We start from the raw sequence: 136040 nt of genomic DNA, 5'->3' as shown, positions 1-136040 counted from the left end.
GGAATGAGTTGATACCCCGGCTATGCAATCACCCTATGTGCTGCTAACTCATTGGCCAAATCCTCTGTCTTGGTCGAACCCTGGCTTTATATTTGTCCAGAGCTCCCCAGTCTCATTTCACTTGCAATTGAAGTACAATCGATCTTCCTGGATCTTACTGTTTCTATCCACATTTCATTCTAACTCAAACAGTATTTGTTAATTTCTCATCAATCACATTTCTCCTTTCTTTTTACATCACCATAAGGTAATTTCTGCCCACGAAATTGTACCCCTTTATCATAAATTGTACAATGAATTATCTTTTCCCCCTAACTATGCTCTTTTCTGTTTCTTTCCAGTTAATGCATTTAAAATGCGTGTATATCTTTCCCATCTAAAATAAAAAAAAACTTTTAATTTTTCTTTAGTACTTTTAATTTTTCTTTGGGTGTGTGTGTGTGTGTGTGTGTGTGTTTTCATTGATATTTCACAGCAAATGGGTGCTGTGTTTCTGGGAAGATTTGACAAACTCACAAATCTGAACATCTATATTACCTTTGTTTTGCAAATCTGTTTGAAATAGAGTGTAACTATAAATTCCTAGGACAACATACAAACATAATAAGCCCAAACTCAAGGCCCATAGTTAGGGTCTTGTCACTTTATTGTTTTTTCTTTGAGGTCTCTCCAACCCTGCCTTCCTCATCCAAGGAAAAAGTTATTCCACCATAGAGTTCTTAGAGTAACACAGGTCAGGTTTAATCTCATCTTACTAATCTTGTGGTACTGTTTGGCTAAATGTCCTAATCAAACCATGAGCTATGTGTAGTCACTGTCTTTCCATCAAATTGTGAAATCCTTGAAGACAGTGACCACCCCATCTTCTATGTCTTATGCCTGGCCTACTAACTGACACATAAGTGGTCTAATGTCTAATGAATAAATACATGCAGAAATGAATGTGTAAATCATGGAGATAAACCGAATGGCCATGCAGGCCATAGTACTTTGGAAGAACTGTGCTTAAAATGTCATATCTATTTCCTTGAATCTCTCTCCTTTGGTAGTTTCAATTTGTTTAATTACATGTAAAGCCAAGCAAGTTAGAATTTAAAAATGCGTAAGATAATAGAGCATATGCTTAACAAAATCAATGTGATGTAAACATATGCTTTTAAACAAATGTCAGTAATGTTTCTTTCTTATAAAGATAGGGCAAAGATAGGTTTACAGTTGTGATTACAAGAGTTTATTCTTGTATTATTATTTATTTTATCTCACACATGAACAACTTGTAAAGCTACTTTTGTCCCATCCTGTAGTTACATAAAAACTAAATGTAAGTGTTTTAAGTGACTATAAACACTAGTCAAATGCAAGTATTAGTAATATTTTGTGTGCCTAATAAGTACATCGGTATATTTTGTGAGTCATTCCCAAACTAACTTGTGAACTCTAAGATTTATTTAACCTTATATCTCTACCAACGTGCACAATGTTTGAACAAAATAGGAACTTAATTAACACATATTTAAATATCTGCATTTCAAAGAAGATCTTTGAGACAGTACCTGGAAAACCCAGGAATCTTTGCTTCATAGTTGGAGTTAGTTTTTTCTGCCGTTATTGTGGCTAATATCTTACTTCCATCCAAAAGAATCAAGTAGTTTGTAGTCATAGTAGTCTGATGTAGCAATCTTCATGTCTAGGTAAAATTCTAACCCAAGTATATTCCAGGTCAGTACTATAGAATCTTAAATTGACAAATTTAAGGTTTCTATGACATGTTAAATTCTGAATTTTTTTTTTTTTGAAAACTACAGAATCTCCATCACACCTGTTGACCTATAAATGTAAATGTTCACCAGAGAACTGCAATACACTGCCAATTTGGTTTGCCTAAATTAGAAGTGTCACCTTAGCCCTATTAAATTGGAGGTGTCACTGTGCCTCAGTCTTATGAGCTGTGAAAAACTCTAGGCTGGCTCATGCTGGCCTGCCAGCTGCTCTGGAATAGCAGGGTAGGGCAGGTGTAATTGTGGAGACAGCAGTGGAAATGAGGCTACACATCCAGGGAGCATCATTCTACCATTTAACATTTCCTCCTCTCCTAAAATCTTAACTTGATTTTGCTTTATATTCATGGTTCATTTCTCTATGGAAGAAACTGTAAATTAGATTCCTGAAAAATTAAACACATTCATCCATTTCACGAAGGTAATTGAGTTCTTAATATATAACTAGAGGGCAACGTGCTGTAGTGAGCCCCTTTCACGTCCCGCATGGTTCAGGGTTCGGGCTCTGGAGGAGGCCGCACGCAAATGAAAGAGACTGGAAAATATTAATTTGGAAATACTGGGGGCCAGGCAGGAGCCCAACTCAAGGGGAAGAACTTCACCCAGCTCGGGCCTTGCTATCCCTTTTATTAAGACTATGGGATACACCCATAGCCTTTAGGCAGGCAATTCCAATAATAGCCAATCAGCAAGGATTTACATAAAACTAGAAGGTGGAAGTTGCTTCAGCTACCATTGTCTCAACTAAACAGTGGGTGCTTGGCTCTGACCTTTCAGAGCTTCAAGGTTGACCAGCCTTCCGGGTTCCTTGTCCACACCTCTCTGCTAGTGAAGACAATGGGCGGCTTCCAACAACGTGCTAAGTCTGGAAATGGAAGGAAATATAAGAGAGACAGACCTGTGAATGGCTGTGCCCTAAGGGAGCAAAAGGTAAAGACAACTAATTCGAAGAGAGAGAAGGGTCCGGGAGTCTTCAGAAACGGTGGCATTGAGCAGTGCTGGCAGATGACTATGCTGATGAGTTCAGCTATTTCTAGAGTGAGGAAACTGCATGCATTGCAGGCCCAGGAGTATCAATCTGCTTTGTGAACCCTGAAAACTAGAGGAAATGTAGTACTTGGGGAAAAAACAGTAAGTGTTTAGAGATGGACAGGAGCAGAGTACCAAGCAGTCAGGATAGCCAGGGGAATAAATGGGTAGATGGTCAGAGGCAGAGGGAGAAGAGTATGCATACCACAATATTACCCTGAGGGTGGCAGATGGCCTCCTTGGGCTTAAAGTACAGGCTCAAAGGGACTCCAGCAGTCAGGTCTGAATCACAGTAATTTGAACAGGGATAGTTTAATATAAAGAATTACTAACTTTATATTTAAAAATAAAGCCAGTGTGGCTCAGTAGCTAGAGCGTTGGCCCGTGGACTGAAGGGTCCCGGGTTCAATCCCGGTCAAGGGCATGTACCTAGGTTGCAGGCTTGATCCCCGGCCCCAGCCAGGGCGTGTGTGGGATGTCTCTCTCTCACATCGATATTTCTCTCTCTGTGTGTCTCCCCGTCCCTTCCACTCTCTCTAAAAATCAATAGAAAAATATCCCCAGGTGAGGATTAACAACAACAAAAGAAATATTAACTTTAACAAGGGGATTGGGGTAACCAAGGAATACCTAGCAAAAAGTACAAAGAACTGTAGTGAATACAGGAATAACAGATAAAGCAAGCAGCCATTACCTTAGAAGGAGAAAAAGTTCAAATATTCTCAAAGAAATAAGAGATATAAAGGAATATTTGAGAGACAAAAGAACATGATAAAACACGTGATAGCAACTTTTAATGTAACTTGATTGTGGAAATAGGGAGAGGAAGCAGAGATGGAAAATTTCAGGAGCTAAACCCTAATCACCATATCAGAAAGTCAATAGGCAATACTTAAAATTGAATAATAAAAATATAGGAGTATATGCATAGTACTGAGAAATATGTACACCCATGAAGAAGAAATCTCTAAAATGGTCAATAGTGATTGCCTTTGGGGAAAGGAATTGGAGGAGTTTGACAGAAAATTACTGTACTTTGTTATACATATTTGACTTATAAACTATGTGTATGTGTTACTTTTTCAAAAATAAAATCAATTTTAAAAGGCATAAAATAATATGTAAGTTATATATTAGTTATACATGTGTGCTTGGCTCACTGCTTTGAACTGGGGAAAAAATTGAAGACAGTGGTCCTATTCTGAGAGAGCTCAGGAGGTTAGAAATTGACAAATTAAAAATAAACAAATTAGAGGACCTTGCCTTTAAGTGCTGGATATAGACTGAACTGTAGCATAGGGAATTCAATTGTCTAAAAGAAATATGAGAAAAAGTTTCTTGAAAAGAAATGTTTGAATAATTTAAGAGGTACTGTATTGGCTTATTAAAACCACAATAGTAATTGTTGCTATTTTTTTCTTTTTACTCTCTCATATGTGTATGACACAGATTCTAAGTCTTTTTCCTACATCCTTTGATTTAATCCTAACTTTAATGAGGCCAAATCTTATTAGCCTCATTTTACAGAGGAGCTGGATCAGAGTAGCTTTAAGAATAGAAAAGTTTCACATCTGTGTGGATGGCTAACACACGGTTCAGCCTCAAAGGGAGGGAATGAACTAGATTATCTTACTGAGCATTTAGTGTATTTTTATCTGTAGGTTGTAGCCAAGAAAGTTGAAAAGTCACCGCTGTAGGTTGCCAGAACCTCACCATTGAAATAGACCTGTGTGCTAGAGCATGTCTTTGTCATGTAAAACATTACTTTAAAAATTCAATATTATAATTATTGGTCACTACATATACATGTATAGTTACCAAAGAATTTCTTTTTATTCTCTTCAAGTAAACTTCTTAGAATTTCCATGAGAATAAATTCAAAACACAATCAAAATATTCTTGTATTCTCTTCTTTTGTGATTCCTAAAATGCTAGTATTGTCAATTGTACTCAATATATTCTGAATGAAGTAATTTAAACTCTAGCTACTTAACTCCATTTTCCTGTCAATTTAGTTATTGTGTACCTGCCATATTTGTCTCTCTTTATAACCTAAAATAAAGGATGAAAATTGAATAAAATAAAATGCTTAATTCTATTTTGTAATCATTTTGCCATCCTATTCTTGAAACACTTTGAATAGTGTCTACATGTGACCTGTATAACTATAACTGTCAGAAAACTGTGTTCTAAATTGAAATGGAATGATAAGTACCATAAATATTTGATTTCCTTTCTCCTCTTATTCTCTATGTATGCTTTCCATCTTGATGTCAGATGACCATTCTGGGAAGAGTAGGATGAGATTTCACATTTGTTAAGAGATGTATTTTTTTTTTTAATGCTTCAGAAATGCTCAAGAAGTCATGAGTTCAGCCATTGGAAGTCTATAAACCACTGCCTAATTATAAAAGCTTTTTAAATCCTTACTATAAGTCTCAATAAATGTTATTTTCATATTTAAAATTCAGTGTGAATTTATTTCTTGATCAGGAAATGAATTGAGAGTTGTCTTTAAGCTTCTATAATTCCCAGGTATGTTTCTAATTTATTAGAGTCATGTCAGAACAGGTCTGTTGGAATTAAATTACCTTTGTCTTCCTTTATAACACATTTCCTAACCTGGGAGAAAAGAGATTCAATAAAATACCAGCAACAAGGTTCCTATTCTCTAAAATATGAATAGTAAATAAAATGTTCTAAAGGTACACACAGATCTATTTTATGGATTTAGTTTTGTTATTCACTGGTCTAAAGCTGACCTTTATGCATAAAAAGTAAATAAAAAAATAACACAAGGCCGTAGTCATAATCCCTTCTTCCCAGCATCTGCACAGCACTTATTCTGAGCCCTCCTGTGACGCTCGCTACATCCTACAACCTACGTTGTATTGTCTAAGTCTCATCTCCCATGCTACAACACAACTCTTTAAGAATGGCATTTTCTCTTATTTCTCTTTTTATTTATTTATATATTTTTATTGATTTCAGAGAGGAAAGGAGAGGGAGAGAGAGATAGAAACATCAATGATGAGAGAGAATCATTAATTGGCTGCCTCCTGCATGCCCCATGCCGGGGATCAAGCCCGCAACTTGGGCATGTGCCCCGACTAGGAATTGAACTGTGACCTCCTGGCTCGGGTCATAGGTTGACACTCAACCACTGAGCCATGCCGGCCAAGCTCTTATTAATCTTTTTATTTCCACTGTACCTAGCTCTGATTTTTCACATATTTAGCACTCAATACATTATTTTATTATAGTTTTTTAAAAAATCTGTCCACTAAAGAATATTTCAAAAACAGTAAAGTTTTTTTTAAAAAATCACATGAACTGTAGAGAGCTGTCTGGGAAGGCACATGGATACTTTTTTAATTCTTATCAGCTGAGCCCAAGGGCACTGGCAGAATCCTGTTATCAGTACTGATTCCATGTACTTGGAATGAGGAACAAAAAGGACCTTGACCCACCCAAAATAAGGAGCTTACTCAGATCCTGATGAATAGGATTTGGGCACAACCGAAACTCCTTTTTATCATAAAATCCCTTTTGGAAACCAATAAATATGCTGTGTTGTCTGAGGTGAGTGTGACTGTCTCTCTATCAGAGGACAGGAAGCCACCCGGCACCCAGCTTGAATCTATTTCTGTCTCTTGTCTCTTTCTTTCTCTAATTTCTTAACCCCCAGCTCCTCCCCTCAGGAACCTGTCTTTCTCCCTTTCCGTGCGGGACGCGGAAAAGGAAGAAAGACCGCACCACAATGAACCACAGTTTCTTCATCTAAATATACTAGAGACAATGTTTTGAAATATTACCACTCCTTTACTGTTTTCCTGTTTGTGGCCATTTTTATATAGTTATAATGTTTGCATAATTTGTATGTGAAGGTAGACATCATAACATGATCAGTCTCCATGTTATTTTAAAATCAGAGTAAACTGACATAGCTACATGACATTTCATTTAGAGGATATTAAACATAAAATTATTCATCATTCTTTTGTGGTGAGGCATAAAGGTTGTTGCAAACCACATTGAGCTGTGAAATCCCCAGTGTTTTTGAAATGCTGTGAGTCATTTTGAGGATAGAAGTGTGCCCAGCAATTTCTTAATAAGAACAGATCTCAAAATGTAGGTTTTAGGATATATTATACCCAACTAAGGAATCTGTGTTATCCACAGCTCTGAAGTGTGAGACACGGGGGATCCTCAGATATTATTGTTCCCCTAATTTTTTACCTTTACCACCCCAAAACTGACCTTCTCCAGAAGAGGAAACAGTTTGCAACTTTCAGCAGCTGAAGACCTACACTGCCTCAGTTCCTTTCTGGTAGACACTACGTCACCCCATAGTTAATTGGGAAGCTTTCATTAAAGAGAAATGAGCGAGCCTTTAAGAGAAGACTTCCTTCCTGTTTCTGGGACTTCCCCACCCACAGATGATACCCCTTGACTATATACATGGCCAACAAGGGTGATTGCTCTAGGCCAGTGGTCGGCAAACTCATTAGTCAACAGAGCCAGATATCAACAGTACAACGATTGAAATTTCTTTTGAGAGCCAAATTTTTTTAAACTTAAACTTCTTCTAATGCCATTTCTTCAAAATAGACTCACCCAGGCTGTGGTATTTTGTGGAAGAACCACAGTCAAGGGGCCAAAGAGCTGCATGTGGCTCGCAAGCCGCAGTTTGCCGACCACTGCTCTAGGCCAAATGCCCACAAAGGTATCCTTATTCAAAATGTTAGGATTGCCGAAGCCGGTTTGGCTCAGTGGATAGAGCGTCGGCCTGCGGACTGAAAGGTCCCGGGTTCGATCCCGGTCAAGGGCATGTACCTTGGTTGCGGGCACATCCTCAGTGGGAGGTGTGCAGGAGGCAGCTGATCAATGTTTCTCTCTCATCGATGTTTCTAGCTCTCTATCCCTCTCCCTTCCTCTCTGTGAAATATCAATAAAATATATTTAAAAAAATAATAATAAAATAAAATAAAATACATTAAAAAAAAAGAAGTACTGGATATAATATCCTTAGCACCGTTTCTTAGCAAGATGGTTAAAACAAAGTTTAAAAAAAAAAATGTTAGGATGTATTTCTTATCATTCTTTTTAATGGAAATATTTTCTAGAACTGATACCAGAGCTGATTACCAATTATACCTGATAATTCAGTAGAAGCATTTCATATATTTTTCAAGTAATGTTTTAATAACATAATTTTCCACTGAATTTTATCTGCAAAGACAACTTTTAAGACAATATAAAGGAAATTACAGTTCAAGACATTAGGGTGTCCAGTTCCCAAGCCCTCGGAAGCCTGTCTGTTGACCCAAAGTGCCAATGGCAGTCAGTACCAGTGTTTTATAGATATTAGTCCAGTTAACCCTCAGATTAAAAACTTGGCTGGTATCATGACCCTTCTTTTTTTTAAAAAAAATATATACTTTATTGATTTTTCACAGAGAGGAAGGGAGAGGGATAGAGAGTCAGAAACATTGATGAGAGAGAAACATCGACCAGCTGCCTCCTGCACACCTCCCAATGGGGATGTGCCCGCAACCAAGGTACATGCCCTTGACGGGAATCGAACCTGGGACCCTTGAGTCTGCAGGCCGACGCTCTATCCACTGAGCCAAACCAGACAGGGCATGACTCTTCTTTTGAAAATGAGGAAACCCAGGATAAGACCACTTAAGAAAGTTTCTCCAAGTGCCACTGCTAATGGGTGCAAGGGCTTAAACCTAGATATGCCTGAATTTCCAAGTCCTAATGCTTACCCTCTTCTCAGATTGCCTCTCCTATGTCCAGACAGTGCAGCTTTCTTGAAAAGAACAATCAGCAGGTACAGCAGGAATAATAGAAGAGTCTAAAAAGAGGAAGAAGGCATCATGTTGCAAGGTTTGTGGATCTTTTAACCGCACAAATTATGGTTGGAATACAGGCTCTGCCATCATTACATACATGAGCATGTAAGATCATGGAGTCAAAATCTGAGAGTCGCCATTGTAATAATCAACTGCATAATCAAATCAAACTTTACTAATAAAAAACTAGTAAAGAACAAAAAGCAAATATTGTTTGAATAGTGATTCTATAAGATAAACTCATAATTGAATTTTTTTTTAGGAAAGAAAGAAAAAGGAAGCACTCAATGATTTACAAAGAATGTTTTAAAAACTAAATTTTAAATAGGGTACTAGTAGTCAAAACTTAGTATCTGGTAAGTGAACTTCCTACCTAGATTATAAAGTCCCTAAAGATAAGGTTAATTAAATTTTCATTTTACAAAGAAAGACCAAACTGACTCGAAGACATAGCTTAATTAAAAATAGATATCTAGCCAAAACCGGTTTGGCTCAGTGGATAGAGCGTCAGCCTGCGGACTGAAGGGTCCCGGGTTCGATTCCGGTCAAGGGCACGCAACTTGGTTGCGGGCACATCCCCAGTGGGAGTGTGCAAGAGGCAGCTGATCGATGTTTCTCTCTCATCGATGTTTCTAACTCTCTATCCCTCTTCCTTCCTCTCTGTAAAAAATCAATAAAATATATTTAAAAAAAATAAATAAATAAAAATAGATATCTAAATCCTCCAAACAAATTATTGAGGAATAAAACACAACCAGCAACACAGATCTGATTGAGCCTTTCAAATTTATAGGGGGAGGGGGGGAAGGAACTTATTGAGGGTATTATATAAATTGTCACTGAAGCTGCGTCTATTTACACAAAAGAAGAGTTGACCATTTCAATGCAATATAGTAATTACGGAAGTTCTGGATGAGGTATTATGTGTGTGTTGAAGGAGAGGGTATTCCTAATCTGAAGAAACTGTGAATGAATGTTCACCAGACTCTTTTGTGGGCATGTGGTACTCTCAATATTTCTCCTCTACCCCAGGACATAATCAATAACCTTACAAATTAAGTCAGGATTTTCAATCTTAAACATTCTGACTCAAGTTGCAAGTGTCTTAACATGTAGTTTCAAGGTAAAATTTGAACATCTACTAATATATAGAATAAAACTCTTATTTGGAATTGAAATACTTATTTAAATATTAATATATGCAGAATCAACAACTGATTTTTAGTCAGCTATTTATTTTCTCTGAATAATAACTGAATAGTCAGCTATTTATTTTCTCAGACAAGATATTGGTTTTATTTATATAAGAGCTACCATATTTATTGGTTGGTACATATAATGCCTACACAAATCTCTCAAGCATAATGCCTGATTTTTATGAAGCCTTCATTCTGACTTTAACTACAGAAGGAAGGTCAAGCTGTGAAAGTCAAAAGAATTTATGACATTGTTCCACTACCAAGGCCTACAGAAGAGGGTATTATTGAAGAACTGAAAAGCTCTTAAAGAATAAAAAAATCAATCCATTTGCAACAACTAACACTGGCCACAAGCATTTTGGGGAAGGAATAAATGCATTTGAAAAATCTTATTTTACTTGTAAATAAATATTAAATTAAAAATCCCCTGGGGGTTTTGAAAATAACAAATAACAGATAAGATGTACCTATAATGATGGAATTATTGGCCATCACACTGTGGGTGAAGTGTTTTGTTATTCACTTACATAATGCTCACAATCAAGCTTTATTCTTTCAGTTGTTTATCTTTCTGCATCTCTTCTCAATGATTGAGAGCATCTCATGCGTTTTGTTGTCAGAACAACCATGCTTTCTGCAAGACTTGCTTCCTTCTCCACATCTCCTTAATCCCAATTTCCTCAATCCAGACTTCTAGAACAGAGGATGATTTGAATGCTGTGAACCTTTAAATTGTCTTGATATTCCTATAAGCTAAGAAGAAAAGTTTTTAAATTCTGCAAGGTTGCAAGGTGTTTCTTAGTTAAAAATTCGTGGCAACTCGTATTTCTGGCTTTCTAAAAGTTCTAATTCATGGCCACTAGTATTGCTGACATTTTAAGTTAAATTCCAAAACGAGCCATAGATTCAGTTTTGTTTCCAAGAAAGTCACTTGTTCTGCCCCAGCACATATGAAGGTGGTCAAATGTTTTTAGGTCCCATTCAGTTGACAACTGAAGTTATGTTGAGATGTTTCATCACAATATACCACATATAACCCTTTTATCACTGAGGAAGAAAAAAATAGAAAATGAAATTTTGCTTTGTGAGCTAGAGTTCAACTTAATATTATTTTGCATTAAAGCTCTTTTATTTTATTGGCATTTAGGGGATGGGGTAGGAGGTAGGAAGGAAACCCTACTGATTTTCTCAATAGATAATATAGATTGCATTTCTCTGCATTTGCTGATATTGCAAGGTTTAGCAACAGCTATTCATTTAGGGCTGTCAACATAACCGTTTTGTTAATAGAAAATAATAAACCAATATGGGACAATTTACACATGATTTCCAGATTTTTTAAAAAATATTTTTTATTTATTTCAGACAGAAAGCAAGAGGGAGAGAGAGAAACATCAATGAGGAGAGAGGGTCATTGATCAGTTGCCTCCAGCATGCCCCCTACTGGGGATGGCTGGGAGTCAAACCATGACCTCCTGGTTCATGGGTCGATGCTCAACCACTGAACCACACCGGCCTAGTGTTAAACATATTTTAGCTAACTGCCCTTGAGATACAAAATGTTCTGTAAATGCCATTAGCATTTCTTCAAGTAATCATTCTCAAGGATTATAAAATAGTCTATTAAACATGAGAAACATTTGAATTCTCTACTCTGTTATTTACATGATGAGTACTTGCTTTTGTTCTCTAAATTTATATATGTGCTGCCTGAAATAAATATTATATTTTTGTAGTCATCTGCTTCACTAGTATAAACATATCTGATTGTCATGGGAATTACTGGTTCAGATTTGGGCAAAAAAAAATCTGTGTAGAAAGAAAATTGTTCACTTGCTATTTTAATGATTAAGAAAATAATTTAAGGGAGTGTTTGTACCTTTAACATTATAGCTTGTTCTTTTTTTTTTTTTTTTTTAAATAAATACCCAAATCTGTCTTCACTGACATAGCTTGTCTTTTTAATCAGGATATGCTCTTCCAATTCTAAGTTTATACTGACCCCTATAGGTTATTGTGTTCTAATTTATTTCTGGTTTATTCTTACAGAACATAAGTTGAACAATATTTAAATATGTTTACATTTAGAATTTAATTATTTTTGGAGTAAAGCCATAAAATATTTTTCATAGGCCCTTTCTCTCCTTATATTGTACAACATTAACTATGCACAAATTTCAGCCATCCTAATGTAAGACAATTTATTTTGGAGACCCAAGATGTTTTAAACCACATCAGTTTCAATGTTGGTCTACTGAGGACAGGGGAAATAAGCAGCATAATTTCTAATTAACATGATTTCTGATTAACCTGATTCTTTCCCTCAAAATCTGTTATATTCTCACAATTTTCATCGCTATAGTCCATTAAAAAATTAAAGTTTATGCAGAGATGTGTATAAAAGCAGAAAAGACTTATGACCAAAGTAAGTCTGATTTTAGCTAAACTTGGTGGAGGGACACTGATTCTAGGTTAAACAGGGAACTTTTAATGTGGTGTGCAAGATTCCAAATCATTTCCTTATGGATTTGGATGAGGAGTTACAGGAGAGGGTGAAAGGCTACAGACTACTCACTTCTGGGCATAGGCATTTCCAGGAACAAGTAGTAGGGAAGGACTGGTCTCGACAATACAGAAAGGAGCATGACCCCAGCAGCCAGCTAAGGTATCAGTGAAAATTTACCTATGCAACAGGACTCGATACATATCATATGCTTCCTAAAATTTCCAACCTTGCATGAGATAGAAAACTGATTTCTTCCTAGCCTACTCCTAGAGTAGCTCAGGAGTAAATGTGTGGTAGTTCCAAAGGCCCAATGCCATGAACTCCAGAATGTTGTTTCCATATTACTCTATAATCATAAACCCTTAATGAAGACTAGAGTGTTATTACAAGGTGTTGGTAACCAACTTTTAGAAAGATACTTCACTATTCACACTTGTTCTGTAGAAAACATCAGCCATGGACTATGCTATGTGAATACAGAGCCCAGCTGTATTTTTCTTAAACTTGTACTTTAATATGAGGATTGGGGATAATAGAAATGATCTCCTTACTGATCAGTCATTAATTTCCAGAGTATTATAAAGCAGAGATGTGTTTTGACCTTTCTTTTGACTTGAAGCCAGGCATAGATTTCCATAGAAAATATAAAGCTAAATATTTTCTTGTACATCGAAGATACAGTTTTATTGCCATAGGGGTAAGTTGTGACACCGAAATTATTATTTGGGTATAGATATTCTCATAATTCTTACAAGAGTGATAGTCAAGTCTATATTTCAAAGTAATTTATTTAGTTTCATAAGGGTAAATTTTGTGCCTAAATCATCCTGGGGATAATATTGGTTTAACTTGACTTCTATGAATGCATTATTCAATTTTTTACTATTATCAGAATAAGCTTGATAATCTTGCTTTACATTTTTCTCCAGCTCTATTTGGGAGCTTTGCTTCTTTGTTTAACCATGTGTGAGAATGAACCCAGACTGTTTTGAGGAAAGCCTTAAGCCTGTCTATAGTATTCCAGAATTCTCTCAGCCCACTCTGTGCATGTCTATTCTGACTTGTATCTTGGTCATACTCATGGATTTTCCTAAGATACTATTAATTTTGTATTTATTTGTTGGACTAGTGTACTGTTTTGTTTGCCATTGAGTCCTTAGTACCTGAGGCCTAAGCACTAAATAATCAGTAGGAGGTAATTTTATATTGCAGTGAAAGATGCTGTTCCTGTAATTTTAGAAATTTAAAAGTATTGAGTGTGCAAACTTCTTTTAATATCTTAATAGGATAAAAAATTAAAATGCATGTCAACACCATACAGACAGAAGTGATACACCCAAATTAATGGAAATATTACAATAAAACTTGTCCCAGGCAGTGGGCTGCAGGAATAAACTTAGAAGGTAAGGGGGAGGAGGCGCAATAGTGGAAAAAACAAAAACAAAAACGAGAACTAAGTGGAGGTAGGGGGGATGAACATCGAGAACGAGGAAACAATCCTCCCAAATGGGTAAGAGGTTTCTCTAATCGAGGAGGGCAGAACAGCAACCGCCACCTCAGTTCTACCCTTTACGAATACTCAAATAAAAAGTAAGTAAAGGTGAGTTTTCCTCCCATTGCCTTCTTAATTTGGCAAGCTACAGTCTGCCCTACATTAGCCAGACGCTATCAAACCGGGGTATTATTATTATTAATAATTTTAAAATCTACTTTTATTGATTTTAGGGAGAAGGAGAGGGAGAGAGAAAAACATCAACGATGTAAGAGAATCTTGGTGAGCTGCCTCCTGCAGGCCCTCTACCGGGGATGGGCGTGGAGCCCGAACCTTTCAGTCTACCGGCGGACGCTCTGCCCACTGGGCGGCCAGCTAGGGATCAGGCCGACAATAGAGCACCCCCCTGGGAAGAGTGGGCCCGGGGGCCAGCGTTGCGCATGCGCAGTCTCAGCACCACGCTCCCCCCGCCCTTTCCCGGGCGGCAGAGGACGTGACGCCGGGAGGGGCGGGGCGTGACGCCAGGAGGGGCGGGGCATGCTCTGCGCCGGAAGTGGCTCGCAGATCGTAAATAAGCCCGAAAAACCGGGCGAGGCACTGTCTCCATTTTGTTGGCATTTGCTGCTCCCGCGACGTCTTGGAGATGGGGAGCGTCTTGGGGCTGTGCTCCATGGCGAGCTGGGTAAGGCGGTGTAGGGCGGCCTTCGGGGTGCTGGCGTGGGAGGCGGAGGAGAAAGGGATTTGGGTGGGCGAGGACCGGCGGGTACGTGACACCCCACCCAACAGGGAGTGCCTTCCTTCCCCATTTTTCTTTCTTTCTCCTGATCACTCCGACTCAGCTTCGGGCTCTGATTCTGGCTAAGAGCTGCCCGGGTGGCCGCGGGGAACAGTGGAGATGGGAAGGTGACTCCGATGGGGGAAGTGAAGAGAGCTGATGGTCTCCCCCCACCCCCCGCCCCCGTCTTTCTTGAAAGCTGCTCCCCATTCTTCCAGGCCTCCTTTTGTTGTTTTTTCCTGTCTAGGCCATCTCTGCACAGATCCTAGGCCCTTTCCTTTCCGAGTGCTCCATCTCTCTGTGCATCCCTTCCCAGCGACCTCACTGCAGCGCTGGCGTCCCCGGAGGCCTGGGGGCCTCTTTGTTCTGTCGCGCAGACTGAAGTGCCCGTTATCGGGGACACCGGACTGGCATACTGATGTAGTGACAGCGTTTGACATAAGTAGTCCTATCATGCGACTGGGTCCTCGACCTTAATGGTGTGAAGAAATTACTATACAGTGCTGCTCAAGTGATTTAGGTATCTGGAAAAGCGGTCAGTTCTGCAGTATTACATATCTTGCGTCTTTTGGCATAAGCATTCTTGTGTAATCTGAAATTTATTATGCGTACTTTGCATTTTGATTAGAAGGCGTTGTTAAGAATGAAACCATTTTTCATTTTAATGGCAAGATTTCTTGATCTAGTTATTACAAATAAACTAGTTTTAAATAACCACACTATCCCAAATAAAAATTAAACAAAACATTGATATTACAGTTAATAAATATATTTGTAATTTGGGGTGAGATATTTGGATTCAAATCATATTTCTTTATGAGTTCTAATTTCCACTTCTAACAATTGCTTGTCTGACTTCTCAAATTACTTCATTATGTACATTAGCCAGCATTTCATTTTGCATTCTTTTTTTCCCCCAAAAGTTCTTAATATGGCCTGAATTATAAATGTTAAATTTTAATAAAATAGTAAGTGGAGGTTGTTACTCCGATACAGGTCGTTCTTGTAATTGGACAGGGAAACTAGGTGTATTTTTTTTTTAAATCTGAGTTAGGGGATTTACTTGTACCTATTGACTTTTATACAAGAGAGGCATATTTAGTGTAATAAATAAAATGTATTACAAAATAATGATTATTATAAGATTGGGTGTGTTTTTTTTTTTTTTTGGGGGGGGGGGGAGATACAGTGTAATTTGATTCATAAAGTTAGATTTTTGTCCAGTTATCAAGTGGTCATTTTTTTTGTATACAGGAAAGCTTTAAAAGGAGGAGTAGATATTTTCCATTTTGTTCTCACCTCCAGATCAGTGATGAGCAAACCTGACCTAAAGGACATTTAACAGGTTAAAGAAAGAAGTTTTAAGGATTCGTTAGGTGTATGTGTTTTAAGTCAGAAAGATAGTAGCTTTAGTGAACACTGGGGAAAATGGTATTCCTATATATGTTTTTAAAATTCAGTTTTCCACCTTTATTGACTACAATACTGTGATAGAATTGATATTGCCTTTCCAAAGTACATTGGAAAGATAGTAACAAAGAGGCAGTTTTCTTATCTTCTAGTGATTAGATCTCTGGCAGATAAAGAAGTAAGGTGGCCAATAGATTATTATTATGGCCAGTCTAGGGATGTATTCTGTAGTGTGCAGTTCCCATCCTCTTCTCCCTTCCCTTCCTGGTGCCTTCGTCTCTTTCTTCCTGAAGAGCTGTAGTGCAGTTCCACAGCAATTAAAGGAGAATTTGCCTTTTAATATACACATCCATTTCTTCCGTAGTCTTAAGAGCCAATATGCTCATTTACCTAGAGGTTTTGACAAATTTAAAATTTATTCAAATTTTTAAAAGTATTCACATTATTAAATTAGATCAGTTAGTTAAGTAAAAATCCGTTTTTCATTCTTCTGGTGTTTCTAAAGGGAACATGAGTAATTCATATGTTCAGCCTGCCATCTTTAACCAGAATCCCTTTGTATTATTTTTTATATGTGGCCATGTGGCCGTTATGTTTTATGACCATAATTGCCACAGTTGCTTAGTCTTTGCACTAAACTGGTCATTGTTAAAGTGTGTTCCTAGACCCAGTAGCATCCCCAGACTGGGAAACTTATTGGAAACATTGACTACGGCTCAGCATCCTGTTTTAATAAGCCCTCCACTTAAGTGGATTCAAAGCTAAAAAAGGATACCTTTTTACCATGGCTTCTCCCCAATTTTTGAAAAATCTTAATGTCATCATCTCCTAATAAACCAAATTTTGTCATGTAAATTTTCAAAAAGGATCATGGATGCTGTAATCCCTGAATTCTTTCATATTTAAAAATGTCTGTTAAATTCTTGAGAGACATTGTGGATTGGTATAATGTACAGTTAACCCTTGAACAAGGGGGGATGGTTAGGGGCACTGACTCCTATTCAGTTGAAACTCCAAGTATGGCTTTGATCCCCCCAAAATTTAACTACCCTTGGTATCTAAAGGGGTTTGGTTCCAGGACCCCTGCAGATACCAAAATTCATGGGTGCTCAAGTCCCCTGTATAAAATGTGAGTAAATACATGTAGTCAGCCCTTCCCATCCTTGGACTCCCAGCTGCAGATTAAAAATGGTATCAGGTATTTATTGAAAAGAATTCACATATATGTGGACCAACACGGGTTAAACCCATTTGTTCAAGGGCCAACTATATACTAATAAGTACTTTTTTCATGTGCTTATTGTCTGTCCATATATTTTCTTTTTTTAAAAAATGTTCAAATGTTTTTGCTTTTTTTTTCTAATTAAGCTTAGTAATTCCTTATATTATGGATACAAATGAGTTATTAGATACCTGATTTGTAAATACTACCTTTAAGTCTGTGGCTTGTCTTTCCATTCTCTTAATGCTGCCTTCTTACATAATAATAGACAAACATGTAAATTGACTGTACCTCCGCTATGCCCACAGCCAATCAGAGTGAGTATGCAAATTAACCCAACAAAGATGGCGGGTTAATTTGCATATGCAGCGTGGAGTGGCGGGAGGGGCAGGACCCTGCTATGAGGGGAGGGGTGGGGGGGGAGGACGGCGGAGGGAGCCACAGGAGCGGTGCTCTGGACAGAAGCGAGGACTTGCTGGCTCCCGGGTGTGCTGGGAGTGAAGCCAGGGGAAGGAAAGCCTATTCTTGCATGAATATCATGCAGAGGGCCTCTAGTTTAAAGATAAGTTCTTAGTATTGATGAGGCCCAATTTATCAATTTTCTTTTTTTGTGGGTCACACTTAATTTTGATAAGCGTTTTGTAAGTCCTTTGGGATCTCCATATAGACTCTATTTTTACTTTCCAGTGTATATATCTTGTCTTTCTTTTTCTTGCCTTGTAATATTGGCTAGGACCTCCACTGTGAAGTTGAACACAAGTGGTGAGAACAGGTATCCTTGCCTTGTTTTGGATCTTAGGGGAAATCATTCAGATTTTCACTATGAGGTTTGGATGGCTATAGATTTTTCGTACATGCCCTTTGTCAAGTTGAGGATATGCTACTCCTTGTTTGAAAAAAGCTGTATTTGTTTATCATGGGAATTGAATTTAGTGTGTTTAGTCTGTTAATGTGGTGAATTGCATTGGTCAGTTTTCAAATGCTTAATCAGCCTTGCTTTTCCCTACTACATCCCATCTGATCAGTGTGTTACCATTTTTATATACTCTTTTTAAAGATTATGTTTTAGAATAGTTTTAGTTTCACAGAAATATTGAGAGGAAGATACAGAGATTTCCCATGTATTCCCTGTCCCCATGCATATATAGCCCTCCTGATTATCAACATTTTTCACCAGGTTGGTGCATTTTTTACAATTAATGAACTTACATTGACATATTACAATCATCCAAAGTCTATAGTCTAGAAAAAAATAGATACAGAGGTAAAGAAGCATTGAACAGACTGTCAAACTACAGCGGGAAGGCAGAGGAGGTTTTGTTGGGTGGGGGGGCTGTAAGAGATCAACTGAAGGACTTGTACACATGCATATAAGCATAACCAATGGATAAAAGACACGGGGGGGGGGCAGGTAAAGGCATGTACTAGGGGGAAGGGGAGGCTGGGGGGAGGTCAGTGGGGAAAAAAAAAGAGACATATGTACTACTATTTGTTATACTTCAAACAATTAAAAAAATAAATAAATTTAAAAAAAACAAAGTCTATAGTCTACATAAGGGTTAACTTTTGCTGTAGGACATTCTGTGGGTTTGGGCAAATATATAATGACATATATCCACCATTATAGGAGCATGCAAAATAGATTTATTGCCCTAAAAATCATCCTTGCCTTGCCTATTCATCCCTTCACCTACTCACAACCCCTGATTTTATTTTTTTTTACTGTCTCCAATTTTTTCCCTTTTCCTGAATATCATACAGTGGCAATCATATAGTATGTAGTCTTTTCAGATTGGTTTCTTTTATTTAGTAATATCCTCTTAAGATTTTTTCATGTCTTTTCATGACTTGATAGCATTTTTTTTTTTTTTTTTAGCCCTGATTAATATTCCGTTGTCTGGATATGCCACGTTTTATTTGTTCATTTACTTACTGAAGTACACCATGGTTACTTTCAAGTTTGGGCAATTATGAATAAAGCTGCTATAAACATAGGTATGGGAGGTTAGTTCAACAATGGAAAATCAATTAATGTAAACCATTACATCAGCAAGTTTTTAAAAATCACATTATCACGTCAGTAGATGCAGAAAACACATTTGACAAAATTCATACCCTTGTTCATGAAAACTCCCAATAAATTAGAAGTAGAGGGAACTTCTTCAACATGATAAAGAGTATCAACAAAATACCTACAGCTAACATCATACTTAATGGTAAGAAACTAAAATCTTTCTCAGAATCAGGTACAAGGCAAGAATGTTTCCTCTCACCACTTCTTTTTAACATTGTCCTAGTGGTTCTAGCTAGTGCAATAAGACAAGAAAAGAAAATAAAAGATAAAAGGTATACAGATTCATAGATGATATTATCATCTATGTAGAAAATCCAAAAGAATAAAGATAAAAAACTGGATCTCCTAAGCAATCATAGCAAGGTTGCAAGTATACAAGATTAATATATAAAAGTATATCACTTTTCTATATACCAGCAGTTAAAATGTGGTATTTGAAATTAAAAACACAATACCATTTACATTAGCATCCAAAAAACAAAACAAAACAACAAAAACTGAAATACTTAGGTATAAATCTTATAAGTTCTTAGATACTTGCAAGATCGATATGAGGAAAACGACAAAACTCTGATGAGCAAAGTTTAAATGGACAGATACTCCATGTTCATAGATTAATAAGACTCATTATTGTTAAGATGTCAGTTTCTCAAATATGATCTATAGGTTTAGTGCAGTCCCAGTCAAAATCCCAGGAAGTTATTGTTTGGATATTGACAAATTGATTCTAAAGTTTATATGGAGCTACAGAAGACTCAGAACAGCCAACTCCATATTGAAAACCAAAGCTGGAGGACTGACACTACCCAACTACGTGACTTAGTGTAAAGCTATAGCAGTAATGAAGACAGTGTGGTATTGGCAAAAGAATAGATAAGTGGAACAGAATAGAGAGCCCAGAAATAGACCCATGCAAATATAGTCAACTGATATTTACTGAATGCAGGTGGTGAGAATAGGTATACTTGCCTTGAGAATCAGTGGGAAGTAGAAAATACTTATGTTAAAAAAATACTCTTGGGCTTTATTCTTGGACATAGGTGAGTTACTTGAAGAGAATTTGATCTTTTTGGTATTTACTTTTAGACTTTGTTAAGTGAGACTGGAGTGGCCTTTAGTTTATGGCTGATTTTTTCCCCCCAGTAACGAGTAAACCCTTATAACTCAATGCCTTAAGGATTACAAGGATTTTTCTTTCTGGCTGGTGGGAATTCCAACTCCTCTTCCTGCCCCCCTTCCCCAGGGTAATTTATTCAATGTATGCACCAATCAGTGATCTCCTGAAGACTCAAGTTGAAGCCTCTGCAGATCTCCAGGGCTTATTTTGTGTAGTTTTCTCTAGGATTCTGCCCAGTGAAGCTGTCTTCATTTCCCTGAACTCTCAACTCAGACTGCTGGTCTCAGCCTGGATCGCATACCCTGCACTGGAAACTCCCGGCAGAAAGATGGGCCCATCATAGAGCTCACATTGTTGCCTCTCTTAGAAATTACTATCCTGCCTCTTATAATTGCCTCTTGTTAATTGTCTGAAAATCATTGTTTCATTTCTTTCTTTCCCTTGATTAAGGCACTGTTTCTCTGTCTTGGCCTGAGTTTATGTGCAGTTACATTAGAGAGAGTTAGTTGGCCTCAGTTCATTTATCTTATTTTGCCTAATTACCACTACAACCAAATCGGAAGGGGGGAAAGATAAGGATACCAATTTTCTTCTTTTCCTCTGGAGTATTTGAGACTTCTCAGAATTTTGTGAATTCACTGGTATGATTTCTGGGGAGCTGGAGATGGGCTTGTAATCATGAGTATTTCATCCCCATCCTGTCCGCGCCCCCCCTCCCCCTTTTTTGTTTTAGCTAAACATTGATTGCTGCTGGTGATTTTTTCCCTTTGTTGTTTTAACTGATTTTATTCATTTTGCTTGACATAGGAGCAAGCACGTTTATGTTTGACTTTGTTCAGTTTTTACCCAGATGATGCTAAGTTTCATAATTTACAGATAATATATGTGAGCCAAATACCTTTTATCCCTTGGTACTTACCTTAACTTCAGTTCTTTTTCTTTTTTAATGGAAAGAATGTAAACTTCCCCTTTATCATTTTAAACTATTCTTATTTTTAACATTCTTTTCTCAGATACCATGTTTGTGTGGCAGTGCCCCGTGTTTGCTGTGCCGATGCTGCCCTAGTGGAAACAACTCCACTGTAACTAGGCTGATCTATGTATTCTTCTTGTTTGTTGGAGTGTGTGTAGCTTGTGTAATGTTAATACCAGGAATGGAAGAACAACTGAATAAGGTTAGTATATTTTTTTAAATTAACTACACCTATAGTGTGTGTATGCATGAAACTGATTTTTTTTTTGTATTGGAAGCAGAATAATGTACAAAGTAAAATAATACATAATCTCAATTTTTATTGCTCATAATCTTAGGAAAAACAGACAATATAGGCATCTTACTAAATTCTGTGATGGTGATATAGAAAATGTGCTGTGCTAATAAGAGAAAATAAGTAATTCTCACCAAATAAATGCCAATTTCAGTGGTTGTCAAGGAAAAGAGGCCATTCTGAGAATGAGTAGAACTTTCGTATTCAGAGATTGAAAAATAGAAACCTGAATGAAGATAAAGAGCTTTTTCAACCTAGTATGTATGCTTTGGGAAGATCGATCTGATAATTAGGATAGAAGTCAAGGAATTACGTGTAGAGGCTGTTGCAGTGGTTTAATAAGTGAGTATATAGAGGTTCTGAAATAGACTTAGATTGTAGAAATGACAAATCTGGATTTAAATATCAGCAGTGATACGATTATAAATAATAGCAAGGTTCTGGTCTTAGACAACTGGGATGAAACTGTTGCTGTTAACCCAGAAAAAAGTAATAAGAAGAAAGGGTGTTATATTTTTAAGACTTTTTTCATGGAGCCAGGTTGTAAAAAGCGATGAGGAAAATACAGTTTATTATAGTTTGTGGCATGTTGACTTGGGAGTACTGAACTACATATGTAGAGAGAGAGAGAGAGAGAGAGAGAGAATCAGTAGGAAGTAGAAAATATGAGCATGTAACTTAAAAAAGAAAGGGTTGGTAGAGAAAAGGGAACCTCTGAAGAAACAGTGAAGAAAAGGGAGAACCAAGAGAATGTACTGTTGTGCAGTCTTCAGAAAGATAGTGTTGGACAACGAGTTCATGACTTGGAAAAGCAGTTTCTTCAGTGTTGGGTCTAGAGGGGAGTGGGAGGGGAATCAGTAGGCCATGAGGAAATGTATCCAGTGGGTATAAAAAGCTGATTTGAGGAGTTTTATAGTGAAGATGGTGGTCTTAGCAGGAAACTGAGTTAAGGATTTTTTTTAGAATGGGGAGATTTAGTAATTTTTATTTTGAGAGTAGTCAGAGATAAGAGATCTCATCTGTGTGTGAGAGAGAAAGAGAGGGAGAGGGAGAAGAAGGTGATCAAGAGAGGAAATACAGAAGTTAGCTACCTTCCAAAGCAAGATGAATGATAATAGAACATTTGATGCTGAAAGAATATTTATGTCAGAGAACCTCCATTTCAAAGCTTATAGTTGTATGCTTGGGGTTGGCTTTGGGTGAGGAAAAATGGTAAAAGTTTGGATAGATTATTATGATTTTGAAAGTGACTAGCATCATAGCTAGATGCTCAGTTAATGTTATTTCAAGTCCTGGGTGTAAGCAAATCATGCCAAGAGATGTTCATATGATTTGTAATGGATCCAGTTGACAATGGTTATAATAGTTTAGTTGGTGGATGTAAATTCTTATCACCAAATATTTCTACTTCTCTGCTTTCTGAAGGTCATCAAAGATTTGTATTTCCTAGAGTACTTGTGATATGTAGGGTCATGTCCCTAATACTGGTCAGTGAGTTGTGAGTGGATATGATACATCTCAGCTTCTACTTGCTGATGTAAGATCTCCTTTTCTATTACAACATGTGCAACATTTGAGATGGTGGCTTCTCCAGCAGCCTGGATTCCTGAGTTGACTGCACGTGAGCAGGAAATACACCTTTGCTGTTTTAAGCTGATACTTTGGGGTTGTAACTGTACCAGCTTAACCTGACTAATATAGATGGCTGAAGTAACTTGATGGAAATTGGCCCGGTGGTGTGCAGCTCTAAGGGAGTGGGATATATATATTTTTTAATATATATTTTTTTAATATATATTTGATTTTTTACAGAGAGGAATGGAGAGGGAGAGGGAGAGAGAGAGTTAGAAACATCAATGAGAGAGAAACATTGATTCAGCTGCCTCCTACACACTACCCACTGGGGATGTGCCCACAATCAAGGTACATGCCCCCGACCGGAATCGAACCTGGGACCCTTCAGTCCACAGGCAGACGCTCTATCCACTGAGCCAAACCGGTCAGGGCAGGAGTGGGATATTTAAGGGTGCTAGTGAGTACATGTTGCAGATTATGGGTCAATACATATTGCCAAAAGTTTAAATTGGGTTGGAAAGGTAGGATTTAAACCAGACCAAGAAAGGGCGTATTGACTGTGTAGAAACTACCAAAAGGAAGTAGTGCCTTCTTAGCTTAAATGTAATTGTAAGTTCTCATGTATACAATAGTGTATATAGCTCTGAGGACTACCCCCATTTATTTCACTTAAACAAATTTTTTTTTTTTTTTTTGTATTCTGATTCCAATGTGACTTTCTGAAATGGTCATCAGTCTTTTTCAAAATTCTAAGCTAAAAAATAAAATCACTGCCAGCGATTACGTTAATCTGAATTCATTCATTATCAGAAATACCAGTTGTTATTTACATAGCATTGTTTTTGAAAAGCCATCATTATTCTCTTTAGGGTTTAAAAACTGACTCAGTTGCTCTGTAATTCTTTAAACTTTTATTGATTATATTTTTCTCTTCCTAAATAGGTAATTCAGTATATCACAGCAGAATGCAAGTTTTGAAAAATTCAGAATAAGTCTGCAAGTCAAAATAAATATTCTCTTCAGGATTTGCATTTGTAGTTTATCATGTGCTCACATAAAGTGAAAAATGAATTAAACTTCTATCTATAAAAATGTTCCAGCCTTACCTTGATTACGTATTTAGTATTAACTGAAAAGCAAACTTTAATTTTCTAAATTTTTACTTACACTACTTGATTACATAGAAATTTTATTTTTACTTGAAAAAATTCTAGATCACAAACTCTTGTTTTGTTGTATTAGATTCCTGGATTTTGTGAGAATGAGAAAGGTGTCGTCCCTTGTAATATTCTGGTTGGCTACAAAGCTGTATACCGTTTGTGCTTTGGCTTGGCTATGTTCTATCTTCTGCTCTCTCTGTTGATGATCAAAGTGAAGAGCAGCAGTGACCCCAGAGCTGCAGTACACAATGGGTAAGTTTTCTGATGTAGCCAAATGCTGCTTAATGATGGGATACATTCCATTCTGAGAAACGTATTGTTAGGCGATTTCATTGTGCGAGCGGCGAACATCATAGGGTGCACTTACCCAAACCTATATAGTATAGCCTGCTACGCAACTAAGCTATATGATGTAGCCTATTACCCCTAGGCTATAAACCTGTATAGCATGTTACTGTACTTATTAATACTGTAGGCAGTTGTACATAATGTTAAGTATTTGTGTATTTAAACAAATCTAAACAGAAACGGTACAGTAAAAATATGGAATAAAAGATAAAAAATGGTACAATTAATCATGAATGCAGTTTGCAGGACTGGAATTGCTCAAGGTGTCAGGGAGTGAGTAGTGAGTGAGTGTGAAGGCCTAGAACAGTACTGTAGGTAAACTTTATGAATACTGTACACTTAGGCTGCACTGAATGTAAAATAACACAAGATTAAATCAAACATGAGATAAAATGATGCAATCGAGACATGGTAAACATGAGAGATATGAGGCTGCTGCTGGCGTAACAACAAACTGTTTTACAGGAAAACTTGTTTTTGTAAATAGAAAAGACTACACTCTAAAATTATAAAGAGTATAGCATTCCCTGAAACTAATATAATATTGTATGTCAACTATAATTAAAAAATATATTTTAAAAAAGTATATTATAGTAAATACTAGAGGCCCAGTGCACGAAATTTGTGCACAGGTAGAGTCCCTAGGCATGGCTGGCTATCAGGAACAATCTGTGGGGCGACTGGTAGGGTGATCGGGGGACCCCTCCTGGCACCGCCTTGGATGGCCTGGGGCCTGTGGGCTGGGGGCAGCTCTTGCATTGAGCGTCTTCCCCCTGGTGGTCAGTGTGTGTCACAGCAACCAGTCATTCCACCTGTTCTGCTGTTCGGTCAGTTTGCATATTAGGCTTTTATTATATAGGATATAAGCCCAGCCATGGGCAAATGACGGCCCACGGGCCGGATCCGGCTGTTCTATCTGGTTCTCTTGCTCTCCCCTCCGCTCCTTTACTTTGAATTTATATTAGTTCACACAAACACTCCATCCATGCTTTTGTTCCGGCCCTCCAGTCCAGTTTAAGAACCCATTGTGGCCCTTGAGTCAAAAAGTTTGCCCACCCCTGTAGGATATAAGCCAGTAACAGTTCTCTATTAGCATTATCTAGTTTACGTGCTGTGCATGATTGTACTAATATGTGCTGTACTTTTATACGACTGACAGCATAATAGTTTTGTTTACACCAGCATTGCCACGAACACTTGAGTAATGCGTTGCACTACAACATTACCTCAGTTATAATGTTATTAGATTAGGCCATATGAATTTTTCTGTTCCATTATGATCTTATGGAACCATTGTCCTATAGGTTGTTGGTCTGTTGGTGACCTAAATGTTGTTACGTGATGCATAACTGTAAACTTCAATATAGAAGTCTGGGTAGCCTGTTGCCAGTAATTTTGAATCTGTCTAAATAAACATTAAAGCCAAATAAACTTAAAAAATTTATAGAATATTTTGTTATTCATGAATGACAAAGTAAGAACATCCTCTTGTCTACTTGAGAATGTCAGACTTTGGAAACATAAATATTAAATGTAAGCCTTGGGTCATTTATTGGTATAATCTCTGATACATCATGTTTTATATTTTTATCTTAAACGGAATCACCACATCTGTGACTAGTAACGAGGAGCTTATTCCTCTTTCTCTTAGCTTTTGGTATGTACTTTACTACATAAAATAGAACTCAGTTCCTTAGACATACAATGCAGCCAAAAGGAAAAACTTTATTCTTAAACACAGTGATTGATTACTTTTCTAAATGTTTGGTTGTACTGAACAACCTAGAAGGAAACTTCAGGGTCCCTTTTATTAGTCTCCTATAATATAGAACACCATTTCTGGTACTCTGTTTGAAAATGTTAAATTTTATTCCCCCCCCACCCCAAGTAAAAAAAATGTTGAGTATTTGCTATTGCTTCTTTACTTACCAGGGAAATTAGTCTATAGTTTTCTTTTCTTGAGGTTAGGGTGGCTTGCAGGCACTGACTGGGCTGGGCCTTGAGCTGGCGGTGAGCTAGCTGGTCGTGGCCTGGGTGATGAGGCTCCCCTGTGCCAGTTGGGGCTCTGTGGAGCAGATGGAGGTAGGAAACCTTATGGACCCACCCACCCTACGCAGAGTGGATGCGGCCACAGTGGTGATGGAAAGAACTTCGTGCTCTCTCTTCTGCCTCTATGCAGAATTTGATGCTGTGGTTGGATATTTCGAGGACATTATTGTGGAGTTCCAGTTATGACAGAGAAACGTTATGGACAACTACTACCAGGAGTTTGAAGAGAATAAGCTGGCCTACATGCCTATTTTTAATGAGTATATTTCTTTGGTAGAAAAGTATATTGATAAAGAGCTGCTGGAGCGGATTCCTGGATATAACATGGTGTCTTTCACAACAACTTTATAGCACCATAAAGATGAAGTGGCTGATGACATATTTGACATGCTACTGACATTGACCGATTTTCTGGCTTTTAAAGAAATATTTTTGGGCTACAGAGCGGAAGAAGAAGCCTGGGGACTGGACTTACGCAATGGTTTAGTGGTAACTTCATTGTGCAAATCATCCTCTTCGCTGGCTTTCCAGAACAATCTGTGGCACTATGTCCCACCTCCAGGCAATGAGATTGTTCTGGAGAGCAGCAGCCAAATATACTGGGAGAGGCGTCGGCTAATGACGGAAGAATACATCGTGGAAAGACTAGCTCTGTTCTGCAATTCTTCATTAATGTTAAGTATTAATGGGTCAAAAAAACTACCTGACTTTTCCTGGGACCTAGTTATCCTGAAAACCCTTGTGTGTCAGTAGACACCTCTCCCGGGGGCTTTGAGTCAGGCTCCTCTGGAGCAAGCCCACATCCAGCATTCCACCGGGGCGCCTTCCACAGCATACATGGTGGCGTGTCAGCAACCACCGTCACCAGCCCTCTTTGTTCCAGAAGGCTTTGCATGAATATTGTTCACTCAGAGCTTTTTATATGCATTAAAGTTTCAGTTCTCAATGGAGTTTTTGACTGTTGGGGAATGTTTATGTGGGTATTACTGAAGCCAGGTGCCTGCCTTGACATTTCTGGAGCTCCTATTATCACAGCTAATCTTGGCTGGCAATCAACTGAGAAGAGATGTTCTTGACCTAAAAGCTACATGAGAAAATCAATTCCTCGTCTTACATTTGCAGTCCTGGTATCATTTTGTCTTCTGCTGGTCCTAATGGAGTCCCACTGTTTCTAGAAATCTCTCTCAAGCATTTTTGAAAAAACATTTTATAGATGAACTAGAGGCTCGACGCATGAAATTCATGCAAGAGTAGGCCTTCCTTCCCCTGGCTGCCGACACTGGCTTTCCTCCGGCACCCAGGACCTGGGTTTCCCTCAGGCCGCCGCCAGGCACCCGGGACCTGGGCTTCTCTCGCAGCCCCAGCTTCGTCTGGAAGGACGTCTGGTCTAATTAGCATGTTACGCTTTTATTATTATAGAATATTGTAGATACTCAGACTATCCTAGTAGATATAATCCCGAAACTTCCATGATTACTCCCTTAAAGATGAAGTATTATGTGCTGTGTGCTTTTTAAAATATATGTATATTTTTATTGATTTCTGAAAGGGAGAGGGAGAGAGAAACATCAATGATAAGAATCATTGATTGGCTGCCTCTTGTGCATCCCACACGAGATCAATTCTACGACCCGGGCATGTGCCCTGACCAGGAATTGAACTGTGACCTCCTGGTTCATAGGTTGACGCTCAACCACTGAGCCATGCAGGCCAGGCTGTGCTGTGTGCTTTTTAAAGCAAAAATGCTTTTTTTTTTTTTTTTTTTTTTTTTTTGTGGCACTCCTGTTTTACTGGGCACCGGTGAATGTGTGCTTATGCTGAAAGTAGAGTAACAGGTATTCTTTCCTTATAGCAAGTTAAGTGTTTGTACAGATTTGCTTAAAACCCTTTCTGTATAAATCAGTTCTTTGTTAGGGTAGAGACTCTGCAATTCTTTCTTCTTACCAAAACCTTTCTACTAAGACAGTGTTCCACTGGTCTAGCTCAGCATGAGTTGAAATAGCAAACAGTTCCCTGCTCATCTGCTTTGATTTAGTACATTGGCTTAAGTAAAAATAAGAATCTGTACTGACTTTTCACTTAGCTGTTCTGGTTTTAAAAGATGAGCTACAGACTGTGTTTTTGTACTGATAACGGTGCTAATTACTTTTGTACTGTAAGTTAGGACAACATCAAAGGCTCTGGCCAGGTAGCTCAGTTGTGTTAGAGCTTGTCCTGATACACCAGGTTGCAGATTTTATCTTGGGTCAGGGCACAAATGAGAAGCAACTAATGAATACAAAAATAAGTGAAACAACAAATGTTTCTCTCCCCCCCCTCTCAAAAGTCAATCAATAAACTTACCTAGTTGTACAATGTACATTATGTTTTCACATATTATCGCACTTATTACATAAACCTGTGAAATGGAACTGAGTCTCATTTTATTGTAACCAATTAAATATAAAAATATTTTCCTTAAAATTGTCCTAAAACAGTGTACATAGTAGTCTTTGCTTCTCATTCTCTGGGTATCATCAGAAAAAAATAGAACAGTAACATGAAGTATAGCTATTCTTCAAGGTGCTTTTAAAATATTTTATATATGACATTATTTCTTGAATGACTTGTTTATTAATAAAAAATCGTATTTCCTATTCTTTTAGATTCTGGTTCTTTAAATTTGCTGCAGCAATAGCAATTATTATTGGGGCTTTTTTCATTCCAGAAGGAACTTTTACAACTGGTAAGAAAAATATATTTTTAAAATTGTGTGATACTGATATTTTTTAAAGAAAGTTAAAGAATTGCCTGGAACTATAACTGTTTATTTGTTTTATTTTCCTTTTCTCCCAGTTGGCAAAATCAAAGCATTTATGTAAAATTGTATTTCCCCTTTTGTGTATTGCGATAGTGACAAATAATAAAACTGAACCAGCCACTCATTTGCATGTTTTTTTTCTTTCAGTGTGGTTTTATGTAGGCATGGCGGGTGCCTTTTGTTTCATCCTCATACAGCTTGTCTTACTTATTGATTTTGCCCATTCATGGAATGAATCATGGGTTGAAAAAATGGAAGAAGGAAACTCAAGATGTTGGTATGCAGGTAAGTTTTTGTCGTACAGAATATCTTCAAGATAGCTTGATTTTGAAGATGGGAGCAGTATGGAGTTACCTCAAAAAAGTAAAAATGGAACTGCCTTATGACCAAGCAATTCCATTGCTGGGAATTTATCTGAAGAAGCCCAAAACACTAATTCAAAAGCATATACGCACCCCTATGTTCATTGCAGTGTTACAATAGCCAAGATTTGGAAGCAGCCCAAGTTTACACAAGGAATATTACTCGGCTGTACAAAGGAAGAAAATTTTACTCTTTGCGACAGCATAGATGGACCTGGAGACCATTATGCTAAGTGAAATAAGCCAGTCAGAGAAAGACAAGTACTATAGTATGATTTCACTCAGATGTGGGATGTAATGAACAAACTGAACTACCAAGCAAAACAGCAAGCAGACAGCTCTGATGGGTGGGTGAAGGGTGTTAGCGGAAGAGGGATTAAGCAAAAAAGTTAAAAAAAAAGAGAAAGAACTCATGGACACAGCCAACAGTGTGGTGATTATAGGGGGTAGAGTGGAAGAGGCTATGGGGGGGGATAAATGGTGATGGGAGAAAATAAAGGTTAAAAAAAACCTCAAGTAATATTCCCCTTCTAGTTGTTTTTTTTCTGCATTTTGAAAATAATTTTTAGCATGTGTGACTTTTATAAGGTCTATTGATACAGTTACCACTTTTTCTTTGGTCTGACCCCACCGTGTACAGACAGTTAAAAAAAAATATATATATATATACACACACACACACACACACACGTATATATATACTTATACATACAAAAAAATATATATTGATTTCAGAGAGGGGGAGAGAGAAACATCATTGATGAGAGAGAATCATTGATCGGCTGCCTCCTGTACAACCCCACACTGGGAATCGAGCCTGCAACCTGGGCATGTGCCCTGACCTGGAATGGAACCGTGACCTCCTGGTTCATAGGTTGATGCTCAACCACTGAACCACACTGGCCGGGCTAGTTATCACTCTTTAAAACCAATCATATTAGTATGTTACTAACTTGAAAACGTAATAGCAGTGAGCTATATGTAAAGAGTATAAAATTATTCTGTAATAAAGTTCAGAATATTTCCTCCTTTTATAGCCTGCATATTGCTCACAATGTTAGTTGCTTAAATATAAGTAAAACAAGATTAGGCAGTTTCTAGTATTTGTGATAAAATCTAATTGTCCAATTATATTTCTTCCACAGCTTTGTTATCAGCTACAGCTCTGAATTATCTGCTGTCTTTAGTTGCTATCATCCTGTTCTTTGTTTACTATACTCATCCAGCCAGTTGTTCAGAAAACAAAGCATTCATCAGTGTCAACATGCTCCTCTGCCTTGGTGCTTCTATAATGTCTATACTGCCAAAAATCCAAGTATGCTCTTTATATAATTAGTTTGTATGAAACTTCTACTTTTCCAAGTTTTTCTAAATCTTAGATGATGTTAGAATATTTATCTCCATTGCTTGTTTCTTGTAGGAATCACAACCAAGATCTGGTTTATTACAGTCTTCAGTGATTACAGTCTACACAATGTATTTGACATGGTCTGCTATGACCAATGAACCAGGTATGTTTTGTTTGCTTGGGTTTATTTTTTAAATTAATCCTGCAACTTTCATTTTTTCCAGAGATGGTCATTTTGTGAAACTATTTAAAGATGAAGACAAATGCACGATTTCACTCATATGTGGAATGTAAAAACAACTAACTCATAGAGACAGACAACAGATTGGTGGTGACCAGAGGGCAAGGGATGCTAGAGGGAGGGCAGATTGGGTAAAGGGGATCAACTATTATGGTGGGTAGAGAAGACAATTATATGCTTTTTAGTTTCACTAACAGAATTATAAGAAATTACATGAACATGACAAAAAAATACCTAATTTGCACAGTTCATATGATAAATAGGAAGAAATAAAATAATGGATTTCGAAATATGGATTTAGTTGAATAAAATATTAATTCAGTTGTAGACAGTACAGTTTTTTTCCACTGAAGATTTTTTTTAATCTATTACTACCTTGCAAGTGAATATAATTGAGCTTTGTAATGAATCTCTTTATAGGTCAGTTACATTGCATTTCATGGGAATAGAAGCCAATATATGTCATGTGAGGTGAAAAAATGGTTGAGGAATTAGTTTTCTGAAAAAACACACAAACTTTTTGGAAACTTTACTGAATACTTTCCCAATCCTACTTTAATTTTATCTTAGAAGAGTTAAAAAAATGAGTAAGCATCAGGTCATTATGGCTTAATGTATTGGCACAAAGCATTTGCTAGCATTCTAATAATTGGTATTATGTGTAAGCTATTTCTTTTATAACAATGTACTTTGACAGATTGATAAAATTCCTAGTCACTATTGATATATCACAATATAGAGTAAAAAGCCAGTGGATTTTGGTGTGGAACACCTGAATTCCTAAGTTAGCTAGAGATTCATTTATACTTTGAGAGCTTTACTAATATTTCTCAGCTCTGCCTGAGGTTGAAAATGAAATTATTTAACTTTTCCAAGCACTGCTATAAAATTAACAATATAAAACTTGGAAGGTTTCATTATTAATATAAATACAATTTGTCTTAAAATATTTTGTTGTTATACTTGTGCCCTTTTTCAGGAAACCTTTTTGAATTTGTAAGGGTATAAAGAATTAAAAAGAACTACAATTATACCTTGAAAAATAATGTTTTAACTATTCTAACATTAATCCAGATTGGTGGTGGGTACTAAATTGAATACTCAATTAGGTTATAATTTTAATTTACATTGCAGAAACAAATTGCAACCCAAGTCTACTAAGCATAATTGGGTACAATACAACAAGAATTGTCCCAAAGGAGGGAGAGTCTGTCCAGTGGTGGCATGCTCAAGGAATTATAGGACTAATCCTCTTTTTATTATGTGTGTTTTATTCAAGGTAAGAAAAATTATGGAATTTTTTTAGACAAGAAGTCTATTCATTTATAAATCATTTTTTAATGCCCTTTTTCTTCTCTCTTCCTAAACTGTCTTTCCATTCAGCATCCGTACTTCGAACAATAGTCAGGTAAATAAACTGACTCTAACAAGTGATGAATCAACATTAATAGAAGATGGTGGACCCAGAAATGATGGATCACTTGAGGATGGAGATGATGTTCACCGAGCTGTAGATAACGAAAGGGATGGGGTCACTTACAGTTACTCCTTCTTTCACTTCATGCTTTTCCTGGCTTCCCTTTACATCATGATGACCCTTACCAACTGGTACAGGTGCTTATCTTTTGTGAAACTTTGTGTATGGAAATTCTGATAGCTTTTTCTTAATTCCATTGCAAAATATGGTATGAAGTACTTTTTATCCTTCAGTGTATTTCAAAACTATAGCGAAATGAATATTGAGATTAGTGTGTGAAATGCAGACTTTCCTTCCGTGCTTTTGTGATAACAAACATTGAAATATTTCTAAATCTTGTAGAGATTAAAATATATCTTCATGAAACTAACACTTCCTATAGAAATACATGTTGGTAGTTTATCCAATAGCTTGTTACTTTTTAATTTTCCTGACAAAATACAGTGAAAGATATGTCTTCTGGTTTGTTCAAACCTTGTCATTAAGGCTTTAAAATTGAAGTGTGAATACATTAATGTAGATGGGTCCATAGAACCTCTTCAAAACGAATTTATGCTTTTTTTATTCAAAACTAATCCATAAATCTTTTTCTGATGAGAGGAAGGTAGCAATTTATATTATTTTTGAAAATTCAAATTTTGTCCAAATGATTACTGAAAGATTTGATCTACGATTCAAGGTGAACTATGTTTTGGGCAGTTCTGTTTTTAATAATTTTTAATACATAATACCTTTAACTTGTAATAAGACTTTAAGTACCAGCAAAAAAATTACTCTGCTTCATTTCTTTGAGAGTAGCCTTTACTGGCACTTACTATTGAAAAATGAACATTTAAAAAATTTTCTACAGTACCAACATATTAAGTTGTAAGAATCCACATAGTTCTCAGTAATTCACAGCTTTGGCTCACAGGTAATAAGAGTAAATGTTAAAGACTTTTGATCAAAAGTATACTTGCTATGTTTCAATAACACAAAAATCAGCTAGGTTTGGGATGTATATCCTTCCCAGTCTTAAATCTGAGAGGGGGATGAGGGAGAGGAGTGAGTTCCCCGTATGTACTTTGAACAGATTATATTCTTTGTCTTCCGTGTTATAACATCTTATCTAGAGGTTACGCTCCATTTCTCTGCTATGTCATAACCACTAAGCTAGAAATACACAGAAAGCCTCTTATGTAAAAAAAACTACTTTAGATGCCTGTCTCTTACTCCTTTAAAGAAAATTACTGCTTTTTAGCTTCACATTATTAAAGTTAATACGAAAAACAAGGCAACAGATTAGTCAGCAACTATAGTATCTGTTATCACAAACTGTATACAAAGAACACTTCTGAAGTAATAAAGTAGCTTGATGGCTAACCATTCAACACCTCTCGTTTTTGTTTTCTTTGAATTTCAGGTATGAGCCTTCTCATGAGATGAAAAGTCAGTGGACAGCTGTCTGGGTGAAAATCTCTTCGAGTTGGATTGGCCTCATACTCTATGTTTGGACACTGGTGGCACCACTTGTTCTTACAAATCGTGATTTTGACTGAACAGGACTTCCGGCATGAAAGTCCCAGTTTGATCATTGCTTATTAGAAATTAATAGTATTTCCAACTTTTGTAAAGTTGTGTATGTGTGTGCTTCCCATAAAATTTCTCCAGTGTTCTGGCATGAGATTTTGCTGCTTGCCATTTTATTCATTCTTGCCAAGTGCATTGATAGGTGTGTTAGAATGAATCACAGAGGTTTTATGAGTATGGTGGAAAGTTAAGAAAAGTGGACATTAGGTTCATCTTGTTCTGTACCTGTGAAAATAATAGTAAAAAGAAAACTTGACAATTTGATTTTTAAGTTGTTAGGACTTAAGCTGTCTTAGAAAGTATAAAAGGAAATGGCTGCCTTTTGAAATACTTGATGCCTTGCCTTACAGGAGATTTAAAAGAACATGGACTATTTAAAAATTATGTAAACACGTCACTTAAATGACAGTTGTCTGAAAAATCTTTTCAGGTTTTTCCATTATATAAATATAGGGAACTTATAAAGGTGGGGAGTGTTTGAGGGACAATAGTGTAGGTTATGATGAAGACTGAGACAGAGACTTCAAAGAAACTCAGGTTGGTGGTGAGTACTAAATTAAATACTCACTTAGGTTATAATCTTCCTTGGGTAGAGACGGCCTTCCACACCAACATAGTGAACTTTGTTTTGGTCATTGTAAACACGTGTGAAAGTAAGGGGTTAATGGAGATGTTGGGAACTCGGAAGGATTTAGACAAAGGTTTTGAAAAGGATAATCATGAATTAGAAGGAAGATGGTGAAAATCACCTTGAAAGTTCATTTTGTGAAAATCAAAGGTGTTAAACTTTTGACAGGACAGCAAGAAACTGAAAATACTAGGCTTCAGTAGATACTTAGACAAAATCTAGTCCAATCCTCCTGTTATAAAAATGAAGCAAGAGGCATAGACTTAGCTAATTAGTGGCAAAGCTGTGAAGTCCTAAGCCAAAAATAGCTGACATTCAAAACTTATTTCTATTAAAAAAAAAAAACCACATAATAGATTTTACACCTGAGTACTGGTGGGTAATTTATGTGATGTGGACTGCTGGTGTCCAGCTTGCCTTCTACTTTTAAACCGAGGTCATGAGAATAATGGGATGCTGTACAATAAACTGCTTATAGTATACCATACAGTTCAAAAAGTGTTTAAAATGCTTTGTATCTGTTGCCACCTAATTAATATATATAGGTTATTATAATCTTAAAAATCAAGCAGTATAACAGCCCATTAGAAACTTAGTTACTTGTGTCATTAGTGAGTATATTAATCTACATTTACTTCTCTTAATATATTTATTTAAACAAAATATAACAATTCAACTTAATTCCTCTTTATTCTGTATTGATATTGTGTTCCATGATTTAAATGACTGTATTCTCTCTAAATAAATGAAGAGGAAGTGTGCAGTGTATTAATTTTTTATCAGCTCAAATTTAGGTGACTTTAATACTCAGACCTGTGTTCCTCCTGTGTACAAAAGAACCTGGCACTAGAGGGTTAACTGACCATTTTCTCTCCTGAAAAATTGTTTTAAAGGTGATATTTACTCTTTTTGTCCTCTGAAAGTAACCCCTAACATTAGATCTCAATGGTAATTAAAGTTGGGTTCTCCTGAAGAACTTTTAGGTGGACCAGCTTAGTTTGGAGAATTTTTTTTTTTAATGTATTTTATTGACTTTTCACAGAGAGGGAGGGAGAGGGACAGAGAGCTAGAAACATCAATCAGCTGCCTCCTGCACACCCCCAACTGGGGATGCGCCCGCAACCAAGGCACATGCCCCTGACCGGAATCGAACCTGGGACCCTCCAGTCTGCAGGCCGATGCTCCATCCACTGAGCCAAACCAGTCAGGGCTGGGAAATATTTTTAATTCACTTGATAATTATATACTTGCTGTATCCTCCAGGCATTTTTTTTTTTCCCAAGTTGCCATTTGATGCTTCTTTCTCTTATTCTTAGGATAGTATTTTTTTTAAATCCCTTACTAAAATAAATAAAATGCTCTATTCCATATGACTTAGAAATTTTATTACATTTTATTCAATAACTCATTTGAAATGGTCTGAGTTTCTCCAGTATTATACACAAAACAATGTCCACAAAACTCTTGGATGTTTATCCAGAAGAACTAATGTTCACACAAAAAATTACATAAATGTTCATAGGAGCTTTATTGGTAATAACCCAACAGGTGAAGGTTTAAACACAGTGGTACATCTGTATCATGGAATACTACTACTTTAACTATAAAAAGAGTCAACTATTGGTACAACTCGAATGGATCTCCAGGGCAATATGCTGGGTTATAAAAACTAATCCCAAATGGTCACATATGGTATTGCACTTAAATAGCATGCTTGCAATAAATTAGAGAAATGGAGAACAGGTTACTGGTTCCCCAGAGTCAGGGATGAAGGGATAGAGGAATCGTCATGGATGGGTTAAGTGTTTAGTTTTATAAGAAATTGCCAAACTATTTTCCAGAGTGACTAGCATTTCTTAGTCAAACCTTTGATATATGAGTTTGGTTTCTTTGAATTTTTGCATTTGATTTCACTTATTTTAGCTGTCCTGAGAGAAATGTGGTATCTCATTGTGGTTTAATTTGCCTTTCCCAAATGGCTAATGGACAATATCTTTTCATGTGCATATATGCCACCTCTCGTGAAATGTCAATTTATGTCTTTTTGGCCTTTTTCTAATGGGATTTTTTTAAATTTGTGTTTGAGTTTTTATGTATTTTAGATACTTGTACTTTATCAGATATGCAGTTTGCAAATATTTTCTCCCAGTCTGTAGCTTTGTCTTTAGAGCCAAAGTGTTTAATTTTGATTGGATTTCATTATCCTTGTCTTGCTGTCCTATGGTCGACTTGTATTTGGCCAGTGTTATTTATACCTTTTAGTACTGCCCAGTGACATCTCCAAAAGTATCCTTATTTACTGGGCAAAAGCTGTTCTACTCCTTCACCCTTGATTTTCTAAGATATATATAGCATAAAGAGAGCTTCTGTTAATTTTTTTAGTTATTTGAACCAACAGGACATATATATGGAAGTGGCTCACTAATTGCAAAGCTGATGAATTCAAAATCTGTAGCTGGCAGACAAAAACACATAAACTGATGTGTGTAAGGCAGTGGCGCCATGGGCCACTCGGGTTGTTTTTGAGACGGCATGGAAGATATTGTTGAACCTTAGGGCTCATAGAAATGTTCCCTTTAACATTCCAATCTAAGTTAAGGTTAACGGTGAAAGGTTAACATTGACAGCATGTACCTTGACATATGTTGAAAATGGCACTTCACCTCTGTAGTCTTTCCCAAAACCTATAACCCCAGTCTAACCATGAAAAAAAAATCAACCCCAAATTGGGGGACACTACAAAATACCAGGCACTGTACCTCAAAACTGTCAAAGTCTAGCTTATTTGTATTGTAGTCTGTTTGATACCAATTTCTTGAAATACGTTGATTTGCTCTATTGACCAATGTGCAACCAGTTCTCAAAAAAAAAAAAAATTCATGTATGTTTGAAACAAAGGTCTAGGTGCTAATTCTTAAATGTAGGATTCTGTGCATGTTCATCAAAACATCATACAGCAAAACCAACTTTATCATAGGCTAATTGATATAAACAATTGTTAAGTTAGTCTGGCATATATCTGGTCACAAAAACATCACCAAACTTCTAAATAAAGACCCAAAATACTTGTAGTATTATGCATAGAAATGTGTTCTATACATGCATTTAAGAAAGATTAATAAAAACAAGGTAATTATTTTCTAGTCTGCTTATTCCAGTTCATGTGCAGGTGGCCAGAGCCTATCACAGCAGCTCAGGGCTCAAGGTGGGAACCAAAGTTGGACAGGAAACTCTTCCATCACAGGGTACACTCACACCCACACCCACAACCACACTCACTCTACTGAGACAATTTATTGACAGTGATTAACCTCACGTGCACATCTTTTGGACGTAGGAGGAAACGAGTACTAGAGAAAATCCACGCAGACATGGAGAGAACATGCAAACTACACAGTGGTCCAAGCTGGGAACTGATTTCCTCATCAACGTTAAAACAACAGTGAGTGAAATATTGGAGGGCCAGCTGTAGAGACACCTTGAAAAAAAAGTTAGCTCTCTGTAAGTTACAGGCTACCTCCTATTTTATCTCTGAGGTAAAAGTAATTTGGAGGGGGATGGAGATGGGAGTTATCCTCTAAATTAACTGTCTTCATGTGGTAATTTGTTTTCCAAGTAGTACACAGAGACTTTCTCTGGTAAACACAAACTAAATTATTTTTAAAGTAATCAGTTTCCAGATCTCCAATTTCCATGCGTACTTTCCTAAACTTGATCTGCCTGAAGATGCCTCAGGACAAGGCTTTATCCCCCTTAACAATTATTCTTTTCACATTAGACAAAACAGGTAACACATTTTATCTATTCTGAATCTTAAAATGTCAACTTAAAATTACTAAGGGATATAAAGTTTTCCAAAATCATTTTAGGTACTTCCACAGCTCCAAAATGTCCCCAAGGAGAAGAAACTTGATCATATCCCAGTGAGGAAGGGAAGAGAAAAAGAAAAGGTCTCTAAGTTTCTCAACTCTTTTCACCTGAAAACATCTAGAAAGCTTATGCAGAAAACTGTTCTGAGGTCTTTAATTAGTTCACTGAGATCCCATTGTCTGAGCCAAATATTTTATAATCTGCTAAGAAAGGGTTTTCTATTCCTCTGTGCTAGGCTTTACTTTGAATTTTTGCATCACAGTAAGAGAAATTCCAAGATATCAAGCGACAGAATATGGCCAACAGGGAAGCCACCTGTGTAATACCTCATTAAGTAGACCCATAAAATATTCAGGCACCACACTGCTTCCAGCCCCCTGCCTGATCTTCAAGATGGCCTTATCTTCCATTAAGTGTCTATAATCCTCTGAGCACCTGTTCCATAGAGACTAAGTGACCTGACTTTCTCTCAGAACAAAAATTATAGGCCCTTAGAGGCATCCAGTGATAATGTTCTTATTAGAAACAGAAAGCAAGCCACTATAATTCTTAAACAAAGAACTATAAAACATTAAGTTTAGAGACTTTATATTCCTCCCTTATTGCAATACAGTCTATCTTCTGAGATGAGGCACAAAGATCATGATGTAACTCATATTAAGGACAACACAGTTTACAGTTTAAGTCTACTTCATATGAAAAGGGAAAAAAATGGTTCATGTGGATGTCACCTCCAAAGAAGACACATAACAAACACTAATATGCAACATTCATTATATTTATTTTACTAAATATTATGGTTCAAAAAAACAAACCAAAAACTTTTACTTAAAACTAGTCCAACTAGGTGGATTGGACTGACACCATCCCATCCCCTTCTAGGTATAACAGAACTGGAACCCTATCAGACAGCAAGCACTCATGTATACTTTGCCTTTCCTGATGAACATGAATGAACTTCTCTGAACCAAGAGAGACAAATGAAGTTTTACAAGATACAGGCACTTTATGTTCCCAGTTTTAAAAATAAGCCAAGTGAAAAATACTTAGTAAAAGTAATTGGAACAGAGAAAGCTTTAGTTCTACCATTAATTTTAGTGACTTACACTCAATGCCAACAGACAGCATCAAACAAGTAAAACAAACAAAAGTTTAACCTGGGTTAATGGGCTTATATATAAAAATAATTCAAATTTACTACCATCAGAAAAAAATGCCCATCTGAATCCAACTTAAAGATATGCAATAATGTGCATTAAATCTTGTGTACCTATAGAGCTGAGTAATATCTGAAAGCTTTGCAAGACTGTGTGGTTAGTGAGAAAAGCAAAAGGTGCTTTTGATTCCACAGTATCCAATTAAAACAAAACAAAGCAATTTACAAAAAAAAAGGGTACCAAATAATACTTTAAAATAAATAGTTCATCATTTTGATGAATATATACATGTAGAGTCCACTTCTTGGGAATTTAACTATCTAAAAGTGGCATATCACTATCCAGAGGCGCTGGAGCCAGTTCACATAAATAGAACAGTGTGGCTTCACTAGCTTCGGCTTCAGTCAACGGCTCCAGGCGAACAAGCTTACTTTGGGTCGGTTCTGGGTCCAGGCTGCTATCCAGAAGCTCATCAACTTCTATGGGCTTATCTATAGAGGACATAACTTCTGATGATGCTGTGCTCCCCTGTTCAACAGCAGAAGCAGGGTTCCCATCAAGGAATGCAAGAAGTGGAAAGGCAGTGTACTGGATAAGCTGTTTATCTATAACAAAGATTAGAAAAAAAGCATTTTTATCACCAGCTTATACAGAGTTCAAGATGTAAGTGGAAAATACAAAAACACAGATCTACTTAGGTGTAATCACTAACCCAACGAAATAAGGTATTTGTCAGTAAATTAAAAAATGTTCAAGTCAGAAAAGTTAGTCTTTTACTCAACAATTAAGAAATGAAGGTTCTTTCTAAAGTTAAATAGAAAACCCACACACACAATTTAAATTTTAAGAACTATTACCTCACCAATTCAATTTTCTCTGTATGCTGGAACCATTATGCAGAAAACTGAGATCAATATATCTGTTCAATTGTTAAGTATGGCAAGAAGTTCATTAGCATGCATTAGCTTCTATGTAGGACTTTTACTTTTGAAATTCTATAGAAATTAGTACTACATTTATACCTACCTGTTTTGGGTTTAGATTTTCTTCCCTCTTCTGAAACTGGCTGAACTACATTGTTCTTGGTAGTTTCTAATCCTTTATTCTCCGACTAAAAGAGAGAAAAATAACAAAAATACTTTTTCATATTTTATATGTTCCTGAAAAGAGCAAAAAATAAAAAAAAAACTGTATGTGAATATTGGTATATTATCTGACATATATGGGAAGGGGGAGCATCAGGAAAGATGTACTAGAGAGAGAGATTTGAGTAGAGGTAACAAGATTGATTTAAAAGCTATTGTTGTCATCAAGTGGATGAAACAAAGATCCTGAACTAGGATGACAATAGTATGAAAAGGAGGGAGCATTTCAACAGCAGAATACACAGAATTTGTCAAGGACAAAAGATGGGAATAAGTCAAAGATGGCTGGTTTCAAACTTCTAATAAAGAGATCACTCTTTAAACAAACCAATTTTAAAGTTTTCACTAAAAATGTATTACACATTTCATTCACAGAGTAAATGAACACATTTAGAATAGTTGAGGATAACATAATGACATCCTAATACTATTTATCCCTGTATTTGGAAGCCTCACAGTTGAGGTGGTTCTTCATTTCCTCTTTCAGTTCTTTTCTGTCATTTAAATTGCTTCTTTCAACCAGTGATGTCTTCTCTCCTTACATATGATTGTAAGGGAATTAAATCACTAATGCTGTTAAATTCTTCAGTGCTCTTTTCAAGGATATTCAAAGTGAGGTGTAGAGGTTCACAACTTCTCCTAAACAGCTGTAAATTCCAGATAGCTGATGCTGGTTAGGTACATATGGTGTAACAAACACACTAATTCCAGTAATTCCCTGATATTCATTGTAAAATAAAGCAGTATGAGTTCCAGGATTCAGAAACAATAACAACACCACGATATAATAACAACTTATACCTTTCCAAAAATTTACATTAAAATATTTCTTAGTTAGCATTCACAATAAATATTAAAGCAATACCACCATTATTTTTATACTTCCTAAAATAGGTATTTTCCAAGGATACCATTAAAACGTATGAGAACTAGGATGACAAGTGGGTTTCAGCTCCCATGCAGACTCTTATTCATTAGTAGGGGCCACTTAGATTCCTGTACTGAGGAGTATCCTGATTTATTAGAAAAGAGTATTATAATCCATGTCACATAATATCTATCATGAGCAAGGGAATAGCAGTTGATGTGTCATTGTTCTTGGTAGTTTCTAATCCTGGGTAATTTAGAGTTGAAAGAATCTGTGAACTTTGAATCAGAAATTATACATCACTTTGGATGATTTATGTTAGGGGTTGGCAGACTTTTTCTATAAAGGCCAGTTAGTAAATATAAATATATATATAAATATGTGTTCTCTGTCTTAACTACTCAACTCTGTAATTTTTGTGCAAAATTAGCCGTAGACAGTACATGAAAGAACAAGTGTGGCTGTGTTCCAATAAAACTTATTTACAAAAGCAGGCAGCATGCCTAAAGTTGTCATGTGGACCATAGTTTGCCTAGATTTATGTTATAAGATTCTATGGACCATTTCAGCACTGTTTCAGTAAATATGATATTATTGTTAGACCTTAAGTTGAATGAACCCATGTCTTGCATTTATTTAGTGATGTGATAAAGTGTTTATTTTTTGTATACAGTATTGTCATTCTTTATTCTTGGATCTCCTCCCTATTCCGAAAACCAATACCTTAAATACAGTTAAATAGCAAAATGCATATTGCTCCAAAATATATAGAAAAATTAAATTTGAGTTCTAGATTAACAGTTTCAAATAGTTTAATCAAGTGATCTCCCAGCACTTTGAGGGCTGATTTTATACTAATAGTTAATGGCACTGATAATTAAGTGCCAGTAAAACTGGGTAATGATTCACCCCATAACCCAAGGCTTATTTTTCATCTGGAATTTTACTATCTTGATCACACATATTAGGTAATATAAAATGCTTTGTAACTGGGAGAGGTATTGCTCTATGCTTACTAAGACTTTTTAAAAATTCTTATGGCTATGGGTCCTGAGCAACATGAATTAAAACTTACTTTTGTATTATTGATGTAATCTGTGGGATTCATCTGCACAGAACTAGTGAAAAGCTGAAAGACCAAACAAGAAAGATGATAAGTTTAAAAAATATTAAAAAGCTAACTGTATTCAAAATTTTTATACAGCCATGTTGGGTGAAGAGATGTAGTTCCTGCACTAGGAAGCTCCCATAGAGTAAAATAAGTTGGGAAGAGAAAAGCAGAAAGAAAAACAGAGCAAGCTAGCCCATGAATTAGACATTGTAAAGAATCCTATCCTATATAATAAAAGGCTAATATGCAAATCGACCGAATGGCGGAACAACTGGTCACTATGACGCGCACTGACCACCAAGGGGCAGGCACTCAATGCAGGAGCTGCCCCCTGGTGGTCAGTGCGCTCCCACAGGGGGAGCGCTGCTTAGCCAGAAGCCAGGCTCTGCGGCAGCACTAAGGATATCCCCCGAGTGCTCCTGGACTGTGAAAGGGCGCAGGCCGGGCTGAGAAACCACCCCCTCCAGTGCACAAATTTCATGCACCAGGCCTCTAGTTTCTCTATAAAACTATAAAGTAAAAACTTGAGACAAATGGTGGTTTTCCACAGCTCCATTCTCCTTCATTTCCTTTATTTTTCTTCTCCCTAAATGCCTCGGGCCTTAAGTGCCAACCAGGACTGAGTTCATTGCCCTGACACTGTCTTCATTGACTATTTGCTAATCATGTGATAAATTTATGGAACCTGTTCTATGATAGTGGCTCCTAGATTACAAATGGCATACCTCCTTGCTGGTTCTTTTCACCTCGCCTAGCAAGGGAAGCTATAAATGCTAAAATCACTGCTTACTGTACTCCTCAGGCCAGCCAGTTCACAGACATAACTTTTGTTTAAACCGTAAGTGTCAAAGTCATTCATTCCATAGGGATTTATTGACCATATAATAACATCATAAAGAATATAAAATGAATACACTATTCCTGCTCTTCAGGAGCTTACAATCTAAAAGACAACAACAACAGCAAATAGAAACATATGATCATATACAATCCATCTACACTTATAAAAGAGAAAGATGCAAACTGACCGTACCTTCGCAACACCCACCAATCAGGAGTGAGTATGCAAATTAACCCAACAAAGATGGAGGGTTAATTTGCATACACAGGCGCCAAGCGGCCAGGGGCGGGACACTTGCGTCATTGTCATGGCCACAACACAGGCATTCCGCACCACCCCAGCAGCTCTGGGCCTCTGGGCAGCGTGGGAAGGTGGAAAGGTGGCTCCAGGCCGGAGCGAAGGCAGAAAGGCAGCTCCAGCCGGAGCTAAGGCGGTGTCAGCAGCCAGGGGAAGGAAGGCCCGTTCTTGCACGAATCTTTGTGCATCAGGCCTCTAGTATTATAATAATGGATGGTGGAGCTCAAAAGTACTAAGGAGTTAAGAGAAGGAAAGAAGAAAAACACACAGACACAAACATACATGTACATACACGGAATAAACAAAAGGTCTGGATAAAGCTATGCAACATGTATCAGTCCCTGAGGAATGATTAATGACTTGGAAAGGAAGGAAGGAGGGAAGAATACATTATAACATTAGCAACAACCAAGAAAATGACCAGTCCAAATAACACACAAGTTCTAAGTTGAATAATAAGTTGTGTACTTAAGGTTCAAAAAGTAAAGCAAGACCAGTCAGGGAACAAGACCACATTCTCTCTGCAGTAAGAAGTGGACGGAGCAGTGAAATTTGGCAATTTCAGCATTTCCAGAGAACACACCAAACGGTTCACAGGATACAATGAAATGCAGAGGCCACAGGCAGGTCCCTCCTCTATCCTGTCTAGATACTGATTCCTCTCAAAGTTTCACATTCATGGTAGACCTAAAGATATCCCAGCTCCTTCTTTTCTTTCATTAACTTTATCACCTACTGATCTTTGAAGAGGAAGAGACTCGGTTCCTTAAGAGTAGATAGCTATAGGAGACTTCCAGTCTCTGCAGTTCAGCTTAGAGGCCTAACCAGATTTTGTCCCTAATGGGAGTGGCATCTAAAGAGGCCCAACAGTGAAAGATCCCCACTCATTCTTTGCCCCACTCCTCCTACACATTGACTCAGGATTGCCTTCATGTATTCCCAGCAGATGCATGGTCTGAACTAAAAAAAAAGTAGATCAGAGGAGGAGCGGACATAGTTGGGTTGAATTCTATGGCCAGGCCTCTTCTGCCAACTCCACATGGGATCACTATTAACTGAACTTTGCAGAGAGAATCCATGAACTCTTCAGCATACTTATTTATGCCCTTATTATCTTTGCCATCTCAGAGAACAAGGCAACCTATACATGGGTTTTTTATTTATAACAATACAGCATAATTCAAGGATGAGATAATTAAGGTCTTGTTAAAAGAGCCAATATTAGAAACAAAAAGTAGGGGTGCTTGTGAATGTTATTTTGGAAAATACTCCGGACTTGGTGAATGATGAGATAAAGATCAGGAAGCCAAGATGCCTGTGTGATTACTAACGTGGGTGAGTGAAGTGAAGTCTGGTACCACTACAGAAAATTAAAAAGCTAAAAAGGGTATCTAGTTCAGAGAATAAAGAAAAATTTGGTGTTAAACAGAATCTAAGGCAAGATCTGATGACTCTTAAAGGCATGGACTTAGAATTCAAGCAAGTTTACTTTAAAAAGTATTAAGAGCCCTAACTGGTTTGGCTCAGTGGATAGAGCGTCGGCCTGCGGACTGAAGGGTCCCAGGTTCGATTCCGGTCAAGGGCATGTACCTTGGTTGCGAGCACATGCCTAGTGGGAGGTGTGCAGGAGGCAGCTGATCAATGTTTCTCTCTCATTGATGTTTTTAACTCTCTATCCCTCTCTTTTCCTCTCTGTGAAAAATCAATAAAATATATTTGGAAAAAGAAGTATTAAGAGCTGGAGATATACATTTGAGAGCAATTCTACAAGCATAAATCCCTTCATAGAGGAAGGACAGAAAAAGAAAAGGAAGAGAAAATAAAAGAGGATAAAAAACTGAGTACCTTGGGAAGACACAAGCAGAAGTAGAAAACAGCAGGAAAAAGAACAGTTTTTGAGGAAATGGAGAATGTTTAGGGCTACAGGAGATAACAAAGGTCCCAGGGCTTCGAAAATCAACAGAACAAGTTATGTTTCAGAAAATCAATAGTGTAAATAATAATGCTGCTAATTACTTATAATTCTTATAACAGCCCTTCTGGGCATTAGCTACATTTTATAGATAGGGAAAATTGGAAAGAGAGCTTAATTTTTCCAAGGTTAATAATAACACAGCTAGTATAGTAAGTAACAGGAGCCAAAAGTAGAACCCAAATCTGATTCAAAACAAATGTTCTTCCACTAGCCCAGAGACCTTAATTGGGGGGGGGGGGGGGGGGGCGGAGAGGGGCAGGAAATCACAGCCTACTTACTATGGATAAACCAAGGCAGCACAAGCTTAGAGTAAATAAAACAATACAGGGTTTCAAATGAAATATAGAGTAAAAAAGAAGTAACACATATAGCCACTCATTTCTAAATGAGTGAAAGGATTAGAAAAGCAGAATGGTAAATGAGCAGAGCAACATATCAAAATGCTTTTTAAGATGAGGGAGCATTAAAGGCAGATGGGAAAGATCAAGGATAGGGAGAGAAAAAGATGCAGGGGGCAGGTGTACAAATTGGCTTTAAAGAGCAAGTCCTTTCTGTAAGATGAGATTCCACATCTTATGAGAGGACCAGGAAGAGGTGAATTATCCTTTGTGAATAGGAAATAGTTGGCTGGATGAGGTCTTGAGGACAAACGAGTATGATAAATGTTTCAAAGTTGAATTAAAATAACCTAGTTGAAGATTACAAGGATTTGTAGAGGTTATAGGATTTTATTTTTTTCTTAGTGATCTAAGGGACAGATATTCTAAAAGGAACCTGGATTCAGAGTGAGGATAAAGACTAATAGAATTAAGAAGGGAAGTCAAGTTACTGTTAACAAGTTGAAGTAGGTCATTAACATGGATGTTGAATTCACTTAAGATGGTAACATAGGTCGGCATGGAAAAGTCTTCAAAGAAGATGAAATCCATCCTGAGAGGCACTGATTATTTGGAAAAGATGATAAAGTCTTGTGACACACAGACTGATGAGTAGAGAGATAAGGTAGTCAATTAAGATTGAAGAGTAAGAAACAACTAATTCCTTTTAGCCTCATAGAGCTCTTAAAAGGACAAGACTGTACACTCTTGATATGAGAGAAGCATTTTAAGGAGAAAAAAATATGTCATAACCTTCAAAAGGCAGAAATATGTCCATAACAGAAAATGAAAATGGGGAGAGAACCAGATTCATCTGGATGGGAGCAGGTCACAAAGGAAGCTTTAGGCAAGAGGGGGAGGAGTAATAGTTACACAAGGGACGGGAACAAGAAAGGTGGTTAGTGCCAGGAATGGTAGATGAGGATTCACAGACCAGACAACACTGAAGTCAAGTTCTTAGAGTGGTAGTGGGGACTGAAGCAGGAGAACCTTAGGACACAGGACACAAACATTATAAAAATATAGCAAGTATAATACATTTGAATAGAAAACGTTCCCAAAGTTAATAAGTGCCTTCATGCTGTTTCCTGGCCACATATCTCTGTTAGTAACTTCCACCAATTTCTATTCAATGACAGTTTATTCTAAAGAAAACCATAATACAGCAACAAGTCCAGACAAGACTTAATAGTACTGCTGAACAGAATTGATATGTTGTTACAGGGGGATTAACTGAACTGCTATTTACAGATGGGTAGTGATTACCTTCCTTTATTGTCTTGAACCCATCTGTTCAATCTTTCTGATAAACAAAACCATTAATTTTTTAAAAAATGCAAAAACAAGTGTAGAATACAAGAAAATGATATACTGATTTATAAATAACATACACAGACACACAAACTACCAGTACAGCTAAGATTATTCAAAGTACCTACATCAACCAGGAGATCTGGGTCTATGCTAAACTGTCTTCCAGACAGCATGGCTTGAAAGTCCTCTAAACTGCAATCAATACTGTCAAGATAATCCAACAGCTCAACCCTAAGGAAAAAGATTTTAAAAAAAGAAATCAATTAGATTTTCCTGTTTTTATGTTTAAATTACATTGCAATCTAGCAAGGCAAAACATTTCCAGCAACTTTGGAATCCTTACCAATTCTTATCTTAGAGGTCCTATTCAGTATTTGGGATTCCTAAAAATTTGGTTAACCAAGAACTCACAGCACTTTCACATAAAACTTTAGTGTTTACAGAAAAAAAGGTTTTGCAAAAACAGTCTGATTTCTTTCTTTTCTCTATATTATAGATTATTAAATGTTTAACCTCTTATTACTGGTCATTGCTACTAATTTCTATGTGTTTTTTTAATGCTAAAAATAAGTCCCTTAATAGAGATATGTTATTCCCTCACCCTGATATAAACACAAATACAACCACATATATTTTATGGACATTCAAAACAAATATTTCATTAAGAAAATCTGAGGAACTGCCAAGAAAATCCCAAGACTGCTCTTGGAATGATTAATTCCTTCTCAAAACAGCATTTGTGGAGCTCAGCCCTGACCAAAACACAGAAAGGTAGACTACATGGGTTCATAATGTAAAAGGAAGGCCAATCAAAGAGAAATAGAATATATGAAGTACACAAAGAAAGAAAACAAATTTAGACAACATCTAAATGAACACTCACTTTCCCAAAAGATTGATGTTATCATTTAAAATGGAATCCATCATGGTAACAGGATCATCTGCAGTCAGACTGGAGGAGCCATTTAGCTGGATGGCACTAGACATGAGAGGACTAGTGCCATCACTGCCTGAACTTAGGGATTCTCTGGCTGGCTCATTCTGATCTCCACTCTGAATGACTGGTGCATATTCATCTTCATTGTCATCTTCAACAATGACAATATCAGGGTACTGGCTACAGCTATATCAGCAACAGGAGAAAGAACCAATTACAGACCAATTCAATAAATTAATTCTAACCATTCATTTTCCTTGGAAAGTCTCTCCCCAAACCACATATTTTCAAAAGACTTAAATTTCTTGGGGGAGTATCTTGATCACAAATATTGATAGTTCATACGCTATAAGACCACAAAGAATCAATTAAAGCTGTTTAGCCACAAAATTAAAAAATCAGAATTCTCATTAGTTTTTTGTTGAGTCTTTTTGCTTGGGGATGGGGTGGGGAGGGATATCTGGTTGAATAATTTGGCTTAATTTTTCAGTTTAATAACCCAAACATGAGTCAGATATTAGTTCATCAAGGAATAAAGTGGTTTTTAATTTAGCTCTTTGGTAAGAAAAGTAACTATTTTCATAAATGTTATTTCACAATCTCCTTACTTGGAGGGATCAGATATAATATCTTCATTGGTTTCTGGAATAACTGGGATATTTTCTTCATCTGCATTATCATCAGTAACATCATAAATAATGATGTCATCTGAAATCCGCTCCCTTGGTTTTAAACCTTCAGTCCTACTGTGTGGAACCTAAACAATCAGGGAGAAAATAATACATAAAAAAATGAAATTATATTAACTCCAAAACATTATTTAAAAATGCTAATTGAGAACCTACTATTTACTAAATGTTGACAATATAATAGTAAGCAAAACAGATATATTCTCTGCTCTTCTTGGACTTATACACTAATTAGTATTAGTAGTGCAGAGGTATAAGGTATATTCTCTGCATTCTATTTAACTATTTTTTTTAAAAGGACCTTGAAGATGGCATGCCTCAGAATGCTTATATAAGAAAGAGCTTCAAATTTTGAAGTATTTTTCTATACCCAAAAGCTAAAAAATCAGGATTTCACCAGAAATTTTCAAGCATAAAACAGAAGGGCACTGTGCTGACGAGTACTATTTCAGCTCAAGATACTCTGTTTGATACGTATTTTATTCTTACTCATCAAATGGTTTCAAAATAGAAAAACAAAACCAAAAAAACTTCAACTATTCCAGTTAAATAACGGCCTGGCATTTTAGTAATGATTATTTTTAAAAATAAGCTACAGTCAAACCATAGGTACATTAACAAAAAAGCATTCAATTCTTTAAAGCAAACTGAAGTCATTATAATGAAAAAAATCTATCAATTTTAACACTAGAAAGTATAGAGGCAGAAGATACAAAATCTTTAAAAATATATAAATCTAGTTAAAATAAAAATCTCATACAATCTTCAATCCTAAAAACAAAGTATTAGGAATTCTTGATTAGTGGGAAGTATTAGGTATTCTTGAGTAGTGGGAAGAGGAACCAGATGTTAGGTTAACTCTGATTTTCCTGAGAACAAAAATCTTAAAACTTTAATGATAAATGTCTAACAGTATTTAAAATTCTAAGATTTGAAAGTAACAATGATAATCAGATATTAAAGAAGTCTGGACCCTGGACTGGACTAATTTTCCATTGGATGTAAGTTTGACAAATTATCCAGAGAGCCTATGACAAAAATAAAGGTAAACAAAAATATCTTTAAAAAAATATGTTTTTATTGATTTTTAGAGAGGAAAGGAGGAGTGAAGACAGAAACATTGACGGGTTGCCTCCTGCATGCCTCCCCCTGGGGAGAGCCTGCAATCCAGGCATCGGGGAATTGAACCAGTGAACTCTTGGTGCATGGGCCAACGCTCAATCCACTGAGCCATGCTGGTCAGGAAACAAAAATACTCTTTAAACTTGCTATAGTAAAAAAGTCTAATCTATGAACATTTATGATAAAAGTTGGAAATAACTTTAACCAATGGATGAAGGCGTAATTACGTTATCATAATATCCAATTAATATATAGTAACTGAGATTAAATAATTCTCAATTTAATAAATCTCAAAAGCAAGACCAAGTGAAAAAAGCCACAAGGCAAAATGATATGTACAAAATGATATCATTTGTATGAAGTTTAGATACCCTATATAATAAAAGGCTAATATGCAAATAGACCGAACGGCAGAACAACTGGTCACTATGATGTGCGCTGACTACCAGGGGGCGTGTGTGGAACATGGCAGGTGTTGGCTGTGGTGGGATGGTGGAGCAAGTGAACCGGGGCACCAGACCAAGGCAGGGCGCCAGTCACTGTCATCAGGACGAGCCTCTGGTGGTTACTGAAAATTCTTTGCTCCCGCGTGTCGTGGTCCCGTCTGGTGCTCACACCTGCTGCCAGCGCTGGCCCCACTCGCACCCACTGCCAGTGCCAGCCCCGCTCGCACCCGCAACCGGTGCCAGAGCCAGAGCCACCGCTTGCAACCACTGCCAGTGCCTGGTGCCAGTCCCGATCACTTGGCACCATCAGCGGATGCAAGCAGAGCTGCCGGCCCTGATCGCCGCTGAGGGCTTCTCCACCTCCCCCTGCTTCTGAGGGGCGATTGGGGCAGCAGCTGCCGCTCGCACCCACTGACGGCGCAGGCTCCGCTCACACCTGCTGCTGGCACTGGCCCCAATCATTCCGCACTGTCAGCGGGTGCAAGCGGGGCCAGCGCGTAAGAGTGGCGGCGGTGGGAGTGGGGCTGCTGGCAGACAGGGGACCAGGGGCCGCAGAGGATGGACCGAGACCTGACCCTGGGCATACCGCAGTCTCGTGGCCCACAGTTCCTTTCAAAGTGCACGAATTCGTGCACTGGGCCCTCAGTATGTAAATAACAACAAATATTATTCATGGATTCACACATATAAACTGACTATGGAAATAATAAATACTAATTCAAAACAGTGATTATCTCTAGGTGATGGGAGACTGGACAGGGGGAGAGAAGCAAACTTGGGAACAGACAACTGAGACAACTATATTTATAATGGTTTAGCTCTTAAAATAATCTAATGCAAACAATGAAAAAAGTCATGATTTAATAAAGCTGGAGGATGAGCACTTAGATTATTATTCAATAAACTTCTATGAATGCATGAAATATTACTATTAATAAAAATTAGTTTGAGACAATAAATATAAAAGTTAACAAAAAAATTACTTTATGATGGTGATTATCAGCTGGTTCTTTGACTATGTGCTGAAACAGATTCTTCTTTTGGGCTCCATTAGTGTTCAGAAGTAGAGGCCTGAAAATCAAAAGATATCTATGAAATTCACTGAAGCAAACATATAAGGAATTTAAACTGCTTCTACTATAAATACACTCATGGTAATAATGAATAGTAAGGATAAAATAAGTTTTAGTAAGGATACAAAAGAAACTCTTAAAAATGATTATATCTTAGAAATAGAAACTGGGGGGTCAGTGTGCCTAAAACTTATTTCTTCATTCATTTTTACTACTTTTGCTATAATAAATGTAATCAACTACTCTCTCCAGATATATTTCATTGCTCACTGAAGTATATAATTTTTTTTATTTTTATTTTTTCTTTGGTTTTTAATTTTATTTTATCGTTTAAAGTATTACAAATAGTAGTACATATGTCTCCCCCCTCCCATTGATCTTCCCCCCATATGTCTTCTTTTTCACCCCAATGATCTTCTCCCCTACCCTCCAGCACATTCCGCCCCCCCCCCCCCCCCCCGGTGTCTTGTGTCCATTGGTTATCCTTATATACATGCATACAAGTCCTTTGGTTGATCTCTTACCTCCCCCCCAACCCTCCCCTGCCTTCCCGCTATAGTTTGACAGTCTGTTTGATGCTTCTTTGCCTCTGTATCTATTTTTGTTCATTGGTTTATAATGTTCTTTATATTCCACAAATGAGATAATTTGATATTTATCTTTCACTGACTGGCTTATTTTGCTTAGCATAATGCTCTCCAGTTTTATCCATGCTGTTGCAAATGGTAAGAATTCCTTTTTTACAGTAGTGTAGTATTCCATTGTGGAGATGTACCAGTTTTCTAATCCACTCGTCAGCTGGTAGGCACTTAGGTTGTTTCCAAATCTTAGCTATTGTAAATTGTGCTGCTATGAACATAGGGGTGCATATACCCTTTCTGATTGGTGTTTCTGTTTTCTTGGGATATATTCCTAGAAGTGGGATTACTGGGTCAAATGGCATGTTCCATTTTTAATTTGATGAAACTCCATACTGTTTTCCACAGTGGCTGCACCAGTCTGCATTCCCACCAGCAGTGAAGGAGGGTTCCTTTTTCTCCGCATCCTCTCCAGCACTTGTTGTTTGTTGATTTGTTGATGATAGCCATTCTGGCAGGTGTGAGATGGTACCTTATTGTTGTTTTGATTTGCATCTCTCCGATGATTAGTGACTTTGAGCATGTTTTCTTATCTCTCTTGGTTTTCTGTATGTCCTCTTTCAAAAAGTGTCTATTTAGGTCCTCTGCCCATTTTTTGATTGGATTGTGTATCTTCCTTTTGTTAAGTTATATGAGTTCCCTGTAAATGTTGGAGATTAAATCCTTATTGGAAATAACATTGGCAAATATGTTCTCCCATGCAGTGGGCTTTCTTGTTGTTTTGTTGATCGTTTCTTTTGCTATGCAGAAGCTTTTTATTTTGATGCAGTCACATTTGTTTATTTTCTCCTTAGTTTCCATTGCCCTAGGACAGTGGTCGGCAAATTCATTAGTCAACAGAGCGGCAAACCGCGGCTCTCAACCCACAGTTTGCTGACCACTGATTTAGGCTATCCTTATCTTTCAAAAACATGAGCAGGATGACAGCACGAGGAAGTAACATACTCTTGAAATGTGAGTATAATTTAACAAGGGAGGACTGTTCATCCAGGAAAACGGGTGTACACTCAGCAAATGTAGGCCATTCATAGTTAAACACTAAAATTTTTGGTTGTCCATGTGTAGGTCAAAATGTTTTATCATAAAATCTTACCTTTTACGTTTTAAACTCACAAGCTGGTTATTCTGAACCAACGTAACAATAAACTGGACAATCTAAAAGGAAAATATAAATATAAATTTTTTCCATCAGAATCCTAGTTTAGTCCACATTACACATCTTACAAAATTCAAATATTGCATGTCCTCTATTCCAAGTCACATAATTTCTCCTATATTAATACATTTGAAATTTGAATGCATCTTAAAATTGGTATAGAAGAATAACCTGTGACAAAGATGCTACTACCTAGGATAGAGATGTCTAACACAGCCATCCATTTACATATCCAATATTCCGTTCAGTTGTTTTGGTGATACTTACAAGCATGCCTGAATACAGATCCCAACTTTTAAAATTCTTTCAAGAATATTATGATGCAAAAATCAAACAAAAACAACTGGTGTTTGACAGGCAACATTTTTCTTACACCACGTAATATAATTAGAGGTAAAAAAAAAATTGTTAACTCTTTGCCACTAAATTGCTTACTTGAAAGAAAAATAGATCATAAAATTTTCAAGTTAGAAAGTTTATTGGCCGATTCTAGAAAAATTGTTGAGGAACTAAGTATCTATCAAAGCTTCCTGCTGACAATCAAGAGAAGCTGATTTAATCTTCAAAGCGTGATTAAATTTGGAAGAAAACTATTAAACAGAGAAAGATATGCTACATTCCTTCATACTTTATGACAGTATTTCTTAATGGAGCAGAAGCATTGCATGCAAATTCTTAGCCCAACTCTAGAATTGCTGAAATCTGAAATTCTGAGGAGGGGGCCCAGCAATATGTGTGTTTAGCAAGCCCTCCAGATGGTACTAATGTGAATGAGAACCATATATGATATGGTATGCCTTGAAATTAAACTGTAACTTCCTAAAGGAGCTAAAAAAGTGAGTATCACATGGAGAATGAAAAACAGTATAGAGGCTATGAATAAAGAAAAAAGGGATTGGGAGACAATATGGACTCCGTGCAGAAAAGTTTCTTGTAAGCTTTGTGAAATGTAATTTCATGATTAAAATAAAGAATTGTCAAATAGAAAAACCTATTGTATAGCTTTAATATTGTGTTCTCCCCCAAAGAAGTTACTAAATAGTTTGCCTTACTGTAGGGAGCGGCTATAGGGTTAAGCCTCAGACTGACCTGTTGGCAAAGCCACAAATAAGTCCCAGCTTAGAGGGCACAGTCCTCTTAGCATAATTAAGACTGACCTTATGACACTCCCTAGATCCTTCCTGGGTAGCTAATGGGCTGTGGGAGGTACAGCAAGTGCTGCCAAAACAAGTGAAACTCACAAGAACATTGTAACTATGGTGACCACTACCTTGTTTACCTCTGACTATAAAATAAAGGCTCAGCTTGCCGTCTGGATCTTTTCTCTGTGGCCTCAGCCAGGCACAGGAAGATCCATGTAGTCCCAGCTTATTCTCTTTGTCTTTCTTTTCTACATCCTTCGCCGCCCTCCCTCAGGCTTGCCGAACCCTTGGCTGTGCTGGCACGGACACCTTACAAAGCAATATGAGCTTTTTCATGGAAAAGAAATATAAATATTTCATTTTATTTTTAATAATTTATTAAATTTATTGGGGTGACATTGGTTAATTACATAGGTTTCAGGGGTACAATTCCATAATACATCAGCTGTACTACTATATTGTGTGTTCACCACCCCAAGGCAAGTTTCCTTCCACCACCACAGCTAACCCTCCTTTCCCTCTGGTAATCTTCATATAGGTGTCTGTCTATGGGGGTTTGGTTTTTTCCTTATTTTCTTTTTTCTTCTTTTCCTTAATCACTTCAAAATATCAATTTTTAAACTGAAGAGTCAGACAACATTAGAGTATATGAAAAGATCAGCCACTATATTGCTTACTCAAAAGAAAATGCTGAGAGCTGACAAAAATATATTTATGCTTAAAGATATCTTTGAAATCATTCAACTTCAATTATTTTTTTTCATTTATAAAAAAGTGTTAAGGGAATATTCTAGAAACATTAGTAATTGAATTTATAAGAACATGAATCACTGGCTAAATTTCTTCTACATCTCAGTTCTCTTTACACTTCTGCCATCCCACTGCACATGTGGTACATATTAGATGCCTCTTCTTCTTTATAACCTGAAGAAGATGGGGCATCTAACATATACCACATCTGACTTCTGCACCTGACAAGTCACATACACTATTTTCAATTAATCTAAGGCCAAGAGAAAATTGCAGAATTAAAAACCAATTCCAGGAATAGAGAAAAAATGATTATATAAACTCCCTAACCCCCAACAAAACACATAGATTCAAACTCAAATCTGAGCAGATAGAATGTTAGCTTTCATGAAAAATTAAAATGTTATATAAATATTTTACAAACTATTCTTGCCACTAGGGGAAAAAAAACCAACAAATTACAGAACATTGTAAGTTAATATTTAAGCAAAATATTGTTTTCTGAAAAATGAGGAACAGATTTTTAAAATAAAGTAACAGGTTAAGGTACATTATCATTTAAAACCAGGTATTAACAGGACTGCATGTTGAAATTAGCTATGGAAAGTTTTGAAAATATATGTAACTTGGGACTCAGAATTGAATTTTACATTCAAACTTCACTTGCATAATAATTTTTTTAAAAAAAATAAGTTATTTTGACTATAGGCCAAAGGTTGCAACTACCATTCATCTCTTTTCTAAGCCTGTTCCACTAGATTCAAATCTTGTCAGTCATAATGCTATTTTTAGCTAAAGACCTCTGAGCATGGACAAGCTGAAGCGCTCCCACTATGCCCCCCCACAAAGAAAACCCTGTTGTTTAAACTTAGAGTCCAATTTACTCATGAGCAAAAAATAGCTACCTTAATTACTTTTATGTTTCACCTCTTATTAACATATGAAAGATGATATCAATAGATTAAATCACAAGGAAACAATGCAACAAAGGAATTCTCAGTTCCTCCAGCAATTTTCAGCTCAAATACTAAAATATAGGATTTATTTTACAACATTATATTAACTGCTTTTCTGCAAAGACTAATAATGACATACATTCATAACTCATTTTTTTGAACTCATAATTTGGTCAACCGATTTGAAAATATTGTTTATCTTCTGAACCTGTATCTATGACTTTTAGAGTAAAAAAAAAGTAAAAACAAATGAACAAAGAGCCCCCACATATTAAGGCTTTGTTTTTTATAATAAAAGTTGTGTAAGAAATTGGCAGTGTATTAATTATGTGTCTAAGAATAAAATATTTTAAAGTTGTTCTATCAGGCAAAAGGATCTTTATTAAAAGTTAATGACATATTAACTGGGAGTAAGAAATTATTTTTATTAAAAATAATATTAACACTTGGCCTAATTTGTTTGATTTCATAATTTTACTTCTAACTGTGCACCTGATATATAAGAAACTATAATCAACCACGGACTATTCAATAAAGTATTCTTTGGGTCACAAATGGTGCTTATTAAAACATGCAATTAAGATCATGAGGGAAAAAGCTTACCTTTCGAATAACTTGTTGCTGTTGTGCATGTTTTGCTCGTAATTCTGACACCTCCTTCCAAAGGGACTCATTCTCACTATGTTATCATTTATTAAAAAAAAAAAATTTTAGTCAGAAAGCCAGACCCTAATATATTTAATTAAGCATAACAGAGAATACCACAGATATCAAGAACTAGCTTATGGTTGCTAAAGGGGGGGGGGGGAGGTAAAAGCATGGGAATAACAAATTTTTTAAAATTAAAAATAAAGATTAAAAAAAATACCAGAGAATTTAAGTAGTTATTATTATATATTTTTATGAGACTAGAAAATCTTTGGTTCAATTATATAGATGACAACTATCTTGACACAAATCTAGAATCATTCCTTCATAACTGTAGTAGCTTCTACTCATGACACTATATTCACAAAAACTTAAGGCTCGTGCCTCCATCCATATAGTAGTAGGCAATTTATTACTCTGACAATCTGGTTCATTATTTCTTGGTTAAGCTAACCTTTCAACTATGGCTACCAAGTGAATTCAGTACTTGTGTTTAGGAAACAATTCTTAAAGGGAAGTGATACTTACCTAGCACTTAATATGCTCCAGGCACTATGATAAGCATTTTATATGTACTAATCATTTAAACTTCTTTCAAATCCATCAGGAAGGAAATTATTATTTCTATTTTATATATTAGGACACTGAGACTCAGAGAACTGAGAAGACTTGCCCAAGAGCACACAGATAATTTGCTAAGGGTTAAAGGTGAACTAAAGTCTATCAGATTCTAAAACTGTCTATCTTAAGATCTGTCTCAAAAACAAGCGCATGAAAACACTAGAAAATATTTGTCTTTGAAAAGCATATTCTAATATATGACAAACCAATTAACTGGACCAGGAGTAATACTTTCTTTTCCTTCATTCAACATTTATTGAAATTGCATTGCTATTGAATGTTAGCAGCAATGATAATGCTGAGAAGACATAAAAGATAATCCACCTATTACATGTTTAATATTCATTCTTTTGTTAATTTCCAAAGAGAACTATATTTACAAATAGGGGGTATCGAAAATGAGACTTTAATACTTACCAAAAAAAAATACTGTACTTTTTCTGACTTGTGTCCTTTCCCCCTTATTTTTTATGTCCTACTTTTTCCTAAGAGATAGGTCACACAGAAAAGTCTTTAAAAAGAAAGAATAAGTAGCACATGTAGTACTTTGTGTGCCCTCATGTGTGTGATCATATAAAAGCTAACCTACCCCTGACTGGTGTGGCTCAGTTGGTTGAGTGCCGTCCTGTGAACCGTAAGATCACCAGTTCCATTCCTGGTCAGGGCACATGCCCAGGTTGCAGGTTCATCTGAAGTTGCATGCGGGAGGCAACCAACTGATGTCTCTCTCTCTCTCTCTCTCTCTCTCTCCCCCTTCCTCTCTAAAATTAATAAAGACATATTTAAAAATTAAAGAAAAGAAAAAAAGCTAACCTATGTAGAATCATATTTCCTACACTAATTTAAAGATCTACTCTTTCATCAAATAAGGCATGTGCATAATATTGTTTCGAAAGTTCAGGTTTTTATATTCTTTCGACCACCATCATGAAGATACAATATTGGGGTAAAGTCTATGGCTACACAGTAAAAATAAAGGGAACCAATACTTACAGAAAGATGACCTTTGACCTTGGCTTCAACAACATAATCTAAAAGTACTTAAAGCACTAACCTCCAATTCCCAACACACAACAAACATACCAACCCCATAATAGAATTATATTTGGAAATAATACTTTACCTTTTTAACTCAGAAAGCCTGGACTCAATAGTCTCTTGTTTTATTTGAACCTTCTGAGCACTACTTATAATTTTTGTTAAATCTTCCTGACGAATTTTATTTTCTTCTGGTTTTGAAGATGAAACCTTTCAAAAAGCAAATTTAGGATGTCAAACAAATGCCATGACTGTAATTCAAAGCTTCCCTATTAAAGAGGATCTTATAGCATGTTCAGGAAGTAATCCAGTTCCAAAAAGACTGGGATAAGATTCTAGGGAGAGAATACACTTCATAGCTGAGAGAGAGGATAAGGTGTTTTTTTTTTAATGTGAGTTAGTTTCCAGTTTCCACAAGCAGGACACCTTAAGGGCCTTTTTCCCCCCGCTTTCATTTCATTCTGTCAAACTCCCTGTAATTTCCCCAAGCCTCTTTATTATCATATTCCATGTCTAATTAAATTTATGCAATAACTTCTTGTTAGGCCATTTTCTTTCATGGCCCACTGCCCTTTTACCTCTCTACCCTCCCACCCCCATTTTCTGGATTTGGTAAGATATTTTATTTCAGTAAAAAATTCATTAAAAAACGTACTGTTAAATGCCTACTATATACAAGAGACTTATTCTGGGCATTCGAATTCAGCAGTGAACTACATAAAAAGCCCTCCACGGAATTTACATTCTAGTAGGAGCTTACATTTTTTTAAGCTAAATTAAAAGGAGTGAGCTATCCCAATATAAATGACTCCTCATCCTCAGTCAGCATGCAAACATTTTCCTTCCCTTTTAAGCTGTTTGAGTACTCAGTATAATTCAGCACCAGGGGAAAAAAATAGGGGGACATAATTAAAACTTTATTAGTCTAAGTCATCCTAACAAAGAACACCAGTGTATTTCTATACATTCTCAATTTCAACACTGATATAAATCTCAGCCAAGTATACGACATGGTAATGCCCTAATTAAATCATGTTAACAATAACCCACCTTCCTTTTAATGTTCTCCAACAAGTCATCCTGGCCTTGTTTGAAGTAAGGATGCTGAAATTCAACAGGACCATCTCGTTCCTGCTTTACAATTCCAGAGTCAATATGTACTACTTTACGGAAACCATCTGAAAAAGATTCAAAATTCAGATGACTGAAACAGAGAAGTCAAAATTTAATAGTGCTTCTATGCAGTGTATTTCCTCTTTATCATTCTAATGGGAAAAAACTGTTTAATCAGTGGCTGATGACAGTACTCCAAATAAACTGCTGTCAATACTCACACATATTCAGTTGCCTCACAAAGCTTGCCATGTTATTGTGCTTGAAGTATTTGGGAAGTATTTCTTTTGCAAACCTTTGTTCATCCAAAACCAGAAAACTTTGACCATTCTGAAAAAATAAAGAAGTCAAATAGTTAAGGTCCTCTGACATGAGATTGTATATAAGAACCCCCAAAACGGGCAATTCTTTTATGATAACTTCAGACCAACAATTTATAACTGTTAATGGCAACAGAAACAAACTCCAATTAAGTGCCAAACTGTAATTAAGTTTTTGATGCCAACTTCAAAAGCTCAGGAGAAACCAAGATGGCGGCATAGGTAAGCACCTAAACTGCTGCCTTGCACAACTATTTCAAAACTACAACTAAAAGACAGAACGGACACCATCCAGAACCACAGGAAAGCTGGCTGAGTGAAAATTCTACAACTAGAAGGAAAGAGAAAAGCTCACAGAGAATTGGAGGTATGGCAAAGGGTCTTTGTGCACGCAGAGAGGAAGGGCGGCTGAGAGCCTGGCTGACTTTCTCTGGCGGGAGGGGGAAGGAAGCCCCCGACCGCACTGAACCCCAGTTCTGACTGCACTGAACCCCAGTTCCGGGCGAGCCCCTGGAGACCCACGCTCTTACGGGGGGAGTCCGGACTCTCAGGCGGAGACTCGGGAGCCAGGGAAGGCAGAGGTCTGAAGGCGCGCGCGGGCCAGTGCGCACAAAGGCTGCGGAGGTTGCCACAGGCTTTCCCTAGTGGAAGGGAGTCAGAGGCTCTTGACTGCACTGGGCCCCAGTTCTGACTGTACTGAACCCCAGTTCCAGGCGAGCCCCTGGGGACCCACGCTCTTGTGGGGGGAATCTGGACTCTCGGGCGGAGACTCGGGAGCCTGGGAAGGCAGAGGTCTGAAGGCGCGCGTGTGTGCGCAAGGGCAAGGCTGACGGGAAGCCAAGACTGTCTGCTCCGCCCTGAGACTCCACCCCATCCAAGCTGAGCACAGAGGCTTTTGCAATTTGGCAAGTCTAATCCTATAAGGCTGTCTCCAGCACCGAACTTATCCCAGCATAGACACAGCTGATCCTTACAGCCAACTGGCCTGGAGGTCAATTCCTCCCAGTGATACCAACAACAATCAAGACTGTGATACCAACAACAATCAAGACTTAATTACAACAAGGCTGTACACACAGTCCACAAAGGGGTGCACCAAGAGTGTCCACCTCAGGTTAACTGGGGAGGCCGACCCACTGGGCCATATAGGAAACCTAGCACACAAATCTACCCTACCAACTCAGGGAAGCAATGAAAATGCGGCGTCAAAGAAACAGATCACAAACGAAAGAAATGGAGGAAAACAAACGACTGGATATATAATTCAAAACCACGGTTATAAGGCTTTTCAAGAATATCCTAGAAAAGGCCGATAAATATAACAAGACCCTCGAAGATATGAAAAAGGACCAACTAGAAATTAAACATACACTGACTGAAATAAAAAATATTATACAGAGACCCAAAAACAGACTAGAGGAACACAAGAATCAAGTCAAAGAATTGAAATACAAAGAAACAAAAAACACTCAACCGAAAAAGCAAAAAGAAAAAAAAAAAAATCCAAAAAGTTGAAGATAGTGTAAGAAGACTCTGGGACAACTTCAAGCGTACCAACATCAGAATTATGGGGGTGCCAGAAGAAGAGAGAGAGCAAGATACTGAAAACCTATTTGAAGAAATAATGACCAAAAACTTCCCCCACCTGGTGAAAGAAATAGACTTACAAGTCCAGGAAGCGCACAGAACCCCAAACAAAAGGAATCCAAAGAGGACCACACCAAGACACATCATAATTAAAATGCCAAGAGCAAAAGACAAAGAGAGAATATTAAAAGCAGCAAGAGAAAAACAGTTAATTACCTACAAGGAAGCACCCATACGACTGTCAGCTGATTTCTCAACAGAAACTATGCAGGCCAGACGGGAGTGGCAAGAAATTTTCAATGTGATGAATAGCAAGAACCTACAACCAAGATTACTTTACCCAGCAAAGCTATCATTCAGAATTGAAGGGCAGATAAAGAGCTTCACAGATAAGAAAAAGCTAAAGGAGTTCATCACCACCAAACCAGTATTATATGTAATGCTGAAAGGTATTCTTAAAGAAGAGGAAGAAGAAAGAAGTAAAGATAAAAATTATGAACAACAAATACATATCTATCAACAAGTGAACCTAAAAATCAAGTGAATTAAAAACCTGAGGAACAGAATAATCTGGTGAATATAATAGAATCAGGGGCATAGAAAGGGAGTGGAATGATAATTCTCAGGGGGAAAGAGGTTTGGGGGGGGGGGGTTCAGGAAGAGACTGGACAAAAATCATACACCTATGGATGAGGACAGTGGGGGGGGAGGTAAGGGCAGAAGGTGGGGTGGGAACCAGGTGGAGGGGAGCTATGGGGGGAAAAAGGAGAAACAATTGTAATAATCTGAAGATTTATTTTTTTTAAAAAAAAAAAAGCTCAGGCCCAGCTGGTGTGGCTCAGTGGTTGAGCATAGACCTATGAACCAGGAGATCACGGTTCGATTCCTGGTCAGGACATATGCCCAAGTTGGCTCGATCTCCAGTGTGGGGTGTGTGCAGGTCACAGCCGATCAGTGATTCTCTCTCATCATTGATGTTTCTATCTCTCCCTCTCCCTTCCTCTCTGAAACAAAAAACAAGTAAAAAAAAGCTCAAGAGTACATCTCAAACCAAAACCTGCATCATGCTCTATAGCGAAATATTAGAAAAATTCCTATTAAATCATAAATAAGAAAAATAAATACAATATGTACATAGCATAATTATTTGATATTGTTTTAAAGCCAACAAAATTAGACAAAAATAAGATAAAATTTGAGAAAAGTACTATCATTTTTGCAAGCATAATTGTATCTTTGTACCAACTGAAAAACTATATTAGACCTTAGTAAAGTACCTGGTTACTAATTAATACTTAAATTCACTAGTGTTCTTTCATACCAAAAAACAAACAACTTGAAACTTATTAGAATACAATAATCAAAACAGCATGGTACTAGCATAAAGACAGACAGACCAATAGAATAGAATAGAGAGCCCAGAAATAAATTCTCGCATATACAGTCAAAGAATTTTTATAAGGGTGCCAAGACCATTTAATGAGGAAAGGACAGTCTTTTTAACAAATGATGTTGGGAAAACTGGGTACTAACATGCAAAAGAATGAAGTCTGAACCCTTATCTTACATCATATACAAAAATTAACTCAAGTGGATGAAAGACCTACATTTATAAAAATTTTAGAAGAAACCATAAAGAGAGGCTTCATGACACTGGATTTAGCAGTGATTTCTTGGATAACAGCAAAGCACTGGCAACAAAAGCAAAAATAAATAAATGAAGCTACCTCAGAATAAACACTTTTGTGTAAAAAACACTATCAAGAGTGTGGAAAAGAAACCCACAGAATCGGAGATAATATTTGGAAATTATGTATCTTACAAGGAGTTAATATCCCCAATATAAAAAGAAACCTGACAACTCAACAATGGCAAAAACAACCAACCTGATTAGAAATGGGCAAAGGACTTGAATAGATATTTTTCCAAAGAAGATATACAAATGGCAATAAACACATGAAAAGATGCCTAACATCACTAATCATTAAGGAAATGAAAACCAAAACCACAATATACTACTTTGTAGTCATCAGAATGGCTATTATTAAAACACACACATGAGAGGGAGGGCACAGAAAATAAGTGTTGGTAAGGATTTAGAGAAATTGGAATGCCTGTGCATTGTTGGTGAAAATGAAATTAGAGCAGTCAATGTGGAAAACAGTAGGGTGGTTCCTCAAAAATTAAACATAGAATTAACCATGCAATTCCCTTTCTATGCATATACCCAAAATAGTTGAGATCAGGGACTTAAAAGGATATTTGTACACCCATATTCATAGCTGCATTATTTACAGTAGACAAAAAGTGGAAGCAATCCAAATGTTCACTGGCAGGTAAATGGATAAAGAAAATGTGGCATATATATATACAATAGAACATTATTTAGCCTGAAAGAGGAAGAAAACTGAGACATGCTACAACGTAGATAAACCTTGAAGACATTATGCTAAGTAAAATAAACTAGCCACAAAGGGACAAATAATGTATGATTCCACTTATATGAGTTAAGAATAGTCAAATTAATAGATACAGTAGTTAGTAAGCTAGGAGAAAGGAGGGAATTGGAAGTTATTGTCACTCTATTGAGTATGAAGTTTTAGTTTGGGAAGATGAAAAACATTCTGGACATGGATGGTAGTGATGGCTGCAAAACAACATGAATGTACTTAATGGCACTGAACTATATACCTAAAAATGGTTAAAATGGTAAGCCCTGGCCGGGTGGCTCGGTTGCTTGGAGCATGGTCCCATATACCAAAAGGTTACAGGTTCAATTCCCGGCCAAGGTATGTATACGTATACCTAGGTTGTGGGTGTGATCCCTGAATGAGGTGTGTATGGGAAACAACTGGCAACCAATTGATGTTTCTCTCACATGGATGTCTGTCTCTCTGTCTCTCTCTCCCCCTCAAAAATCAATAAAAACATATCCTTGGATAAGGATTAAAAAATGATTAAAATGGTTAATTTATGTTATGTATATTTTATCACAACCACAATTAAAACTTAAATGGAATAAAAGATTCCAATAATAGAAAAGTATCTAAAAATAAAATTTAAAAATACACAAGACCTTTCAGAAAATATTAAACTACTGAGGAACGAATACACGGTTGTAAAACGGTTAATTCTGCCTAAATTAACCAATACATTAAATTCTCTCTCAGTTGAAAAAAAAACACAAAAACGATTTTTGGAGGCAAGGTGAAGAGCTGTTAACACAAGGAAATATTAAGTACTGAAGTTCATTTGTAAAAATAATTATTTAACAATAGGTAAGAAAATACTAAAAACAATTGGGAGGTGTTAATCCTATCCCATACAGATGGTAGAATCCTGGTGTTTACAAAACCATGGTGTTTCTTTAGTTTGGTACTAAAGAAAGGAGAGACTAGAGAAGACAGAGGAAGCAAATCTGTCTGAGAATTTAAAAGATAATTAAAGGTAGCATTCAAAGCAGGGGATAAAATCAAGAGGGAAAAGGATTAATAAACTCTCCATTTGGAAGGAAAAAAACAAAAGCTCTCTGCTACGTCACTTTTTACAACCAAGCTTTTGGAAGCATTACATACATAATAAACCCAGAAGCCATACAGGTAAAAAGTAGTAAGTTTATTCATGGAGACTGCTATCTGCCTACTCTATTTCCAGATGCCTTTACTTTTTAAATTTATTATTGTATCTTTCAAAACTAAAATTGTATATAGTTAAGGTGTAGAATACAATGATTTGATATATATACATACACAGTAAAATAACTACTAGTCAAGCTAATTAACATATCATCTACATCAAACTGAAAAGATTCTGCATAGCAAAGGAACCAACAAAATGAAATAACCTAACAAAATAAGGGAAGATATTTGCAATAATTTATCTGATAAGAGATTAAGATCCAAAATATATAAGGAGAGCATACAAGTCAACAGCAAAAAACATGAACAACAAACCACCAACAACACAATTAAAAAATGGGCAAAGGATATGAATAGACTTATTTCCCAAAATGACATACAAATTACTAACAGGTATATAAAAAGGTGTTGAACATCACTAAACATCAGGAACATCGAAACAAAACCAATGTGGTATCACCTCATACCTGTTAGGATGGCTAATTATAAAAAACTTAGAGGCCTGGTGCACAAAATTCGTGCACGGGGCGGGGGGGGGGGTGTCCCTCAACCCAGCCTGCACCCTATCCAATCTGGGACCCCTCGAGGGATGTCCGACTGCCCGTTTAGGCCCGATCCCACTGATCCCTCTCACAATCCAGAACTGCTGGCTCCCAAGTGCTCGCCTGCTTGCCTTCCTGATTGCCCCTAACCGCCTCTGCCTGCCAGCCTGATCACCCCCTAACCACTCCCCTGCCAGCCTGATTGATGCCTAACTGCTCCCCTGCCAGCCTGTTTTCCCCTAACTGCCCTCCCCTGCAAACCTGGTCACCCCTAACGGCCCTCCCCTGCAGACCTGGTCCCCCCCAACTGCTCTCCCCTGCAGGCCTGGGTCCCTCCCAACTGCCCTCCCCTGCTGGCCTGATTGCCCACAACTGCCCTCCCTTGCAGGCCTGGTCCCTCCCAACTGCCCTCCCTTGCTGGCCATTTTGTGGTGGCCATCTTGTGTCCACCTGAGGGCAGGATCTTTGACCACATGGGGGTAGCCATCTTGTGTGTTGGAGTGATGGTCAATCTGCATATTACTCTTTTATTAGATAGGATAAAGGTCTGGTGCATGGGTGGGGGCCAGCTGGTTTGCCCTGAAGGGTATCCCGGATCAGGGTGGGGGTTCCCATGGGGCGGCCTGGGAGAGGGGCCTGTGGTGGTCTGCAGGCCGGCCATGCCCCCTGGCGACCCAAGCAGAGGCCCTGGTATCTGGGGTTTATTTATCTTCTACAATGGAAACTTTGTAAGCCTGGAGTGGAGCCAAGCCTTCTGCTTGCTCCGTGGGGGCAGCAATTTTTTGGGGGATTTATGTATCTTCTATAATTGAAACTTTGTAGACTTAAGCAAAGCCTGGGCCGGCCAGGGTGTGCGGAAAGCTTGGCTTCCTCCATCACCGTGGGCAACCCTAGCCTCCTGCTCTTTCCAGCTCCGTGGCTGCAGCCATTTCTGTTTGGGTTTATGTATCTTCTATCATTGAAACTTTGTAGCCTTGAGTGGAGGCCTAGGCCGGCAAGGGCAGGCGGAAAGCTTGGCTTCCTCCATTGCCGGGGAAACCCAAGCCACCCTCCTGCTCTCTGTGGCAGTAGTCATCTTGGTTGGGTTTATTTGCATATTCACTCCTGATTGGCTGGTGGGCGTGGCTACAGGTGGGCGTGGCTTGTGGTGTAGTGGAGTGATGGTTAATTTGCATATTACTCTTTTATTAGATAGGATGAAAGACAATGGGCTGGCAAGAATGTGGAGGAAAGTGAACCCTTGTATACTGTTGGTTGGGGTGTACACTGGTATAGCCATTAAGGGAAACAGTATGAAGTTTCCTAAAAAATTAATAATAAAAATACAACTACCATATGATCCAGCAACCCCTCTTCTGAGTGTATACACAAAGGAAATGAAATCAGTATCTCAAAGAGATATCAGTGCTCCCATATTCACTGCAACACTATTCACAGTAGACAAGATACAGAAACATCCTAAGTGTCCATCCATTCGAAAAATGAATTAAAAAGTTGTGATATATATATCGATAATAATAAAAGCATAATATGCTAATTAGACTGAACATCCTTCTGGACAAAGCCGGGGCTGCGAGAGAATCCCGGGTCCCAGGTGCCTGCTGGTGGCCGGAGGGAAGCCCAGGTCCTGGGTGCCAGAGGGAAGCCGGTGCCGGCAGCCAGGGGAAGGAAGGCCTACTCTTGCACGAATTTTGTGCATCGGGCCTCTAGTAAGTGTATAAATATATAAATGTATATGATATATATATATAAAAAAATGTTCCACAATGTCACATTATATATCTTTAAAAAAAGAAAGAGATCCTACCATATGCAACAACATGGATGATCCTGTTTTCTTACTAACTGAAATATAATTTTGTTTGATGCTGAAACTGCATTTCTCAGTCCCTTTACAGTAAGAGGTGGCCAAATAACACACCTCACAAAATAAAAGTAGAATATTTTCAGTGAGGCTTTCAGAAAAGCTTCTAAAAGGGGAGAGATTCAAACTATCTAATCCCTATATCCCATATCCCTGCTTGGAACTTGGAGCTAAAGACCAGTGCTCCAGCAAACCCCTGAAGTAGAAGAACAAAATATGGCTGAAAAAAACAGAAGGTGACTGGGCATCTTCAGATGTAAGAGAAAAATACACTTTTTGTTACACCACACTTGTTTGGATTTCTATTACTGTGTCTAAACTTAACTTATAATAAAATTATTAAAATAGATTAAATAAAGTTGAAAGACTATTAACAAAATATTTTTTAAATTTATGATGAAAAATTAACTGCACTGATTAAAAATTTCTAACAAATGAAAAATCCAATATGAATTTTAGGGAGACTGATTCATTTATAATTGAACTAGAGGCCCGGTGCACGAAATTCGTGCACGGGTGTGTGTGTCCCTCAGCCCAGCCTGCACCCTCTCCAATCTGGGACCCCTCAAAGGATGTCCGACTGCCCGTTTAGGCCCGATCCTGGGCAGTCGGACATCCCTCTCACAATCCAGACTGCTGGCTCCCAACCACTCCCCTGCCTGCCTTCCTGATTGCCCCTAACCGCTTCTGCCTGCCAGCCTGATCACCCCCTAACCATTCCCCTGCCAGCCTGATTGATGCCTAACTGCTCCCCTGCCAGCCTGTTTTCCCCTAACTACCCTCTCCTGCAGGCCTGGTCACCCCTAACTGCCCTCCCCTGCAGGCCTGGTCACTCCTAACTGCCCTCCCTTGCAGGCCTGGTCCCTCCCAACTGCCCTCCCTTGCTGGCCATCTTGTGGTGGCCATCTTGTGTCCACGTGGGGGCAGGATCTTTGACCACATGGGGGCAGCCATCTTATGTGTTGGAGTGACGGTCAATCTGCATATTACTCTTTTATTAGATAGGATAGAGGCCTGGTGCACGGGTGGGGGCCAGCTTGTTTGCCCTGAAGGGTGTCCCGGATCAGGATGGTGGTTCCCTTGGGGCGTGGAGCGGCCTGGGAGAGGGGCCTGTGGTGGTCTGCAGGCCAGCCACACCCACTGGCGACCCAAGCAGAGGCCCTGGTATCTGGGGGTACATTTATCTTCTACAATTGAAACTTTGTAGCCTGGAGCAGAGCCAAGCCTTCTGCGGCAGCCATTTTTTTTTTGGATTTATGTATCTTGTATAATTGAAACTTTGTAGCCTTGAGGCCTGGGCTGGCCAGGGTGTGCGCAAAGCTTGGCTTCCTCCATTGCCAGGGAAACCCAAGCCTCCCTTCTGCTCTCTGTGGCCGTAGCCATCTTGGTTGGGTTTATTTGCATATTTGCTCCTGATTGGCTTGTGGGCGTGGCTTGTGGGTGTAGCGGAGTAATGGTTAATTTGCATATTGCTCTTTTATTAGATAGGATATACAGCAAAACAAGTAATTTTCACTTATTAGATTGGCAAAATTTAATAAGTTTGGTAACTAGTGTTGGTTATTAGGTAATAAATTATAAATTCATACATTTTCCCCATTTTCAAAGGACTTTCCCTTTACTTTAATTTCCTCTCAATCTACCCACCCCATTTGTCTTTTCCTTCACTGCAAAATTTATCAAACAAATACTTTGAAGTCTCTTTCTGCAATTCAGGACCATCTACTAACTTTCACTAAAAATTGGTTTCTGTTTCTCTACACCAAAACCACTTTTTCTAAAATGTCAAATGACAAATTCAATGCCCTCTTTTCAGTCCTGATCTTCCTACACACCTCTCTGAGTCATTTCATTTGGCATTACGGACAATCTCTTCCTCTCTACTTTTGGTTTGAAACTCTATACATTGACTTTTATTTCTTACATTTCCTTTCAACTGCCTTCCATCTACCAAGAGGTAGTGTGTTTTTTGGTTTCTATCCTTGACCAAGGCATCTATTACACTCTTTCCTTAGGCAATCTCATCCACACCAGTGTATCTAATTACAGACTTTATTATGTGTGATGATTATCACATCTACACCTCTGCCCCTGACCATCTCAAATTTCACACTCGGATTTTCTACTGTCAGCATTTTTACACAATGCTCTTTAACTCATTATATTCTCACCCTATTGTCTATTTCAAACCTATCTTCCTACTCTCCCAAAGTCAACTTTTTCCAGTATCCCCCCAATCCTGGCATGCCTCTCTCCCCTTTAAGTGACCCAATTAAGTTTGACATCAACAACAACAAAAATTAAAAACTCAATTGTAGTAGCTAGTACTTAATAAAAAGAAATATTAAAAATGTTCCCTTTAAAAATAAGAAAAAGGGATCCTATGATCACTGCTTCTATTTGACACTCTTACTGAGGTCGTAACTACTGCAAAAGAAAACAAATTGAAGGTATAAGGTTCTAAAAGAAAGAACAAAATTGTCATTTACAAATGTTATGGATGTACACTTAAAAGAACCCCAGCCAGTAAAGTGATTAGCTCACTTTATCAATATACAAATGGTACTTGTATTTCTAATTACCAGCAAGAGTTAGAAATATATTTTTAACTAAAGGATACCTAGGAAGAAATCTAACAAAGATATGCAAGACCTAACTTCAAAAAAATTATAAAACCTTATTAAATAAGATGAATTTAGAAATGTGCCTTGTTCATGGCAATATCTATTTTTTCCTAATCTGATTTATAGTTTCAATGCAATTACAATAAAAACCCCAATAGGTTTATTTTTAAAAATAGAACTTGATTTTAAAACATATATGGAAGATCAAAGACAAACAATAGTTAAGGCACTCCTGAAGAATAAGTTGCCCTCCCAAAAGCAAGACCTTTTATAAAGCTATGGTAATTAAGACATGTGATAAGGGATGTGATATGTCATTGTCTGATGGACAGAATAGATAACCTAGAAACAAAACCACAATATATAATTTTGCTATAAGACAGAGGTAGCAATACATATCACTGGGGAAAAAAGAAACTATTCAAGAAAGGGGCTAGGACAACAAAATATTTACATTAAAAATTATGAACTGGATCCTTCATAGGCCACAAAAATCAATTCCAAGTGATTAATATATGAAATGTAAACTTTTAAAACTTTCAGAAGAAAAGGAGATGGAAAAGTGTTTTTCTTTCTTAGGAGGAGGTAAGAGAACATATCCTGAAGGAAAAAAAAAGCATAAACCTCAAAATAGACTATATATTAAGCTATACTAAAAATTAAGAACTTGTGCTCATCAAAAGAATGTAAAAAGATAAGCCACAAACTGAGAAAAGATATAGGCAGCACATATATTCAAAAAATATACAGAATATACAAGGAGTTCCTACAAATAGTAACAGATAAACCATCCAATAGAAAAATGATCAAACATTTCATAGAGAATAGGAAACATAAATGGTTAATAAATATGAAGAAGTGTTTAAACTTATAAGTAATTGGGGAATTATAAATTAAGACCTCAAAGCTCCAAACTCCACCCTGAACACCAGTCTTACATCCAAACATCCTATTCAACATTTTCACATGAATATCTTGGAGTGCAGAAGTCATTCAGGTTCTTCAGAAATATTTGTTGTCCTTCCTAACACTGCACTTCCTCATCTCCTTTAAAATTAGATGTGGCCAGCCTTGGCTGGGTGGCCCAGTTGGTTGAGTATCATCCTGTACACCAAAAGGCAGAGGGTTAGATTCTGTCAGGGCACATACCTAGGTTGCAGATTTGATCCCTGGTCCAGGTGTGTAAGGAAGGCAACTGATGGATGATTCATTTTCTCTCTCTCTCTCTCTCTCTCTCTCTCTCTCTCTCTCTCTCTCCATCCTTCCCTTCCTCTCTCTCTAAAAATCAATAAAAACATATCCCAGGGTGATAATTAAAAAAAAACTAGGTGTGGCCATATGAATATGAAAACATAAGCAAAATAAAATAATTTTCAAATATTACTAGTGATCCATCTGTAATCTCAAAGTTAATATGGCCCCACCTGCATTTCTCCAAATCTTCCCACATCTCAGCAAATAGTACCATTATTCATCCTGTTGTTCAGGCCAAATCTAATTCTTCTGTCCCTCCTCCAATTCCAACCAATTTATCAATAAGTTCTGCAGATTTGCCTTCAAAGTAGTTATCAAATCTGACTACTTCTCACCACTTTTACTGCTACTACCCTAGTCTCAGCCACACTATATTCAACACCATAGTGGAAAACTGTGATAATCTTCTAATTAGTTCCCTCATTCCAATCTTCTCTCCACACCCATAAGGCCTTATACCATGTTCCCACCTCCCTTTCTGACCCCACATTCTCTAAGGATACTCTAATCACCTGGGCCTTTTCCAATCCCATGAAAATGCCATGTTCAAGGCCTTTACATGTGCCATTCCCCTTTAGTCCATCCTTTCTAACCATTCAAGTCTTGGCTCAAAAGTCAACTGTTCAGAGGAGCTTATTACTCTACCTCAAATACCCACAAGTCTGTCATTTACATGCTAGTTATCAATTTATTGCTCCAAATTAATTCTTCATTGTTTGTTCTGAAAACATGGAACTGGGTCCCATAAGTATCTTTCTTTTGCTAGCTGGCATGGTATTAAGCTTTGTCAATGGAAGATACTAGAGAAATATTAAAAGGGGAAAGGATTCCTCTTCCTGATGCCCTGTCCTTAACAGGCTCCTTCAGGGTAGCAGCTTCCCTTGACTCTCCCTATTCCTTGGAACATTTCAAATTCGAGTATCTCTAATATGACATCTCCCCATAAACAGCTTTCTAGGATACTAGGCCAAAGGCTGATAAACATTTTCTTGAAGAGTTAGATAGTAAATATTTTCAACTTGCAGATCATAGGGTCTTAACTCTGCCCTTGTAGCAAGAAAGCAACTATATAGACACTATGTAATAAACTAAGCATGGCTAAATCCAATTAAACTTTATTTGCAAAACAGATGCCTCATGGTCATAGTTTGCCAACCTCTACCCTAGAAGTTATATTTCCCGTCAAGTTCTGAAGGATGAATTTCCAGTAAGTTCCACCAGTGTGGCACCAGTAACTTCTTTGCCATTCAGTGAGAAATGGTCATAACTCTCTCTAACAAGGCCAGGATCTTAGACTTGGGGAGAGGACTCTTACTTTGGCACTCTGTTAGCCCTAGCAATGGTGGCTGCTTCTTATAACTGTTTCTCCTATATTTTAGAGTTTTCTTTACTCCAATTCACCAATATAGTCAGCAATTCTATTAAACTTTTCATGTTAAAAAAACTGCATTGACTTCTGTCTCCTAACTGAACCCTAAATTGATACACTCTCTTTTGAATCTTTATTTTCTTTATGGTACTTACACTAACTATATTATATTATTTGTGTTTGCTTACTTGTTAATTACCAGTGCCCTTCGCTAGAATGTAAGCTCTATGAAGTTAGACATTCTGTTCACCACTGAACAAATTCCTAGTATTAGCACACTATTTGGCCATGAGAGATTCACAATAAATATTTGTGAGTAACTGAATAAATAAAGTTGTGGTCACAGTAGAGCAAATTTTATTTTTAGAATTTCAACTCTTGGATTATATCAAATGAAGAGATGAATGCCTCTTGGTTATTTTCGCTCTCTCACACACACACAACCCTCATTCACTCATATCATTCTTTGTCTCCACTTATGGTATTCCTGCAGTCTCCACTCTAAAATTAGTAAATAACCTCTCTGAGTGCAAACATTCCACCTTACTGCTGTTTAGACCTGTGAGGCTCAAGCAATACAACCCAGGACTCACCCTACACACTTTACAAGGGGAAGAAAGCCATTACTGAATGCAGTGAGAGAAATGGGTAGCTTTTCTTTAGGCCTCATCCATAAATGTTGACAAACTTCTGAAGAGTAGTAATAGTTGTTACTGCTCAAATTGGTCCTCTTAAAGATATCTAAAAATTCTTACTAATATTCTAACACTTCAGCCCCCTTATTTTAAAACATTTTTCAGAATAGAAACAATCAGTCTACAACTTATTAATGTTCAACAACCATTCCTTTTGAGTCTTGAGCTCATTCTCTTGTGTAGATACAAACTAAAAAAAACCCACACTTCTCAATGAATCTTTCAATTTTTCTGTAGGCCCATCTACGATGGCTTTCTGCCACTCTTGTGGCCTTTCTTGATTTCAGTAGGGAGTACTGTAATAACCCAATTGTTGCTGAGAAGTTCAAAATGATACCAAAACAGTGGGAGGATTAAGGGCCTACAGAACAAACTCAACCAAGACAGCTAGAGAATACTGGACAAATTCTGTTTTTGCACTCTTTCCCTCCTATTTTCTGATTTGTCACTGCTGATTTGAGAGGGATAGGGAAGTACAGAATGCCAAAGGGGCACATGGATATAAGGTCAGGGGAAATCACTTCTTGGTCTTCTCAAGCAATCTGAAGAAGAGAGACAAAGGTAATAACACTGGCAAAACAACTTTTCAGTTTTCTCATTTTTTATAGTGCTTCACTTCAACATAAACAAATATCAAATATCAACAGCAGTAAAGGCTGTTTCCCACAATCAATGGCAAGAACTTCCATTCAACTTCCACAGTCTCAACTCTGAGTATCAAGTTTCCTCAGTTGCTTCCAAGCTAAATCTGTGTCCTCTGTTTAGGACTCTTTTACAATTGAAACAGCTTTAGGTTGTCCAATATTACTATCTGTCCCAATTCAGCAATAGACTACCTACCCACCAAGGCCAAAATAGCTACATAAAAGTTACAGGAACTGAAAGAAAAAAAAAAAAAAAAGAAACATCATGGGGTGAATATGGGAAAAATAAAACATGTACAATGTGTTTTAAAGACACTCTGGATCTAATACTAAAGTTATATAAGTCTTGAGGAATATTAAGCCAAGCTTTTCAAACTATAGTTTGAAAGAGTTTTCTCCCATTGCCTTACACTCAAGCGAGAGGAGTAAATTATTTTCCACTAGTGGAAAAAGAAAAAAAATGCATTAAAATTACCTTTTGAAAACATCTGCTGCTTCTAAAGGTCTTAATATGAGTTTCACTGTAATAGTATAAATGCTAAATTACATCAACAAAAGTTCAGCCAAACAAGTTTGAGGGAAACCAGAAACAACTTTTTTAAAATAGCAACTCCTAAAAGATGAGAGGAACTTTTGTTGTTTTTTTTCCCCATCTAACATCATTGTTTAATTAAAGTTCTACCTTTCACTGTCACTGCTTTTGGAAAAATCTGTGGCAGAGTGAGACAGCTTCCCTAAGCCACTAAGCTTTAGCCCTAGACAACATTAATCCAGAATTGTCCACTGACTTGTGAAAGGGTAACACTTTGGTAACTAAATATTGTGCCAATCTATATTAAGTGTAGTGATGTTGCTGAAACACTGATCTTTGAAGGTCAGATATCTATGTTAAATTCCCACATCAAATAATGGCTAGCTTTGTAATTATGAATAACTAACCTGTCTAGGCCTCAAATCCTCATCTATATAATGATAAAGCTAAACTTGATGATTTTTAAGATTCTTTTCAGGTATAGTTCTATCTTTATCATTCTTACCACTCTCATTATATATTTCAAGAATTCCATTGATTCAGCATTTATTAAGTACCTACTCCGTCCCTGGCATAGATACTGTCCCTGCCCTCACTGAATTTATATTTTAATTGTCCCATCATGTATTAGAAAATGTGTATTTAAGCTTAGACTTAATAATGGGATAAGTAAGAATAATTTTAAGTTGCTTATTTGGCTTAGAATTCATAAAATGATGCATTGGATTAGTATGAGACTCCACATTTGATACTGCTCATAAAATAATACCAATGCCAAAACCGGTTTGGCTCAGTGGATAGAGCGTCGGCCTGCGGACTCAAGGGTCCCAGGTTCGATTCCGGTCAAGGGCATGTGCCTTGGTTGCGGGCACATCCCCAGTAGGGGGCGTGCAGGAGGCAGCTGATTGATGTTTCTCTCTCATCGATGTTTCTAACTCTCTATACCTCTCGCTTCCTCTCTGTAAAAAATCAATAAAATATATTTAAAAAAAATAATAAAATAAAATAATACCAAAATACTTCGGCTGATGAGAATTTATTAGACTTGTCACCAACATAACGCCCTTTAATTAAAACCAATTGCCAATATATTTATATACCATTTCTAGGCAATAAAAATAAGAAGGCACATGCAAGCCAAAAAGGTAGGATAAAGTCAGCTTGCATGGGGTAGAGTCTCAGTCCAATCTCCAACATGACCGCAGTCTGTGCCCATCCATCCTTGTCAACTTTTAATCCTTCCGACTGATGAAAGCATGAGACATCTGTTTATTTTTAAGTATATGCAGACAGCTGGCTTCCCTATTTTCACCTTTCTTTGTACAACTGTACACAATTCATCAAATGTTTAGTACCATCAAGCTGACGATACCGACCTTCAGGAAAATTAAGTCCTTGGAAGATAAAAAAAAAACACGAACAAATGACAGAAATGTAAGACAGAATATGGTGTTACAGTAGTCAAAGTGTCAACATAATTGCTCCCTGTTGAGACAAGAGTAAACAATAAAACAGAATTACAGGAAAGGAACAGTAAAGAAAGGGCGAGAGAGGGGCGGTAACACTTACCCGTCACCTAACAGGTGCCAGGTAGAGTGCAGACCCCTGAAGAAGGAAATACCCCACACAGATGACCATCTACACAAGGGGAAAGCCACTCCCCTTCACAAAACGATGCCATCAGCCTGCGAGTGCATTCTAACGCCAACACAGTTCACGTGAAAATCGTTCTGCTCAGCATCTCCGTGTTTGCAAGTGGAGGGCCACCCATTCATGTCACCAACCTGGACGCACAGGCCAGACAAGGTAAGGAGCTGACGAAGGTCCTCCATGCTTGGTGACAGAGCTGGGATCCGACCCATAACCAAGGCACTTCATCCATCCCTCCGGGGCGACTCAGTGAAACCGCCTGATTCCTTTGAGCTCCTCACTAAGTGACTGGACACCCATCAGCACTTTTATTAAATAACCATCAAAATCCGTCCATACAAATGGCTCAGAAGCTCCCACTAATAAATAGCGTGCTGCTATTTTCTACATAATATTTAAAAGAAACTGTTGATAAGCAGTAACCTGCCTTTGAACATCTGCCTCCCTCCCTGACTGCTCTCCTCAGAAAGATGCAAATCGGGGTGTGTGCGTGTTTATGAGGAGAGCGGGTCCCCGCGGTACATTTCTCCGAGAAACCCCGGCGTGGAAGATGCCGGCCCGGGGCTGGGGCAGCCTGGTCACACCGCGCGAGGCGGGCGGGAGGACCGAGGATGAGTGAGCAGGAACGCGGCTCCCTCACCCTCGGCTCCTCCGCCGTCCCCACTCCGGCGGGCCGGTTCCGAACGCCGACCCCGCAGGACCGTTAGGAGGCCTCCCAGGCCGCCGGGCCCCGCGCGGGCCGCCCCTCCCCCACCGCGGCCTGGGCGCGCGGCGCCGACCAGGACCCCCGCGGCGCCCCGAGACTCCCCGCGCGAACAATAACACAGGGGGTCCCTCGCGAGGCCGGACGCCGAGGCCCGCGCCGCCTCGCCACCCCGCGGGCCTCGCATGGGGCGTCGAGACGCAGGCCGCGAGGGGCAACCCCGCGGGGGGGGGGGAGAGAGAGAGAGAGAGAGAGAGGGGGAGAGAGAGAGAGAGAGAGAGAGAGAGAGGAGGTTAGCCAGGGGGCGCGGAGGCCGCCGTCCCCGGACCCGTACCTGGCTCCAGGTGATGAACTCGTTGGTGTGGGTCTCCTCCACGAGCGTCCACAGCTTGCTGAGGAAAGCGGGCACGTTCGAACTCTGCTTCATTGTTAACGAGGCGCAGGGATTCCAGATTCTACACCCGAACGCAGCAGTGGCGTCGGCGGCGACGGCAGCTGCTCCCCGAGAACGCCCACGACGCAGGCGCAGCAGCTCCCGGGCCCCGCCCCCCAGCCTCGCCGGGCGCGCAGCGAGGAGGACAGGCCCCACGGCCGCCCGTGATGGACAGGGCTCCACGCTCCGCCCGTGCGCACTGGTCCCGCGCCGGTCATCGTTCTCAGCCAATCCCGGGCGCCCACTACGCGAAAGAGACAAGCGATTGGATATTAGGGAGTCGAGGGGGTGGGAGCAGAAGGGGGCGCTGCCTTCTCATTCGCCTTTTATACCAAAGCCCTGTGTGTAGCGGACCTTTGGCTGAGGGACCATGTTTGGCTGTTTCACGTGGGAATGGTTCCTGGGCTGTGGCTACGAGAAGTCCCCACAGGCCCGAGTGTGGTAGGCAGGTGTGTTTTGCTGCAGTTAGCAGGAAAGAGTATAATAATGCAGATGGGAGAGGGGAGCGGCCTTCAAGCACCATGTGTTAGACCCTAAATTGAAACTACCTTAAAAATAATAAACCTAAAATAATAATAATAATAATAAACCTTATTCTTAAGTTTTTTTGTTGTTTGCTTTTTATTTTATTTTTAAAAATCTTTATTGTTGAGAGTATTGCAGGTGTCCTCTTTTCCCCACCATTGTCCCGCTCCACCTGGTTTTTGCCCTGCCCCAGGCCTCCACCACCCTATTGTCTGTATCCATAGGATATGCGTGTACGCATATAAATTCTTTGGTTAATCTCTTCCCGCCCCTTTCCCTCTGAGATTCCTCAGTCTGTTCCATGTTTCCATGCCTCTGGTTCTAATTTATTCATCAGTTTATTTTGTTCATTAGATTCCTTCTTCGTTTATTTTGATTTTTGGGTTCAGTTGTTGATAGATATGTATTTATTGCCATTTTTATTGTTCATGTTTTTTTTTTTTTATTTCTTCTTTTCCTTCTCCTTCTCCTTCTCCTCCTTCTCCTTCTCCTCCTTCTATAATGCCCTTCAACATTTCTTATAATACTGGTTTGGTGGTGATTAGCTCCTTTAGCTCTTTCTTGTCTGGGAAGCTCTTTATCTGATCTTCAATTCTAAATGATAGCTTTGCTGGGTAAAGTAATCTTGGCTGTAGGTCCTTGCTATTCATCACTTTAAATATTTTTTGCCACTCCCTTCTGGCCTGCAAAGTTTCTCTTGAGAAATCAGCTGACCATTGAATGGGCGTTCCCTGCTTTCCTCTTGTTGCTTTTAAGATTCAAAATGGGCCCTTTAGAACCTCGGAGGGAAGGTAGGGGAGGGTGGAGGTAGGGGGGAAAGATCAACCAAGGGACTTGTATGCATGCATATGGGCCTGACTGGTGGTCACGGACAGCAAGGGTGTGGGGGCATGTGTGGGGAGGGGTTTGGGATGGGAATGGGGGGATGAGGACAAATATGTGATACCTTAATCAATAAAGAAATTTAAAAAAATAAAATAAAATATGTTTATCAAAAAGAGGAATTTAAATATCTCCCTAAATTTCTAAACATGTACTTACTAATTGTGACTCAGGATCTGTAATAGGCACCCTACATTTAATTCACTATATGTTCAACATAAGCAACAGTCTTCCTTACACTATTTTAATCAACTAAAACAATTGTTTCCACACGTATTTTACAGGTATACTTTTATTTGCTGGAGATAGTTTAGTTATAGTGGGAGGAAAAATGGACAAGGAGTCAGCATATCTGAGTTTAGACCAGGGGTGGGCAAACTTTTTGACTCGAGGGCCACAATGGGTTCTTAAACTGGACTGGAGGGCTGGAACAAAAGCATGGATGGAGTGTTTGTGTGAACTAATATAAATTCAAAGTAAAGGAGCAGAGGGGAGAGCAAGAGAACCCTCCACTCTTTCGGCTCCGCGGGCCGGATAGAACAGCCGAACGGGCCGGATCCGGCCCTCGGGCCGTAGTTTGCCCACGGCTGGTTTAGACCCAGCTTCAAGGATACTTTAGAGCAGTGGTTCTCAACCTTTCTAATGCCGCGACCCTTTAATACAGTTCCTCATGTTGTGGTGACCCCCAACCATAAAATTATTTTTGTTGCTACTTCATAACTGTAATTTTGCTACTGTTAATGAATCGTAATGTAAATATCTGTGTTTTCCGATGGTCTTAGGCTCTACAGCAGCGGTTCTCTAGCAGGGTCGCCTAAGACCATCGGAAAACACAGATATTTACGTTACGATTCATAGCAGCAGCAAAATTACAGTTATGAAGTAGCAACGAAAATAATTTTATGGTTGGGGGTCACCACAACATGAGGAACTGTATTAAAGGGTCGTGGCATTAGAAAGGTTGAGAACCACTGCTTTAGAGGATATTAAATTGCATTGATACCTTGTAATTTAAAGTAATCCCTTAATCTGTTGGTGCCATTTTTCCTCACTTACTCATTGGGAATAAGAATATCTCTATTTTTATCCATGTAAAGTATTATTAATAACATAGTAGGTTTGAAAATACTTTTTAAAAAATGAGCTAATAACACTTTATACAACATTTAACATAGGATTTCTTACTTCCTGGATACATGTAAAATAATACCTAAAAAATGCATTCAATTTCCAATGAGCAAATATTTACTGCATACTGACCTTTGTGTTCAGCACTGGTCTGTCTGCTGAAGCAAATCAGATGTATGGCATAATACATCCGAGAAAGAAACTAATATTGGTTGAATCCTTATATAGACTCAGCTTTTTACATATGTTATCTTATTTAATACTCATCAACACCCAATGAAGTCAGTCTTATCTCATTTTCCCAATGAAGTCTCTGAGGCTCAATGTGAATTAACTTATTCCATCACGATGAGTATAAATAAGACAGGGTATTTACACCCAGGCCTCAAAAGTCTGTGTTATCCCCATTGTATGATGATGGCACCATCTAGATGCTTAAGATGCTTATATTCTAACTCAAGAAACAACATGAGCACAATGATCAGCAATCATTAATATTTTTAAAGTAAGAGCTAAATTTGCAGAATAAAACAAGTACTTGGAAAGTTTAGAAAGACGAGAGTTAAGTGAATTAAGGTGGTAAGGGATGACGAGGACCTTCAGATGCTATTTTGGAACTCTCCTTCTAATCTGGAGCCAGTGAGCATGTTCTATTGAGAGCCTCACCTATTGACGAGGACTTCATGGATGACGAGGACTTTAAGTCCGGTCTTGAAGTACATATACACTTACATAGCTGAAAGGAAGGCAGACAACAGTGAGCAACGATGCGGAGGGAAGTGAATGAGCATGGTCTGCCTATGAACGAAGACAACTCAGCAGCTAAGGTTGGTGTCTGAGGGGGAAATGTGGCCTACTTTCATGGCATTGTATTATTTCTGTCTGAGAAGAACAAGTGTGGTTAGATACAAGTAGAAACTCCTCTTTGGGCTGTAACCTGTACAGGCAGGCATTGGCCTGTGCTTAGTAGGGCCCCTTCCTTCCTTGTTTAATGCTCTGCTGTCACCATCTTGAAATTCTTTTTTTTTTATTATTATTTTTTTTTAATATATTTTATTGATATTTCACAGAGAGGAAGGGAGAGGGATAGAGAGCTAGAAACATCGATGAGAGAGAAACATCGATCAGCTGCCTCCTGCACACCTCCCACTGGGGATGTGCCTGCAACCAAGGTACATGCCCTTGACCGGAATCGAACCCGGGACCTTTCAGTCCACAGGCCGATGCTCTATCCACTGAGCCAAACCGGTTTCGGCACCATCTTGAAATTATTAATTTTTAAACAAGGGATGCTGTGTTTTCATTTTGCATTGGGCCCCTCAGGTTATGTTGCTGGTGTATTTCCAGTATATTACAACTTATAAACCAATAGTTCTCAAAATGAAACATGCATGCAAATCACTTGGAGAGAGAAGACTGCCAATGTAACAAGTGAATAAGAATAGCTTAGGTAGTATTTACAATACTAAGAAGGCCAGGCAAGGGGCTAAGTTATTAACTAGAAAATCTAGTGATGGCACTAGGAGACAGGTGATGTGTCTAAAATTTCACGTCTGGGGTTAGAATTGAAACCATGTTCTTTGAAGTCTGAAACACGATTTTTTTTTTCCCTTTACTCCCGAGGGCTTCTATAAAAATAGATTGCTGTTTCTCCCCTCATTCCACTCAGTAGGTCTGGGTTCAGGCTAAGAATTTGTATTTCTAAAACGTTCCCAGGTGACACAGATGCTGCAGGCCCTCGGACCACACTTTAAGAACCTCTGTAATAAAGAAAAATTTCATCTGATCTTCCCTTGCAAACATATACAGACTTGTTGTTACTCATCTCAACAAATTCCAGACATTCCAAGAATTATTTAAACTATTGTATTTTCTTATTCTATGAACTTAATCCTTAATGTGGATTGTAATTAATAAACTTTTTGAAAACTTTATTGACTAGAAACATTTTGAGGAAAAAAGAGAAAATCATTGTTGGTCGTTTATAAAACTGAGACACAAAACCAAATCAAGCTTTTACATTCACAATTATTTGCCACCCTCAATATCCCACAAATGTCAGAAGATATAAATTTGAGCCAATGTCAACAATTTTTAAATGTTGACAATATTATAAGATACAAATATCACTTTCTTAGAGTGAATTCTCTGGACTGCAAGATTTAGAAAATTTAGAACAACATTGGAAATATGAATGACTCCGACGTTTACCTAGGAAATAGAAAAGAATATTGTGGAGCACTTTGATGCTTCAAAGCATCTGATTCAGACTGTACAAATTCTGCCTAATCAATTATGCAAAAATAGTTGGAGCAGCAGTGCAAACAGAACTTTTAAAGGTTATTTTCAAGTGCAACATGACTGAAGCTAAAGGTAAATGGCATAGAGGCTTCCACCCACATTCCTGTCTGGACAGTGTTGATTTTGTTCAATTTTGGAATGACATAGGGGACCTTCGGCAAATCACTTGACACCTAGATCTTTCTATATAAAATATGAATGAAAATACCTGCTATTCTCCACTTCACAGAGTGTTTTGGAGGATCAGATAAATTGCTTCTTCCTCCAGTCCACCCTCACAATCTTTACATATATCTTTCCAAAACACAAATCTGAAAAGTTTACTGCCTAATTTAAAGCCATCCAGTGACATCTCATAATTTTCAGAACAAATCCAAGACCCTTAAGATAACATAAAAGACCTTCTGTGATCTTATGCCACCTACCATTCCAGTCATTGTCTACATCTCCTCACAATACACATTACCTTTTGCCACACCCAACTGTATTTACCTTACTAGCCATGTTCTTTCACACCTCTACATATCTCTGCAAGCTGTTGCCTCTGCTTGGAGAGCCCTTCTTCTCCATTTTCCTATAAGTTACTCCTTAACCTTCAAGGTCAAATACACTTCCATACAGACACAAGATGCCCACCACAAGATGGCCAGCAGGGGAGGGCAGTTGGGAGGGACCAGGCCTGCAAGGGAGGGCAGTTGGGGGCAATCAAGCCTGCAGGGGAGGGCAGTTAGGGGTGGCCAGGCCATCAGAGGAGGGAAGTTGGGGGCAACCGGGCCTGCAGGGAAGGGCAGTTGAGGGGGACCAGGCCTGCAGGGGAGGACAGTTAGGGGTGGCCAGGCCAGCAGAGAAGGGAAGTTGGGGGTGACCAGGCCCGCAGGGGAGGACAGTTAGGGGCAATCAGGCTGGCAGGGGAGGGCAGTTAGGGGTGGCCAGGCCAGCAGAGGAGGGAAGTTGGGGGTGACCAGGCCCGCAGGGGAGGACAGTTAGGGGCAATCAGGCTGGCAGGGGAGTGGTTAGGGGGTGATCAGGCTGGCAGGCAGAAGCGGTTAGGGGCAATCAGGAAGGCAGGCAGGAGAGCAGTTGGGAGCCAGCAGTCCTGGATTGTGAGAGGGATGTCCGACTGCCCGTTTAGGCCCGATCCTACTGGGATCCCAGTAGGATCGGGCCTAAACGGGCAGTCGGACATCCCTCAAGGGGTCCCAGATTGGAGAGGGTGCAGGCTGGGCTGAGGGCCACACCCCCCCATGTGCAAATTTTGTGCACTGGGCCTCTAGTTTTTCTATATTAGGCTATGAAAATCCAGCATAAAGACTATGTCATATTTACATTCATTTTCATCTACAATGGCTGTCACAGTGCTTGGTACACATTCCAGGGGTGGGCAAACTTTTTGACTCGAGGGCCACAATGGGTTCTTAAACTGGACCGGAGGGCCGGAACAAAAGCATGGATGGAGTGTTTGTGTGAACTAATATAAATTCAAAGTAAAGGAGCGGAGGGGAGAGCAAGAGAACCCTCCGCTCTTTCAGCTCCGCGGGCCAGATAGAACAGCCGAACGGGCCGGATCCAGCCCGCGGGCCGTAGTTTGCCCACGGCTGCATTATACTCTCAATAAATACTTGTTGAATTAATCAATGAATGCATTAACCTGAGCACTAATCATTCATTTAACTTTCATGACCCTCAGATTTGATTAGTTGTTTCTCCCATATGCTCCCATAGCATGTGGAACTTGATCTTTATGGTATTCACATGCACTGCTAATGCTCATTTACTTCTCAGAATCCCTCAATAGCCTGACAGATTGTGCTTGCATCGTTCACTCTTGTATATTTAGCAGTAAACACATTGTTAATAATACAGGAACTGCTTGAGAAATATTTGTTGAATGAATAATTTTAGTTTTTGAAACCCTTTGGATACAATATCCTCTGCCTAGTAAGGAAACTCCTTACAATTAAATCTCAGTCCATACAAACTCTTCAGTTAACAAGACAATGAAGACAAGGAGAGAGTAAGGATAGCTTAACGAAGAGGCATATGATTGAAGAGCTACTAGTGGAGCAAATATGAGGATCCTGACATTAATGCCAGACATTAATGGAATGTCATAGAGTGCCAGGCGTGAGGTCATTTGTCTTTGAGATAAACAAATCTTGGGTGACAATGGCAAAATGCTTCAACACCCTATAGTATGCTTTTGAATAAGTTGAGAGCTAGAAGACTGTGGAAGTTAATTTCTTAAAATTTTCAAGAAAAAATTTTCTTTTGGTTGCAAAAGTCACTGGAGGAATGTTTAAAGTTAGGAAATGTGTTAGTACCACTTGCACTAGGCTTGCACTGGGACCATTTTAGAGGAAAATTCTGTTGGATGCCAAATTTGCTTGCATCCAACCACTCACCCATTAAGAGTGACAAAGAAGTCCAGGTTTGTGCAGGACATCTCTGTGTTAGTACTGAAAGTTCTGCCTCAGTACTACCTCAGGCCTGGACAAACCAGGGTGATTGATCCCCAAACTCCAGCCTCTTCCAGTTATTGACGCTGGACAGGAAGCAGGGACTCATTAAGCTAAGACGGTAACATGTATAGCAACCAGTGCACCTGAGGGATCTACAACTTGAGTGCAGCTCTTAGCCTATCTGGAATGAAGTAGAGGTACTCTTTCACAGGCACCCTTACAGCCAACTGATAAATGAAGGAATCTATGTACCCCACAAATCAAGATCTTGATGGAGGCCCAGGCCCATGCAGAGAGATGTTGATAAGAAAAAAAACTCAAGGCCAGGAAAGTGAAAAGGACTGGAAGCATTAGAAAAATGTCGGTAAGTGGCATGGCCTGCGATATAAGCCTTCTGTTCTTTCCCCTAAAATTGTATGATGCTAGGGCGCCTTTCCCTGGGACTGGTCTTGCTCCAAATGGAGGTGGTGGCCCAAATAGATGGTGTTTGGACGTCATCTTTCTATGTAGTGGGGTTAAAGGATTATTTTATTCAAATCATTTAATGGCAAAGATCGGAGGCCCCTCAAAGATGAAATGAACTGGGTCATTTGGCTTAAGTACAGAAGTCTACTCATGCCTTCAATATAAAATTAAACCGGAGAAATTGGCTTCATTGAAGAGGTAGCCACTGTCACAGATGTGTGCTGTGATCTGCAAGGTGAGAAGGGACAATGACAGGAACAATTCTGACCTCTTTAAATTTTAGCCAAGTACTATGAGCAGCATTTAGGGACTAACTGGAAAGGGAGATGTCCTTTCTACTCTGTGTGCTCCAAGGGCAGTTCTTCTGTACAGGAGAGGTCAAATAGAGGCATCTTAGGACAGAACTGATGACTTCCGACCTTTCAGAGAAAAGTCTGGCATCGTTTGAATTAAGGAACTGCAAGAACACCTGTAAGAACTGCTAAGTCTTTACTTATAAAGCCCTTATATACATGGTGATTGACACATTTGCTATAACTTTTATTGATTTTTTTAAAATTTTATTTTATTTTTAGAGAGAGAGGAATAGAGATAGAAGCTGCCTCCTTCATGCCCCCTACTGGGGATAGAGACCCTGGCATGTGCCCTGGTTGGGAATCAAACCGGTTACCTCTTGTTTCATAGGTTGACTATCAACCACTGAGCTACACCAACCTGACTATACTAGATTGGAGTAGACCCTAAGTCCAATGACTAGAGTCCTTATGAGAGGACACACAGACACACAGATGAGAAGGCCATGTGAACATGGAGGTAGCGTTTGGAGTGATGCCACCACAAGCCTAAGAATGCCAAGAACTGTTGGCAGCTACCAGAGGCTGAGAGAGAGGTATGAAACAGATTCTTCCTCGGGGCTTCCAGAAGGCACCGACCCTATCATCACCTTGATTTCTGAATTCTGACCTCTCTGTAAGAGAATAAATTTCAGTTGTTTTAAGCTAAAAAATAAAAGAAAGTCTACAGGAATTGATTATGGTTACACTTGCACACACACAAAAAGTTTACTTTTAAATACAGCTATTTAAACAGCAGTACGGACTGTGATAGTTCATTGTAATTTACACCCTAGGGACAGTTAGTTAACATTTGAAATACCCTAATTAGGAATGCTTTCTCCAGGAGTGGTTAGTCAGCATTTGAAAAACAATCAAAAGCCCGCTCTAGGAAGGCTTTATCTTAGAAGTTTTATGAGGATAATAGAAATGGAAAGAATGGGTTTTTATTGGATAATGCGTATTTACTAGAAACTGTTTTGGAGCTCCCATTCTTCACTACAGTACCTTCAAAACTTCATGAGCCTTGTAGCCTATGCTTGTCTTTAGGTACTCGAACTTAGATTCTCACAGGTCCTTTGTTCAAAGTGCTTTACAGGCCAATCCAGAAAATTTGGATAGCCAGGGTCAATAGTAAAAATGGAGGCCCACATACATATTTTAGAACGTTTGAAGATCACAAATCAGGTTAACAAGCTGTTAAATAAAGTATGTTCTATTTTCCTACCTGGACAAATATATATTCATAATAACAAATTTGAAAGATATGTGTAAAGTTATAGTTTTTACAAGACACTAAATTGGCAAAAAATCCAAGCATATCAAATTTAATTATTGTCTGGTGTCCTGTTGATTGGGAATTGGTGTTTTAGATGACTAATAAAATAAAGACACTATATAATTCATAAGGCATATGTTTAGCCTATAAATTTGTTTTTTTCTGCCTTTATTTCAGCAACATTATTAGGCTGTCATCAAGATTTTCATATAATCAGTGTCTTATTGATGGTAATAATCAAAGTATTAAAAAATGTAATTGTATTCAAAGCATAATTGTATTTTAAATCCAAATTGAATATACAGGTTGTCCCAAAAAATGTATACACACTTTAAGAGCTGATAGCTAAATTTTGAAAATGAAATGTATTTTAATAAATGCTGCCTTTGTAATTCTTCAGTGTATGTATATATATTTTGGGACATCCTATATTTTATAAAATGTTATTTAAATAATTGCAAAAATTTGAAAAGAGTAAAGTTATATGCATATTTTTAAGTTATAAATTATTCATAATTGTGTAATAAAATTAAAAATTAGGTATAAATTATAATTAATACATTTTAAAATTTAAATGTGTCCACCCTTTGGCTATTGTGAATAATGGTGCTATATGAGTATTGCTGTATACATATAATTTTATGCATTTTGTTTTTCTCACTTGGCAGTGCATGGTAAAAATCTTCCAAGTCAACTGACATAGCTATAATTTACTTATTTTAAGGATTCATGGTATTCTGTGGGGTGTGAGCAGCACGAAATATTCAGCCATTCTGCTACTGGTGGGCATCTGCTTTGTTTCAAGGCTTTTATTTATTTATTTTCACTATGAAAGATGCTGCAAAAAAAAAAAAAAAAAAAAAAACACAAAAAAAATCCTTAAACATAAGTCCTTAAATACAGGTGCTTTTATTTCTCTGGATTATTGGATTAAGATTTTCATGTATAATTTGCATGGTAAATCAATACTTTCCATTATTGAACCGGCATCTGAAAAGAAAGTGCAGCCGATTGAAAAGCCCCACATTTGAGCCAACAGAATGCCATTGTGTACGAATCCAATACTGTGACGCTACTAGCAACCAGAAATGTCAACATCATGTTTCTATGGCAATAGCAAATATTTAAGCTTGATAGAAAAGAATCTAATATTCGGTGCTCAGCAGAGCTTTGACAGATAGAAATTAAAGGAGATACCTTTTTAAAAACTATTTTCATAATACATGAATGCAAAGCCAGGAAATTGTGTTTTTAATCCATATGACTCTGAGGGTACTTATGGCTGAAGATACATTCCATGTTGCTTCTGGCCAGTCTAGTTCCAGTGTACTTCCACTGGGTTACATTTATAATTGTCAGTAACTGGCTCCTCCAGTCCCTACTCAGCCGAGCAGCAAGAATAAAAAAAAGGAATTAGTGTTACAGAGATATTAATTGAAATGGAGACATTTTCATTCTTAGATAATTTAGTTACATTCTTATAGGGTCATAACCAGTATGATATATATTTAGTTTTCCGATTTGGAGGTTTTTCACTTTAAAGCCCATGTCTTCTAACCACTTCGTTTAGGATTTGCCTTCAGAAGACCCTAAAGGAACCCGAACCACAGCTGGTAGCCCAAGTCTCACATCTGATGTGTCAGGAGTGAGTGCTAGCATTTCCAGTCCATAGTGGTAGCCTTTTCTTCAGACTCTCTTTACTCCTCTGGACCCTATAACTAGCGTTCAGTCACAGTTTTCTGATTTGACTTCAATTTCCATGCTAGGCCCAGAGCTCTGAATCCAATACCTACCCCCATCCTTGGCTGGGCTGCTCCTTTAGCCCTTAGGGTTGGCCACAGGCCAGCTAAGACTTTTAGAGGCCAATTTACAAGACTCTATTATAGTAAGTACTAGAGGCCCGGTGCACGAAATTTATGCATGGGGGTGTATGTCCCTCAGCCCAGCCTGCACCCTCTCCAAACTGGGACATCCCTCTCACAATCCAGGACTGCTGGATCCCAACTGCTCACCTGCCTGCCTGATTGCCCCTAACCGCTTCTGCCTGCCAGCCTGATCACCCCCTAACCACTTCCCTGACAGCCTGATTGATGCCTAACTGCTCCCCTGCCGACGCAATTGCCCCTAACTGCCCTCCCTTGCCAGCCTGGTCACCCCTAACTGTCCTCCCCTGCCGACCTGGTCGTCCCCAACTGCCCTCCCCTGCAGGCCTGGTCGCCCCTAACTTCCCTCCCCTGCAGGCCTGGTTGTCCCCCAACTGCCCTCCCCTGCAGGCCTGGTTACCCCCAACTGCCCTCCTCTTCTGGCCTGGTCACCCCTAACTGCCTTCCCCTGCCATCCTGGTTGCCCCCAACTGCCCTCCTCTGCAGGCCTCAGTCCCCCCCAACTACCCTCCCCTGCTGGGCTGGTCGTCCCCAACTGCCCTCCCCTGCCGGCCATCTTGTGGCAACCATCTTGTGTCCACATGGGGGAGGCCATCTTTGACCACATGGGGCGGCCATCTTGTGTGTTGGAGTGACGGTCAATTTGCATATCACTCTTTTATTAGGATAAGAAAGTGCAATAAAGTTCTGCTTTTTTCATGATGACTTTTTTGATATTTTTTGAAAATATAAAAATATGCAATAAACAACAACAACAAGAAATGCATACAAAAACATGTTTGGGTTCTTCTGCTTTGCTTAATGGTTAGTTAGGTGATTAGGTGCTCCGGTCCGGAGTCTAGCTTCAGCCTGATAGATCATTCAGATGTTGTTGCTAGGCTTTATGGACTGGATTGTGTTCTCCCCCCCTCAAATTCATATGTTGAAATTCTAACTCTTAGGACCTCAGAATGTGACTGGAGATAGAGACCTTAAAGAAGTGATGAGGTCAGATGATCAGGCCCTAATCCAGTATGACTGGTGTCCTGATAAGAAGAGATGAGGACGGGGACGAACACACAGAGACTGAGGGGTAAGCGTGTGAGGACATGGTGAGAAGGCAGCTTCTGCAATCCAAGGAGAGAGGCCTCAGAAGAAACCAAACCTGCTGGCACAATGATCTTAAACTTCTAGCCTCCACAACTCTGAGAAAAGGAACTTCTCTTGTTTAAAACGCCTGGTCTGTGATACTCTGTGAGGGCAGCCTTGGAAAACGAGTATCCTAGGGCAGCATTGCAGCAACCCAACTCTTCCCTGGCTTCTTTTTTGGGGGTATCAGTACCGGCCCAGGTAGGGGCCAGCTCCCCACACCCCTCAAATACTGTGATAGGATCTGCTGGGCATCTACGCCCACTGGCCTGTAGCCAGGCTCCCTCTCCTATCCTGGTTCTACCTGTTCACTCTTCCTCCTTCCTGCCCCCCCACCCCCCCTGCACACTGGCCTTGCTGGAAACCCTGAAGCAGAGATTACTAAGGTACTCTCTGCAGGAGGTCTGTGACCTTCAACTGCATCAAAACCTCAGTTTATCCAAAAACTCCAATCATTCTGCATATTAAAGCAACTTTAATAAAAATATTGACTAACTAGTTGATTTATAATGACTGGATAAGCTGACAAACACATTTTTAATGGCTATTCATATTTTCATTTTAGTCATCAAAATTTATAAGATAGGCACTAATCTAAGCTTAGGTGAATATTTCTCTATATTAAATTTAAATTATTTTTCTCTGATACATTAACTAGAAAATATTTAATTTATATTATTATTATTATTATCCTCACCCGAGGATACTTTTCCATTGATTTTTATTTTTTATTTTATTTTTAAAAATTCTTTATTGTTGGAAGTTTTACATATGTCTCTCCATTGATTTTTAGAGAGAGTGGAAGAGAGAGGGAAAGACAGAGAGAAACATTGATGTGAGAGAAACATCAATTGGTTGCCTCCTGCACGAGCCCTGACTGGGGCCTGGGCCGGGGAGGAGCCTACAACCCAGGTATTCCTCAAGGCCCATGCTCTATCCACTGAGCCAAACGGGCTAGGGCAGCCTCCTGCTTTTAAATTATCCTTTAACAAGTCACTATGTGGCTCAATGCTACTTATTTTTAACTGCAAACATACAGCAAAACCCTGCAGGAGCTCTCCATCTCCCTCCAGTAAGTGCTTATCTCCGAGCTCATCTATTACTACTCCCATTTCTTTCCAGGTGTACTGGACTTCTCAGTGCAGCTCAACCTCCAGGAACACTTGTTCTAAGGCCATTTGCACTGACTGCTGCCTTTCCTCGAATGCCTTTTTCCCTACATTTCCTCAGAGACTTCCTCTTCTCTCTTAAAAGTCTTTTCTCAAATACCATCTTTTCTATGAGGCCCCTTCTGACCAGCCTATTTAAAATTGCAGCTATTTTCGCCATCACCTCTCCATGCACCCGTAATCCCTTTCTATTTTTTCTGCCAGGGCAGGCAGGGATCTTTGCTTTTTTCACGGATGCATCCCCAAGTTCTAGAAGAGTGCCTGTCACATTGTAAGTGCTCCATAAATATTTGTTGAAAAATAAATGAATGAATGAGAGGAGCATATTTTTAGGTAATGCCCCATCAATTAAGTGTACAGCCAGAGCTGGCTAAAGGGACTCTTTTAAAGGCAGGTTCCATTCAGTGATATAGTAATTCGACTCCAAGTTAACAAAGAAATGGCTTACTTACGGGGTCAAGAAAGGATTTAGGCTGACCGTTAAAAACATGAAATAAAAATGGAAGTACTTTATTGTTATTATAAACTTTGTTCCCTCAATAAACCCCTGCCCAAGGATTACCATACCACCTATAAAAAAAAAGCATTTATGCCACTATTGAAAAATGTCAATATTAATATTTTGGTGATATTACAATTAATTTGCTGAATTCTAATCTTTTAAATCAGTTTTCAACATTTGATAATTCTTGCTAGGTTTCCTAAAATTTCCATTTTGCTTGCTGTTCTCACTCTATTTGTGCTTCCATAATTGTTCTGACTATGTAATATATCTGTTCACTCCAAAAAAGAAAGGTTTTCTCCAATTTACCTTACTTATGTTAATGGAAGGTACTACAGGAGAAAGAGCACATGGAATTTGGTAGACATGGATTACAACCCTAGCTCTGTCGTTATTCATGACGTGACTGTGGACCGCTCTGAACCTCACTCATTTACAAAATCTCATAAGGGTGTTGTAAAATTTTAATTGAATAATGAATTTATTGTGGATAAATGCATGTGTGATAGTGGATGACTAATAAATGCTTTCTAATACTGTCAAAGAACCCTGAAACAGTAAGGTACTGTTTATTTGAGCCATTCTTCTCTGATATCTTCTCAGCTTCTTTACAATTTTCACTTTCCACTAATGAATGTGCAGGGTTACATTTCATAGCAGTCACTCATTCACTTATAAGGGATGAACTACATCGATGAGCTAATGTTTTCTGAGTGCCTATTAGCTGTGCTCATTCATGTTAGTTCCACGGACAAATCAAGTAAATATACAACACAACTTCATGCTCCCTGCCGAAAGGAATTTATGCTCTAATGAAGACACATAATGAAAATGCACAACATAATTGGGGAGCAATTAAATATTAACTGGGTAACACTGAGCAGGAGTACAGGCCTCAATGAACCCTCGATATAACAACGCCAACAATAAGAAACGCTTGCAGGGTTTAATACTACGGTAGTATGTTCCAGGAACAGGTATAAGTATTTTACATTTATTACCTCATTTAATTCTCACCAAACCTCTATGAATTAGGTACTATTACTTTTATCCCATTTTACAAAGGAAGGAAGAGGCATATGAAGGATGAGGATTAGTAATTATGATATCCAGTCTCTCCCACTGAGTCTACAGGAGGCAGAAAAGAGTTGCTGGCAGGCAGTCTGTTTTGAATCCTGCAGAAAAGCTACCCCTATTGTCTGGCAGATAAAGTACAAAATTCCCTGCAATACAAGCCCATGCTTAACATACTTAAACTATTCCCTCCTTCTCCTCATTATTATTCATCTTGTTCTCTCCATTTACACTCATTGATATCTAAAAATTTTCACTTATAATCTCATCTCCCTGGAGAAAAAGACTATGTTTTTCTGATGGTACAGATATTATACTGCCTTGATAGTTATTTATATCTATTTAATATCATATTGGGAGCAGCAGAGGAAAGGAATCATGCCATTTTCATTTTTATATTCCTTATTGCTACCTCCCAACCCTGGTGCCTGAAACATGCCATATGCTGTAGGTATGTGGTAAGCATTCATAAAAGAAGTAAATTATAGAATATAGCCAGTGGCATTATTCTTCCCACTTTACAAAAGTTGAAAAGAGGTATTTCTTTCAATAAATGTGAAAAGAGAAAAAAATTTTGAGACAATGGCTAAGATTATAGAAGGAAGAAAATTTAGGGATGGGAGAAAAAAGATAAATGGGGAAAAGGGGAAAATTAGTATAAAGAACATTATAAAAACAGGGGCTGAAATACTATATGATTGGAACATAAAAATAGGAAAAAAATAGGAAACATTTGGAGAAAAATAGTTGTAGAAATAAAGGAAAAAAGGAAAAACAAAACACAAAGAAAAGGCAATATAAACGGGAATTTAAAAATGCTCCATTTGTGGGCATAAGTCTGTAATTGGGCCACCCTAACAAGTCCTTCCTTCTTAATAGAAGTCATGAGTGAGATGATTTGTTTTTGCCTAACCCCTCTTCCCCAAGGTGGAAAGTCTTCCTATAAGGAGCCTGAACTCTGCTCTGATTGGTGCAAAGGTACTCGTAACAAGAGTCATGGAGATGCTCAATATTTGAAAATGATGTTTCTAAAATATTTAAAAAATAAATTGACAAGATATTTTCCTAATTATATTTACCCAAGACTTAATCTTTGGTAAGAATGAGCTCCACTAAGGATAGTTTGACATTTTTATACTACTTTTGAGAATAAAGAGATCTCCCAATTATTTCAGTCAATATGATTTGCACACCCTCAGCGTGCGGGATTTTGCATATGCCTGTTGGATACAAATTCAGGCGTGGTTTGGCGGCAGTGAAACCTAGCCTCACTGACATTCACCATCTGGCTAGTGCCTCTGGCTCCCTCTGCTGTTCATAATGTGTTACTGCTGCGACCTGTAAATGCATTATTTTTGGCGGCTGAGTTAAAAAGAAACACAGCAGAAAAAATTACTATAAGAAAAATGTCTATTAAAAAAACCTGAATCTCATTTTAAGAGGCCCAAAATGGCATTTAATATGATTATTTCCTAATTCCCACCTTCTCAGCACTGCAATTGCACATTCTTAGCAAAACTACATCACTGAGTACACTTCAGAGTTGTATTTCCTAGGATCAGATTTTCTCCCCTTGGTTAACAGTAAGCCATGAATGCACAGTAAGATATATTTCCTTGGGCAAGGGAAACAAAGGAAAAAATAAACAAATGGGACTACCTCAAAGTAAAAAGCTTTTGCACAACAAAAGAAACCATCAACAAAATGAAAAAGGAGCCCACTGAATGGAAGAACATATTTGCCAATGATACATCTGATAAGGGGTTAATTTTCAAAATATGTAAAGAACTTATCCTACTCAACACCAAGAGGACAAACAACCTAATTAAAAAACAGGCAAAGGACCTGAATAGACACTTCTCCAAAGAGACTTAATTTTTTATGACACTAGTTAGGAAGAGAGGATATAGTGAGAAGAAATGAAAGCATAGAGATGTAGTCCTGATTAAGTGCATTTAATATAGCATAGTAAAAGGAGTGAGCCTCTTCTAATTTTTAAGAAAGTGTGTTTACTTAATTTGAATATATGCCATAAAGACAGAGTTGCATATTAAAAATGTTTACTCACAGAAAGTAGTGTTACTGTTAACTAACTTTGCTACATAATGCTATGAGGCCCAGAAAGATACTTGATAAAAATGTTTGATGATGGACTTTGATTCTTTTTTTACCCCGGTAATAAGGCATTTAGGTTTTGAAGTTTTTATAATCTACGTTTCAATTTTTCAATCAGTAATACTTTTTTTAAAAAATATGAAAAACAAAAGAGAGAAAGGTTTTTTCGTATCGCTGAAACTATTTATTGGTAACACAAGTGTCACATTTAATTTAAAATAATTAGACTTCAGTTTAATGTCAAAATAAAATCTAGCTGAAGGCTCTCCAATTTTCTAAGGGAAATTAGTTTGAATTACGTTCAAGAAGAATTTTAAATAATTGCAACTATAATTATTCCTATTAGATTCCAATTGGCATCTGACTTAATTTAGATAAGACTGGAAGTAATATTCTATCAAGACTACATTAAAATTCTCTCTATATTACAACTTGATTAGATTGTTCAGTCTCTATAACCAGTACAAGTGTTTATGTTCAATAGAAATTTTGCATTTTTCCTCTAGGTGGCGCGCAAGGCACATTTATGTTGGAAAATCAATAGGCAATCGCAAAAGCCTGTCTATATTTTATTCTGCATCTGAATAAAACCAAATCTCTTCTATCTATCTATTATATTTTAATAGTTAAGATAACATTACACCATATTTTTTTAGATACTGGTATGCATACAATAATTGCTTGGAGTACAGTAAAATGCTGGTATAATATTTTTCTTAGCATTATAAAATTAATTTCTAGCCCTCATTAATAAAATTTTTGATATATCATATCTACTTATTTTGATACATCTATTCATTTTCAAGTGAATGATAAATATCCAAATATTGGTATCATCATCAACTATACAACTATCGATGCAGAATGGAAAACAGTTCAACATTGAAGATTAGCTCTTCAAGGTGTGCATTGTTGCCATGCCTTCATATACATTAAACAATTCCTATCTCTTCCTTAACATCAGAGAAAGGTCCAGGAAGTCTGAATGCAGAGGCATACACAGTTTAGATGATCTTTCCTCCATGCTCGTCACATGGGTGGAAGCATCCACAAGAGTGCAGGGCAGGCTTTTTGCAGAAAAGGGTACAGCAGTGGGTTGAGGAGCACTGGTATGACTGGACAGAATCACTTTTTAGGTGTTAATATGAGTTTTAATAATTTTTAAAACTTAGGTTGCTTTTCTGAGAAAAGTAGTGATGTTCAAATAACCCTAAAGACTTCCTTTTTAAGATGAATTCTAAATAATTTTTTAAGATTGCATTTTTCCTCCCTGTTCAATGACTAATTGACCCAGAAGTTTAAGACTATGGTACTTAATTAAGCTTTGTGATTCTCAAACTAGAATCTTCTTTGTTCCTTTCTTCATAATGTAGATAATGTGGTGCAGATATTTTGTGAACAAGCCACTTTTTGCAAATATGGGGTATTAGTATTATCATGATAAACATTTCCCGAGAACCTTGCTATTCCAGGGTCTAGTATTTCAAGGAAGACTTTTCTAAATTACAAATACATAGCACAGACCTCTGGAGCTCAGAGTTCTGTTGAGGCCTCATGTAGAAAAGAAAGTCTCACAATGGGCTTTGAAGAAATGGGATGAACAAAGGCTCAGAGGAAGAAATTCCTCCTTTCCCATTCTTTTCCTCTTCAGTTTTTCCCTCCTCATTATCATCCTGATAAAGTGTAAATTATAAAAGAAATCCATGCCAATACAAAAAAAAAGTTAAACAACATGGAAATTAATAATGTAAAAAATAAAATCCCCCCTCCTTATTCCCAGCTCTCCCTAACACATTCCCTAGAGGTAGCCATTATTAAGAGTTAGATGTGGACATTCCCTGATACTTTAATACATAAATATTTATGTATTTTATGCCAATGTGATATAGCCCTATATCGACACTGCAACTTTTGCTTTTTATCCTTTGCTGTTTGCAAAAATATGTATTAAGTGATTATAGGATTATGTCAGCATGTTTCAGAAAAAGGCTTTGGCCAGGTAGAAGCAAAAGACGGATTGACACGAGAATAATTTTTAAAGAAAAATTGATTAAATATGGTGGGGGGTGGGGATGAAGATAGTGACAATGGAATCCAGTTGTGTTTTTCTTTTTGTGAGAAAGTTAATGTTGATTTCTTTAATAGATGAAAGGCTATTTAGGTTATCAGTTTCTTCTTGAGTGAGCTTTGGTAGTTTCTATTTTTAAGGAATTTATTAATTTCATATAACTTCTTGAATTTACAAGCATAAAGTTGTTCATTTGCCACACAGGGATGAGATATATAAGTTCCCACTAGTTTTAAACAGTTGAAGATATAGATTTTGTTCCCACTAAGAAAATGATATGGTTTCTTTCCTTCCTCTCGTCCTTCCTTTCTTTCTTTCTCTTTTTCTAGATGTTTTTTTTATTGTTGATAGTATTTTTAAATTTTTATTCATACATCTCTGAAAAAGAAGTGTGGCACAGGGAAAGTACCTTCAACTTTGAAATTGTGCAGACCATCATCAACAATCATTTAGTGAATATCTACCGTGTGCCCAGAACCATTTTAAAAGCTGAGACTACATTAGTGAATTGTACTAAATCTGCCCTAATGAAGATAATACTCAAGTGAATGAAGACATTATTTGATCTCTGGCCTCCAGTTTTCTCATTTCTAAAATAAATTTTCCTAAAATAGGACTACTGTGACTTAATGAGATAATGAATGCTAAATTCCTGGCACATAATATGAACTCACAAGATGGTATCTATTGTTATTATCATTACTAGTGCCCTGGTGCACAAAATTCGTGCATGGGGGGAAGGGTTCCCTCAGCCCAGCCTGCACCCTTTCCAATCAGGTACCCCTTAGGGGATGTCCGACTGCCGGTTTAGGCCCGCTAGGGATCGGGCCTAAACCGGCAGTCGTACATCCCTCTCGCAACCTGGGACCACTGGCTCCTAATTGCTCACCTGCCTGCCTGCCTGATTGCCCCTAACTGCCTCAGCCTGCCTGCCTGATTGCCCCTAACCTCTCTGCCTGCCTGATCACCCCTAACTGTCTCTGCCTGCCTGTCTGATCGCCCCCAACTGCCCTCCCCTGCTGGCCTGATCCCCCTAACTGCCCTCCCCTGCTGGTCTGATCCTCCTAACTGCTCTCTCCTGCCTGCCTGATTGCCCCTAATCGCCTTAGCCTTGGCCCCACCACCATGGCTTTGTCTGGAAGAACGTCCGGAAAGTCTCCAGAAGGTCTCCTGGTCTAATTAGCATATTACTCTTTTATTAGTATAGCTATTCTTTTTGGTTCATGACTAAGCTTTTTCATTTCTTTGAAGTTTACTAAATTCCAGGTAGAGCGGGCAGAAGTCTGAGGTTCCTTGGCAATCTGCACAGTTGCATGCTGCTCATTCATAGCTCTCTGTAGCTACCCAAGAATGTAACTCACATTTGCCTGTTGAAAATGGGTGATGAGCCTTCTCTAAAAGTTCTTTAAGGCTGACATTTTCTCTTTGAGTGTATGGAAAACACCTGTCCCTTTCTTAACTTCCTTGCACACAATATCCTTTTTGCCTTACTTATTACATGGGTGGCTTTGGCAATGTTCCTGTTGTCCATAGATTATTCACTTGGTAGAGTAGTCAGAAACCAGGTGTAAGCTGCAGAATTCGTTTTCAACTAGAGAGTTTTATACATGGTTTCTCTCCTATGGTACATGTCAAATCAAAGGCTGTTGAGAAAGTGGGGAGAAGGCACAGGAAGAGTTTAGCATGTAGCAGATCTTTATTAGTCTATATTAATTCCATTTCATAATGGTAATATGAAGGCTAACAAAACAATTTCTAGTTGATTTATGCAGTTCTGGTGAATCACTTTGCTTTTGGCCTGGGGCCTTACAACAGCCACTATGATAACCACTCAGAAATGTGCTGCCTAGCAGGCTGCCATGCTTAAATAATCTACTTTTGTTACTTCACTCAGCAGTAATGTGGCTTTGAGGTAAGTGAACCTAACGCCAATCACTCCTTTCTAAAAGTAAAGCAAAGTTCAGAGTCTTAAAGGAGTGGATATCTCATTTTAAAAGGCTCCTGAATGTTGAATATTATGTGAATTATTGCCCTCTCAGCATGATAAAGCAGCAACCAACACTTGCATTTTTTAACTATAAATCAGAAAGTGATTCTGGATTGAAAGTAGGTTTGAAGGCTTTTTCTAACATTTTCATGTGTGACTGAGGTTTTGGTAACTGAATATATGTGGCTATCTTTGGAACTTATACATATAACTAACTCGTGGGTTTCTGGAAAAGTCATCAAGAGGTCATAGATTATTCAAGCCAGATAGTTCACTTGATGACTGATTTCAATGAGGTCAACATGACTTAGCTCGCTCTAAGTACTAGTTAGTGTCACACAGAAAATGCTGCTCCTTGGCCACATACTGTATTCACGCTTCTGGTTAGCTGTTCCTTATATACTTGTTCCAAATTGAAGGTTGGAGCAAATGCTTCTAATAATAGAAATCAACTTGAAGTTGCATCTTGTGATTGCTTGTTGGGATCTCATCTGTGGCACCAGCCTATTGTTATCTGTCCCTTCTAGTAGGGAAATGCGTGGAAAGATAAGAGAGCAATTAAATACATATTCAGAAATTGGATGCACTGAATAGTTTGGGGATTTTTCTAAATTGCTCAATAGTTTATTAGTTGTATGTACATCAGTGATATTTTAATAATAAACAATAATCATGGTGTTTTCACAGGATAACTTAACTGTTAAAACAATTATGTAAGGCCCTACCCAGCTTGGCTCAGTGGCTAGAGCGTTGGACTGCGGACCAAAGGTTCCCAGGTTCGATTCTGGTCAAGGGCAAGTACCTCGGTTGCAGGCGCCTCCCTGGGCTCTGGCCAGGCACGTGAAGGAGGCAACCAATCGATGTGTTTCTCTCACCTGGATATTTCTTTCTATCTTTCCTTCTCTCTTCCACTCTCTCTAAAAGTCAATGGAAAATATTCTCACGTGACGATTAAATATATTATGTAAGTATTTTCTCTCTAGCTACAAGTAAATTTAATTAAATGAGATTTTATGATATTTTTAGTAATGCAATATACCATTGTCTAATTCACATATTTGGTTGATTACCTGCAGTTTCAGTGGCAGCACAGTTCTGTGCAGAAAGATTGGATTTGGAGTCAGAAAAATTTAGGTTTGAATTCACATTCACTCTATCTAAACCATAATAGTATCTTTACTAACAGCAGATCAATAATATTTCTACTTTCTAAGGTTGCGGCAAATATTGTATTTAATGCCCTCAGCATCAAAACAGGAACCAAATAGTTGCTCGATGAATTGGGTGACTTTTCCTCCTGAGATTTTCAGAAGTATAACAGGGGGGATTGACCTATGACCTGTTTTTTTTCCATTGTTGTATTTGTGAGATTAAAACTGAAGAAAAAATATAATCCATGACATTATGACTTCTTGATAGAGAAAACATCAAACACAGACATAGTACTTTTTAACGTTGGACATAAATGTGAAATATATTTTTATCTTTCATTAGCTCAGAAGTCTGTATCTAATTTTCTCAAAGCAAAAAAGCTAACGTCTTCAAATTGAAATTTATTTTGTTACTTTTCTAAAGGTATTTTATAAGAAATGTTAATTTTATTTACTTTATTTAGAGATGCATGCACAAAAGGGTTTTAAGCAAAAAGAGCACCCACCTACTGTACCTGAGACCACGCAAATCTCAGCCTTTATCTTGCCTTGCTATTGTTATATTTCTATTGAGGGCTTGGGAGTTTAGGTGTTCAGATTTTTATTCTTCCCACCTTATTATTTATGCCTAGTTTTCTCATCTGGGATTTGCTATGTAAAATAGAAAAAGAAGAGGAAAAAGATACATGGACCTGGATTTGAATCCTCACTTTTTCATGCAAAACATTTTTTAGCGTCTCTTGATTTATTTCCATATCAAGCATCCACTAAGTGCTTTGCACAGAAACCATGCTAGCTTTGAAGAACTTAAATTAGTGTTTTGGTGTTCAGTGGGGAAGGACAAAATTTATGTGAGTTGTTACTGGAACAAGATGTACATTTGAGACTCTGGAATTCTACTATGATTTTTATTCTTTTTTTGTAGCAACTATCAGCTTTAGGATATTGTATTTATATTGTTGTTAGTTTAATTTATCTATAAAGCAACTGAAGTCTGCAAGCAAAATGAGTTTTCAGCTTGTTAGAGCATCAGTGTTGGCGATTTAGAACATGGAATTATTCTTTTGAAATAGTACTGAATCAGTACTTTACAATCTAATTAGTTCTGTGCTCCTGGGAAATCTTAAAGTTCTAACTTTGTATAAAAATCCCATGAAACTTCTTGATGATAGTAGTTCTCCAAGAATATTACTAAGGTGATAATGTATTTGAGCTGTATCTCCTTTTTTTTTTTTTTGATAGTTACTCAGCATCATTTAGATTCCCCATGTCCTTTCGAATTGTTAATATGTTATTTCTCTGTTGCTTGAATTCAGGTAATTTGTTTTTAGCGAATTGATTCAGTAGCTATAATATTTCACCCAGGAGCATCTCAATTTTACAGGTGAAAATGAAGTACCTGTATCTTATAAATGAAGCTTAGTTAGAGGATATGAAAGTTAGGGTGATGTTTATGCTAAAAATCAAAATACAATTATTGTTAAATCTGTTCTCAGCCCTGGGACCACAGTTAAGAAATAAAGAAGATTTTATGGTAAACAAAGTCTAGAAGACATTACATTTGGCTTGTTGTCTTAAATCTATGACAAATTTGCCATACGGTTCTGATGAATCTATCTGAGCTCAGTTTTCTCATCTATAAAATTACGCCGTGTTCCATGAGATTTTTTCCTACATAGAGTTGTATACAGATATCAAACTACTCAGTGGTAAGAAACCCAGAAACATTCGAGTATAATAGACTCAGTTTGAAATGCTATTGTCACAACTCACACGTTGAGAACGGCTAGCAGGGTCGCCTAAGACCATCGGAAAACACAGATATTTACATTACGATTCATAACAGTAGCAAAATTACAGTTATGAAGTAGCAACGAAAATAATTTTATGGTTGGGGGTCACCACAACATGAGGAACTGTATTAAAGGATTGCGGCATTAGAAAGGTTGAGAACCACTGAGTTAGGGGTTACTTGTATCTGGAAATCAGATACCCTGCTAGGACTCAGGAAGGAACACATGGCCAAGGATAAGGTTGGCCAGAGGGTTCAAAATCTGAGCAGTTCTGAATTTAAGGGAATATCAAGAGCCAGAGTGTAGGGAAAATAAATAGAAGAATAGGCTTAAGGCACTGGCTCCAAGGAAACTTTAATAGTTGAGGGTAACCCTTTGCCTTCCCTGGTCCCTCATGCACTTCCCATTCAGGTATAACCAATCCATATTTTGTCTGGCTTAGGAACTGAAGGAAGAGAAAGTAGAGCAGGAATAGATTGCTGATGTAAACTGAATTTAGGTAAAGAAGAAGGCAGACTAATCCTTACAAATGTAAATCAAGCCAGGTTTTTTCTTTATATATGATTTTTAATGAAAGATGCTTTCTTTCTTTCTTTCTTTCTTTTTATTGAAAGATGCTTTCTTAGACACCATTGAATTTAAGTAATATCCACATAATCTTCAAGTGGATATAACTTAACTTAAATTGATAATTTTCCTGGTGATAATAAATTAATTTTTAAAAAGCACTGTCAAGTTAATTACATAAATGTTTTGAAACATTTCACATCTCTGAACTAGGAATATAAATTAGACATTTGGCCCTACCTGTTTTGGTTCAGTGGAGAGAACATCAGCCTGCGGACTGAAAGGTCCCAGGTTCGATTCCAATCAAGGGCACATACCCGGGTTGCAGGCTCAACCCCAGTAAGGGGCATGCAGGAGGCAGCTGATTAATGCTTCTCTCTCATCATTGATGTTTCTATCTCTCTCCCTCTCCCTTTCTCTCTGAAATCAATAAAAATATGCTGTATATTAAAAAAATAAAAAAATAGACATTTGATGTCTCCTATCTTACAAAAAGTTATGAAGCCATCAAAAATGTAGAAAATGATCTGGTATAAACTAGTCCTATCTGTAGAAGAGGTCACAGTGACATTTGCTGGGCACTAGTTCATATTCTTAGGAGTCAGTAGAAATTGAAATAATGTCCCATGTGAGTTGATTATTTTGAAATGTGATAAAAATTATCATTGATATAAAAACAATTCTATTAATTGGATGATCACAGGACATATCCACCATATGTTTTAGGACAGCTAAGTTTTACTGTGGGGCAAAAAGGCAGAAAATATTCTGGGTGCAATTGCATTTAGGTTCTAAAGAAAATAATCTGCAGAAAGATCTATCCTATCTAATAAAAGAGTAATATGCAAATTAACCATCACTCCACTACACCCACAAGCCACGCCCACCAGCCAATCAGGAACAATTATGCAAATTAACCCAACCAAGATGGCTGCAGTCACAGAGTGAGCAGGAGGCTTGGGTTTCCCTGGCAATGGAGGAAGCCAAGCTTTCAGCATACCCTGGCAGGCCCAGGCCTCCACTCAAGGCTACAAAGTTTCAATTATAGAAGATAAATAAATCCCAACAAAAATGGCTGCGGCCACAGAGCTGGAGAGTGCAGGAGGCTTCGCTCTGCTCAAGGCTACAAAGTTTCACTTATAGAAGATAAATAAGTCCCAGATACCAGGGCCTCTGCTTGGGTTGCCAGGGGGCGTGGCTGGCCTGAAAACCACCACAGGCCTCTCGTCCAGGCCACCCCACGCCCCAAGGTAACCCCCACCCTGATCTGGGACACCCTTCAGGGCAAACCAGGTGGCCCCCACCTGTGTACCAGGCCTCTATCCTATCTAATAATCCTATCTAATAAAAGAGTAATATGCAAATTGACCATCACTCCAACACACAAGATGGCCAGCAGGGGAAGGCAGTTGGGAGGGACCAGGCCTGCAAGGGAGGGAAGTTGGGGGCAACCAGGCCTGCAAGGGAGGGCAGTTGTGGGGGGACCCAGGCCTGCAGGGGAGAGCAGTTAGGGGGGATCAGGCCTGCAGGGGAAGGCAGTTAAGGGTGACCAGGCCTGCAGGGGAGGGCAGTTAGGGGTGACCAGGCCTGCAGGGGAGGGCAGTTAGGGGCAAACAGGCTGGCAGGGGAGCAGTTAGGCATCAATCAGGCTTGCAGGGGAGTGGTTAGGGGGTGATCAGGCTGGCAGGCAGAAGCAGTTAGGGGCAATCAGGAAGGCTGGTAGGCGAGCAGTTGGGAGGCAGCAGTCCTGGATTGTGAGAGGGATGTCCCACTGCCCGTTTAAGCCTGATCCCAGTAGGATTGGGCCTAAACGGGCAGTTGGACATCCCTTGAGGGGTCCCAGATTGGAGACGGTACAGGCTGGGCTGAAGGACACCCCCCCTGCACGAATTTCATGCACCCGGCCTCTAGTGCAATATATAATTTGTCCAGATTAGTTTTCATTTGGGGAAAGAAGTTCTGAAATATTCCCAAAGCAGTTTACTCATCAATTGAAAGTCCTCCAGAAACAGAACTATTGGGAAACCATGGTATGTAGAAATGAAAAGCTCCCTCAGTTAACCAATGTCACCCCAATAAGTTCAATAAAAAAATGAAAAGAATCCAGCCCTGCTTGAGTTTAAATTTAAAAAGAACTTAAATGGCTAAATTTAGTTGGTACAGTTAAGTAAATTTATAGATTTTAACATTGCTATTACATCTAAAATAAACTTACGTGATATTCTGGTAAAAAAAAATCACCCTTTACCTTTTCCCCTCTCTGGCCTTAGCCAACTAGGTTCTAAGCCCCATTGATTATCCACCTAAAATATATCTAACATCTAACTCATTTATTCATGCCTGTTGCCATCCTAATTACCTTCCCCCCACACCCCCAAAGCTGCCATTTGCCTTCCTAACTTATTCTCAATATATTCTAATTCAGTGGTCGCTTCCACACTTCCCTTTATTAATTGCTTCACTATTAAAGTTTTGAAAGGTCCTAGTAATAAAATAAATTGGATTTATAAGGTGTCCAGGGGACTTAGTTAATTTATCCATATTTTATAAATGTAAGATGTATAACGTGTAACTACAATAAAAGTTTGATCCACGTGTAATAATCAGCATAATCACACCAAGCAAATATGCTCTTTTAGCATCCTGCACAGATCCCCATTTGTGAGTGAGGTTTCTTGGGGTGACAGGCTGCATAACACTGTTCTAATCCATGTAAAATGAAACACTGATTTCATTATGTCTAGGAAGATTATATAAGTTTATTGTTCCGACTGGATCACTTTGAACAGTGAAAGGGGAGATATTAATGATTATTATAATTATGTCTGGACAGTGGTGTAAACTGGGACTGTCCCAGGCAAAGTGGATCATTCTAGTCATTCCACTCCCTTCTATAACTTAGTGCTTCCACCACCTAGAAATAAAACTAAACATTTTTTTTTAGCTTGACATTCAGGAACCTTGGTATGTTAGGGTTTTCTTCTACCCTTTCTATCCCTTCTCATCATCTAGGCACCACCCTACAAGGAGCTCTGGAGGTGATGTTAAAATGCAGGGAGGGATTTCAGACGGCAGAGACTAGAAGAGAGAATCTTCACCTGAGATGAGAAACACAGAGGCAGGAGAGATGGACAAAGCTACCAACTTCATGATTACACCAATAGTTAATAGAAGGGGAGCCGGTGTGTCAGGAAAGGTGAGTCATGGAGAGAAAAATCAGTAGGTTGGAAACAAGTCCTGGGAGAAGTTGGCAGGAATGGCAGCAGTAGAATTCTGAATATTGTCTAGCCCTGAAAATTTGTTATTCGGAATGATCCACCATCCAGCAGCATTGGCACTGCCTGGAAGCTTTTTAGAAATGCAGATCCTCAGACCCCACTCTAACTTTTATTTTAATATTATTTTTTATTGATTTCAAAGAGGAAGGGAGAGGGAGAGTTAGAAACATCAATGATGAGAGAGAATCATTGATTGGCTGCCTCCTGCACGTCTCCTACTGGGGATTGAGCCGGCATCCCAGGTATGTGTCCTGACAGGGATTCGAGCCCCATACCCTTCAGTCCACACGCTGAGGCTTATCCACTGAGTCTAACCAGCTAGGGCCTCAGGGCCCACTCCGGACCTGCTGAGTCAGACTCTTCATAATAACAAGACCCCTGGTCGATTCCTTTGTGAAGCCCTGGGCTTGAGCAGCCATTTGTCTTTCTCCAGATTTCATGATCGAGCTGGGTTCTGGTGCATGAGTGGATCTCTCTGAGCTGACTATTCAGGAGTGACACTCAAAATATCTGGTAATAAAGACTGGCTGATAAACTTTGGTTTGAAATTTAGTCTTATTTCCCCATTTTCCTTAGTGCTTCAAATGATAGCATAGGTCTTGTATAGACTTTCACAAAGGTGTGGATGGAGGAGATTTGAGCTCTGTGTGTGCTAGGATAGTATTTGCCAGGGAATGAACTGAGATTTAGTAAGAGTTGGGTGGAGAATAGCTGAAATAATCTAATTATGGATGAACCAGCCTTTTCAAGTGTCTGTTCATGTCATTAAGATCTGTAAGGTTTTTGACCTTAGATATATTCTTGCCAGTTTTAATTGTTGCAGGACAGGAAAACAGTGGGCCATCTGGTTTTACTAAACACTTTCGCACGTACAAGGACAAGATGTATTACTTGGAGCAGCTGGGAGGCGCACTGTTGGAAGAATGTAGGACACTTCTCTGTACAAACTGTTTCTCACGGATGAGGAGCTTGGCCTGTATCAAAAGTTAAAGCAATTTCTGTTGGAAGTACTTCTGATTCTTTCTTCACATACGTCAATTTTCTGTAGCTGGTTTATAAATACGCATTTACTTAATTAGAGACGGTATCTCATAGTTTGAGCTACACACAACCACTCTTGCACCGTTCTCTTAATGGAATAGAAGACTTTGCTATCCAAATCTTTGTTAAGTGAATTGTTATATTTTTCTTGCTATTTTTATTAGTGAATTAAAGCGGACACCTGGCTAGTTAAATTTCTGTTACTTAAGAAAAAATGAAATCGCATGTTGAAAAAGATGAATGATACATTTCTGATGAAACAATAATTGTATTGTTCTGTAGGAAAAAAGGCAACATAAAATTCAGTATATTCTGCTATATATATTTTAAAATAAGCACTTTGGGATCCCATACTCTTTTTTAAAATTTATTTTATTTTATTGATTTTTTACAGAGAGGAAGGGAGAGGGATAGAGAGTTAGAAACATCGATGAAAGAGAAACATCGATCCCCTGCCTCCTGCACACTCCCTACTGGGTATGTGCCCGCAACCAAGGTACATGCCCTTGACTGGAATTGAACCTGGGACCTTTGAGTCCACAGGCCGATGCTCTATCCACTGAGCCTAACCGGTTAGGGCTGACTGTATTGTTTTTACTACAAATGTAGCAAACTCAGGAACAGGAAAACATTTCAACATTACTAATTTCACACTTAAATATGTCAGATTTGATCTGACTAGTCTCCAACAGATGTTTTTTCCAATGCTCCCTATATAATTTGTCAATGGATGCTTTGATCATAGTTAATGGTAGCACAAAAATATAAGGCCAAACTTATATCTCGAAGGACAGGCTCAAACAAATGTTAGCTGGCATATATATTTGTCTAGCCACAGGCATGATTACTCTGCAAGTAGTAAAGTTTGTTTCTCGATTTTTTTGTATTTAATCCAATTGTTCATTTAACTAATAATCTGCTCTTGAGGCAGCATCATAAAAGCATTTGTCAAAATACTGACCATTGTAAGACGTTTGCTAGCTGATAAAATTTAAATGTAATTTAATAAGAGGAGCAGGATATTTAAACTGGGGATCAAGAGAACTGGTGAAAAACAGGGAGAAACATCAAAGTGAGAGAGAAACATTGATCAGTTGCCTCCGGATGTGCCCTACCTGGGGATTGAGCCAGCAACCTAGGTATTTGCCTTGACTGGGAATTGAACCTGCAACTTTATGGTGTGAGACAATACTCCAACCAACTGAGCCACCTGGCCAGGCCTTTATTTAACCTTTTGTACAGACTCTTACCTGGGGTTGACTCATTGGTATAATTTCCTAAGGTATCGAAGGATGTCCTTCAACTGTAGGTAGTGGCTCAGAGGCACTCAGTGGGAAAGTAGAAAGAATCTGTCTTTTGCCATTCTAAAAGATTTCAAGCTTATTTGAATGAAATCAACATTAATTGGATTCTACTCTCCCTTTCATTAAATTCAGGTTGCTTGTAATGGATATTTGTTTGTTTTAAGGGGCCAGAGAGCTGACCAATACCTGAAGTCCTTCATATGTTCTTGGAATTCCCCTGTGCAATTAGTCTTGGTGAGAGGCAAAGACTGTTGTTCAAATGACAGAGGCTGAGAATGCTTGATGTTTGCTTTCTCAGGGTTCCTTTCACCTAGAATGTGAGCACATGACCAGTGTTTCAGCAATTAGATAAACACATCCTCCTCCAACTTTAAGAAGTTACTGATTCAAAAGAGCAAGCACAGGAGAAAGTCTACTTTGGTGATGGGTAGTGGCACCAGCAGTGGCAGTAATACCAAGTTTCTTAGACTAGCAATGGCCTTTAATGTCCAGTGGCAGAGCAACTCATGGCCTCCAGTATTTAGTGGAAGGTGTAGCAATGACTTCCTGGATGGATCTTGTAGAATGAGGGTTCCTTGCCCTCATATCCACCTGTTCTCCGACTCAGAGAATTGTGAGCAGCCATTTCATTTTTCTTTTTGTTAAAAAATTCTTTATCGTTTCAAGTATTGCATACGAACCCTTTCCCCCCCAGTGACCTCTCCCCCCAGCACATGCCCTCACCCCCCTACTGACTGTGTCCATGGGTTATGCTTATACTGTATGCATGCACACAAGTCCTTTGGTTGATCTCTCCCCCTCCCTCACACACCCTCCCTCACCTTCTCCCTGAGGTTGGATGATCTGTTTGATGCTTCTATGTCTCTGGATCTATTTTAGTTCATCAGTTTATGATGTTCATTATATTCTACATATAAGTGAGATCATGTGATATTTATCTTTCTCCGAAGGGCCTATTTTGCAATAAATTCCATTTTCCCTAAAATCAGAGTCAGTTTATGTTGTTTGAGATTGCAAACCCTAGTTGATGAGTGTTTCATGGCCCTCTGGCTACTCTGTCTACCCTTGATGCCCTTCTTATCCTGATCTCTCCTTGTGCTTTTCTCCATGTTCTCCACTCCCAGTGGCACACGCAAACGGACAGTGTGGTACGTTTTGTTGTCACACACCTTACATTGACAACCAGCCCTGCTGCCACCTGGAGGTGACCCTTTCTCACATGTAGGTCTTTGAATGATGTATAAAGCAGAAGCCACTATATCTAAATAGACAAAGATCACGTACAGGTTTTGTGATGTTGTTTCACTTATATTGTGTAACAATTTCGTTAAATTGTTGTTCTTACTAGTAAAGAGAGTGCTGTAATTAAATTCACAGTGAACTTCATCAGTGTTAGAGGCAAATTTCTCAGTAGACAGAGGTGGTGATTTGCTTGTAAAAATACAAATAAAAAGAGCTGGGGTGCTAACTGATCTTATGCTTCCCATGAGTTAATAGTGTAATGCAGCTAGCTATACGAGGGCAGTAAGTAAGCCTTACTTGATTTTGAATCCCCAAGGCCTACTTAGACTAATAATAGCCCTTAGTGGGTAGATATTTGGTAAATGTTTGCTGAACGAATAATTATTGAACTATATTAAAGCTAGCTTTATGTCTGGTTGTAGTAATAGGAATCTAGAGTTTATAGTATAAGATGATTCATACCCAGAATATTACATCTGCTTCTGAGTACCATGCTTTCAGAGTTGCATTGACAAAATGCAGAAGAAAACACTGGAAATTCTATTGAAGAAAAGCCGAAAAGTGTGTTCTATGGGGAATGTTATAGGGGAACAAAGAAGGAAAAAGGGAGAATTTAAACAGGCATTATCTTAAAATCCTTATGGAAAAATGAAAAAGTAGAGAAGCTGCAAAGTAGTAAATTGTAGCTTAACATAAGAATTTTCTAACCAGTATGGCTGTCCACTGAAGGAGTGGGCCTCCCCTCATGGTGATGCATTTCCTATCACTGGAGACTAGATGACCATTGGTCAGGGATGCTGGGTAAAGCGGTCTTCATTGCATGGAAGGATTACTTAAAAAAATTTCTGAGCCTGGCTGCCATGGCTCGGTGGTTGAATCTCAACCTATGAACCAGGAGGTCAGAGTTCAATTCTGGTCAGGGCACATGTGGGCTGGATCCCAAGTAGGGGGCATGCAGGAGGCAGCCAATCCATGATTCTCTCTTATCATTGATGTTTTGTTTTTTTTCTCTCTCTTTCCGTCTCCCTTCCTCTCTGAAAAGAATAAAAAATATAAAAAATATTTCAGATTCTTAAGCACATTAGGGCATGGGCTGCAGATTTTTGTTTTTATTCTACTATACTATTCAGAAAATATTTATCAAGCTTGATATTTGTTAACTTTTAAGGAGTTAATGTCTCCTTAGTTTGCTTCTATAAATCTGAATGAGCCAAAATGAATGAAGATGAGAGGTCAGGCCATAAGGATAGGAAGGACCAGGACTTTTAAAATCATTTAGGAGATCCAAAATTTCCAGTTAACCTCTAGTTGTTAAATTTCTATGCAATCCTCTTATTGATTTCTCTCCTACAGAGAATACATAAAGAATTTAGAGATACTGATGAAGCAGAATTTTCTCTGAGTTTCCTTTAGCTGCTAGTAATTACAATTAATTTGCATTTCTGGAAAACATTTTGTTCAGTTATTCACTCATATCCCTTACTTTTCAGAATAGAAAAATTTTGAAATATCTGCCAAAACATGGGGACACAAAAACTTACTCTTTTCCCCCCAAAAGCTTACTTTTGTTAGAGTATATTTTAAATTCATAGCTATAAGAATCATTGCCATTAGAGGTTTGTTGGTATTCAAGGACAAGTTTTACTTTTGAAGTTATATGATAGTGCAAACATTACCTCTGCAATATAATGATTTCCTAAGGGAGACATGGACTCTGATAGTAAGATTGACAGGCATGATGACAGTAGCTAGTATATCCAAGGAGAGGGGAAATAGTGACAAAAGCTCTTGGAAGGAGATGAGAAATATCCGGTTCAAGAATTTCAAGGTACATTGCAGTCTCTAAGGACCTTTATATTAAATCAAAGAATAAAGGTTTTGTACACAGACAACTTAAAGTTCTGGAAAATTTCTCTGTGACAAAATTGCTGCAGAAATACATAGAAAAACTAAAAAACCCCAAAACAATTCAATTGATGTTTGTTATAACTTTTCTCCTCCTACTTGTCCCTGGTAAATTTGAGAACAAAGCCAGTGTTAAACAAAGAGATTGTTCTGGGCATGACAATGTGAAGTAAAAGATTTTCTGTCTAATTTTTCCCAAATGTCAGACTAACTAAGTTTATTGTTCAGAGTACTTTGATGGGGCAAAAAAGTTAATGAAATAAATACTAGTAGTGAATGCAGTAAGTTCATTATAATCGGAATCTTCCACTGTCTTACGTTGCTATTAACTGCGATTGCATTGCCATTTCTCTAGAGTGGGACCTACAAGTTATATTCATGTAAAGCTATACACAGTTTTTCTCTCAAGCCAATTTTTTTAGGCTGCTATTTTCTGAACATTTTCCCTTGATCATCAGTTAAATTTTTTTTTTGCTACATAGCAAGAATATATGTATTACATATGTAAGTTCTAAAGTATATATAATGTGCACCAAGGAACCTGTCATTGAATTAGAAAGTTTACCAATATTTTACAACTAAACTGGGAGCTCACTTTCTCACTCATCCTCTGGATTCCTCCCTCTACCTTGAGAATCAGCACAGAGATTTATAATTTTCTTGTCTTAAATTAAAGAAAGAAATTACATATGTATGCATGCCTAAGCAATATAGTATTATTTTTGCTTCTTTTGAGCTATAAAATGTGTATCAGACTCTATATGGCTTCTTTTATTAATTGTGATTTTAACTTTTTTTTTTTACTTAATTATGTGAATAAGAGGCATCTATTTTGTTGCAAGTAGTAGTTTTGTCATTTATACTGTTTTATTATCCCAGTGTGTGAACATATCACACTTTATCTGTTTTAGATCATTTTCTAATTCCATTTTATTATGACACACATTGTGATTGTGAGCCTTTTGGAGTGCATGTGCAAGAGTTTCACTGGAATATACATGGGAATTTCTTAAGGAGTGGAAAGTATAGGTTATGGGATGTACACATATTCAGCTTTACACAGTAATGCCAAACTGTGTTCTAAGGTGGTTCCACTTGAGCCCTTTCCTCATCTTACATATGTTATAGTCAACCCTATCCTCTCCAACACTTAATGTTGTCATATTTCTTATTTTTTGTCATTCAAATTGCCATAAATAAAATATTTATTATAAATGTTAAAAATCATAGATTTTTCAAACAAAAAAGATAGTAATAAAATGGCAATCAAGGAAAAACTGATGTTCACTCATCAGTTTTGTGAGGTACTTGTACTGAGAAAGAAGGGAATAAAAGAGACAATTGTTTCTCTTAGAATGAAGTGATGCTTACTTTAAAAATTTTTTCTGATAGATCTATCTACACTAAAAAAAGAGTAAGATGCAAATTGACCACACCTTCGTGATACCCACCAGCCAATCAGGAGTGAGTATGAAAATTAACCCAACAAAGATGGTGGGTTAATTTGCATACGCAGGCACTGAGCAGCTGGGGGCAGGACGCTTGCATCACTGCCATGGCGATGACATAGGTGTTCTGCACTGCCCCAGCCACTCAGGGCTTCTGGGCAGCGTGGGAAGGCGGAAAGGCAGCTCTGGGCTGGCAGCCAGGGTAAGGAAGGCCCATTCTTGCACGAATCTTTGTGCATCGGGCCTCTAGTCTAAAACTAATAGTACTTTAGACCAGTTACAGGTTATTCTTTTGAGGTGCCTCTACATCACACTGAGCAGATTGACTGTAGTCTAGGTTAATAATAGGGGTAAGGGGGGAAAATTGTGTTAGAAACAGACGGGAAACTCTTTCATGCTATAAATAGAGTATGGCATTGTCTTTTGCTTTATTATGCAAAGTTTACAAACTTTACTTTAAAAAGTAGTCATTGCCAAAACCGGTTTGGCTCAGTGGATAGAGCGTCGGCCTGTGGACTGAAAGGTCCCAGGTTCGATTCCGGTCAAGGGCACGTAACTTGGTTGCGGGCACATCCCCAGTAGGGGGTGTGCAAGAGGCAGCTGATCGATGTTTCTCTCTCATCGATGTTTCTAACTCTCTATCCCTCTTCCTTCCTCTCTATAAAAAATCAATAAAATATATTTAAAAAAAATAAAAAGTAGTCATTAACCTCTCAAAAGTAAACAATGAAACCTAAACACAATCTTAAAATTACAAGTTAGTTTGCCTCAGTCAAGCTTGGGCCTTATTTGCTGATGATTGAAGGAAGCTGTTTTTTGCCTTACTTAGAACAGTTTTGTATTTATTCACTCCTTTTTATCCCTTCTTTTATCCCCAAATAGTCACTAACTCTATGTATTTGATATATATCTTTTACATTTTGTATGTAAAAATATGTATTATATTTGAAATATTTTATACAACTTTTACTATGAAAGCAAATTTCTAAAATCGAACTAAACTAAAATTTGTACCTTACTCACCCTTTTATCAATTATATTATTTTTGATTATCTAAAAAAAATGAGTGATTTTTAAAATTTGGTGTGTTTTTTTCTTTTGTTAAAAAGAAAAAATATGGGAAGTACTAAATCAGAATAAAGAATCAAAAAAATAAATCACACAAAATTCTGTCTTTTGTGCTTGGTGATGGAAACACAGAGACCAAAACATAAGATGTGGGCCTTCAGGGATTCTCAAATGTTATTGTGCTTAAGAATCATTTTGGGGTCTTGTTAAAAATGTATATTTCTGGTCCTTTTCCTCAGATATATTAATTCCAAAGGTCTGAGCTATGCCCAGGCATATAGTTCTCAGCCAATACCTAAGTATTGTTTCAAGTAGGACAGAGACTTGGGGATCAGATTGACCAGGTTCTGGCTCCCCAGATCTGTGTGATCACATATAAGTACCTGTTCCTGAATGCACTGAATCTCACTTCCCTTATTAGTAAAATACCTACTTCATACAATTATTGGGAAGATCGAATGAGAAGATGTATGAAGAGAACTTAGCAAAGGGACTCATCTGAGTTACAAAGTCACAAAGTGAGAGTCTTTATTAGTCTGAACAAGCAAATCTGGACTAACTTTGCTATGTTTGTGCAATCCAATTGGGCAATTTTCAAAGTAGGAGTCTGGGGATAATTGAGGAGTCTAGGAGGAATAGACTTATGATGAAAGGCAGGAATAATTCAGCATTTACAACTGCATAAAGTTAAAAGGTTTAGAGTGGTTGTGGGAAGAGACATAGCTGAAGGGCATACAGAAGGCATTGCTGACCAACATACAGAATAAAATGATTACAGTATTTGATGCCACTAGAGAAAGGAAAAGGAAATTGCAATAGTTTTTCTAATAAATGGTGGGGAGGATTACCGGTCATCCTGACATGTTGGAGGGAACACTAATTATTTAAAATGACTAAAATACCATTTCAACAAGAGCACACATACAAAAGCTGCTGTCCACTTGCCCTTTGTTGATTAAATAATAACAAACAAACAAAAAAACACACCAAACAAATTTGTCTCTGAAGGAAAAAAACAAGGACGTGCTAAAGAATAGAGACCATCAGATTAGAGATCCAGATCATAGAATTATTATTATTTTTAAAAGCCACAGATGTGAACTGAAAATGATAAACTATATCTGTTTTCATAGCATTTTAGTGGCATTATTAATTTATAATATAATTAAACCAACAGTCATTGTTTTATTGCATTAGTTCTAATGGTATTTTATATACAAAATTTCTATGAAGTGCTTGAATAAGGAGTTTCTGAACAATTGAAAGTCACTGTTTTTGTAAAAGTTAATGTAAAATGGGGTGTATGAAGCAAGAGAGGTAAGTGAAAATTCATTAAAGTGAATGTACTGGAAAAATAAATTATTTTTATGAATTTCTTATTCAAAATTTGAACCCCAAAGGAGAGAAACAGATAGTCTTTTAGTTAAAACAGGAAAACTCCCCTGACTGTAGCCAGCCTGGAGCTTTATGTGTGAGTAGATAGTGAACTGAGCTACGGCTGCCAGAAGCCAATCACAAAGTCTCCCCATCCTCATTCCCCAAATCCCATCCTAACCAAAATTAACAGTGTTTAATGGAACACTGACCAAGGCAAGACTTTCAAAACCCACCTTCCTTTCAAACCCCATCAGTCTACCAGAACTAATGACTGTAGCTGACTTTTCTTTCTTTTTTCTCTGCAAAAAGTTTTTTTTTAAAAAAATATATTTTATTGATTTTTTTTTTTTTTTTTTTTTTTTACAGAGAGGAAGGGAGAGAGATAGAGAGCTAGAAACATCGATGAGAGAGAAACATCGATCAGCTGCCTCCTACATATCCCCACTGGGGATGTGCCCGCAACCAAGGTACATGCCCTTGACCAGAATCAAACCTGGGACCTTTCAGTCCGCAGGCCGACGCTCTATCCACTGAGCCAGACCGGTTAGGGCTCTGCAAAAAGTTTTAAAAAATTAATTTCAGAGCGGAAGGGAGAGGGAGAGAGAAACATCAATGATGAGAGAAAATCTTTGATCAGCTGCCTCCTGCACACCCCCTGCTCGGGATTGAGCCCGCAACCCAGCCTCCTGGTTCATAGGTTGACACTCAACCACTGAGCCATGCAGGCTGGGCTGCAAAAAGCTTTATTGTTTCATTTGGTCCAATGCATGGGAGAGGGCTTCAGGGTGGTTAAAAGAATGGCTAGTAATTCTGGGAAGAGGCTCAGGTAAAGCCCAGACACCAGGGGGATGCAGAGGGGCCCCTCCAAGGCCTCTGGGCTCCAAAGGCTGCTAGTGGTGCTTGAGGGCGAGCCTTTAAGAAGAGATACTGCCCTGCCCAGCCTGGGGGCCGGCACCTGCGGAGGTGAGTCAGGTGTCGCCCATCTTCTTGATGAGTGTCACCTCCTCACCCCGGAAGTGGTTCTGCAGGAAGTCCCAGAGCTGGGGGTCTGCACGGGCAGAACCCCAGGCTGCAGCTCCACCAGGGCCTGGGTCAGGGTCCTCTCCAAGGCCAGGGCGGCTCCCATGGTGCCCTGAGTTTTGCCCACTCCTCTTGGGGAGGCTTCAGCTCGTCCTGGAGAGAATGCGGCCACCGCGCTGGGCTGGTTTTGCATCTTTAAGATGCTCAGCACCCTCCCACTTCTCCACCAACTCAAGGAAGAAGTGGCCTGCGCCTTGGAGAGCCACATCGTCCAGAGAGAGGTAGGTGTGGGAGGCCCGCAGAGGCCGGTTGGTGTTAGAGTCTCCGAAGGAGGAACACAGGAGGCCAGGATGGTGAGGGATTACGAATTTATCCGATCATCCGCACACCAGATGGCTCCAGCACCCAGTGAGTCAGCGGCTTTAAAGGACTAGGCCAGTGGTCGGCAAACTCATTAGTCAACAGAGCCACATATCAACAGTACAACGATTGAAATTTATTTTGAGAGCCAAATTTTTTAAACTTAAACTTCTTCTAATGCCACTTCTTCAACATAGACTCGCCCAGGCCGTGGTATTTTGTGGAAGAGCCACACTCAAGGGGCCAAAGAGCCGCATGTGGCTCGGGAGCCGCAGTTTGCCGACCACTGGACTAGGCGGGCTTTTTCTGGGCGGAGACTTTCTGTGCAGGTCCGGATTCTGGGAAGTCCAGAGGGGAGAGAGAATGGTCTTAGCAAGTGGATTGCGGTCTAGGCAAGTGGAATGCCCATGGTGAAGTGACCTAAAGGTCACTTCCCAGGGGCGGGGGTATTGATTCAATTGTTCGATCAAACCGAACAGGTGGCCAGGAGGTTGGCCGCAGCCTCCACCTTGGTGGGATAATTCTGAGGAATTTGGGAGCTCATGGTTGTTGCAATAAGGAGTTAAGGTGTGTTGGCTGGTCTCCGGGGTGGTGCCGTAGGTGGTGATCTGTCCTGACTTTCTTTTTTACTGGTGTAAGCTTCGAATAAATAGCATTTGATTAATTCTTCATATGGTTTTCATCCTTCTGACAACTGAGATTAAGGTTAACTTTCAGTCTTACTTCTTCACGGCCACACTGGGATGGTGTGCTACTTGAGACCACAGAACCTGTGTGTCACAGCATCATCTCCATATGTGTACAGGCATGTTACAAAACATGCACACAGATTCTTTCAGCAAGCAGCTTCACCCAGCAGAAGCACACTGTAAAATGCTTCAATGTTCTAGCAAAAAGAACTCCAGAGAAAGTATCTGTATGTTGAGAGGTTTGGTTCATTTAAGGTGTCTGTGTCATAACTTCACTGAATTCTAGTTTGTTTCCCATTTCACTGCTATTAGTCTACTCCTTGCTAGTCTTTCCCCGAGGAGATGGACCCTACCTCGTACCTTTATTTCTTAGTTCTGAGGAAGGGGGAGAAAATAAGAGAAGGGCAAAAGAAGTCTGAGCTGTAAAAATAGAAAAAGGTATGCTAGTATAATACAGAGTAAACCAAAAATCAAATGATTTGTAATTGTTGAGACTTGCCTGACACATTGTAATGCTTTGTAAATATATATAATAATAAAAGCATAATATGCTAATTAGACCGGATGTCCTTTTGGACAACCTTCCAGACGAAGCTGAAGCCGAGGCTGCAAGGGAAGCCTGGGTCCTGGGTGCCAGAGGGAAGCTGGTGCCGGCAGCTGGGGGAAGGAAGGCCTACTCTTGCACGAATTTCGTGCATCGGGCCTCTAGTTTTAAAATAAATTAATTTGTCATTAATAAGAATAGTATATGCCCTTTATGCTCAAATTAAGCTAGTTTTCCTCAGTGAGGTTGGGAGTGGGATGGAGAGCACTTGCAGGCAACCTTACCTGTAAGTGAGTCAGATAGGTAATACAGTTTGGTAGGTTCCTAAAATTCTGCTCTCAAGATTTCTCCCACATTCAATGGTCACTGTGATGAAAACTTTTAATGATGGAGGAATTGACTTTTAAAGAGTCCTGGTAAAGGATTGTATCTATTCTAGGGGACGATTTAAAAATGTCAATATGTTATATGGAACATATGACATGATATGTTAGCAACCGTTACTCTTGAATGCTGATTTGTTTTAGGATTAAGAGTTTCAAAGGACACGATGCTGAGGGAATGGGAGTAGTTACTCAAAGAGGGAGGGGAGTCATAAAACAGCTATAGGTGAAGGTGGAATGGAAAATTTACTCACGTCGAACTTTTGGATAGATTTGGCAAAGCATTTATCTATGCTGTTCATTACATGCATTTTTTCCCTTCTTGAACAATATTTGATATTTCTTCTTTTAATTCCTCCTCCCTCTCTCTTCCTTTCTTCCATTTCTCTTTCCTTTTGCATTTATTTAGGGTAGAACCTTATAATTAAGAATCCTGTTAGGAAGTAAAATTGAAAGTCTATTGGCATTTGTTCATCTCATAGATCAAAATAAGTTTAAGAACTCTGGCAGACCTCACTGGGGAGAATGTAAGATGGGAGAATGCCAGCTCACCTCGGGAGAAAAGGTTTAGTATAACTATGACCTGAGAGGATGAGTAAGTCTCACCCAGATCACAGCAGGCCTGGCTGCAGTCTGATTACCTGGCAGTCCGACTTGTCTGGGGCTTAAGGAACAACCCATTAAATGAGGTCAGCAATTGTGAAGAGAAGAAAACTTGCAAAGGAAAATACCTCAAGTTTTGAGCATAGTGTACTGGATGCTGAGAATCAAAATAAAGTAAAGGGAGCTGTAAAAATGGATTTATTAACAACAGCTAATCATTATTAAGCACTTGCTCTGTTTCAGGAACAGTTCCAAGAATTTCCATGTTCTAATTCATTTATTCCTTACAACAACCCTATGAGATGTGTTAATTTTATCCCTAATGTACAGATGAGAAAGTCATCAATATTAACAATGCAGCCCTAACCGATTTGGCTCAGTGGATAGAGCATCGGCCTGTGGACTGAAGGGTCCCAGGTTCGATTCTGGTCAAGGGCATGTACCTTAGTTGTGGGCACATCCCCAGTACGGGGTGTGCAGGAGGCAGTTCATCTATGTTTCTAACTCTCTATCCCTCTCCCTTCCTCTCTGTAAAAATATCAATAAAATATATTTAAAAAAAAAAAACCCAAAAAAACAAAAAACAGTGCAGTGACCACCTTGCCCATGTCTCATGGTGGTCTGTGTGAGAGTTTCTCTAGGGTATATACCTACAAATAGAATTATTTGGTCTCAGGAAATGCACATCTTTCCCTTATTATTATAAGGCCAGTTATTCCCTAGAGTGATTACATCATTTTATCGCCCCAGCTGTACATGAAATCTCCCATTACTCCATATTGTCTGGCTTTTAAACTTTTGCCAATTCAAGGGGTGTGAAATTGTATCTTTGTAGTTCTCTGACTACTAATTTAACTTAGTATTTCTCTGATTACTAGTGCTTTATCATTTTTTTCATGTTTATTGGCCACTACGTTTTCCTTTTCATTTACTCTTTTTATTCTATGTTCATTTTTATTAAGTTGTACTTTTTAAAAAAATAAATCTTTATTGTTCAGATTATTACAGTTGTTCCTCTTTTTTCCCCCCATAGCTCCCCTGCACCGGGTTCCCACCCCACCCCTTGCCCTTATACCCCCCCTCACTGTCCTCTTCCATAGGTGTAAGATTTTTGTCCAATCTCTTCTCCAACTCCCACACCGCTTTCCCCCTGAGAATTGTCAGTCCACTCCCTCTCTATGCCCCTGATTCTATTATATTCACCAGTTTATTCTGTTCATCAGATTTTTTATTCACTTGATTTTTAGATTCACTTGTTGATAGATATGTATCTGTTGTCACTTTGTTGTTCATAATTTTTATCTCCTCCTCTTCCTCCTCCTCCTCCTCCTCCTCCTCCTCCTCCTCCTCCTCCTTCTCCTCCTCCTCCTCCTCCTCCTCCTCCTCCTCCTCCTCCTTCTTCTTCTTCTCTTCCTCTTCTTAAAGAATACCTTTCAGCATTTCATATAATCCTGGTTTGGTGGTGATAAACTCCTTTAGCTTTTTCTTATCTGTGAAGCTCTTTATCTGACCTTCAATTCTGAATGATAGCTTTGCTGGGTAGAGTAATCTTGGTTGTAGGTTCTTGCTATTCACCACTTTGAATATTTCTTGCCACTCCCTTCTGGCCTGCATAGTTTCTGTTGAGAAATCAGCTGACAGTTGTATGGGTACTTCCTTGTAGGTAACTGTTTTTCTCTTGCTGCTTTTAAGATTCTCTCTTTGTCTTTTGCTCTTGGCATTTAAATTATGATGTGTCTTGGTGTGGTCCTCTTTGGATTCCTTTTGTTTGGGATTCTCTGCACTTCCTGGACTTGTAAGTCTATTTCTTTCACCAGGTAGGGGAAGTTTTCGGTCATTATTTCTTCAAATAGGTTTTCAGTATCTTGCTCTCTCTCTTCTTCTGGCACCCCCATAATTTGGATGTTGGTATGCTTGAAGTTGTCCCAGAGGCTCCTTACACTATCTTCATATATTTGGATTCTTTTTTCTTTTTGCTTTTCTGGTTGGGTGTTTTTTGCTTCTTTGTATTTCAAATCTTTAACTTGATTCTTGCGATCCTCTAGTCTGCTGTTGGATCTCTGTATATTATTTTTTATTTCAGTCAGTGTATGCTTACTTTCTAGTTGGTCCTTTTTCATATCCTCAAGGGTCTCGCTAAATTTATTGGCCTTTTCTAGGAAATTCTTGAAAAACCTTATAACCGTGGTTTTGAACTCTATATCCAGTCATTTGCTTTCCTCCATTTCTTTCATTTGTGACATGTTTCTTTATCTCTGCATTTTGGCTGCTTCCCTGTGTTGATAGAGTAGCCTTGTGTGCTAGGTGTCCTATAGGGCCCAGTGGCTCAGCCTCCCCAATCATCTGAGTGGACACTCTTGGTGCACCCCTTTGTGGACTGTGTGCAGTCTTGTTGTAGTTAAGCCTTGATTGCTGTTGATATCACTGGGAGGAATTGACCTCCAGGCCAATTGGCTGTGAGGACCAGCTGTGTCTACAATGGGAGAACTGCTGTGCTAGAGACACCCTTATGAGACAAGACTTGCTTCAGTGGGGCTTTGGTGCTCACTGAGTCTGCCCCTTGTGTGTGTCTCTTATGGATCTGAGGAGTTGTAATCTGGATGGTCTCACACTGACCACTGGGTACACTGGCTCTTCCATCTCCAACAAGGTGCAAAGTTACCCACTGCCTGAGGCCACCCAGCAGGAGCTACAGAGAGTTCTGCAGATTCCTCCTCTTTGTTTGGGGTTTGGAAGTGTCCAGATGAGGCTGTGAAGCAATGCAGGCTGCTGCTGCCGGGCCTTGGGCCTTCTTTGGAAGCTTTGGAGCTCTCTGACCCAGCTGCAGTTTGTTAGGTTTTAGGTTGCAAAAGAACAGGCCATTCATATACAAAAGCCTCTGCACATAGCTTGGGTGGGGTTGTAAATTGGCTGGGGTGGGGTCTCAGGGAATCACCAGGGCAGAGCAAACAGCAATGGCTGCCAGTCAGCCCTGCCCCGGAGAGGTCCCTGGTTCTCTTTGTCCTGCTGCCCCATGCAGGAACAATGATTGCTGCAAGCACCTCTGAGAGAAAGCCGCCTTGGTGTTCCGGCCTGACGCCAGACAGTCCAGTTTCTCCCCATATGAGTCTGGGTCCCCAAAGTCTCGTCCGGAACTGGAGTTCAGAGCAACTGGGAGCTTGTATCTCCCTCCTGATTGAAAAAGACAACAGTGCACCCAGTTGCCAGCCCGTTTCACGCGTGCGCCTCCGTACCTCCACACCTTTGCACCTCTACGCCTCCGCACCTCCTACTAGTCTCAATGCGCTTTTTTCTTTCCTTCTAGTTGTAGAACTTCCACTCAGCCAGCTTTTCTGTGGTTCTGGATGATATTTGTTTTGTCTTTTAGTTGTAGTTTTGATGTGGTTGTGAGAGGCAGCAAGTACAGGTGTTTACCTATGCCGCCATCTTGGTTGTTCCTTAAGTTGTACTTTTTATTGATTAGATATTATATGCTTTAACTACTAATTTTTTATATGCAGTACAAATATTTTCCAAGACCATCTCCTTTCCTTCCTCCTTCCTGCCCCTCCTCTCTACCTCTCTCTTATATACATTAGTTTTAAATTTTAATACAATTTATCAGTCTTTTTCTTAATGGTTTATTCTTCCTGCTATGAAAACCTAAAGAGATTTTCCTGTGTTTAATAATCTCATCTTTGTCATGTCCAAGTTCTCATATGTACATGTCTCTGTTTCTGGGCTTTCTTTCTGATCTATTTTTCTTTTTCTGTTTTGCCAATTCCTCATTGTCTCAATTACTTTTTAGTTAGCCAAGATATCAGTAGGGTGATTCTCCATACCTTGTTATTTTTCTTCAGTATTATATTTATTTATCTTGAATCTTACTATTTTTCTTCAATATTATATTTAATATTCTTGGGTCTTTGCTTGTTCTTATACATTTGATAATCAGTTTTGTTAACTTCAATGAACTGACCTGTTAGTCTGAATGTAACTGAATGATTTAATAGATTAATTTTGGGGTATAGATAGCCATTTGTTTAGGTTATCTTCAATATTTTCCAATAATATATTTTTTTTACTTCTTCATGATACCCTTTGTTAGATTTATCTCTGGTATCTTCTTCTTTTTATTATAAATGGAAGCTTAAAACCATTTTATTTTTAGTTTGTTGTTGGTTTTCTGCATTGATTGTTACACTGACCATGCATCTAGCAACATTGCTAAATTCTCTGACTAATTGTAGTTATTTGGCTGTCAGTTCTCTTGGGAAAATGAAACAAAAGGTATATATATTTCATATATATACATATATACATATGTATATATACCGTACATATGGATAACCACCTATATATCTATGTAGTCATATATATATATATATATATATATATATATATATATATATATATGTGTGTGTGTGTGTGTGTGTGTGTGTGTGTGTGTGTGTGTGTGTGTGTGTATCTTCTTACCTTTTATTATTGTCTTACAGAGCTAGCTGGGACCTCCAATACAATATCATATAGTATTGTGGATAGCGGGTATCCTTAGCTTTATTCCAGGCAGCATTCTTCTAATGTTTTATCATTTAGTGTCTTCTTTGCTTTAGACAAACAGGACATTTTCTGCTACTTTCAGATAGGCTAGGTTAGGCTGTAATAACAATGGCCTGAACATTTTAGTGACTTGCAAAGAAAGGTTTATGTTGGGCTCACACTTTTCCTTATGGGTCAGCCATGGCTCTTCTCTCATTACGTTATGCCAGGAAAAAGGGTGATGGAGCTGTCTCTGTCTTTTTAAAAAAATATATATATTTTTTATTTATTTCAGAGAGGGAGAGAGAGTTAGAAACATCAATGATGAGAGAGAATCATTGATTGGCCATATCCTGCAAGTCCCACACTGGAGGTTGAGCCTGCAACCCCAGCATGTGCCCTGATTGGGAATCGAACCCTGATTTCCTGGTTTTATAGATCGACACTCAACCACTGAGCCATGCCAGCTGGGCATCACTGTCTTTAATATTACCATTTACATGGCTGAGGGAAGCAGTTCACGGTGAACAGTGTCTTGGCTCCTAACGTTCCTGACTGGAGCAGCATGTGTGGTGATGGGGTGGTGGTACACATCTCTTTTGCTTACATTTATTTGTCCAAAGAACTTCTACTGGCCACACCTGATTTAAACAGGCTGGGAATACCCAATCCTCCCTTAGGGACAGGGCATCATAAAAAGAGGCTGAAAATATTTGAACACTAATATAATTACCCACAATGAGTACATTCAACTTCTTTAATAGCTATTTCTATTTAAGTTTTACAAAGCACTTTGTCTGCAATGTCAAATTTATTAGCATAGTGCTATTTTATTCTCCTCCTTTCTTTTTTTCTAAATCCAAACAAGAATTATCTGAATAAGGAAGTAAACTTTCTTAAGTCTAAAGAGTCTTATTTAAGCAATCAATATTTTTCTTCACTTAGATAAAAAGCCTTTGGGCTAAGAATTGTAATCCTACAAATATAACTTGTTGGCATTTTTCTCTGCCTTGGGTCTGTTTATAACGATTATGATAGGCACAATAAAAAATGCATACTTTCTTGTTCTTTTTTTTAAAACTTTTAAAAAAAATTTATTGATTTTTTACAGAGAGGAAGGGAGAAGGATAGAGTTAGAAACATTGATGAGAGAGAAACACCAATCAGCTGCCTCCTGCACACCTCCCACCGGGGATGTGCCTGCAACCAAGGTACATGCCCCTGACCGGAATTGAACCCAGGACCCTTCAGTCCGCAGGCTGATGCTCTATCCACTGAGCCAAACCAGCCAGGGCCATACTTTCTTTTTTTTTTTTTTAAATAAATCTTTATTGTTCAGATTATTACAATTGTTCCTCTTTTTTCCCCCCATAGCTCCCCTCCACCTGGTTCTCACCCCATCCTCTGCCCTTACTCCTCCACCCCACTGTCCTCATCCATAGGTGTACGATTTTTGTCCAGTCTCTTCCCGCAACCCCCAAACCTCTCCCCCCACGAGAATTGTCAGTCCACTCCTTTTCTATGCCCCTGATTCTATTATATTCACCAGTTTATTCTGTTCATCAGATTTTTTATTCACTTGATTTTTAGATTCACTTGTTGATAGATATGTATTTGTTGTTCATAATTTTTATCTTTACCTTTTTCTTCTTCTTCCTCTTCTTAAAGAATACCTTTCAGCATTTTATATAATGCTGGTTTGGTGGTGATAAACTCCTTTAGCTTTTTCTTATCTGTGAAGCTCTTTATCTGACCTTCAATTCTGAATGATCGATTTGCTGGGTAGAGTAATCTTGGTTGTAGGTTCTTGCTATTCACCACTTTGAATATTTCTTGCCACTCCCTTCTGGCCTGCATAGTTTCTGTTGAGAAATCAGCTGACAGTTGTATGGGTACTTCCTTGTAGGTAACTAACTGTTTTTCTCTTGCTGCTTTTAATATTCTCTCTTTGTTATTTGCCCTTGGCATTTTAATTATAATGTGTCTTGGTGTGGTCCTCTTTGTTTTTTTTTTTTTCAAATTTTTATTAAGGTATTATATGTGTACATATCTTACCATTGCCCCCCACCCCCACCCCACTCCCATACATGCCCTCACCCCCCAATGTTTTGCATCCGTTGGTTACTCTTATATACATGCATATAAGTCCTTCAGTTGATCTCTTATTTCCCCCAACTCTCCCTAACCTTACCACTGTAATTTGACAGTCTGTTTGATGCTTTACTGCCTCTGTAACTATCTTTTTGTTCATCAGTTTATAATGTTTTTCATTATCCCCAAATGAGTGGGATCATGTGGTATTTTTCTTTCATTGACTGGCTTATTTCACTTAGCATAATGTTCTCTAATTCCATCCAAGTGCCTACAAATGGTAGTAATTCCTTCTTTTTTACGGCAGCATAGTATTCCATTGTGTAGATGTACCATAGTTTTCTGATCCAGTCATCTGCTGATGGGCACCTAGGCTGTTTCCAAATCTTAGCTATTGTAAATTGTGCTGCTATGAACATAGGGGTGCATATATCCTTTCTGATTGGTGTTTCTGGTTTCTTAGGATATATTCCTAGGAGTGGGATTACTGGGTCAAATGGGAGTTCCATTTTCAGTTTTTTGAGGAAACTCCATACTGTTCTCCACAGTGGCTGCACCAGTCTGCATTCCCACCAGCAGTGCACGAGGGTTCCTTTTTCTCCGCATCCTCGCCAACACTTGTCGTTTGTTGATTTGTTGATGATAGCCATTCTGACAGGTGTGAGATGGTATCGCATTGTTGTTTTGATTTGCATCTCTCGGATAATTAGTGACTTTGAGCATGTTTTCATGTGTCTCTTGGCCTTCCTTCTGTCTTCTTTCGAAAAGCTTCTATTTAGGTCCGTTGCCCATTTTTTTATTGGATCATTTATCTTCCTTTTATTAAGTTGTATAAGCTGCCTGTAGATGTTGGAAATTAAACCTTTATCAGTGATACCATTTGCAAATATGTTCTCCCATACAGTGGGGTTTCTTGTTGTTTTGTTGATGGTTTCTTTTGCTGTGCAAAAGCTTTTTATTTTGATGTAGTCCCATTTGTTTATTTTCTGTTTGGCTTCCATTGCCCTAGGGGCAGTATCACTGAAAAAGTTCTTTTGGCAAATGTCTGAGATTTTGCTGCCTGTGGATTCCTCTAGTATTTTTATGGTTTCCCGTCTTATATTTAAGTCCTGTACCCATTTTGAGTTTATTTTTGTGTATGGTGTAAGTTGGTGATCTAGTTTCATTTTTTTGCATGTATCTGTCCAATTTTCCCAACACCATTTATTGAAGAGACTGTCTTGACTCCATTGTATGCTCATGCCTCCTTTGTCAAATATTAAGTGTGCATATTGGTTTGGGTCGATATCTGGATTCTCTATTCTGTTCCATTGATCTATATGTCTGTTCTTGTGCCAGTACCAGGCTGTTTTGATGACAGTGGCTTTGTAATACAGCTTGAAATCTGGTATTGAGATCCCTCCTACTTTATTCTTCTTTCTCAGGATTGCTGTGGCTATTCGGGGTCTTTTTTTATTCCAGATGAATTTTTGGAGAGTTCTTTCTAGGTCTGTGAAATACGCCGTTGGTATTTTAATGGGGAGTGCATTGAATCTATAGATTGCTTTGGGTAGTATGGACATTTTAATGATGTTGATTCTACCAATCCATGAACATGGTATGTTCTTCCATCTGTTTACATCTTCCTCTATCTCTTTTTTCAGTGTCCTGTAGTTTTCCGCATATAGGTCTTTTACCTCCTTGGTTAGGTTTATTCCTAAGTATCTTAATTTTTTTGGTGCGATGGAAAATGGGATTGCTTTTTTAGTCTCTCTTTCTGTAAGTTCATTGTTGGTGTATAGAAATGCCATAGATTTCTTGGTGTTAATTTTGTATCCTGCTACATTGCCGAATTCATTTATTAAGTCTGTTAGTTTTTTGATGGAGTCTTTCGGGTTTTTTATGTACAATATCATGTCATCTGCAAATAAGGACAGCTTTACTTCTTCTTTTCCAATTTGGATGCCTTTTATTTCTTCTTCTTGTCTAATTGCAGTGGCTAATACTTCCAGTACTATGTCAAACAGGAGTGGTGAGAGTGGGCATCCCTGTCTTGTTCCTGTTCTTAGGGGAAATGGTTTTAGTTTTTGCCCATTGAGTATGATGTTAGCTGTGGGTTTATCATATATAGCTTTTATGATGTTGAGGTATGATCCTTCTATTCCCACCTTGTTGAGAGTTTTTATCAAGAAAGGGTGTTGGATTTTGTCAAATGCTTTTTCTGCATCAATTGATATGACTATGTGATTTTTATCTCTCAATTTGTTTATGTGATGTATCACATTTATTGATTTGCGGATATTGAACCATCCTTGCATTCCTGGGATAAACCCTACTTGGTCATGGTGTATGATCTTTCTGATGTACTGCTGGATCCTATTTGCTAGAATTTTGTTGAGGATTTTGGCATCTACATTCATGAGGGATATTGGCCTGTAATTCTCTTTCATTGTGTTGTCTTTATCTGGTTTTGGTATTAGGGTGATGCTGGCTTCATAGAAGGAGCTTGGAAGTGTTCCTTTCTCTTGAATTTTCTGGAATAGTCTGAGGAGGATAGGTTTTAGTTCTTCCTTGAATGTTTGGTAGAACTCTCCTGTGAAGCCATCTGGCCCCGGGCTTTTGTTTGCCGGAAGCTCTTTGATGACTGCTTCAATTTCTTCCATAGTTACTGGCATGTTGAGCTGTTTAGATTCTTCCTGATTGAGTTTTGGAAGGTTATATTTTTCTAGGAATATGTCCATTTCCTCCAGGTTGTCCAGTTTGTTGGAATAGAGTTGTTCGTAGTATTTTTTAACAATCCTTTGTATTTCGGCGGAATCTGTTGTTATTTCACCTCTTTCATTTCTGATCTTGTTTATTTGGGTCCTCTCCCTTTGCTTCTTGGTGAGCCTGGCTAGAGGTTCATCAATCTTGTTTATCCTTTCAAAGAACCAGCTCTTGGTTTTGTTGATCTTTTGTATTGTTTCTTTGGTCTCTATGTCGTTTATCTGTGCTCTGATCTTTATTATTTCCTTCCTTCTGCTTACACTGGGCTTTTCTTGTTGCTCTTTTTCTAATTCTTTGAGTTGTTGGGTTAGGTAATTTATTAGCCCTGTTTCTTGTTTTTTGCCGTAGGCTTGTAGAGCTATGAACTTCCCTCTCAAGACTGCTTTCGCTGTGTCCCATAGATTTTGGATTGTAGTGTTTTCATTGTCATTTGTTGTCATGATGTTTTTTATTTCTTCTTTGATCTCTCTGGTAACCCAGTCATGGTTTAATAGCATGCTGTTTAGTCTCCATGTGTTTGATTTCTTTGGGTTGTTTTTATTGTAGTTGATTTCCAGTTTTATGCCACTGTGGTCTGAGAAGATGCTTGATATGATTTCTATCTTCTTGAATTTGAAGAGACTTTGCCTATGTCCCAACATATGGTCTATCTTTGAAAATGACCCATGTGCGCTTGAGAAGAATGTATATTCTGTGGCTTTGGGGTGAAATGTTCTGAAGATGTCAATTAATTCCATCTGGTCTAGTGAGTCATTTAGGATTGATGTTTCTTTGCTGATGTTTTGTTTAGAGGATTTGTCCAATGGTGATAGTGGGGTATTAAAGTCTCCTACTATGATTGTATTGCTGTCAATCTCTCCCTTGATATCCTCCAGGAGTTTTTTTATGTATTTGGGTGCTCCTGTATTGGGTGCATATATGTTTACCAGAGTTATTTCTTCTTGTTGGATTGCTCCCTTTAGTATTATGAAATGGCCTTCCTTATCTCTTGTTATGTCCTTCAGTTTGAGATCTAATTTGTCAGAAATAAGTATTGCTACCCCAGCTTTTTTTTCAGTTCCATTTGCCTGGAAAACCTTTTTCCATCCCTTCACCCTCAGTCTGTGTGCGTCTTTTTTTCTGAGGTGGGTTTCTTGTAGACAGCAGATATATGGGTCGTGTTTTCTTATCCAATCTGTTACCCTATGTCTTTTGATTGGGGCATTTAATCCATTTACATTTAAAGTTATTATTGATAGGTACTTATTTGTCGCCATTCCTATTCTTTACCCCTGTGTTACTTCTTCGCTTCCTGTTTCTTTCTTTCTTTCTTTCTTTCTTTTTTTTTTTTTTTTTTACAGTAGACCCTTTAGCATTTCTTGCATTGCTGGTTTGGTGGTAATAAATTCCCTTAGTCCTTTTTTGTCTGTGAAGCTCCTGATTTCACCTTCAATTTTGATTGACAGCCTTGCTGGGTACAGTATTCTTGGATTCAGCCCCTTCCTTTGCATGACTTTGTATATTTCATTCCATTCCCTTCTGGCCTGATGAGTTTCTGTTGAGAAATCAGTTGCTAGTCTGATGGGGGTTCCTTTGTATGTAACTTTCTGTCTCTCTCTTGCTGCTTTTAAGATTCTTACTTTGTCGTTGGTGTTTGCCAATTTAATTATAATGTGCCTTGGCGTCGGTCTTTTGGGGTTCATTTTGCTTGGGACTCTGTGAGCTTCTTGGATTTGTGTGGGTTTTTTCTTCCCTATATCTGGGAAATTTTCTGTCATTATTTCTTCAAAGAGGTTTTCTATTCCTTGCTCAGCTTCCTTTCCTTCTGGAACCCCTATTATGCGGATGTTGTTTTGTTTCGTGTTGTCCCAAAGTTCCCTTAGACTCTCCTCCTGCCTTTTAATTTTTTTTTCTAGAAGTTGCTTTTCTTGGGTATTTTTTTTCCATCTTGTCTTCTAGCTCACTGATGCGGTCCTCTGCTTCTTCTAGTCTACTCTTGATGCTTTCTATTGAGTTCTTTACAGCAGCGATGTCATTTTTCATTTCTTCTTGGTTCTTCTTCATTTCCTCTTGGTTCTTGCTCATATTGTCGAATTTGTCTTCCATTCTTTTCAGCCACCTTATGACCATTTCTCTGAATTCTTTTTCTGGAAGGTTGCTTGCCTCCATTTCGTTTACTTCCTTTTCTGGTGATGCCTGCTTTTCTTTCATATGCGGGCTGCTTCTTTGTCTCCCCATGGTCTCTCTTCTCTGGGTGTCTGGTTATGTAGTTCTCTCTCTCCTGGGTTGATTTAAAGGCACAAAATACAGCACTACCAGGTACAACTCACAAGGCACTGAACAGGAATGTATTCACGATATTAATAACCTCCAATAAAGGTGACCACCAGAGAAAGGCAAATTAGGTGATAGGAGAGAAAGAAGAAGAGGAAAAAAGAAAGAAAGAAAGAAAAAAAGAAAAAAGGAGTGTGAAAATGAAATTGGGAAAAGGGAAAGTAAAGAGAAAAAAAAAAGTAAGAGACAAGAAATTGACTAAGAGAGAAAGGGGAACAGCCTATATATATATTGGGGATAAAACTCCAATAGAACAATCACTAATCCCAGCAAATGCCAGCAACAAGTGCCTGGGGATTAGTACAAACTACAACACCAACTAATATGGAGTGAGGCAAGGGAAAGCTGAAGCACAAAACAAACAAAAGAATAAACAAAAGAAGAATAAGCAAAACAATCTCACAAAAAAAGCATAAAAATTGGATATAATCTACATTCAAGCAAACAACAACAAAAGGACAGAGATAAGGACAAGTTTATGGATAACTCAGACAGCGAAGGGAGAGGTGTATGTGGACTTGGAGCAGGGGATTGGAGATTAGATATGTAAGTAGGGTGAAATTTTAACAAGGGGTAAACAGAAAGAATAGGGAAAATCTAAAGCAGTAAAAGGGTAAGACAAACAGGACACTGAAAAGGGGGAGGTTAGGAAGAGAGTGATGGCCTAAAGGTAGAGTTGAGATAGAGTAAAACGATGCTAAAGGAAAGATAAAAAATAGAATGTAGAACCCTAATCCCAAAATAAAATGAAGAGAAAATAAAATGACACTTTAAAAAAAAAAAAAAAGATAAAATAGCAGTAGTAATAATACGGATTGAAAATAAAAATGTAATCATTAAAAAGGTAAAATCAAGTGATGAAAAAAGAAAAAAAAGTTTCTTGATTAAAAGATGCAAAAAATGAAAATTAAAAAAAATAAAAAAAATAAAAAAAATAAAAGGTAAAAATAAAATGTGGAGTAGTGAAGGTCATTCACTTCCTCTGTTTTTCTGTTTGGCACGCCTGTTTCTCAGTCCAGACAGTATTGCAGTTCCCTGCGATCCACTGCTCTTCGGTGTTGTAAGCCAGTCCTGATTTTAAGCAGGCGGTGTGTCTTAATTTCTCGTATTCCTTTATTTTTGATTACACAAGAGTCAATTTGTGATTCAGCCCCTGGGTGGCAGTGTTTCTGGATTGACTTCCGGGTCTATCTATGGCCTCTCTAGGGAGTGTTAGAGCCTTCTTTCCCTGTGGCACTCGGGCCTGTGGGAGTGGTCTGCCTCAGAGCTGACTCTCTGATGGTCACTCCCCGCTCCGATCCCCAGGTTCCAGAAAAACAACCTTCCCCTGCAGTCTCCCAGGGTGTCCCCAACTGGGTGATCCTATGTATTGGGCTTAGTAATCAGAAGCAAGGATTTGAAGAGGAAAAAAGCCCAAGTGTGCGAACTCCGGGACTGCGAGTGAGCCCAGGCACCCAGGGAGCGCACGGGCTGCGCGTAAGTCTGGACTGCCTGAAATTCTTAGGGTGTCCCTGCACTTCAGATCAAAATGGGTTGCTTTTTAGAGTGCCCTTCTCTTAGCAGCTCTGAGGACCCCTTTCCACAGTCACAGATCACGCCAGCCCCTACAGCCACGGATTTTTCTAGGCACAGACTTCCCTGGTCCTCCAGCTCCCGCAAAACGCGCGTTCCTCTCTCCCGCCGGGACCAGAGACCTCACCTTATCCCAGGCGAAATCTGACCTTTCCGTGGTGGAGTGTAGAGCTTCTCTGAACCCGTGTGCTTGCGCCAGTTGGGGAGCGTTGTTCTGGGGCTCGCAGCTGTTCCTGGGGTGCCGCAGTTGTGGATTCTCAGGCTTCAGATAAGCTCCACTTTCCGGATCAAGATGGCGCAGACTCCGCGTCCAAGCCCGCAGCTCCGGGAGGGGACCCAGCCGCAGTTCTTGCTGCCAGGTCAGGGGAACCCCGTTCAGCAGTCCCCCACCTCCTTCTGGAATTCAGCTGTCTCCCAACCAGCCAACAAACACTCCTTGCGCGACCCTCAGCTGTTCTTTCTTTCTGCTCCGGGACAAGGCTCGGAACACGTCTGTCTATTCCGCCGCCATTATCGTGACTCGGTGTGGTCCTCTTTGGATTCCTTTTGTTTGGGGTTCTCTGCGCTACCTGGACTTGTAAGTCTATTTCTTTCACCAGGTGGGGGAAGTTTTCTGTCATTATTTCTTCAAATAGGTTTTCAATATCTTGCTCTCTCTCTCCTTCTGGCACCCCCATAATTTGGATGTTGGTATGCTTGAAGTTGTCCCAGAGGCTCCTTACACTATCTTCAAATTTTTGGATTCTTTTTTCTTTTTGCTTTTCTGGTTGGGTGTTTTTTGCTTCTTTGTATTTCAAATCTTTAACTTGATTCTTGCGATCCTCTAGTCTGCTGTTGGATCTCTGTATATTATTTTTTATTTCAGTCAGTGTATGCTTACTTTCTAGTTGGTCCTTTTTCATATCCTCAAGGGTCTCGCTAAATTTATCGGCCTTTTCTAGAAAATTATTGAAAAACCTTATAACCGTGGTTTTGAACTCTATATCCAGTCGTTTGCTTTCCTCCATTTCTTTCATTTGTGATCTGTTTCTTTGTCTCTGCATTTTGGCTGCTTCCCTGAGTTGATAGAGTGGCCTGTGTGCTAGGTGTCCTATAGGGCCCAGTGGCTCAGCCTCCCCAGTTACCTGAGGTGGACACTCTTGGTACACCCCTTTGTGGGCTGTGTGCACAGTCTTGTTGTAGTTAAGCCTTGATTGCTGTTGATATCACTGGGAGGAATTGACCTCCAGGCCAATTGGCTGTGAGGACCAGCTGTGTCTACAATGGGAGAACTGCTGTGCTGGAGACACCCTTATGAGACAAGACTTGCTTCAGTGTGGCTTTGGTGCTCACTGAGTCTGCCCCCTGAGTGTGTCCCTTATGGATCTGAGGAGTTGTAATCTGGATGGTCCCACTCTGACCCCTGGGTATACTGGCTCTTGGATCTCCAAGGAGGTGCTAATTTAGCCTCTGCCTGAGGCCACCTAGCCGGAGCTACAGAGAGATATGCAGATTCCTCTTCTGTGTTTGGGGTTTGGAGGTGCCCAGATGAGGCCCAGCTGTGAAGCAGTGCAAACTGCAGCGCAGCCTTGGGCCTTCTTTTGGATGTTCTGGGTCTCACTGACTCAGCTGCAGTTTGTTAGGTAAGTTTAAAATTCAAAGGACCAGGCCATTCATATGCAAAAACCTTTGTGGTCAGCTTGGATGGGGCTGAGTCTCAGGGCGGAGCTATCAGCAATGGCTTCATGAGGTGGGATCTCAGGACAGAGCAAACAGCGATGGCTTCCAGTCAGCCCTGCCCTAAGGGGCCCCTGGGTCTCAGGGTACTGCAGTAATCACTGCAAGCACCTCTGAAAGAAAGCCGCCCTCGAGTTTCCCCTGCTGACAGACAGTTCAGTGTCTCCCCGTATGAGTCTGGGTCCCCAGAGTCTCGCCAGGAACTGGAGTTCAGAGCAGTCAGGAGCTTTTGTCTCCCTCCCGATTGAGAAAGCCAGCCGTGTCCTCAGTTGCCAGCCCTCTCCCGGCACGCCTCTGTACCTCTGCCTTCCACAGCTCCTGTGAGTCTCAGTGTGCTTTTCTCTTTCCTTCTAGTTGTAGAATTTCCACTCAGCCAGCCTTCCTGTGGTTCTGGATGATGTCTGTTTTGTCTTTTAGTTGTAGTTTTAAATTGTTGTGCAAGGCAGCAGTTTAGGTGTTTACCTATGCTGCCATCTTGGTTTCTCCCATACTTTCTTTTTCTTTATGTAAAACCTGTGCCCCTGAGATTTTTGATATGAGGGCAGTGGGAATTAGAATATTATATTCCGAGACTGACAAAATTATAGGGGAGGGTATTAGGGAATCTGGAATAGTTCTAGACCAGGGGTGGGCAAACTTTTTGACTCGAGGGCCACAATGGGTTTTTAAACTGGACCAGAGGGCCGGAACAAAAGCATGGGTGGAGTGTTTGTGTGAACTAATATAAATTCAAAGTAAAGGAGCAGAGGGGAGAGCAAGAGAACCCTCTGCTCTTTCGGCTCCGCGGGCCGGATAGAATAGCTGAACGGGCTGGATCCAGCCCGCGGGCCGTAGTTTGCCCACAGCTGTTCTAGACTATGACTGTTTGTATTTTAGGAAATGATATATTTAAAAAAATAAGAAAACCAAAAGGAAAACATTGGAAGACTCATTTTCATTTGTTGAGGAATATATATTATCACTATGATATATAAATGAGTATAGTGATGGGAAGGTGTGTGTGTGTGTGTGTGTGTGTGTGTGTGTGTGTGTGTGTGTAGAAACTATCTATAGAAAAGATTATAATAGTTGCCAAATACTCATCTATAAAGATCTGGGTGCAAGTTTTCTGTTATGTTAGGCTTAATATGAGTCTAATATGCTTCCATGGTGTTTCTGGGCATAATGTTCTTATATTAGGTAAACCAAATTTCCTAAGACTTTGTGAGGAAGATTAATGTCAATCTTCTTTGCATAGCCCAGGACCCTAACGTACACTGGCTCAGCAGAGGATCCTGGTGTGACTAGGGAGTGTCCAAACCAAATGTTTATATCTCAAAAAACTGAGAGTGCTTTTGGTACCCATCTGTTTTAGTTCTTCCTTTTTGTTTGAGTGAATAATCAAGGGCCAACTCACTTAGTCATATGTATTATATTTGATTTCTAAAACTGTATAACTCATTCTGAGCACTTGCCTTAAAAGATTTAACTATTTAAAAAAATAATATTTTAAAGACAAACTTTTTTAGTTTTAAAACATCCTTATGTAAAAACTACAAAAAATAATTTAAGGCACTGGGGAAAGAATCCTGGAGTGGGAGTTAGAATA

General features: G+C 38.6%; 2 protein-coding genes and 1 pseudogene across 4 annotated transcripts; 2 read left to right on the top strand and 1 right to left on the bottom strand.

The window, feature by feature from the left end:
* The first annotated feature begins 14366 nt into the window (after window positions 1-14366).
* SERINC1 (serine incorporator 1) lies at window positions 14367-36049 on the top strand. The gene is made up of 10 exons (XM_080666229.1): window positions 14367-14547; window positions 21477-21638; window positions 24549-24718; window positions 29509-29588; window positions 29811-29948; window positions 31171-31340; window positions 31446-31536; window positions 32749-32893; window positions 32998-33228; window positions 34494-36049. The coding sequence occupies exons 1-10, from the start codon at window positions 14509-14511 to the stop codon at window positions 34627-34629; spliced, it is 1362 nt and encodes a 453-aa protein (XP_080522355.1). The 5' UTR covers window positions 14367-14508; the 3' UTR covers window positions 34630-36049.
* On the top strand, window positions 26752-27756 carry LOC308247291 (ADP-ribosylation factor-like protein 2-binding protein; annotated as a pseudogene). Its single transcript has one exon. The product of its transcript is annotated as an ADP-ribosylation factor-like protein 2-binding protein (transcript).
* Window positions 36050-39918: 3869 nt separating the features above from the next.
* On the bottom strand, window positions 39919-78545 carry HSF2 (heat shock transcription factor 2). Of its 2 annotated transcripts, XM_080666227.1 has the most exons (13): window positions 78329-78509; window positions 60794-60902; window positions 60510-60637; window positions 59545-59669; window positions 57756-57831; window positions 54242-54303; window positions 52421-52508; window positions 49789-49937; window positions 49127-49366; window positions 48369-48474; window positions 43404-43457; window positions 41342-41426; window positions 39919-40920 (listed from the first exon to the last, which is right to left on the bottom strand). In XM_080666227.1, the coding sequence occupies exons 1-13, from the start codon at window positions 78419-78421 to the stop codon at window positions 40628-40630; spliced, it is 1608 nt and encodes a 535-aa protein (XP_080522353.1). In that variant the 5' UTR covers window positions 78422-78509; the 3' UTR covers window positions 39919-40627. The 2 variants fall into 2 exon arrangements, with proteins under 2 accessions (XP_080522353.1, XP_080522354.1); XM_080666228.1 differs by lacking the exon at window positions 43404-43457 and having other exon boundaries at window positions 78329-78545.
* Between the last annotated feature and the right edge of the window lie 57495 nt (window positions 78546-136040).

The sequence above is a fragment of the Plecotus auritus genome, assembly GCF_963455305.1.
Source record: "Plecotus auritus genome assembly, chromosome: 4".
NCBI classification, from domain to species: Eukaryota; Metazoa; Chordata; class Mammalia; order Chiroptera; family Vespertilionidae; genus Plecotus; species Plecotus auritus.
Note: the sequence above shows the minus strand (reverse complement) of the source record. Positions and strands in the feature narration are given on the sequence as shown.

Coding starts and splice junctions, on each gene's coding strand:
- SERINC1 (XM_080666229.1), top strand. CDS start 14,509: ATGGGGAGCGTCTTGGGGCTGTGCTCCATGGCGAGCTGG. Junction 14,548..21,476: donor TGTGCTCCATGGCGAGCTGG/GTAAGGCGGTGT, acceptor TTCTTTTCTCAG/ATACCATGTTTGTGTGGCAG. Junction 31,537..32,748: donor TGCTATGACCAATGAACCAG/GTATGTTTTGTT, acceptor TTTACATTGCAG/AAACAAATTGCAACCCAAGT.
- HSF2 (XM_080666227.1), bottom strand. CDS start 78,421: ATGAAGCAGAGTTCGAACGTGCCCGCTTTCCTCAGCAAGCTGTGGACG. Junction 54,304..57,755: donor AGCAACAAGTTATTCGAAAG/GTAAGCTTTTTC, acceptor TTTTCCTTTTAG/ATTGTCCAGTTTATTGTTAC. Junction 40,921..41,341: donor AAAATCTAAACCCAAAACAG/GTAGGTATAAAT, acceptor TCTTTGTTATAG/ATAAACAGCTTATCCAGTAC.